This window comes from Canis lupus, chromosome 15 (genome assembly GCF_003254725.2).
Source record: "Canis lupus dingo isolate Sandy chromosome 15, ASM325472v2, whole genome shotgun sequence".
NCBI lineage: Eukaryota > Metazoa > Chordata > Mammalia > Carnivora > Canidae > Canis > Canis lupus.
In genome coordinates, this window is record NC_064257.1 from 31,848,197 (window position 1) to 31,992,375 (window position 144,179).

General features: G+C 36.6%; 1 protein-coding gene and 1 long non-coding RNA gene across 13 annotated transcripts; one reads left to right on the plus strand and one right to left on the minus strand.

The window, feature by feature from the left end:
• Positions 1-30,562: 30,562 nt before the first annotated feature.
• On the minus strand, positions 30,563-84,237 carry DCN (decorin). 12 transcript variants are annotated; one of them, XM_049094582.1, is made up of 11 exons: positions 73,675-73,862; positions 71,486-71,535; positions 70,793-70,830; positions 70,164-70,284; positions 69,166-69,412; positions 54,305-54,417; positions 46,808-47,021; positions 45,892-46,005; positions 40,683-40,776; positions 36,986-37,124; positions 30,563-30,948 (listed from the first exon to the last, which is right to left on the minus strand). In XM_049094582.1, exons 5-11 carry the CDS (start codon positions 69,377-69,379, stop codon positions 30,754-30,756), a joined length of 1,083 nt encoding a protein of 360 aa, XP_048950539.1. In that variant the 5' UTR covers positions 69,380-69,412; positions 70,164-70,284; positions 70,793-70,830; positions 71,486-71,535; positions 73,675-73,862; the 3' UTR covers positions 30,563-30,753. The 12 variants fall into 12 exon arrangements, with proteins under 12 accessions (XP_048950539.1, XP_048950546.1, XP_048950543.1 ...); XM_049094589.1 differs by lacking the exons at positions 70,164-70,284; positions 70,793-70,830; positions 73,675-73,862 and adding exons at positions 83,866-83,971; positions 84,125-84,218; XM_049094586.1 differs by lacking the exons at positions 70,164-70,284; positions 70,793-70,830; positions 73,675-73,862 and adding exons at positions 74,304-74,379; positions 83,866-84,116.
• Positions 84,238-88,667: 4,430 nt separating this feature from the next.
• LOC118350719 (uncharacterized) lies at positions 88,668-116,214 on the plus strand. The gene is made up of 3 exons (XR_004805029.2): positions 88,668-88,726; positions 89,547-89,715; positions 116,136-116,214. It is a non-coding gene; the product is annotated as an uncharacterized LOC118350719 (long non-coding RNA).
• Positions 116,215-144,179: the final 27,965 nt, after the last annotated feature.

Below are 144,179 nucleotides of genomic sequence, written 5' to 3' on the forward strand. Positions count from 1 at the left end.
CAAATTTCCCAAGTTCTAAGCAGGTCTTTTTTTCCCCGTTTTCTTTCCATGTGAATGGAAAAGGAAATACCTTACCCAAACTGTGTGACAGTGCTTTCCCTTGGGATTGGATGGATGGTATCGCCCATTGCCCCACACTCTCTATATAGTGATATATGACTGTGCATCATACACAAGTGAAATCTTCCAAAAACGTAGAATATGATGAAATATAATGATGATTCCCTGTTAGTAGAGGAGGAGGAGGTGCTTTTTCCATTATTTTATACATTGGGGTTTAAAACTTCATTTTTTTTTCTTATTGCAAATTTCATAAAAGTAGTTTGTTTTAGCACATTCGGAGAATACTTACGTGGAAAAGGATGAAAATAAATATCCTAACCCAGAGATGATCATCTTTTAATGATTTTTTTTCTTATGGTGTTAGTATATACAGACAAAGACTCATAGACACCTTGGTTTTCACAGAAGTGTTATACCATTATTCTTGTAGTTCTGTATCCCTTTCCATGAAGCCGTAGGTTATGGTTATCTTTCTATATCAATAAATATTATTGTCTAATGCCATTAACTATGTGAAATCCCATCATACACATGCACCATAATGTAGTTACTTTTTAATAATACAACAACCACTTGCTTTCTCCTATTATTTGCATACTATCACATACAATGGAGTTCTATTCTTCACATTGGCCGTACCTATTCTGTCTACTTCACTTATCTCAATAGGTACATCTTATTTTATTTTATTTTATTTTATTTTATTTTATTTTTATTTTATAGATTTTATTTATTTATTCATGAGAGACACAGAGAGAGAGAGGCAGAGACACAGGCAGAGGGAGAAACAGTTGCCATACAGGGAGCCCAATGTGGGACTTGATGCCGGAATCCCAGGATCACGCCCTGAGCTGAAGGCAGATGCTCAACCGCTGAGCCACCCAGGGGTTCCCAATAGGTACATTTTAAATGAAAATTCCTTTTATGGTAAGTGGCTTTTTTTTTAAATCAGAACCATAAATGAATGGACTTGCATTTTTTCTCCTTTCATATCAATCCTACTATCTTTATCAATTTTAGCGTTTCTTACAAGCCACGGAACTATATCCTTCATCTTCACAATCTTTACACTCATATGGATGTATATTTTTAAACTGATTCTACAATTCTTCCATTTGTCTTGGCATCTTACATGGACATATTTTTAAATAATCAGTAATAAGGTTTATTATACTTTTGCATTAATTCACTTGCATTATAAAATTGATATACATGAATGGTATAGCATGCTGAAACATTTCACAGCATATTGGGATATGAGTTTAAATGCAAAATAATCCCTCACTCAACCAACTCTCCAACCTCACTCCTTTGTTATTTAGATTTTATCATTTCAAATATTTCAAATGTGTCCCATATACATGACTGAATTTCATTTCCCTTCCTCTCTATGTTTCTCTTATCCTGTATGTTCTGCATTTTTCACCTAAAATACTTATTTTGTCTTATTAATGTTTCCTGTAGTTACAGAGCATGGCATTGTAGGGGTATATCAAAACTTACGTTTTTCCCAATAGTGAGTGATTCAGTGCTTTCAGTATTTTTTTTTTTTTTGCTTTCAGTATTTTTTTTGTTTGTTGTTTTGATTATTTCATTACTATGGCACACAATAGTATATTTAGCAAATTTTGTGCACTCATATGATAGTGCACAAGATATTTTTGCAAAACAAGACCACAAAGTATAATTTCTTCTTTTTCTTGATTTGATTTGTGTAGACACCAGGGAAATTTAAGGATTATAAAATAATGATTTGTTGGACAATAAGTTACAGCTTATTGTTATAGCAGGTATAATAAAAAAAAATAGCAGGAACATAGTATTGTTTTTGAGAACAAGTGGAATTAATTTCCGAAAATGTATTTATAGTCGAAATCTACTACCATAGAAAATTCTAGAAAGTACAAAAATACACAAACAGAATGTCTATTAGCCATCAGAATGACATCATCACATGTCATGTAGCTCTGGAAAAACTCTGCTTTTCACTTCAGAGAGAATCAAAGTGAAAAATGTAAATCACATCTTAATATTATAAGAATATTTTTTAAAAAGAATAATTTTTACATTATAGACTCTGAAAAAGCAACACTTTGAACACTGCTGCTCTAGACCTGTTAATTGCTGGCTTGTAGTCATTTAGGTCTCAGCCTCCTCAGAAAGGTTTTGAATCACCAAAATGGAAGCAGTCTCTGAGCCTCATCCACTTATTCTCTATCACTTTAGAATAATATAGTTTCTTGTCACTTACCAATTTCTGGGATTATTTTTAGATTTTTAATTTATTTTTTAGCAGCATATAACTTTGATCTTCCAGACTGTCACTTCCAGAAGAGCAAGACTTTATCTGTCCCTTAGACACAAGTCTTCCAAATATATTTACTTAATGAATGAAATATCTTCCCAGAATATTTCTTGTTGTTCTCAACCTATTTTTTGGATGGATTTTCATACATAGTTTTTGTTATATTAAAACCAATACTATTGGATTTGAATGAGATCAGGTGAGGTGAGATTGACAGCTTTTAAAGTACTGTGTTTTGACATGGAAGGATAGATTTTTAGCATTCATCTAAGTGGTTTATTTTATGAGCAAATATCTAACTTTTAACTGAATCTGTATGGTATTAACTTTTGAAAACCCTATGCCATGAAAAAAATCATGGTAGAAAATTTAGAATAGTTTCTTTTAAGTCTTTTCTCCAGGTACAGTTTTCTCCAGATTACCTTGTTCCATCAATGCAATCAGGCCTAGAAGTTAAGATTTTATGTTGAGCAGTGCTGATGTGGATTCCAATTTTGCTGTATAGGATAATCAAGAAAGAGTTAAACTTCTCTGTATTTTGCATGAAAGCAGGTAAAGCACAATAAATATGCCCATGACGTCATAGGTCCTTTTCAAAGTTCAAAATCCAAGTCTAGAATTGTCTATGACAGACGCAAGCCACTGTGTGTGTGAAGCATGTCTGACAGATGTTATGATTTTATGTATGTCTAGTATTACATGTATCATGATCACACATATTTAATTGGATTTCAGTGGAGTGAAATAGGAAGCATAAGGATCATTTCAAATATGAAACCAAAAAGGGTATCAACCTTGTATTATAAAAAAAAATGAAAAAATGATGACATTAGGCGTCCTGCCTTCTTCTACTCCCAGGAAGCTGTGTGAGTATATTTGTTTTTGTGGAGTATATTCTACTTATGAAGAATACTATACAGGTATTTGTTGTGATCTTGGGCAATCCCCTTAGCCTCATCTTTATTTTTTTTTTAACTTTTATTTATTTATGATAGTCACACACACAGAGAGAGAGAGAGAGAGAGAGGCAGAGACATAGGCAGAGGGAGAAGCAGGCTCCATGCACCGGGAGCCTGACGTGGGATTCAATCCCAGGTCTCCAGGATCGCGCCCTGGACCAAAGGCAGGCGCCAAACCGCTGCGCCACCCAGGGATCCCTCATCTTTAAAATAAGAGTGGTCATGGTACCTCGCTCAGAAATCTTGTTCATGAGCTTACATGAGTTATTATATGTAGGGAACTATTCTGAGAGTTTTCCATACCCTAAGCACTCAATAAATGTTAGTTATTATTACTGTTACAGGGATCCACTGCTTTCAGGATGCATGAAAACAAGTGACATGGAAAGTGGTACATTGAATGAGAGCGGTCAATTCTCTGAATTTCCCAGAAATCTTTATTTCTATCTCTTCTGTTGTCTGCTCTGGAACTAACTCTGTGTACATCAACTCTTCAAACCTCATTTTGCCACATTTGTAAAACAGGATTAATTCTCTTCATCATTGGGATGTTAAGAAGATCAAAGGAGTCAATACTTTCAAGTACTTAGAACCTTGTAAACAATGAGGCAATTTATCTTTGTAAACTAAATATGAAACCAGGCTTAATATTCACAAATGCTTAATATTCATACTAATATTTATTTAAACAACACTTAAAAATAAATAATAACTACAAGTTCTCATAAGTGTCATAAAATAAAATAATGGGATGCAGTGAAAGAGAATGCAGCATGGGAAAGCAGAGAAAGCATCCTCATGAATGAAATCATATTTAAACTGGGTAGGAAAAGGTAAAGAAGTAGAAGAAAAAGTGTACAGAGGTTTTAGAATATTTGAATGAGGGCTGACAGTTAAAGCTTGGTGGTTAAGTGACATGCAGATCAGGATGGGACATGCAATGATGGCCAGTTCACGTAGGTCATCATAGTCCCTACCAGGCACTATAGATTTTCATTCACGTGGTTTGGGATGCTAGCAATTGTTTGTAATGAATAGAATCATTAGAAGAAGCAGCGAGGCCAGATGGGACACAGCAGCTTTGGTCTAGGAAGGAAGCAAAGATGGTGGCTTGAACTAGAGAGGCAGCAATGGAAATGGCTAGAATTTGGTATATACCATGGCAATGCAATCAGGGAATGAGTTAACTGCATAAAAATATTCCCTTCTAATTTCTATAGCTGTGATCTAATTAAGAACTTTAAAGATTGTAAAAAAATCTTATGGAGCTACTTCCCAACATGTGATTCAAATTAAAATCAAATCTATAAAGAATCTCTAACACAGTTTTAAAAATTCTGATTTGGTCCTTGAAGGGAAACCAAATCATTCATTCATCAGTCCACACATAAAAGTCCATTAAGACTTAGGTACATTATGACACTAGAGACCCACTTGTCTTTAAGAAGCGCAAAGTTTAGGTGGAAGAGATGCAAATAAACATGCAATTGTGATACCATGTGGCAATTCTATAGGAGGAAAACAAGAACTACCATTTTATAGAGCATTAGCACCAACTGTAATTTATTGAAGAAGTTTTTACATCACAAAATGAAAATCAAGACAAGGCTTCATAGTGAAGGATGAGCTGGGTTTAGCCAAGGGAAGAACACAAGTCCAGGCACAGGGAAAGCTTTTATTTTTTATTTATTTATTTTTTCAGGGAAAGCTTTTAAATGGTGCAAAGGAATAGAAGAAATTATACTTTTGGAAATCAACTGGCTCTCAATGGCTGAATTCATGAATAGAATATCTGTAAATACATATAAAATAAAAAATAAATCCCTTTTTTCTTCTAATTAACTTTATAATGGTTCAGAACACATCATTTTCCAAAGAGCTAAATTAAGTGAAGATTTAACTATGTGTAAATAACATATAAGATTAAAAATATTTTGGGCTTAACCTATTTGTAAATAAATATCTACTAGGAGTCCAGTAGGCATATCCTCATAAAACTACAAAGCTTTGAAGACTCAACTAATCCTAAAGTATATTTTTTTAGTACTAACGTCATGTGGCATGTTTTGAAAATGACATAACGTTGACTCATTATAAAATAGGTTCCACTAAAAACAAATAGACTTTTAACAGCAAATGGAATGAGTACTCATTATTTTCATATTGAAAGCCTTAGTCCCCAAATTTAACATGTACCTTTCATTACAAATATCCTTCTCCATTGTATTTGCAAGGAAATGATTGACCTAAAAGATTAAGTACTCTAAGTTTAAGTTTAATATACTTTTGATAATACACATTTTCCAGGGTTATATGGTTTACCCTAAGCTTCAGAAGGAAATTTCAGAAAATAGTTCTGAGGTTTTAAAATACAAGTTGAAATTGACTTATTCATAAACCACAACAATTTTTTATGATAATTATTTCAATATTGAAAATTCCAGTGTGCTTCTAAGCTTTCCCTATATATATATATATATATATATATATATTTTTTTTTTTTTTTTTTTTTGGATAGTCACTCAAAGCTGTTATACTCCAATCCATACCCAGTTTCTTCCTTTGCACAACAATGAAATTACCATGATGTCAATAAAAGTCTTTCTAAAGTTTCCAAAAAGAAAATATGTCAAGGTACATTATGGTAATCTTGGCAGTGATTAGTTGGTTTAAATATTTTTTTAAAGACGTGTTTTTGGTTCCTTTAGTTAGTCGGCCATAACTCAAATTTTGAAATAAAGCAATGATAATTAAAGTTGGTTGTTGTTTGAAGCCATTAGAGGAACTTTAAAAAATATAAATTCCTAAGAAATTTCCCTTGGAGATTCTGAATAAGTGTGTGTAACTGAGAAATCTACATTTTTTAACAGGCACCAAAAGTGATTTGCAGAATCAGATGGAAGTGAGTAAATTCTGTTCAATTCTTTCTTCTGTTTTTGTTTCTCCATGTAGTAGAAGATTCCATTACCGAAGTTTTTATTTATTCATTCCTCTACTTTTAATTTTTTGGAGAGTAGCAGATCTCATCATTCTAAGTTTGGAGGCCTTAGGCTAATGTCAGACAAGAAGAAACCCTACTTTGTACTATTAAAATTGTCTTCTCCTAAGGATCTCAGATCCGAATGCCTTATCTCTTTATTATTATTATTACTTAATTATTGCAGAATAGTTGACATACAATTGTCAACTATACTGTGAAACTGTACACTGCTTTCAGGTGTACAACACAGTGATTTGACAATTCTATACATTACTCAGTGCTCATTACGAAAAGGGTAATCACAATGTGCCCCCATACAATGTTTTGCAATATCATCAGTTATGTTCCCTATGCTGTTACTTTTCAGCTCCATGGCTTATTTAGTTTATAACTGGAAGATTGTACCTCTTAATCCTCTTAATCTACTTCAGCCACCTCCTACCAACCTCACTCTGGCAACCACCAGTTTGTTCTTTGCATTTAAGAGTCTGTGGGTTGTTTTGTTGTTGTTGTTGTTGTTTATTCATTTGTTTTATTTTTTATATTTCACATATAAGTGAGATTAGATGGTATTTGTCTTTCTCTTGGCATAATATCCTGTAGGTCCATCTGTGTTGTTGCAAATGGCAAGATCTCATTCTTTCTTATGGCTGAGTAATATTCCAGTGTGTGCATACCACATTTTTATCCACTCTTCTATTGATGAACACTTGCATTGTCAAATGCGTGATTTCTTATGATCTTCATCACTAAAGAGTCCCTTTATAACTTATGTGCTTTTGCAATTATATGGAGATGATGTCTCTGCTTTTTTTAAACAGAAACATGTATGACTCCAATGGAAAAAAATCAGGGTTAAACAGAACGACCCCACAGGGGAAGTAGAGATGAGTTCAGTGTAAGCTGCTCCCTCATGCCTTTTATTCTGTCCACAAATAATGCAAATTGGAGGAAATGATATTTCAAACTCAGTGTCTTCAGGAATATTCTTGTTGGTCTGGCATGGACTCAGGGAAATATGGAAGCTACCTTGACGTCTACCTCTGAAGTCTCAGAGCATCCATTCATCTTATGCTTGCTGAAAATTAATGCACTTTATTTAGTTGTACAAAGAAAATTGGGATATTATTTTTTCCATTTTTTGTTTAACCTTCCTTAACTAACACTGAGTGGCAGGAAGTTTGAATTGACAAACTGACATTTTATTAATTTCTATTTATTTAAATAATCTCTTTCACTTCAGTTTGTCCCTTTGGCCTGCCAGAATTTAACTCCCTCATTATTATCTTCCACAGGATGGAATCTGGGTGTGAGGGAGGTTTAATACATCTCCCAGGGGTCAGGGGACTGAGGTCACAAAGGAGGGGCTGCTGGGACCTATATGATGGACTTTTTGCTCTTCTTAGCACCTTCATTGTTTGACTTTTGCACCCGGACATCATGGCTCCTGAGTCTGTGGCCTCTTATCTCTGAGGTCAGTCAAGTACTCATCAATCCTCCATGATGATTCATCTCACACCACCTCTGACTGACTTTAAGAAACTCCCTGGGGTTTGGCTGTGACTCTCAAAAAAATCCCTGCTTGGATGGTTGACTCTGCAGTAACAGAACCAAGGTCAAAGTGACTGGAATATAGTGAGGGGGGAGGGGGGAGAAGGGACAGAGATGAAATCCATTAGTTTCCCCATGGTGATATAAAAAATTGGCACAAATTTAGTGGCTTAAAATAGCACAAGCTTATTACCTTTCTGTTCTGGAGCTCAGAAATCCAACATGAGTTTCACTGGGTTAAAGTCAGGGTGTTTGCAAAGCTCTATCCCTTTAGGAGACTCTCAGGGACAATTCATTTCCTGGCCTTTTCCATCTTCTAGAGACACCCACATCCTTTGTCTCTTAAAAACACCATCTTCAAAGCCATCGATGGCCATCTGGGTCTTTTTCAACACATCACTCTGACACTGACTCTTCTGCTTGCTTCTTCTACTCTTAGGACCCTGTAATTACATTAGGTTCATCAAAATAATCCAGGAAAACCTCCCTGCTTTAAGTCAGCTGAGTAGTGTCCTTAATTCCATCAACTACTTCAACTCCTCATTGCTACGTAATGGAACATATTCACAACTTCTGGGAATTAGAATGCAGATGTCTTTGAGAAGCCTCTAGTCTGCCTATAACAGTTTTCCCAAACATTATGTGGAACTACAGATTCACTTAAATAAAATCCTCAAAGATATTTAATTGGAAGAAACTCTCCTCGTTAGATCTATGACTTCTAAAATGTTTGAGAATCTTTCAAAAATCAATTAGAGCCATGTCACATAGTATCTCCTAATTTATACTCTAACATTAAAGAAGCAGACTTCTTTATTTTTAAGCTTTTATTATCCAGTCAGGAAGGTGAGTTGGGATGTGATCTTTAGTAGAGTAATTCAGCTGTGATGTTGCCAAACTGTGAATTTAATTTTCCTTTGGAAGCCAGGGAAAATAAAATTATAATGAATTTATTCTGGGTCTGGTTAATGTCCTTTCTGGGAATAGACTTTGGAGTAAGTTAAAAAGTACACTGAGAAATTTGCTTGTGGGTATGCGGGTTGTCTTCCCAGAAGTGATGCTATACACTAGACTGGGCAACCAGAAGAGGGAGGGAGAGAGGGAATGCTTGCAAGTCTGCATTTGTTTCTGTGATCGTCATGATCATGACTCAGAGTGGAATCCCTAAATAAATCATCTCATTTGCCACTTTGGAGAAAAAGAAGATGATGAGTATCTAAATAGAAAAACAGTTGTGCAGTTGTACTTGATCATGGATCCCAACCATTGAACACTTCTCCAAATTTCTCCCCCCCCCCCAATTACTAATACCATTTTGTCCATGAGCTTTATCAGGATTTTTATTAATGCTGTCTTTCCTCTTCACCCCTTTTGCTGCCTAACTTCCCAATTATATTTCCTTTTACTGCTTCTCCAATCACTTTGTGATAAATGCAGGCAATTGTCATCATTCTATGAATTATATATAATGCATATATCTATGCATTTGGTATATATGCTGTCCACACAGATGGAGACTAAAAAGAAAAGGAAATACACAAAGAATTGGGGTGTACCATGACTTTTAGATTCATGACTTTGATTTTATTAACTTTTATATATGATTCATGCTTAAATCCATTATGATCTATAGAATATTTTATAGTATATATTTGGGTGACATTAAAAAACAAAAACAAAAAAGAGGTAAAGTAAGCATTCCTTGAATATAGTTAACATGTGGTTTAATTTGATCCCTATGCCTCCCTTCCTCAATTTCAAAGATTACTTTCTTCATAAAAATCTCAAAAGTAAGGTAGTCATGGCCAAGAGGTTAAGGCGATGGACTTGAAAAATATCTCAAAAATGGAAAGGCAAAAGTAATATTGGGAAATGAGTAGGAATTTGAACACAAATGAGATTCTATAGTCTCCCCTTCCACCAATACACAAATCGTCCCAATTGAAGTCATAAAAGAAATCATCATATCATGCAGATTGGTCTAAACCACCAGGTCTAATGGGGTCTCTCTACACATGCTGTAAACTGTATCCCATGTCTTATTTATTTTATAACTGCGAGTTTATGCCTCTTAATCCTTTTCCCCTATTTTATCCATTCCCCCAACTATCCCCCCTCTGACAACCACCAGATTGTTTTCTATATCTGAGTCAGTTTCATGTTTTGTTTTGTTTGTTCATTTGTTTTGTGTTTTAGATTCCACATATAATGAAATCATATGGCATTTGTCTTTGGCTTGGTTCACTTAGCATCATACCTACAAGTGTCATTCCTGTTGTCCCAAATGGCAAAGTTTCATTCTCCTTTTATGGCTGAGTAATATTGCATTGCATTTCTATGCCACCTGTTCCATGAATGGATAACCATTCATCTATTGATGGATCCTTGGGCTGCATCCATATCTTAACCATTGTAAATAACCATTGCCAAAAATATAGGGTGCATTTATCTTTTCAAACTAGTGTGTCTGTTTTCAGATAAATATCCAGAAGTGAAATTGCTGGATGTATATTGTAGGGCTATTTTTAATCGTTTGAGGAATCTTCGTACTGTTTTCCATAGTGGCTACACCATATCGTGTTCCCACCATCAGGGCACAAGTGTTCCCTTTTCTCCATATCTTCACCAGCACTAGCAATTTCTTGTTTTTGTTTTTGTTTGTTTGTTTGTTTGTTTGTTTGTTTGTTTTTGGTACTAGCCATTCTGACAGGTAAGAAGTGATATCTCACTGTGGTTTTAATTTGTATTTCTCTGAAGCCTAGTGATGTTGAACATTTTTTCATGAGTCTGTTGGACATTTCTATGCCTTTTTTGGAGAAATGTCTATTGAGGTCTCCTGCCTATTTTTTAATTGGATTGTTTGGGGTTTGTTTTTTTTTAATATTAAGCTGAGGTTTTCTTTATGGTAATGATAGCCAGAAAAAAAAAAAACAGTCTACCATTCTTGACAAATATAAGGATGCTCATCAATTATCATGTTAGTGATTTACAATATAGAAAGTCCTTTTGTGTGTATTATTTGAACGGATCCTTATTAAAACCCAGTAAAATACAATTTAATAAACCCATAATAAAGATTAAAAAAGCAGGCCTCAGAAACAAGATGCCTGCCTCCAAATTTCATGACTTCTCACCTCTACCATCCCTGAAATAGGTAATATTGACTCTCATATTTTCTCTATTCCCTTGGGTACAATTCTCTCACCAGCCCCGTCCGCCACACCCAATTCAACTCAATCTTTCCCACACCTGGCACATATGAGCCTTGGGCCTCATTCTTAGCATGCTGGCTGCCAGGCTCCTGTTGCTCTTTCATTCCATCAGAACACCTACCACAGGCTGCCTTTTGTTTATTTTTCTACTTATTTTGTGTGTCTGTGCTCAAGTCTCTCCCCAGAATGAGATCATATTTGTTTTTTACATGGTCGTTTTCACTCTAGTGTCTCCAGCATCTATGGCAATGTTCTGCTCAGTCAGAGTGCAAATAATGGTTGAATGAATGAACAATACGTGAAAATCATGGTTTAATCTATTTGTAGTAAAAATATTATTCTATATCCCAAAGGATTCTGAACTCTATTAGGAATCTGTTGAATATCTTTGAAGAATTAAACCATAGTTTAGACAGGCTAAGGATTTTGTGAGGTCTCCCAAATGGCTGGGAGATAGCAGAACTTGCCCTCACTTCCCAGGTCCTGTCATGAAAGTGTTCAGGTCTGGCTCTTTTGCATTCCAGCAGTCCCTCAAAACTTCTACTTTTCAAATATTATGTATTTTTAAAATATTAATACTCTGAATGCCACAGATTTAAGTGTCTCATTGCCAATTGAACACATACTGTCAACACTAATGCTGCATGTAAATCATAGAATATAGGACTTGAGAACAGGAGATGGTGTTGGTTCTTTCACTAAAACTGGGTTTTTTTAGTAAGTTGTACATGTGTGTATGTGTTTTCCCCAGGAATCATTTAACTGCTTTGGGCTTTATAATATTTATTATTCTAATGAAGTTAGTAAAGTATAACTAGGTAGGAAACAAGAACAGCAAAAACAAGAGTAAACAGAGAAAATTGGTTATCACTTTGAATCTATGAAATGATACTAATTTGAAAAACATTTGTTCATCGGCAAAATGTACTGAAATGTTTATAACTATTGATCTAGTAATCCCTGTCTCTGGATATCAAAACATTAAGTGATTTATAATTAGCACAATGTTTTTCAACACTATATAATGATAGAAAGTTGGAAGAAATTACAGGTGAGAGGAGTACAAGCATGGATAAATGACCAAAGGGCAAAATCACATAATGAAATATTATGGAACATTATTGAAATACTCTCATTCTATGTAAAGAAGTAGAAATATTTCTATTTAAGTAAATCAGTAAGAGAGCACCACAGAAGTTCATCATTTTTATTTACAATGATGGAACGGTTTGCACTTTCATCAGCATGCATACTAACAATAAAGCAAATCAAATTGAAATCATCGAAACAATCATCTCCTGGACCTAAGATTCCTTTTAGCTTTAGTATCACAGTGTTGCACAACTTAATATCAAAATAATTGTTTTACCAAGAGGCAATGTAAAATTCCTAATGATGAGTAAAAACTCCTAAATGCAGACACGGGAGTCATTATTTTGTAGTTTCTTTTTGTAATTACAATCTAATTCTCCATTTTATGTTTTTATTCTTTCCCCAGCAATAAATAAAGCAGACAATTTGCCTTTTAAGCTTATGTGAACATTTTGGATAAAGTCTTGAAAACTTTTAATTTAATTTTTACATTTTGACAATCATGGTGATTTTATAAAATGAACTTGTACTTTCGGATTTACATTTGAGAAAAGATAAACTAAAAAAATTAGAGTTGCATATTCTACAAATTTCATCATGCTTTCAAACCATGTGACAAGTACTGCGATATATTTCATCAAGCATATCTCTCCTCATTTTTATGCTTATATTTATTTTGAAAAAAATACTCTGCGTATTCAGAAATTATGACCTCACCTCAAAAACAATTGTTGATTTTAAATAGATGTATATTCTGAAACCAAAGAAGGCTTTTCAGACATTATGCCAAATGTAAACAGAGGCAAACCTTAAATAAATTCTGGCTCGGTTTGCAAAAAGGTGGCTGTTTTAAACTTCATTGACTCTGATTTTCCATTTCACCAGTAACAACACTTTACAGGTCCTGATGACTGTCCCCTAAGTTATCTAATGCACCAACATTGACAGAACCCAGTACTACAGATGTGGTTTTCTTACATTTTGCTTGCCGAAAATAACGTGGTGCTTCCACAACTGCAGTTTTCTGGGCTCAGAACCCAACCCAGAGAATTTCCTTTGGTTTTGTTAATTTGGTCCAGCTGTTGAAATAAAATTGGTTTGCCTGCCTGTCTTCCTTCCTTCCTTCCTTCCTTCCTTCCTTCCTTCCTTCCTTCCTTCCTTCCTTCTTTTCTTCCTTGCTTCCTCTCTTCCTTCCTCCTCTCTCTCTCTCTTTCTCCAATCATTCTTTGGACACTTAGGCAAAATAAAAGTAACCTTGTTGAAAGGAGTGGATTTTTCAGGATCAGAAATGTTCCTAGCACACACCAATTTTATAATGGATAGATCTGCGGGTATTGTGTCATCTTGAATTTATTTTTTCCCTTCTAGTATCCAGGTTACTCCCTCAGATTCCTTTGGCAGAAGCCCTCTTACAACACATCTCTATTCACTGGACTTTCCTCTGGAACGCTCCAAATTAAGGAAAAAGAGATAAAGAAAAGCAGCTAGTTTGCCCAGTTTTGAGCAGTAATTTCAAAATTTCTGAGCAGTAAGTTGCAGGGTAAGCAGAGAGACCAGCTAAATAGCCTCCTTTGTTCAGGAGCGCATGCATTTATTTAAGCATTCATTCATTATTCTATGTTCTTGGCATATAGAAACGAATAAGACAGACAAGGTCCCTGCGCTCAAGGAGTTTATCTATTGGGGGATAAAAAGACAGTACCGTAAACAAGATAATCTGAGAAATTAGTTTGAGTACTATGAAAAGTAAAACATGATAAAAGGATAGAAAATGATGAGAATATACATTGTTTTATTAAAGATGGTCATGGAAATGGTGTTTGAGTAGAGATCAAAGTATCACAAACAGAGGGATGAGCAAGTATAAATGGCCTGAAGTAGGACAAGCTTGGCATGTTGGCGGTGAGATTCAACACAGAGGATGGGACAGGGAAAAGTTCATACGCAGCCACCTAGGTTGCGTTGCTATAGAAGTGGAGCTGTATAGAGGTCGGGGAGAGGATAGGGAGGGGAAACAGGAAAATCATGGTATGTCACACCCTATGCCAGACATGATGGTGTTGAATTGGCTGGTAGCAACGGAGTTGATGAAAACAGGACGGACTGGGGAAAGGCTTGCGATGTTATCCTTGCAGTACTTACTGACAGATTAGGAAAAAAGCTTCCCAGATTTCGGATGAGCAAGTCTATCGACAAGAAACAATCTTTGATCATTTCAATAAGATGCAGGCACTGGAAGTTGTATTATGTTCTCTGGGATAACAAGAATATTGATATTGGATGAACAGAATATTGATAAGGATGAACAGCAGAGTTGACAAACAGGTACACTAACTACCATTTAATGGGTAGAACTCATATCCTTTGTTTAAAATTCAATGGGCTTATTACTAGTACATTATTTGGTTCCCTAGTGATTTTTAAAGGCTTGCTCTACTCACATCTGCATCTATAGCTTCTTGATTCAATTAACAAATATTTATTGACCGCCTACTATAACTGAGGTCTTAGGAAATATGTAAACGAGTGCAGAGACACACAGTCACAAAACTTTCTATCAAAATTCTGACAATTTTCATCTCAAATTTAGTGCTGTAGAGAAATCAAGGCAGTTTCAGCTATTTTCTCTCCACAGATAGACTCTTTGTTTGCGGTGGCTTGTCTCATCTTATGCCTGTGTGACCTCTTTTTGTGGTTGGTACAGTGCTTTTTTTTTTTTTTTTAAGAATTTATTTATTTATTTATTTATTTATTTATTTGCAGTTCTATCTGCCATCATATAGTATAACACCCAGTGTTCATCCCATCAAGTGCCCTCCTCAGTGCTTTTGAAATCCAAATACTTTGCCTGGTTTCATTATGATTGATTTCTTTTCATTAACTTTTTGATTTTTCATGGGCCTCCTTTTATTTTATTTTTTATTTTTTTTTCATGGGCCCCCTTTTAAGGTACAGATCCAAATCTTCGACTCAGAGCATGTTTCTCCTATTTTTTGCCTTTGACTCTTCTGCGTGTTTTGAATTAGTTTCTATTTAAAGACTGACAATAAGGGATCCCTGAGTGGTGCAGCGGCTTAGAGCCTGCCTTTGGCCCAGGGTGCGATTCTGGAGACCTGGGATCGACTCCCACGTCGGGCTCCTGGTGCATGGAGCCTGCTCCTCCCTCTGCCTATGTCTCTGTCTCTCTCTCTCTGTGGTACTATCATAAATAAAAAATCCTTCTTCTTATAGTATTAATTTACCTCTTATTTCTGAAACTGTTATTTTTCTCATAATTTATTTTCATTTCTTCAAACTCAGCGTACCACCCAGATTTCTATTTCCCTCTGTCTCAGCCTCTTGGTTCAACCCTACTACTCTTTCAATATTTATTTGGACTAGAAGGTAGAGGTTTTCAAACTGTCAGTTTTCTATATAGAATGGTTTTCAAAGCAGGGCTTTGCTCCCACCCCCCAATTTCAGTCCTTCTTTTTTATTTTATATGATAGGATCTTTTCATAATGCTCTAGCTATTTTTACAATGTTTTCTCATCCTTGAACGATTTCTATCCAGGCTGGCATTTTGCCAATTGACAAACTTTTCAGATTTTTTTTTTGTCATGTTTTTATTTTTCTTTCCTTTTGGTTTTTAAAGAACAATCCTTTCATATATGAAGCAGGAAAAGTAAGTGATGCATACCATCCTGTCTTTTGACTGTTTTGTTGAATGTGAATTTGCTGAGCTAAAGAGGAAATTCCTGGTTCCATCACCTGGTCATCTTTCTTTTTAGATACAATGAAAATAGGAAAATTTTAAAAAATAACTTAGAAATTCAAGAGTGCACTGTTTCTGTGGCTCGGCCAGGAAGCCTAAAAACAAAATGCCTATATAAGTTGTCACAAAAATGAATTGCCTCTCCATTTGCAAATTTACTGTGTTGGACACGAAATACTATTTTCTACCCAATTTTTACGTGTAGCTCCTTTGAACTTCAATCCAAAGAGTAGTGCCAAAAAAATGTAGTAGTTGGGGCATAAGTTTAGAAATTTAAAATCTTTTGCTCTCCCAGAAATTGAATCTAGATAAATAGTGCTGGCTTCCTCACTCTGGCCAACAAAGAACCTGTATTTTTGTGGTAAAACAATTACACCTTGTCACCAACAATATATGAGAGTTCCAGTTGTTCTACAATCGTTGTCATGGGTGTATTAGGAGTCTTTTTAATTTTAGCCATTGCTATAGGTACATAGTAGTATCCGGAGTTTTGTTTATTTAGTTTTCTGTTTTTAAAATAAAATTGTATATAGTGTGATGATTAAATATACAAGTACAGAGTGAAATGATTACTATAGTCAAGTTAATTAGTATATCTTCCCACACAGGTACCATTTTCTTTTCTTTGTGATAAAGACACCTGAAATCAACTCTTTATAAGTTTCCAGGATTCAATACAATACTATTAACAATAGTCATCAAGTGGTTTCCATTAGCATCTCCTGGATGACTGTAGGTATTGATCTTATCATGGATTTTTGTTATTTATATATTTTCTCTTGTGAAGTACCTGCTAATTTTTTTTTTCAGTTCTTTAAGATTATTTGGTCTTTTTGTGTTTCTAAAGTTTATCTCTTGCTAGCTAGCGCCTGGCTATAGTGCAAAAGCACTTTGTTAAATATATATATTGTAAACATTTTCTCTCAGTCCGCTTTTTTCTTTGTTTTAATATAAATTCAATTAGCCAACATATACCACATACTTAGTGTAGCTTCTTTTTTTCCTTAAAATGTCTTCTGAAGGGTAAATATTTTAATTCTGATGAAACCCAATTTATCAACTTTTTCTATTATGGTTCACATATTTGTATCTAAGAAATCTTTGCTTACCTCAAGTTCATGAAGAATTTCTCCTGTTTTCTTCTAGAAATTTTATAGTTTTGGCTTTTATGTTATATATACGATTGTTTTTGAGTTAATTTTTATGTAAAGCATAAGGCAATGGCCAGTGTGCTTTGTTTACCATACCAATACCCAGTCGTTTCAGCACCATTTGTTAAAGTGAATTTTCTTTCCCACTTGAATTGCTTTTATACCATTGCTGAAAATCATTTGACTGTATGTGCGCAGGCTCATTTCTGAACTCTGTCTTCCGTTCAGCTGATTTTTACCTCTGTCTTTCTGACTTTTTACCGTACTGCAGCTTTGTGGAAAATTTCAAAAGTGGAAGTCCTCATTTTTTTTTCTTAAAAAAAAAGTGTTTTATTTATTAGGTTGTTTCCATTTCCATGTAAGCTTTAGAATCAGTTTATTGATATCTAGATACAGCCTTTTGAAAATTACAGTTGAGATTGTGATGAATCTATAGGTCAATTATCTTAACAATATTGAATCTTCAAGTGATGAATGTAGTTTGCATCTCCATTGACAAGGTCTTTAATTTCTATTGGGAATATTTTATATATTTTTATGCATGTGCTAAAATGTAGGTAATATGCTATATGTCTCCTCTTAAGTTTATTCACAAGTTTTCAAAATATATTGTATGATTCTTAGGTAAACAAAAATTTTTTTAATTATTCATATTATTTGAAAAAAAGTATTACTTTTTTAAAAAAAATAATTATTTTGAATTATGGGGGTTTTTGCTGCTAGTAAAAAGAACAAACCTAATTCCTGTATATTAACCTTCTGTTCTGTGATCTTGCTAAATTCACCCAGTAATTCTAATTAGTACCTTTTTATTGGTGTCTTAGGATTTTCTAGGGACACAATCATGCCTTGAAATGAAGATAATTTTACATCTTTTTAAACGTCATGCTTTTCACTTATTTTTATTATCTACTGCACCAACTAGGATTTTTCTGTATGATATTTCAGAGAAGTGGAAAGATTAGTCATTCTTGCTTTTTCTTGATATTTTTTTTTGGGGGGGGGGGAGTATCTTTCGTTGTTTACATACAGAATCTCAGTTAATTGACCTAAGTAACTTATGTGGTAGGCACCTTTTTTATCATTCCCCTTTTAAGCTTAAAGGGATAAACTGACATGCTTAATGTTACACTGCTCATAAACACACACACACACACAAAGACCATCTCAGTCAATTTCACAACAGAGTTTCACTCTTTTTTTTTTTTTTTAAGATTTTGTTAATTTATTTGAAACAGAAAGCACAAGCAGGGGGAGCAGCAGAGGGAGAGGGAGAAGCAGACCCCTCTTCCCCCAGCTGAGCAGGGAGCCCAACGTGGAGCTAGATCCCAGGACTCTGGGATCATGACCTGAGCCAAAGGCCAAAGCTTAACCAATTGAGCCACCCAAGCTCCCTTTTTATAAAGCTTTTATTTAAATTCCAGTTAATTAACATACAGTGTAACATTAGTTTCAGCCGTACAACATAGGGATTCAACACTTCCATACAACACCTGGTACCCATCAGAGCAAGTGCACTCCTCAATCCCCATCACCTGTTTCACTCAGTGTCTGTCCCCGCCCTCTTCCTTCCCTCTGGTAACTATCAGTTTATTCTCTATAATTAAGAGTCTGTTTTTTGGTTTGCCTCCCTCTCTATTTTTCCCTTCTCTTGTTTGTTTTCTTTCTTAAATTCTGTATGTGAGTAAAATAATATGGTTTTTGTCCTTCTCTGTCTTATTTCACTTAGCATAATTGCTCGCTAGCTCCACCCACACCATTCCAAATAGCAAGATTTCATTTTTTTGTCATGGCTTGGTAATATTCCATTATATATATGAAATATATTTGAAATACAGCTCTTCTGTATCCATTCATTAGTGGATGAATACTTAGGCTGTTTGAGGCTATTGCTCTTTATGGTTGCTCTTTGTTGCCTCAGAAGTGGAATCAGATTCTGAGGCTGCAGTTCAGGCTTCCACATAGGCTTCTTGTACCTCCAGCCACATCTTCTCTCAACTGTGAAACCTGAATCTCACTAGCCTCACAGCCCCTCGGGCATCTCCACCTCTGAAGTGCCTAGTTCTGACCCATTGGTGTAACAAGGATGTGAACCTCCATGTCTGGCGGAAATAATCTCAGTCAGTTTACACTGCTATGACAAAAGAGCATAGACTGGGCGGCTTATAAAGAACAGAAACTTATTTCTCAGAGTTCTGGAGGCAGAAAGTACAAGATCAGGGTACCAGTACAGTCAGGTTCTACTGCGCGCCCTCCTCTGGATAGCTGATGGCTGACTTCCTGTTGTATCTTCACCTGGCAAAGGGCAGAATGAAACAAAATCTTCTGAGACTCTTATCAGGGCACTAATCCCATTCACAAGGGCTCCACCCTCATGAACTCCCCTAATGCTAAGTACCTTCCAAGAAGCCCCACCTCCTAAAACCATCACACACAGGAATTTTGGGTTGTCACAAACATTCAGTCCATGACAAACAGGGATGGAATGGATAAATGGGGGAATGAGGAAGTAAGGAAGTAAAGAAGTAGAGGTAATACCAGTGGGAAAAGTGGCCTTTTACTTCTCCAACTCTGTTAGCGCTTCAGCTCCTGGTCCCCTAGCTCATAGATCAGGTCTTTATTTCATCTGCCTATTAAAGCCCTTTTAAATTACTTATTCCTTGTCTCTTTTTCTTTTTTCCCCCTCCTTGTCTCTTTTTCTTAGCAGAATATAAACAAATTGAGCTGTTGGTTGTGAAACAATGATTTATACCAGTGAATACACTTGTCAGCCAAAAGCTGCTGGATCAATACAAAGTAGCACTGCTATTCTTCTTATTATTGCCACAAAGGAAAACCCAGACAATTGCTCTCAACTGTTGGAGGTTAACCAAACTCATTGAGGTAATCGGTTTGCTACACAGATAAATGTTGTGACCAGAGAATCATTATGTTGTACACCTTCAATGTATAGAAGGTTAAATGCTGCCAATTAGCATTTTCTGATTAGAACTAGAAAAAAATGAACATTTTCTCCCATGAAAACAAAACCCAAGCACCAAAAGCCAAAAAGACATCGATTCAGTGTGCTTTTTGCAAGAGTCAGAAAAAAACAAGGTCCAGAAGTTGTAGCAACCCAAGAAAAGACCTTTCCCATTACTACCTGATGTCCAACTTTTGCCAACTAGGGCTGGAGGCATCCTGCCTGGGAAAGAAGTTCCAAAGTGGACACTGGTTATCTGGAGAAAATGTAAGCTTTGCATAGTGACAGCAAATTTTAGACCTGGGCTAAACCATACCACCTGTTCACAAGTCATTGGAGTTCTCTGCCTGGCATTGCCTTTCAGAAATCTTCTGGCTCTACTGTCACTCATTTTAGGTAAAAAGATCTCAAATATATCTACCAATGAGAGTTGCCAAAGCTAGGAAGAAATACCCTAGGGGGGAAAAATCCATCTATCAATCCAGGTGGTATGAGAAGGATCTTAGTCAAAATACAGCACCCAGAAACATCTGGTCTCATAGGCTTTGTTTATCACTGCCTAGACCTCAGTGACAGCTTTGTGATTTGTAGGTGGCTCTAAATGTCTTACAGTGTTCCAGATGTTTTTTTTTTTTCTTTTTTAAAATCAACAACAGCCACAGGAAATTTGTTTAACATTATACTTTTTAATCATAAAGGAGTGCACAACACTTGGCTTTCATTTCCGCCCAGAATCTTCTCAGATCTTATCTCTGTATTCATTTTTAAGGTTTGTTGAAAGCATTTCTCACTTTCACATCCCACAGTTATTTATTACAGGGAAAAAAAAAAGAGGTGTCCGATTTTTGTTTATATTTTCTCCAGATTGGTCATAGTTCCTGTCATATCGTTAAGTCCCCAATAAATGTGTGAATTAAAGGAATAAAGGAATGAATGATTGAATTAATTTAAATGTTTCTTTTTCTCTTATGGGCATGACAACATTGCAAGAGGTTACACCCATCCACCCCACCCCCACCCCCCCACACACACATACAGATCACTGGGTTTGTGAAAAGAGGGAATGAGATAAATGAGTTCAAGAGAAATATTTTGTATTTAACCACAAATCAATTCCAGATCAGATGACCATGTGGATTCTCGATCAACTAGCGATCAGTAGAAGTTGTTACAAGGTTGTCTATGCTAGCATGCTATAAAATAATCACCTTAGCTGTGGAATTTATACATGTTTCCATGGTTTTCTAGTAAAATGTGCCTGAGGCCCACTGAGACCTTCTGTAGATTCAGGAATATGCTTGCTTTATGGTACAGCACTGTTTATTCATAACTGTCAAACCACCAGCAAGTTATCAGCCCACATTCAAGACAGGCACCAAGCTACACTTTTGCTAATATGAGCTCTTGAGGGAAACAGAAACAAAACTGTTTTTACACAATTTTCAACCCGTAAGAGAAAATACAGGAATCTTTTCAAAAACAATAAAATCCTTTCTCCTCAAGAGGTTTTTCTTTCTTGGTGTTGTTTAAGCAAGGACTGTTTTGGAAATGCTGACATGATCTTAGCAAAGGCATCCAGAGGGAAACATATAATATGTTTATTTATCTTAGAAACCACGGGAACATTGCAAAAAGGCCAGAACTGGTCCTGTAAAATGTGTTGCTAACATGTACAGTGTGATTGCTTAGTTTGGATGAAGTCAAGTCGTTTCTGTCCTGATAGAGAAGGACAGTCTATAGAATCTGGCATCGGTCAAATTTAAGTCTAGAGCCCAACCCTCTCCCCTGAGCTCCCGACTCCTAAATCCCAGGGCTTCTTGATACTTCCATGTGGAGGCTGAACAAGAATCTCAAAATGAACAGATCCAAGAACAACTTTTGACTCCCACCCCCTGCACCCCCACCGCCTACAGTCTTTCCCCTCTTAGGCAATGGTGACTTCATCCTCCCGGGAGCTCAGGCCAAAATGCTTGGAGTCATTTCTGTCTCCATCTCTCTCCCCATTTGGTTTCTCGGCCCTCCTTGTCTTCTGTATCTGTAGACGCTCCCACCGTGGGGCCCTTCTCAGCAACCTCTCTGCTACTCTCCAGGTCACATGCTGCCACTAACCAGCGTCACATAGAGTGTGATTATGGTGCCAGCGTCCTAAATATCCTCCTTGCATCCTTCCGTGTCCTTCAACGGCTCATGCAGTCAGAGAAACTGCATCAAGCCAGCTTTCCCTGAGAACCCTTCAATAGCTTCCTGTCTTGCTCAGAGAAGACATTGTCTTTGCCATTGCCTTAAAGGCCTATAGGGTGTGTGTTCCTGGGCCCTGACTTTGCTTCTCCTGCTCCCTCTACTCTGTTCACGTTTGACCTCTCTGCTGACACTAGAACCTGACGTGTATTCTTCTAATTTACGGTTCTCTCTCTCTCTTCTTCTTCTTCTTCTTCTTCTTTTTTTTTTTTTTTTTTTTTTTGGCTTGCTTCCTTCTTTTATATCCCTGCTCACAGGTCATAGTATCTGAAGGGCTTTCTCTAACCATCTTATATAAAAGAGTGAGTCCCGGCCCCCCCACATTTCTTCTTCCCTGTTTCATTGGTCACACCCCGGGGTGTCTCCTCCCACTGTGATGTCTGCTGCATGCTGGTAAGACATCCTTCCTCCCTCCACCTCAGCCAGTAGGACAGTGTCAGGCAACCAGAGGGGCTTTAATAAACATGTGTTGAATAAACAGAGTATCTCTGTGCCAGATGACATATCAGGCCTGGGCAGGAGGGTAGGATTATTTTGACATTTTACAGATACTTTCAAGTTGATTTAGGTTCCTATGCTTTTTGGACGACCTGCAAAGCAGTCACTCAGCCTTCACAGTCCATATTGAAATAATGGCCTGGGGAGAAAGTGTCCAGAGCACCAGTGGCTGACACATGGCTGTGAGTCCTAGAGTCAGGAGGAGTCCCACCTAGTCCCCCAGTTATCTCACACTGAAGGGAGCATACGGGCTGTCTCTGACTTCAAAATTATTTAAATTCATGTGAAGGATGTTTGACACTCCAGGATGGTCATGTGTGTATTTGAATTTATTAAGTTCAGTGTTTTCCCTCTCCTGGTTTTTCTTTGTTTTCCACTGTTCTGCTCTGTAGTGTGAAATTGGCAGTCTGTCACAGACCCAGGCCTCGAAGTAACTGTGACAGATGGTGCCCTGGAAAATATATAAGCAGATCCACTGAAAAAAAAATCTGTTAGCAGTAAATGTGGGAATTAAAAAATGAGCAACGAAATGAAGAATAAATGGCTGTGATATCAACTCAGCCACCTGTAATACCTCTGCTGCAGGAGACCAGAGTCTGAAAGGCCATGGAGTCTGGTCAAGAGCTGTGTCTGTGTCAGGGGCAGTCTTCCAGAAGGCCTCTCTGGAACTCTGGATGAATGGGAAACTGTTGTATATAATGTTTCTAGTTTACTTGAGGGATTAAGCATTTCTGTGTTTGTATGGACAATAAAGCAGTGAGATCCTGCATCTGTAGCTGTGATAAACTACAGAATGAAAGAGTATTCCAGGGAATAGGATTATGGAGTACGAGGAAGGGAAAAAAGAAAAGAGAGATAATGACGAGGATTCAGTAAAATGAGTGAACCAGAAGGCAAGCAGAGACCCGGTTTACACCTGATTTATGTGATGAGAATGACATGGTAGTTTCCATTGCCAGATCAAGGTCATCGAAGAAGAATGCATTAGAAAGAACATACATACCAAGTTCTGGAAAACTTGGGTCATTTGAATATGGTAAGATGACTTAAAACTAGCACGAAAGCATGAAGGCTTCTTATCCAACCACACAGGGTCAGAAGCAAATTTCCACTTTCCAACCTCTTGTGTAATCCACCTCACAAACACAACTGATAACAAAAACGAGAACAAAAAATAAGTATTTTTATAAAGATAAAAAGAGAATGAGTGTTCATGGTTGAATCATGTCCCTTTCTCCTCCTCCCAGATATATTCAAAGTCTAATCCCTAGGACCTGGGAGTGCGAGTGACCTTATTTGGAAATAGGGTCTTTGAAGATGTAACCAAGTTATGATGAGGTCATACTGAATTGGGGTGGCACCTAATCCAATATAACTGGTGTCCTTATAGGAAGGGAAGAGACACAGATACACAGAAGGCCTTGTGGAGATGGTGGCAGAGATTTGAGTTTTGCTGTCACAAACTAAGGGATATCTGCAGCCACACCGAAACTGTGAAAAGCAAGGAAGCGCTCTCCCCTAGAGGCTTTGGAGGGAGTATGGCCAACATCTTGAATTCAAACTTCCAGACTCCAGAACTATGAAAGCATAAATTTGTGTCATTTCAAGCCACTCAGTTTAAGGTAGTTCATTACAGCAGCCCTAGGAAGCCAACAAGCAGGGTTTCTTACAAGAGCCAGTTGGTGGGAGGCAAGTCAGACATGGTCTGATATGAGGCGTAAGCTCTCTTTTGTTCCTCAACATATGGACTATGAAGCAACAGCCTTCCTGGGAGTTTGTTTGAAATGCACAACTTCAGACCCCATCCTAGACCTGAGAACTAAGTGCTCTTGAGATGATTACAGCCCAAACTATGTGACCTGGCAGCCAACATATGCGAAACTTTTCATGTGCTGGGCTCTGGTCTAAGAGTTACACACTAAATGAACCCACTTTGTTCACACACCAACTATAAGGTAGAGACTAATATTATCCCCATTTTGCAGATAAGGAGATGAGTCACAGGCTAAGCAAGTTTGCTAAGTTATGCCCATAGCAACTGTTGAAGTCAAGGAAATGAGCCATATTTATCTTTCAAAGGAAAAATATATAAGAAAGAAGTTGCATTTCTATATAAGTGAGGGGTGCTGATGGGTCAGGCCTCTCTCCCCTGTGAGTCTTGACAATATTAGAAGCAGCCATACCGCTGGCCAAGATGTGTTGGAAGATCTGCTCTGTAGATCAAAGTCCAAAGGGTCTTCTCTGTTCCTCTATCTAGACCCATCCCTCACCAGTAAGTTAAGCAGCAGAGTAGCTGCCAGCTTCTCTCCTCTGCCAGGAAGGCTACCACATGCAGGAGGGAGGACCAGAGAAAGGAGTGCTAATGCAAGGTCCAGGTCTGAAGAAAATAATCTCATGGAGCCCTGGACTTTGAACACCTGAATGCCTTCCAAGAAAAACTACCTTTCCACTGTAGTCATGTAGTAGGATCTCTTGGGAGGTGTAAGAGAGGAATAAAATGAAGCCATTTCCACCTCCTATTGACCATTCTGGAAGGTTGATATTTTGTGGGTCAGTAAGACTGTGGAAAAAGGGTAAAGAGTTGCTTCCTCTGATATCATGTCAAGCCCTATGTATATCAAAGGTAAGTGTAAACCAGTGCTTCTGTTTCAGAAGAAGGTAGAGAAGTTGAGTAAGCCCTCCTTTTATGCCAGGCTATCAGAAATGTGCAGAGGCACAGCCTAGTGTCCTTGAACTTACTGTCTTGCCTTAACCCCATTCTTCCAAACGTTCCTGTTGAACTCTTACACATTCATCAAAACCTACCTCAAAAATAACTTCCTCAGTGAAGTCTTACATGTTCCTCTGTGCTCGTTCTACTACCCTTGGCGAGTTGATCACCCCTCCTGTGAGCCACTCCTGTAACTTGCCTGTGGAAGCATACTTGGAAGATACTGTGGGGACAGAGTACCAGACTACCACAGTTAGCAAATATCCCGATAAAGTGGGTCAAATGAATTTTTTAGTGCCCTAGTGCTTATAAAAGTTATATGTACGCTATACTGTAGCCTATTAAGTGTGCAATAGCATTGTGTCTAAATAAAATGTACATACCTTAATTAAAAATACTTCATTGCTAAAAAAATAAATACTTCATTGCTAAAAAATGATAACCATCATCTGAGCTTCCAGTGAGTTATGATCACTGATAACAGATCACATAACAAATATAATAATAATGAAAAAAGCTTGAAATATTGCAAGAATTACCAAAATGTGACAGAAACACAAAATGAGCAAATGATGTTGGAAAAATGGTGTCTATATACTCTGGCTCAATGCTATGCTGGGTTGCTACAAACCTTCCATTTTCAAAAAAACACAACATCTGCCAAGTGCAAGAAAGCAAAGCACGGTAAAGTGAGGTGTGCCTATATTTCTAACGATAAAATTTATTCCTCTGTATTTCTATTATTGGTTATATGATTGTGTCTTTGTTAAACTGTGATCACCTTAAAGTTAAGGATGCCATTTTATTCCTTCTTATACCTCTATTTAGACACAAACCTAGTAAATATTTTTGCATGAATAAATAGAAATACACTCATATTTACACTCATTGGGAGTATTTAGAACATCACATCCAATAGGACTTCACTTGGCAACTTATGGCTATTACCTTTAAACCCACTAAAATTAAATAAAATTTAAAAATTAGTTCTTCAGTTCCATCACATTTCTAATGATCATACCTGGGTATGCTAATATGAACCATATTGGACAGAGCTCATACAGGACATGTGTAAAGTTGAACAGTGTGGTAGTCTCATTTTTTTTTTTTTAGAAACAAATAAATGTATTCTTTTTGAAATATAACAAATCACAATGGTGGGAAGATCCATTATTTTATAGCCCTCCCCCATGTAGCAAAGAAGATGAAAGATGCTACGGATGTTCAGTGATTCTTCACTGTTGGACACAAATACATTCTTTTCTGAAGTCACAGAAGGCAACAAACTGAAGGAACAGAAACTTTGCCTTTCTTATTTACAAGTTGTGTATCCATGGGAAAGCAACTGGACTTCTCTGGGGCTTCATTTGCCCATCTGTAAAGAAGATATTAAGGAACTATACTGTACCATAGCCACAGGGCTGTTGTAAGAATTCAATGAGACACTGCATATACAGTTAAGACACAATATTGAGTAAATGATAGTTACTATGTTGTGGCACACTGACTTATTACCACAATACAGAGGAAATTCTAAGGACCACAAATAGATTCCCTTCTCAGTATTTAAGACCACCACCTTGGGGCAGCCCCGGCTGGCTCAGCAGTTTGGTGCTGTCTTCGGCCCAGGGCCCGATCCTGGAGACCTGGGATCGAGTCCCACGTTGGGCTCTCTGCATGGAGCCTGCTTCTCCCTCTGCCTGTGTCTCTGCCTCTCTCTCCCTCCCCCTCTCTCTCTCTCTCATGAATAAATAAATAAAATCTTAAAAAAAAAATAAATGAAGACACCACCTTTAGCTTTGATGTGCTTGGAGTTGTATGGTTGTAAACTATGGCAAAAGCAAAGGCTGAACCTAACTCAATCAGCACACATCAGGGTTATAATTCTGACTCTATTTTATCATCTGTTAAAAGGAAAAGTACATCCTCAGGCATTTTTGTGATAAGCAGATGTGGAACAAAAAGAGCCTAGCACAGAAACTTTGTATGCGCTGAGTAAGATCCAGAAATAGATATCTGTTATCTTTCTACCAGGACTTGTCTCATATTTACAATATATTCAGTGCTAGTTTATTGAATAAATAAATGAATGAATGAATGAATGAATGAATGGAGTATGCTAAATAAAAAAATAGACTCTCCTACTTATTTATTGCCGGATACCAGACTGTGAATAAATATTACTAATATCACTTCATGGAAGTCCAGCATGTGATTAAGTAGCTCACAGCACTGTGTATTTCAGGCAGTAACTGTTATAAAGGAGAATATGACTTTGACTACAAGAGCTTAGAGCTCTATGCTCTGAGTCTTATGATTATCCAAATATTATTTTTATTTTCTGCCAAATTTATGTAAAATATGTAATTGACTGTCCATTAATATTGACAGTGTAAGTTTTATGTTTACACTTTGATTTTTAATACTAATCATTTCTTTAAATAAGTAAACTCTGCTTCAGTGAAAGCCATTATAAAACTAGCCCCATGTTTCCTAATGGAAAACCAGATTCAGTTAATCATTTTTAAAAATTTATTTAAATTCAATTTGCCAACATATAGTATAACATCCAGTGCTCATCCCCTCAAGTGCCCTCCTCAGTGCCTGTCACCCAGTCACCCCATCCCCCCTCCCACCTCCCCTTCCACAACCCTTTCTCTGTTTCCCAGAGTTAGGAGTCTCTCATGGTTTGTCTCCCTCTCTAATTTTTCCCACTCAGTTCCCTTCCTTTCCTTATAATCCCTTTCACTATTTGTTATATTCCCTGTATGAGTGAAACCATATGATGATTGCCCTTCTCCAGCTGACTTATTTTTACACAGCATAATACCCTCCAGCTCCATCCACGTCATCATTTGATGAAGTTTCATCAAACATTGTTTCCTTTGTTAGCACCTCTGATCAGTGCAGAAAAGTCTAAAATTATTGGGTTTCAGAAAAGGTGCCTGAGATGTCATGGGATGTGAATGTAATGTTTATCTGTGGCTTGTGAAATTTGTTTGATGATCCTACAGATATAATGATAGTGCCTGGGCTTATTAGTTATTCTCCACATGCCCTGACTGGATCCATCTTTCTCCCTTCTGTGTCCTGTGCCAACAAGACCCTTCCTCTCTCTAGCTTTCTTGATGATTGTCTTCCCTTTAGGCTTCATTGGTGGGAGGATCTGATGTAAAAGGAGAGAAGGGGACATAGCTTAGTTCAGTACCTACCCTCTGTCAGATGTGGCATCCTTCCAGAAACATAGCTCCCCAGGCACAGAAACCCTCCAAAGTTGTCCTCTCACTTGACTCCAGAAACTCAATTCTTCCCCTGCCCAAGAAACCATTTGGGTGACTCTGGCTTGCCATCATTGCTTTCTTTTAGTGCCCAGTCATCCTTTTTTGGTGCAGTAGACTCTGCACACACTCTATCATAGTCCCTTCATTAAATTATCTTCACTTGAACTCTCAGAGGTAAATTCTGTTTTCTGCCAGACCCTGACTTATGCAAAAATTGAAAGGGAAAGTTCTGTTGCCATGTATTTACCAGGTATTTATTTGACTCTAGAAAAGTTTCTTAATTTCTCCTAACTTCAGTCTACTTTTCTACCAAAAAATGGGAATGTCTATAGTATTTACTCTATAGGGCTATGAAGTTGCTACGTAATAGATAAATTTTCATGACTTCTAGAAATTTTGTGTTGATATGCTTTTGTGTTCTGAGTGGTCAATAAGAGGGAGAGTCATATGTCACCTATAAGGGAGACCAGCTTGAAAAAGTAATGAAGGAAGGCAAAGTTGAAAGAACTACAGAGAAACTTGGCTGGAACTCTGATCACACTGTACCTAAAGGCTCATCTAACAGCAGGACTCTTTGGGTTTTCCTTTATGGTTTAAGCCAGTTTGGAATTCGCAGCCCCTGGGTGGCTCAGTCTGATGAGACTCCAACTCTTGATTTTTGGCTCAGGTCATGACCTCAGGGTCCTCAGACTGAGCTCCATGTCAGGCTCCACACTCAGCAAGGAGTCTGCTTGTCCCTCTCCCTCCTTCACTAACCCTCCCCACCCCCATCCACCCACTAATTGCATGTGTGTGCTCTCTGTCAAATAAATAAATAAATTTTTTTTTTAAGTTTGGATTTGGTTATCAGTACTTGCATCATAAAACATCCAACACTGTAGAAAAAAAAACTATCCTCACATGTTTTCTTATTAGATGTCGATAACATAAACATATTTTTTAATAAATCTCTACTTTTTGTAAATCAGCCCATTCCCCAGGCCTGTTGAATTGTATGCTTTGACAGGTCTTTATAAATTCTGCAGAAAAAAATTCTAAACTTGAAGATTTAACTAAATGCAACAAATATTTCTAATACATCTAGTAATTATAGAAATGTTCAGGTGAGCAGCCTGATTATACACATGATGTTTTAAAACCAATTTAGTATCTTAGCAACTGAAAATACCATCTTTCTAGACCAATCAGAGAAAATTAGGCTTTATCAACTTAGCACTGATTATAGATACTGTAAGTTATAATACACAAGTGTCAAAAAACAGGAGTAAAAGAAATATCTGAGAACTTGAAAAGATGTGCTATTTTTGTCAAGAACACAGTGTCTGCTTTCATCAGAAAATAGAGTTTAGGGAAGATTTACAATTACACTTTTTTACAATGGTAATTTTGAATGTATTTGTAAATTTATTTTTTTCAGAATGATGACATTAGCAAAAATTTTACATAGCCTAAACTGAATTTACATATTCAAATGAAGCTTTACCAGTAATAACAGGGATTAACACAGAGCTAGATGGAATTTGAAGTTTGACTTTACGTTAAAGGACCTAACACCCTACGAACTACAGAAGATGGATACTTGTTTTATTTGATTCCTTCTGAAAATTAAACAAAAGCTTTACTGAATTGTTGACATATATATGTGTATATATATATATATATATATATATATATACACACACACACACACATATATGTCAAGAATATATATATATATTTACTCCAAATTTTACGTTTAGGGAAATTAAAATATCTGCAATAGCTCAGTTAACATCAACAGAAACCTTCAAAAAAGAATTCTGAAAATGGCAGGCAAAATATTTTTTTATTGTAGGCAATTATTTAAACTGCATATTCGGCTTTATGTATTATAAATCATGTGGGAAAAAGATCCACATTGCAGTTAAGTTTCCAGTATCTAGCTTTCATTTTTTTTTTTTGAGCAATGATATTAATGGGATTTTGCCAGGTTATAAAAACGAGGGCTTTCTTGGGAATTATTTATAATTTCCAAGCTGAATGGCAGAGCGCACGTAGACACACCGGAAGGTGGATGGCTGGATCTCCCAGTACTGCACTGGGTTGCTGAAAAGGCTCACACCTGAATAAGAAGCCTTTTTGGTGTTGTATCCAGGTGGGCAGAAGTCATTAGATCCGACTGCAGATATATTGTTGTTATGAAGGTAGACAACCTGCAAAATGAAATAATGGAGAATGATTATTTTCCTCTAAATATACTGAATACTATTTTCTCTTTAGTCTTTATCCTTGACCCTTCCTTTCTCTTACACACTCTAGCCAACCATCAACAAATGCTGCTAGCTCAATCTTCAAAATGTACACATAACCTAGTTCTTCTCCCCATGTCGACTCCTACAACATTATCTCCTTCTGGATGATTGAAATCATCCTTCCTGTTTCCTCTTTTGTCCTAAAATCAATCTTCCTTCCTGCTTGTCTGCCTCTCTTCCTCCCTCCCTCCCTCCCTCCCTCCCTCCCTCCCTCCCTCCCTTCCTTCCTTCCTTCCTTCCTTCCTCCCTCCCTCCCTCCCTCCCTTCCTTCTTTTTTCCTTCCTCCCCTCCTCCCTCTCTTCCTTCCTCCCTCCCTCTCTCTCTTTCTGTCTCTTTCTTCTTTCCTTAGCTCATAAAGCAATCATTTTAAAAAGTAAGCCAAATTATATATTCTTTGCCTCAACACTCCAGTGGCTTCCTACCTCATGCAGGATAAATCCCAAAGTTCTCACATTGGCCCACAAATCCAACATGATCTGACATCCTTCTACTCTGACCTCATCTCCCCTCACTATTCAATCTAACCACTCTGGCCTACTTTCCTCTATTACAAAAATCACAGTCCTTCCTTAGGTTGGCATGCATTGTTTCTCCCACTTGGACCCATCTTCTCCAAGATGTCTCCAAGGCTACTCCCTCATGTAATTCATGAAACCTCTTCTTACCAGAGAAATCTTCCCTGACTATTCAGGGGAAGTCCCTGACTATTCAATTACACTTTTTAAAATCTTCATAGTAATTATCACTATATCGTATATTATATACTTGTCTGTTTTCCTCTATAATAAAAGCTCCATAAGGAAAGAAATATGTTGTTTTAGTTATGATGTATCTTCAGTGTCTACTAGAACAGAGTAGGTGTTCAATAAATATATGTTGAATGAATACATGAATAAATTCATACTATTTCATAAATCATGTCTACATGAAACGTTATGTTTTCAGGGAAAGGATAAAATGATGTACCTTTTAAGGAATTATACAAAATGAGGAAGATATATATATATATCTATATATATATCTATATATACTATAATATATATATAGTAATATATAGTGAAGAAAAAGAGTACAGGCAGTATTAGAATCAAAATAATCACAAACCCTAAGGAACACTGAGCACCTCAGCATTTGGAATGAATAAAAGAAAAGTTTCAATGCAAACTAACTGTTACAAATTCTACCTTATGAGTATAATTCTATTGTTTATTAGAATTTTTCTGAATTGAATTTTATGATTATATTTAAGATAATGGTAACTTGTTTATAGAATTTTTTTTCAAGGACTTTAGAAATGGGTTTTTACATCCATTATGTACATGTGAATTCTGAAGAGCAAGAAGTGACTTATCATACAACCAAAGCTGAAATATAATAAAAAGGCAACAATTTCTCAAGTACGTTATAAAACTTATGAGGCACTACCTTATCATAATTCACTTAAAATATTGTTCCACCTACCAGAATAGTCACTTATATGCAAGTGAAAAAGGCCTTGTTTATGAAAGGGTTTAGAAGGAGAACAATAGAATATAAAAACAGAAACAAGGGCAGCCCGGGTGGCTCAGCGGTTTAGCGTTGCCTTCAGCCCAGGGCCAGATCCTGGAGACCTGGGATCGAGTCCCACATCGGGCTCCCTGCATGGAGCCTGTGTCTCTTAAGAATAAATAAATAAAATCTTTAAAAAAAAAAAAAAAACAGAAACAAGGGATATTAAAGCCAAACAATACCCCTGAGTATTTTTTTTATGATTCTCAAACTGAAATTTTTTTTTTCATTTGCCATTTTCTATTTCCTAGCAGTGATTAGCAAGAAAAGGAAGACATGTTTGGTTAGAGTTGATGGCTAATACTGAAGAGAAAAAAATATCAAGAATAAAGTATTAGTCTGTGTAAAAAAGAAAGCTAGATTCCCAATTCATTTTATGAGGTCAGTATTTTCTTTTTCTTTTCTTTTTTTTTTTTTTTGAGGTCAGTATTTTCTAATATTAAAGCCAGACAAAAATCATCACACATACACACACAATTTGTAATCAAATATTTCATACAAATATAGACAAAGAACTTTAACAAAATATTAGGAAACTGTATTTCATAACAAATGAAAAGATTATATACCATGACCAAGACCAAACATGATTTATCTCAAAAATGTAAAACTGGTTTAACTGAAAATTAATTCATTTAATATACTATATTAAAAGAATAAAAGGCAAAACCACATGATAATCTCAACAGATACACAAAGAAAGCATTTGAATACACATTCGTGATAAAAATTTTCAATAAACTTAAGAACAGAACTTTCTCAACTTGATAAAGAGCATCTACAAAAAACTTTTAGTTAATGTCATGCTTAATGTTAAAATATTGAATGTCCACCTCTGACTTAAAATAGCAAACAAGGCAAAGATATCTGATTTTATCAATTCTATTCAATACCGCACTGGAGATTCTAGCCAGTGCAACGAAGCAAGAATAAATGGAAAATAATTCCGATAAGAATAATTAAAACTGTCTTTATTTGCAAATGGCATGATACCAAATATGGAATATCCAAAGAAGTGCACAAAAATTTCTGCTACTAAAAACAATTTTAGCATAGTACTGGAACAGAAGATTGATGTACAAAATCAATTATATTTTCATAAAAAACAATTCAAAAATGAAATTAAGCTTAACAATTCATTGACAGCAACACAAAAATAATAAAGAAAATAAGGATACACTTAATAAAAGAATGTAAGATGTGTATACTAAAAATGAAAAAAAAAACATTGCTGTGAAAAATTAAATAACATGAAATGGAGATATATTCCATGCTTATGAATTGGAACATTCAATATTATTAAGATGACAATTCTCTCCTAATTGAGCTATGGATTCATCGCAGCCCTTCTTAGAGTCTAGCAGGCTATTTTTGCAAAAACAAACAAGCTGATTCTAAAATTTATATGAAAATATGAAGGAACAAGAATAGCGAAGAAACAAGAATAGCCAATAGCCAAGACCATTTTAAAAAATAAGAACAAAGTTGGGGCTCGGTTGGTTGAGCGTCTCTCTTCGGCTCAGGTCATGATCTCAGGGTCCTGGGATCAAGCCTTGCATCGGGCTCTCTGCTCAGCAAGGGGTCTGTTTCTCCCTCTCCTTCTGCCTTTCCGTTCATGCCCCCATTCATGCCCACTCACTCGCTCTATCTCAAATAAATAAATAAATAAATAAATAAATAAATAAATAAATCCTCAAAAATGGTTTAAAAAATAAGAACAGGGCAGGCCCGCTGGCGCAGCGGTTTAGCGCCGCCTGCAGCCCAGGGTGTGATCCTGGAGACCCGGGATCGAGTCCCGCATCGGGCTCCTTGCATGGAGCCTGCTTCTCCCTCTGCCTGTGTCTCTGCCCCCCTCTCTCTCTCTCTCTGTGTTTCTCATGAATAAATAAATAATTCTTTAAGAAAAAAAGTTTAAAAAAAATAAGAACAAAGTTAAAAGACCTTCACTCCCAATTTCAAAACACAATCAAAAGCTAAACAGTAATCAAAACGAGTAGTGCTAGCAAACAAATGTAGTATACCCATACGATGGAAAGCTATTCACCAATAAAAATTAATTAACTACTCATGCATGCTATGACTCCTGCTATGATACCTAAAATCATTACAATAACTGATTCTATTTATATGAAATTTCAAGCAAAAGCAAATCCATGGAAGTGGAAAGAAGATGAATGATTTCCTGTGGCAGAAGATGAGGTTGAAAATTGACTAGAAATAAGATAAGAGGAATATTTGGGGGGTAATAGAAACGTTAGAACTGGATTGTGATTAAGACCACCTGGGTGACTCAGTTAAGTATCTGCCTTCGGCTCAGGTCATGATCTCAGGATCTATGGCAGGCTCCCAGCTCAGCAGAGAGTCTGCTTCTCCCTCCCCCTTTGCCTCTCCCCCTGCTCATGTTCGCTCTGAAATGAATAAATAAAATCTTCAAAAACAAAAAAAAATAAAGAATTGGATTGTGGTGATGGCAGAAGAACTATATAGTTTTAATAAAAATAACTGAGTTATATACTTGCACAAAAGACAGTAAAATAGGTGAAATCCCTAAGAAGGGAGATGAAATGGGTGCATGGACAGCCAACTAAGATGAAAAACGTAGAGTGAGGCCCTGTGTGAATGCCCATGAGATTTGCTGATATTCAACAAAGATTACAAAATAGCATGCTTTATAATTTTTTCTCTGTGACGCACACAAGAAACACAATACATATGTTTAGTATATGTAAACATGTGCATTTAAACAAAATTTTAATGGAAATACCATTACAATATTATTTTATTTTCCATTTAGCCTAGCCTAGCCTATCTAGCCCATCCCATAAATGTTCTTAATTAACTCATTTAACTTATTTTATGAACTCAATAATATATCTAGACTAACATTCGAAAAACAACAATCAAAAGGTAAAACTCATTACTCTGGGATATAAAAATGAAGACAAAACAACCCCCAACCCCCCCCCCCAAAAAATGCCCACTACAAACAGAGACCTTATGTAAATCATGATATATTAATTTCATTTGGAGTTTTTGTCACAACTTAGTAAAAATTTAGAGATCAGGAACATATTGACATAATTGACAGCAGATTAAGGGGTAAGTTTATTTTGAACCCCAAGCAAAGAAGTTGAAATATTACATTACCAAAAATGGCAACTTTATAAAAAGGATTTACCTATGATAGAGCATCAATGTCAAGGTATAATCTCTCTCTCCTTTTTTTTTTTTTTTAAAGATCTATTTATTTGACAGAGAGAGCACGAACATGGCAGGAGGGGCATAGGAAGAGGAAGAGAGAATCTCAAGCAAACTCTGTGCTGAGCACACAGCCCAGTGCAGGGTTGAGTCTCACGACCCTGACATCATAACCTTGGCCCCTTGAGTCTGATGCTCAACTGACTGAGCCACCCAGGGACCTCAAGGTATAACTTTTGAATCATCACGATTAAACTAAGCACCTATACGAATTTCTGAAAGAAACAATTTAAATATGGCCTTTAATGAAACTGAAAATTTAGGTAAAAAAGGCAAATACATAAAATCTATGAATAATCACATTATTAATTTTTTGGATATAAAATTTGAATAACACATTTGTTCTATTTCCTCAAAGTAACAATGGAAGTGTTATGTTGATACACATGAAAATATTGTTACTATTTAAACTAACAAGCAGGACTTACATTTATGGATTTACAGACTAGAAAGCTCTGTTACCACATGGACCAATGGGTCGTACCTTCTTATGCTTAAGAATGTGGTATAACTCGATAATTTATGTAAAGTTAACTCAGTCACACTGCTAGCTAAACATTCCCTTTTGAACTATGTGAAACCTGTTGAAGCTAAAAATTAAAACTGCTATTTTATTTCTTGTCTATGCTTCACGGATTATATCATCTTTTTCAACCCTTATTATGTTTCTGTTCCACTGATCTATGTCTTGAAAATACTTTACCTGCTTCATTAAAAATATGAGATTCTGGGATGCCTGGGTGGCTCAGGCCTGCCTTCGGCCCAGGTCGTGACCCTGGAGTCCCGGGATGGAGTCCCACATTGGACTCCCTGCAGGGAGCCGGCTTCTCCCTCTGCCTGTGTCTCTACCTCTATCTCTCTGTATCTCTCATGAATAAATAAATAAAATCTTTTAAAAAAATGAGATTCTGGAAGACAGCACTACACTGTTTACGGTAAAAGTCCTATTTTAAAAAAATAATAATTTAAACCTATATTTTTCATGAAACATATGAATGAATACTTGCATGGAAACATTAAAAATACCTTTCTGCCAAAAGATTTCTAAGCAGAGCTTCCTGCCTCCTGACATCCCGGTAGAAAGGGCCGGCTCCCTAGATACTCCTGGCACTATTTAGTGCTAATGTGTTACCTGGATGTACTTATGCTCCGCCAGCCCACCGGGTACTCTGATGAGCTTATTGTTGTCCAAGTGAAGCTCCCTCAGATGAGGAGTGTTGGCTAGAGTGCCATTGTCAACAGCGGAGATGCTGTTAAAACTCAGTCCCAACCTGTAAAAGAAAGCAGATATGAGTGCATGCACTGCACACGGACGCCTTTCTTACGGGCATTGTGTGATTTCTCAAGTCAAAGAAAAAGTTTGTTTTTGCACTTACTGTTCCCTTTGCCTAGAATGCTTTTTCCAACCTTTTTCTGAGCTGGGACAAAGCCCATTTGTTCTTAAATTCCCAGCTTAGAGCCACTGTCTTTGAAACCCCTCTGACAGTACCAGACTGGACAGGCATCTCTTAGCAAATTTTCCTGTTGTCACCCTCTTAAAAAACTCAAGGGGTGTACTTATGTATCTCTCCTAGAGAAAAATGACAGTTTGGGGCATATCCAGTACTAGCACAGAGCTGGCTATGATCAATGAATAGCTGTTGAGTTGATTTCTATATGTAATGAATATAACCAATTCACTCCAGAGAAAACGAGAAGGAATGCCATCGTCATTTTGGTCACTTCGGAAACCAAACAACTGTATATTTATTATGTGAATTTATTCATTGGAAATAAAAAGTAGAAGGTTTTAATGAATCAATAAACCTACCTGCCAGGAAGGTTAACAGAATTGGCATTTTGCTTTTGTTTATCAGTGACCATTTGTTACTATCAGAATTTGCCTGTGGCCAACTTTCCTGGCTTTTGGCCCTGATCTCTGACCTAGGTGTCTCTTTCTTGGCCCCTTTGACCTTTCTTATACAATGCCACTCAAAGTTTTGGGTTGCATTTTTAAAATTAAATCCATACAAGGTGAAAGTTCTGCAGCTGTGAGGTTCCTTAATAGTAAATGGGATTCAAAAGGCAGAAGTCAACTTGGAGACAAGGTTGATTTATTTGGCATTCTGGAGATGAATGACTCTCCATTAAAACCAGGGTGCTGCCAATCCAAAAGGATGGAAAGGGGATACCAGGGATGAAGCAACAAGGTAAGGAAAGCCAGAAAGTTCCAAGGGAGAGAAAGAGGAAGAGTCTACTGGGCTCTTTGAAATGTAATAGAATAGGCTAGGGAAATTTTCCTAGGAAAGTTTTGCTTGCCTTTAGCTAGTTCTGATCTCTGAACCCTTTTGGGATTTAGATTCTGGTTTATGTAACCAAATTCCTTCAATTTTAATCATGATTTGGTATTTGAAATAATTGAAATCATGGTATATTGATTTTAGGCTATTAATAAAATGGTTAGTTTATCTTAGCTATGGATTATTAAACTGGCATCTTGACTGAGAAACTTTTGTTTTTCCCCTAGTCTTAGACATTTACCTCAGACACAGAATTATATCTCCTATTCCTTATAACACTTCAAGTCCCATATCCAATTTGGGGCTAATACAGTTTTAGGATATGACATTCCTAATAACGGATTCAAAGAAAGTTCGCTTTTCTGATGATTTATTTATATATGCAATCAACAAATGTTTTTGAGGACCTACTATGTTCAAGATATTATGAAGACAGAGCTTATGAAGGCTTATGAAGGCTTATGAAGACAGGGCACACATGGCTCAAAAACCATGATTCTTCCCGTCAAAGACTAAAATCCACCTAGTAAGAGAGATGATCATATAGGTATACGAGTATAACAGACAACAAGTTTGCCTGAAAACCATCCTATATTTTTGGAGAGAGGCATATACTATTTTCTTCCCACTTGTTCCTCTTAACTAATTGGAATATTTGCCATACACCAATGTTCTAAAAACAGTGGCTGCTTTTCTCTTCTTTTCACAGTTTTGATTTTCAACACCAAAATACCTCTCATGTTCCAACATCAGTGAAGAATAAACAACACGATGATGTGATGGTTCGTAGACAGATTTCTGTGGACTTGATTCCAAAAGGAAATTTGTTTGATAAATTAAAGAGTTGGAAAAGTTTGCTTGGTCAATGAGCCAATCTGCTCCAAATTTTAATTAAGGGAATTTTCTAAAAATATCCTTTCTACTTTCAGTACAAAATATTTTTTTTTCTAAAAAGGCACAAATATTATTAAGGATTTACTGTATTTGAAATTACATCATTTTTCATCCCTACTACTACTACTACTAGCTGTCCTACACAATATGCAATGGAACTTATTTTCCTACATTTTTCTGCAACTAGAAGACAAGATTACAAACGTCGGTGATGCATAATACTATTCTGAAATATATTTGCTATATTAGAGACTGTAATTAAAATGTCTTTAGTATGGGGCACCTGGGTGGCTCAGTTGGTTAAGTGTCTGCCTTTGGCTCAGGCCATGATCCCAGGGTTGTGGGATGGAGCCCTGTATCATGCTACTTGTCCAGTGGGGAGCCTGCTTCTCCCTTCCTCTCTTCCTCTGCCTCTTTGCCCTGCTCATGCTTGGTCTCTCCCTCAAATAAATAAAATGTTTAGAAAAAAAAATTTTTAATTAAAAATATAGCTTTAGATAAATTATTTCTTATCTCTTGAGACACCAGGGTAAGATACTACAGCTAGAGTCCTATGCACATGCTCGCCTTCAGCCTTCACCATCCACCAGCGTACTGGGAAATCGCCACAGAAATGGGAAAAGCCATATTATACATCATCTGGTCTTAACTAATTCTCAAGGATATACTTTATATTTGTTTTGCTACCATAAAATTTATAAAGACTAAAGAGGAGTAAGTCAGTTTGGCATAACACTGTGCTCCTTTATAAGAGTATTCAGTAATACAGTTCAAGACCAGAGTATTCCTTGAAGATAAACAGATAGTTTGCAAGCATTACCCTCTTTTTATTACTTAACCAGATTGTTAATGTAGAAAGATTAAAGTTAGGCTAGAAAGCAGCAGAGGAATAAATGATTATCTATCAGGAAAAAAGAAAAAGGTAAGAACGGCTAGGAAAAAAAAATAACTTCATTTGTTAGAATACACTAAATGTCCAGAAACATTTTAAGACTCTTGAAAAAATGGAGGTGAGAGAATTGCATTGTATTTATTCCAGTACTATAGTGTGGGATGCCCAATATTTCCACGTCCTGGTAGCTTTCATTTTAAGGCATTTTCAAATTCGGAATATTCTGTTGTAATTTACTTAACCTTCTGTTTATTTTTATTTTTTTATTTTTTTAAGATTTTATTTATCAAAAAAAAAAAGATTTTATTTATCTATTCATGAGAGACAGAGAGAGGCAGAGACACAGGCAGAAGGAGAAGCAGGCTCCATGCAGGGAGCCCGACATGGGACTCGATCCTGAGACTCCAGGATCACGCCCTGGGCCAAAGGCGACGCTAAACCGCTGAGCCACCCAGGGATCCCCAACCTTCTGTTTAATGCAACTAAGTTAGAACATATTGACTGAACATACTGACTTACTCGGATACCTTGTGCATAAAATAGGTCTTAATCTCAAAACAATATAGTAGATAATCTTCATGGTAGTGTGCTGGTTCCTTGTTTTTTAAAGAAATAATTGGGCATGCTGAGGTTTGAGGTTGTTAGGACCAACAACAAAAATGTGGTAGGGTAAAAAACCACCCATTGTATGTCTAATCCTGAGCATGTAGGCACTAATATATCTGGCCATTTTATGGAATAAGATCATGAGAGAATATTATTACTTAGCCAAATTATTCAGTCCTTTCAGGCTAGATGCATCAACCTTGGTGATTTTGTTGCCTTCAAGATGTAATTCAGTAAGGGAAGGAGGAAGACCTGGAAATACAGAAATACGGAATGTTAGACTAGCAGAGAAACATAATTACAGGATGTAGAAAGACAACCAGTGAATAGGCCATCAGTCAATTTGCGAAAAGACATGGAGTTTTAAAGGATTTGTTTTTCATCTTTTTCATCACTTTTGCTTTTTATCTTTTCCTTCATCCCTTTGGTAATAATATATGCTTTTGGAAGTAGTACAGTACTTTTTACTTTTCTTATAGATCAATTTTAACAAAAACGCAGAGTGCGTTTATCGCGTCCTAAATTTTTGTCCCAGTGATTGTTTGGATACAATCGGAGAACTGAAGTCAAACCCTGAATCTCATTAGTTTCTTACACACCTCTGTTACTAAGCTAACACTGTCACTGATGAAAGATGCCGACTCTAAAGTGAGATAAGCATTTGAACTCTAAGAAATTAGAGATTAGGACATGATGAGATGAGCACTGGGTGTTATACTATATGTTGGCAAATTGAATGTAAATAAATATTTTAAAAGAAAGAAAGAGATTAGGTATAAGTGAAACCTATCTACAAATTTAACTAGGTATTTCAGCAATGAGTATCATAAATCATGAACACCAATAGACCGTTCTGGCCTTAGTCTTCTTTGGCTTTTCCACATTAAAAAACAAACAAACAGGCAAACCAAAAAATCAAATGCCTCTGCAACACGGATGTATAGAAAGAGTGAAAGCTTACTTGGATCTTTTCAATCAAGGCTTTTTCTTTACACAAGAGGAATGCTGAAGCCTATATAATCGAGGCATCTGCCATATGTAGAACACCTGGGGAAATAAATTTAGATCCAAAGTATCCATGCAACCTCTGCATGGTACTCCTTGAAAGGCTATGGTTTCTAGAAATTTAGTAATATTAATAAAAACGTTTAAGCATTTTATTTTCATTTCCTCCTGCCATCTGAGGATATATTACGCTATTATACAGCTTTTTAAAGAGCATATTGTTCCACTTACAAGAATAGCAACAACTACAAAGAAAAGAGCAAATTGGTTACACGTAGAACCAACATCTGCTTAGCAGAATGTGCTGGTTATTTGTCCATCAGGAACAAAACTAGAGAACTGCAGGTTATGTTTGGTATGAGAATTTTCACTGAGCACCATTGAATGCTGTCTATTGGATGTAGAAGTTTCGTCCATGTTTGACTTGAACTTCTCATGAGTTTCTCTGTGGCACTATGTTCTGTGTAGGAGATGCTAAGGAAGGGAACTTCTTATACTCACCAGGTAGTCTGTAATGTGGCAAACACTGATACTGGCACTTTTTCTAACTTGGCTTCTTTAATTTTTTTTTTTTTTTGGTTTACACATTATTTTTTGTTAACCTCCTTTCATAGACGAAGAAACAGAGACTCAAAATTACAAATTTTAGAGATCATCTAGCTGCTAGGTAGGGAATGTGATATGTTCCCTCTGAGATGGTCAGAGGGAGTTAAAACTGCATGCTCTTCACTAAGGAAAAGAAATTGAGACAGTATAGGAACAGCAAGAGGGACTCAATCCCTATAAACCACTGGTCTGAGGCAAAAGTTAAAAGTTTCCATCCACTCAGAGACAAGTACCTCCTTCTGAGAGAGCGAATAAATGAGATAATTGTTGTTAGGAGTAATGGTTGTCTGGACAAGATTAGAAGTAACAATCAAAAGCCTGCTTGCACAAGTATTTCTATTTTCCAGGAGCCCTGAAAGAATGTCAACCATGGAGAAAGGCATCCTGTGATTGTCTTGTGTCTACTGAAAAGTAATGACCACAAGATAATGACTGTGGGATTGAAGAATGCTTCCCCACTCCCTGTCCCTTGCCCCCCGGAAAAGTGCCTTTCCATTCCTTGCACAATATCCCTTCAGACAGCAACATTCCTCTTTCCTGTCGGCTCCCCCGTATGCAAGCTCTCTCTAATAAACTGTCTCTTGAGTTCAGTGTTCATTTGCATAACCTGGAGACTCTGGGCTTGGGGGTCTGGCAACAAAATCAAAATTGTGTCATTTCTTATGACTCAATATCAGGAAACCACAGTCACTCTTGGAATAAGGGATTTCAACCACTCGAGTCTCCTTAGAATAAACCAATGTAGATTTTTAAAATGCGCCTGTAAGTAATAAGCAAGTGAACATATAACAAAGCAAACTGAACACACATCTTTTCACTCCTATCACCATGAAAAGATGTTTTTAAAAGGCAGTGTCTCTAGAATGACAATTATTGTCACATCCATAATGCTTACCTAGGTTCTACGTGTCTCCCCCATTGCAGTATCAGTTTTCCAAAAGGAAAATTATAACCAGGAGAAAGTTTGACTGTGGAAGAAAACTTCGCAATAGGATAGAGAGAGGCACATTTATCAAGGATACCACTAACCTTTGCCGCTGTAACTTTTAGCTAAGATCTTATACTCTAGTTATTTTTTTTAAATGTTTATTTCCCTTTCCCTTTTTAAGGTAAATATATTGAGACCTTACTTTATGCCAGATACTATGCATGCACATTACAAGTCTTACCTGTGTCTTTTAATCCTCACAGATACCCTAGAAGATAGATGTCACCAAACCTGCATTTTATAGACCGTGGAACTGAGGGGTTAGAGATCTGGGGTCATCAGCCTGAAGCCCCAGGACAACTAAGCAGCCGAGTCAGATCAGTCATAACTCCACTTGGCTGCACTGCCTTGTGTTTCCCTCCCTAATGGTAGATGGTGTGTGGACATTAAGACTCCCAGAGGATGGCGATATTCAGGCGTAAGGGTCAGGTTGAGGAAAGGCAGGCCCATATATGTGATTGGCATAAATGAGCATGAGAGGGAGGACTTAGGTTGGCAGCTGGTGACAATGCTCATGCTCATGAGCTCTGCATCAGCACAGTGCAGCCCCAGCTTGGCCATCTCCTAGTTCCAGGACCTTGGACACCATTTACTTCCTGTCTTTAAGCTTCATTTTCCTCATGTATTAAACAGCTACGATAAAATTACTATAGAGGAATGGTTCAGACTCATAGAGAAGAATCCTTAAAAAATACTTGGCACAATACCTGGTATTTAATACATGCTTAACGAAATTTAGTTACTATAATTTTTATAGTTAGTGTTTAATACATAAAAGTAAGCTAGAGATAGTGAGGAAAGGGTACCTAGGATAGGGAGAAGACATAAGGAATACAGATCACTAGGTGACGAAATGTGTTCCCGAGGCCTATTTTGGAGGATGCATTAAGAAGGAGCAAAGTCAAAGATGGTGTTTAATGCAAGTCATCTGACAGTATGAAGTAGTGGAAAGGACCTGAACTTTAAATTCCAGCTTCTTTATTTCACCTCTTATAACTCTATAGCTTTGGGCAAGGTATATGTGTATATGTAATATGTAAAAATATAATTAAAATTTTAAAATAGTAGTAAAATATAAAATATATTAAAAATATAAAGATATATACATCTGCACTGGGGATAATATAAATATTATATATAACATATATATCATGTATATGTAGATATATACACATCTGCACTAAGGATTAAAAAATACACTTATTACAGTGCAACAAGTTGGATGCCCAATAGGAAGGTGCTTGATAAAATGTAGATCAATATCTATCGATAGATCAATCGATTGACTCATCTTATCTATACCAGTAGTTGCTAGTATGGGCATAAAAATATCTTCTGTAGCAAAAAGACTGTGGAGAAGGCAAGGGGTGGTAAGAAACCATTCTGTGGAGTATGTACTCCTAGGAGCTGAAGTGTCTCTGGAAGCTCAGTGAGGGTAATAGGTTTCTGTGGGCAAGAACCTACATTTGTACCTAGTCCAAGAACAAGATATCTAAGCTCAGGAAGGGCCAGATGGAGAGGAAAATTTGAGAATATAGAGGGGCTTTTGTGAGACTAAAACCCTGGAGCAAGGAAAATGTGAAAATTAGAGGAATTGCTTTTTGGTGATTTGATTTCTTTTCTGATTCACAAAGCCTGGCTTAGGTGCCTCTCCCAGGTAGTACTTAGCACAGGGCTGTGTGATAACTGCTGTGTACCTGTTTGGCCTTGCTCTAGGCAATAAGCTCCTTGAAGGCAGGTAGTAAGTATACCCACTTCACTGTCCTTTCCCGGGTGTTTGGTACTCTCTGCCTTAGCAAAATGAGTGTCAAAATATTTTTAAGAAATAATAAAAGGTAATATTAATCCACTACTTTTCTGCATGCCAGTTATTTCTCTAGTTCGTTTTTAAATTTTAAGACAAACTAATGAGTTGTATATTAGTATTATTTTCCCTTCACAAATAAAGAAATTGAGGCATAAATATTGAATAACTTGCCCAAGACCTTAGAGCCAATTAGGGACAGACTAAACTCAAGCATACAAACCAAAATCCACCCTACCACATACAACTGCCACTATTATATAAGAGCATGGCCCTGTGGATGCTGTTATTCAGATAGTAATGCCTGAAATGTCCTAAGATGGAAAGGAATTCACTAAAATTTTGGAGACTCAAAGTAAAACCTGGCTCAGTTTCAGAGGTTTCTTTTTTTTCTTTTTTTTTTTTTTTTTTAATGTCATGAAAGTATTCTGGGCTTTTTTTTTTTTTTTTTCCTTAATTACTGTATTTTTTCCTTTGGGCTATCACAATTTCTTTTTTTTTATTACAATTATTTAATATGAAATCATTGTGTGCTAAGTTATATCTTAGAAGAGACTTTATAGGTAAAAGGGTCTAGCTAGGGCAGCCTGGGTGGCTCAGCGGTCTGGTGCTGCCTTCGGCCCAGGGCATGATCCTGGAGACCCGGGTCTCACGTCAGGCAACCTGCATGGAGTAGCCTGCTTCTCCCTCTGCCTGTGTCTCTATCTCTCATGAATAAATAAATAAATCTTTAAGAAACACACAAAAACTTTCATTTAAAAAAAAAAGTGTCTAGCTACCTCTACAGTAGGCCTTGATGGCCCAGGGGTCATCCAGGAGCAACAGAAATACTTCCAAGGGTAGAGAATTTACCAGAAATAACACTGGCTACTTCAGTCACCATTTAAATTTCCAAAACAATTTTTTTAAATGCTAAAGGTTTTAGATTTAGGTGTTCAAACTGCCTTGGGGAATTTTCTATCACCTTGAGGGATGGTAGTTATATTGGTATCAGCAATGCGGATATAGGAGAGCTTCTTCATTCCCTGGAAGGCTCCATTTTCAATCCCTGAACTCTTCAGGGGATTGGTGCCCAGCTCTACAAAAACAAGAAGTGCAAAGTTTTAGTGGACAATACGAGGGTATTGCACGCCAGAGTACTGTCTGTTTCAACAAGGATTTTAAGAGATGTTTCTTGTCTGAGAAGCAAAAGAGAAATTAAGACACACTCTTCAGAGGGATAGCAAACTGAGGTAAAATTTTCTCTTTTTAAAACAAACAACAAACAAACACAACAACAAAACACAAAGATTTACAAAAAAAAGCAATAGTGGCAAGAACAGTGACCAAACTTATTTCAAGTGCATACACAGGTTTGCACAGAAATCAACAAAAACCAAGTGCTAATAAGTCACACTTATTATGGGGCTATTACTTTCTTCAGATGAATTAAAACATTAAATAATTTGAAATTAGCATCTTGTACAACACTTATAAAATCACCATTTTTTTTTTACCACGCATAGAGCAAAACAGTAGAACGTGCTCTTTAAAGCAAATGATTTATAGATGTTCACAATAGAAACAATTCCCATGATGGAAAGGTATCACCACATATCTCTAATTAATCACTACTTAATTCCATCCCACATCTTGGGCATGCAGTAGGGTGACTTTGGCCCTAGAGTTTTCTCCACATTCTCAGATCCTCAAGGACGAAGAATAAAAACATTATAAGGCACAGATTCAAAATCTCAAATCTGCTGATCTTGCTACTGTTACTCCTATAGGCTAAAGACATCTAAGTTCTAGCTAATTTCCTTTCCTGCAGCTATGGCTTACTTGGAATCTTTTAAGGTGGACCTTCCATCCTGGCCTTAGAGTTATAAGAATATCTGTACCTACGACGATCATCTGGTTCAGTCCATTGAACACAGCTTTTCGAACTTTGGTGATCTCATTCTCATGGGCACGCAGCTCCTGAAGAGTTTTGGGCATTTTTTCTGGCAATTCCTTCAGATGATTCTTGGACAGATAAAGTCGTTCCAATTTCAACAAAGGTGTAAATGCTCCAGGGCTGATTTTGCTAATTTTGTTGTTTACAAGAATCAAGGTCTGTGGATAGTGAACAAAAACAACATCTTAATTCCAAAACACTCTGTGTGTGTATGGGTGTGTGTAGTTTATTCATTCCATTAATGAGATTAACAGAGAAATCTACAAAATTGCAACAAATCAAAAAAATTAAGCAAATAGGATTCTTTCACTTAAGACATGTATGAGGATCTGAACATCAGGAATAAAGGTGATGAAATATAGATTATAATATAGATATGTACATAGACACTTCATTTTGAAACAGTAAAATTCCTAAAGATAGAAATTCTGAAAATGACCTAAGTTACCTGAAAAGAATTCAGTGCCACAGGCATCCATCCCTCAGCCTAAAATCCATTTTCATTGACTGCTGTCATGGATTCCATTACAAAACGGTGGCACCAAGTTACACTATCATCAGCAATGCAAGAGAGTAAAGATTCTCTTGTTTTCTTGCAGTCTTATAAGTTTAGATGTAGTTTTTCAAAAAGTTTGTCAAATTAGCACATCATGTTGTAGTTCATTGTAATTTCTTTGCATATCTTTGTCACTTGAAAGGTTAAATTAATCTCCTTTTGTTCTGCTACTATTTACTATGTTTTGAGGGAAGAAAGACCTGATCACCATACTTCTCTTTATTAAATTTTAATATATTTGAATAATTGGTTCACAGAACATAAAGATGTAGTTAATATGAAATGCAGAACTTTAACATATTTTTCTTCTGCTTTTGTTCTTTTTACATATAAAGATTTTATGTGGCTAAATATGTTGATATTTTGGGGAATTCTTAAATTTTTGTTTCTGCATTCTCCTAATATAGAATATTACTTCTCATTCATTATTGGTAAGTATAGCTATTGCTAAACTTATTTTTGGACAAAAAATAAAACAGTGGGAACTTCCAGTATCAGAAGTGCAGGAATACTTTCTGAAGGTAACAGCTAGGTTAGTTAACCCATGTACATCCTCATGTAGTTCACATTATTTGACTAATTAAAACTTAATATAAGTAACAATCTTTTTGCTAATCCTAAAAGATGATGGATTGATTAAAACAAAAATCTGGGACACCTGGGTGGCTCAGTGGTTGAACATCTGCCTTTGGCCCAGGGCATGATCCCGGGGTCCCGGGATCGAGTCCCACACTGGGCTCCCTGAATGGAGCCTGCTTCTCCCTCTGCCTGTGTCTCTTCCTTTCTTTCTGTGTCTCTCATGAATAAATAAATAAAATCTTTAAAAAAAATCCTGGGACATTCCAATGAATATTACAAAAATTTCAAAAACTCATGAGGGTGAAAGTCATAGGAAATTAATATTAACAAGCAAAGTGTACAGGAAATTAGTAAAAGCTAGAGCTAGAAGAAAGGTTTGAGAGGATTTGCATCATTGAAAGATACCCAAAATGGCAGATGTTTAATTGTGAAGAAAGAGAAAATCCTCTATTGCCATCTATGGAAGAAAATTCTGAAAGCTTGATATCATTGAATGCATTATAGATGGTCTGAAAATCTACTGATTTTATGTTAAATATTGAAACCTATTATGAAGAATCAGCCTGGTAATGTATTATCTGTCACTTCAGCTAATAAAATATTGCTTTTTTAAAATTAGATAATAACTAGACAATGCCTCTACCTGTGAGCGTGCCATAGTAGTATCTGCTGTTAAGTTCTTGGGGTAGTGTGACATTGCCCCAGTTATTTCTTCAGTACAGTGGGAATAATAATAATAGCATTTACAGGGGGATACATGATAATGTATATAGACTTCTTTGCAAAGTGCCTTTCAAATGGCATTGTTGGTTGGAAGTTTTAGTCCAGTGGAAAACATTCCTGCTTTCAAATTAAAATACACTTGAAAAAGAAATAAATTATTTGGTCATAATGAAGTAAAATCTTAAAAGCCATATGAGTTAGAACTTCACATAAAATAGATCCATAGGTGAGGCAGCTCTTTCTACCCACAGGTCTTGTCCTCGTGCTTTAATAAAACCAACCTTAGGAAAAAGAGAGATCCACAGGTGAGAAAAACTTATTTTTGAAAATACAGTATTGCTTAAAGATGGTTGATGTTAGCTCCATACACAGTGATATATATTTAAGAAAGCACATTTACAAATAACAGGCAATGACAAGATGTTGAGATGGGAAAAAAATAAAACAAAACCTAATTCCATTGGGTAATACCAAAGGCCAGCTAAATCAGAGAAAGAGTCAAGGGTGAACCCCAAGTATTCTTCAGGGGTTCAGCTGATGAAAAAGGGAAAGCTCTTCCTGTGAGCAACCCAAGTGGATCTCTGAAAATGGTTCACTATTTACTTGACCCAAAAAATCCAACAAAACCATGCAAACCAAGATGTTCAAATCTTTGTGTTCACTTTAAGAACACGTATGAAAATACCCATTTTCTGCATCAAGGGTATGCATATGGGAAAAAGCCACCAAGTATCTGAAGGATGCCACTTTGCAGAAGCCATGTGTGCCATTCCATCGCTACAATGTTAGAGCTGGCAAGTGTGTCCAGGCTAAACAGTGGGGCTGGACACAGATGCCCCAAAAAGAGTGCTGAATTTTTACTGCACATGCTTAAAAATGCAGAGAATAATGCTGAACTCAAGGGTTTAGATGTAGATTCTCTGATCATGGAGCACATCCAGGTGAGCAAAGCCCCTAAGATGTGGTGTTGAATGTACAGGGCTCATGGCCGATGAACCCCTACTGTGCTCTCCCTGCCACACTGACGTGATCTGTACTGAAAAAGCAGATTGCTCTTAAAACAGAAGAAGAGGTTGCACAGAAGCAAAAGATATCCCAGAAGAAATTGAAGAAATTAATATTTATGGCCTGGGAGTAAATTCTCCATAAAATAAATGCAAATAAAAGTAAAAACAGGAAAAAGAAATAAAGGAGAAAGACAAGCAGAATCGGCTTATCATGACTTTGCTAAGAGGTGAGAGAGAAGTCAGAGGAGGAGAGAACTTGTTGCTTGTGGGCAGGAAATACCCTGAGCACCACCTAAACTAAAATTGAAGCACAGCTTCAAAAATCAGAGCAAACTTCTTTGTTAGTAACTAAAGAAAAAGGGATCTAGCCTGGGAGGTAGGGAGGTGACAAAACTGGCATAAAAAAGGATAGAGGTAGGAATAAAAGGCTTCTCATCACCTTCACCTAAGAAGATGATGGAAAGGAACAAACTTCCAGTTATAAGACAAATAAGGACTGGGGAGGTGAGGTACAACATGCTGGCTGTAGCCCACATTGCGACATGCTGTATTTCAAAGATGTTAACAGAGTAAGCCCTAAAAGTTCTCCTCATAAAGAAAAATATATATTTATGATATGTGTATATATATATATATATATGTATGTATGATGGATGTTTACACTTATCGTGATGATCATTTTGCAATATATGAAATTATTATGCTGTATGTCTTAACCTTACACACAGCTGTATGGCAATTATATTTCAGTAAAATTGGAAGAAAAAAATGGGAAACTTGACTTAATATCATAAGGTTTTCTCCAAAGCCACTTATGTAGGCTTCACACTGCACCAGGTATTGTTCTAAGGGATTGTATAGTTACCACTGCATTTATAGGCAGTTAATGAATAGACTCAATTCACAATTCTCCTGAGTTTAGATCTCAAGATTTGGCTCTTATTTGCTTCATGACTTTGAACAAGTAACTCTGAACACGTAACCTCTCTCTTCCTGAGTGTCCTTTTCTATATAAAGGGCTTATCAAGACTGCCTACCTCAAAAGAATGGTTATAAGAATTAAATAAGTGAGTATATATAGGTATTAAGCCTAGTGTATAGTAATTGTTAAACAAATATTTGCTATTATACTTAAACCTTTGTAATACTTAATTTTTAATTAAAAAAATCCCTTACTCAATTTTTTAATTCAAAGGAAATACATTGAATGTTGCCGTTATACTACTTAATTTTCCTTATTTCACAGAATAATTATGCTTTTCTCTACATACAAGTATAAAACTACTCTTGCACAGCATATACTACTCATTATGAGACAGAGTCTAAATTGATAAAATTATTGAGAAAAGAGGAAACTTTCTGTTAAATCCTTTCTATTTTAACCTTTGCTAAAGTTTCATTAATCTTCCTCCTTTTTATTCAAGTGTGGCTTTCCTTGCTGAAATTATAATGTTTATTTGCATAATAACAAGGACAGAAACAATCATGAATGAAAGAGTAAGAGAAATATAGTTGTTTGACATCCTCTGAACAGTTGGAAGCTCTAATAAACTCTTCCTCTCTTCAGTGTATACTTTGAAGTAGAAAGAAAGATATTACCAAGATGGTAGTTGCCTAAAACATGCTGAGAAGGAAACATGGAAAAGAAAGAACATATTATTACAAATACCAGATTTAATAACCGTGCCGCAGAAACCAGATATCTCTTATTTCAGGCTCTGAGGAGTTTAAAGAAATTATCCCGATTATACTTGAACATACAGAAAATTAGGATTAGAGTAAAAGAATTTTCCTTCCTTAAAAAAGTAGCTTTAGGGTAAACATAGAAAAATAAAAAGAAGTTGTAAATTTTAGTTCATTGAAAATAGTATTAATTTTTGTCTTAAGCAGTCTTTTAACATATATGATGATGGTTTAAATGGTATCACCAGCAGCTCATTCCCAGTGAAAACATGCCATGAAGGCAGAGAAAAGGTGTTTTGGGGGTCAGGCTGGGTATCCTATCAGTGGAGATGGATACCATTGGTTCAAGATTTGAGATCTCTAGCTCAGGCCTTATCCTCACTCTTTCTAGCTCATATCTTTCACTCTAGCCAACTCTTATATCTGCTTATTTTCTTATGCTTTTCCCTTCCTTTTGTATAGAAGACCTTCTTTTCTTCTCTTTCTTTCAAAATTCTGCTAATCCTCTAAGACCCTTTGTCCCATATTCTCTCAAATACTAACTGGTAACCTGATGTGGGATATGTCTGATTTGTCTCTTCTTGATGCATGTAGCATTCACTACTAACAAACACAGGGCTTCTATTGTTGTATTTCAATAAATTGACCATGCCATATTATTTGCTGTTTTTATTTCTATTAACTGCTCCATAGAGAATCTTAAAATCTTAAGGGAAAAAATCTTTGCATCCTTATAAAAATATAGTATGTTTTCTCCTAATGGGTGTTTAATGCTTTTCTCATCCTAGCTGTATGAAAGTTGATAACTAAATCTTGTCCTGATTATATATAACTCTATAGCATATGATGATCAGTTTGTTTTACTTTACATTATTTCCCTTGAATCTATATTTCTTATTCTAATACATAGCAATCAGAGGATTTATTTTTATATTTATATTTTACTATGTATTTACTATTTACTATTCTTACTATATATATATATATATATATATATATATATATATATATATACATATATCCCTCCAATTTTTTTCTATAATGGCTACAAACACTAAATGGATGTGAAATTAGTTTTCTGCTTATGCTCCCAACCTTAAAAATGTATTTCTATGATATTCATCATAAGAAGCTGTAAGCTTATCTCTACATATAGGTCACTCATAACTAAGCAATTCTCTCCATTGTTTTCTGAAAATTCTAATGCTTTACATTGTATTTTTAATGTTGAGCAAAACTCTGCTTCCCTGAAATTTCCACTTGATTGTCAACAAGACAGTTCTGTCATCTTGTATTTGAGGTAAGTAAATCCAATTTCTCTTCTCCAACATGGCCCTTCAAAAATGTCACTCATGACCTTTTTTCACTCTGTTTGGGCATCCACATCTCTCTAAACTGTTTCTATAAGACATGATTTCCAAATTCTTTATCCCCATGATCATCATTCTGAGGAAACTCGGTGGTTAATGCTCTTCTTTAAATGTCTTGCCCAAGACCAGACGTAATACTTCAAGAGTGGTTCTACCAGAGTGGAAAACAGAGACCATGAGACTTGCAGTATTTATTCTGGACATTGAAGTCTGGCTTATTTATACTAAATGTGCAATGGTATTCTGAGGGGAAACTACATTTTACTTATCCCACAGGTAGAGAGCTGGACTAGGGAATATATAGGGATTCTGATGCCCTATCTGAAAAGACAATGCATTTACTTTTATAGAAGGCTGCCTTAGCAATGCTAAACCCTATTTGATTGTGTTGGTCATCCTCCATTTATAACACATCTCTCCCAACTACACTTATACTCATTCTTTATTCTTTGTAACCTTCCTCTATGTCCTGGGAAGCTGAACTCTGGGGACTGCTTTACCCAGATGACCTTGACCCCTGGCCTCCAGTTAAGCTCATCCATAGGAGACGGTGACAGGAAATAAGGAGGTAGGACTACAGCTCTCCACTATTCTGAGGTGGGTTTGGGTGTTTCACAATGCTTTGTTGGTTCCTATATCCCTTTGTAAATCGTCCCTTCAGGAAAGTCTTCTCTATGAACACTTTTGACAGTGCCATCAATTTCCTACTGGAATCTTGTCTGGTAGACTAAATGTGTGAACACTATAATAGAGTATAGGTGAGTAAAAATCACCATAAAAGCACAGATACAGATAAGAATGCAGCATGCAGGGCTCCTGGGTGGCTCAGTGGTTGAGCTCTCTGCCTTTGGCTCAGAGCCTGATCCTGGGATCCTCGGATCAAGTCTCGCATTGGGGTCCCCACGGGGAGCCTGCTTCTCCCTCTGCCTATGTCTCTGCTTATCTCTGTGTGTCTTTCATGAATAAATAAATAAAATATTTTTAGAAAAGAATGCAGCATGTATAGTCCTAAATACAAAGAAAGATACAGATATAAAGATATTTGAAGGCAGAATTACATTTACTAAATAAAATATGGATGGTTATCCTTTTTTTTCTTGGTGCCAATCTTTGAGCCTTTACAACATTGGTACCTCTTAGAAAATTAATGAAAGCAGACAAAAGAAAGAAAATAATACTAAGATCAGTAATGCATTCTGTATATTTTTCCAATATTGAAGTAAAATCTAACTAGGCAGATAAAGACTTCTATTCATGAAACATTAGAGAAGATTAAGATATAAAGCATTTTTTAGGAGGCAAATACTAAAGATATATGGGGTATATGTAAGAAAGTCGGCAGATTTTTAGGGGTTAATGAATATGATGCTTTGCTTCCTATTACCCCCTAAATAGAGGATTTAATAAATGCTTCTGTGCTTATATATTCCCATAAAGTACTACTGGCGTTACCTAACTTTTGTTTTGAAAAATCCTGAGAGTTCCATCTTGTTACAACTTAAAAACAAACAAAGAATTCTTACATGCAGGTTCTTGAGGTTCTTGAAGTCTCCATCTTTGATTTCGGTGATTTTGTTGTTTTGCAAGTCGAGCAGCGTAGTGTCAGGGGGAAGATCTTTTGGTACTTTGTCCAGACCTTGCACAACAGTAAAAGCAATGTGTAGTCAGTGAAAGGGGCACGTGACTACAGAATCACAAAGGACGTGTTTACAAAGAAATTGATATTGCAATGAAAGTTTTACCAGTGTCATATTTTTCTTCTTCTAGGAATTATATCAATTATAGTTTAAAATATCTGCTTTGTTCTTTCCAAAGAAGTCAAATGATACATATATATAAATATAAATATATATATTTAAACATATATGTATATTTAAATTATACACAGACCACATTATTTTCCCCACATAATTACCTCTCTGTGTAAAAATAAAATTTATACTTTGTAAGGGAGTGGCTCAAATTTCTCAGGGCACATCAAGGTTTTACTTCATTGTTCTCATTTTAGAAAATAATTCTTTTCATAAATGTTAAGTGCAAGTGATTTCTAAATCTCTACCTTTCTACATAAATATACCATTTAGCAGAGAAGAGCTTTAGCCAAATCATCAAAGATCCTTTGACCTAACCTAACATTGCCACAGATCTATATTTAAAACGCTTCTCTCTCTTCCATTGGCTTTGTTTCATATTGATGTAGGATGTTCCGCAAAAATCTGATATTCTATTGACTCAAATTCATGTGATCTTTTCTATATTTGAGATTGAATAACATAAATCAGAAAAGTTTTTCATCCTCCCCATCATATCTGAAACTTGAATTCTTTCATTCATTCCTTCAACAAAGCCTTATGAAATACCTCCTAGACACCATCAATTTCTTAGGCCCTGGGAATAGAGGAGGACCAAGACAGAAATCGCCCATATCCCCATAGAAAATATAATTCAATCTACAGTTTTCAATTAGAAAGAAAATTGCAACAGGGAATATAATTACTATGTTGAGAAGATGTCTCTCCAATTTTGAATCTTATGTAAGCGTATACCGTTAAATTGCCATGGTAGTCACAGTGCTATCTTCACGCCTTCCGTGGAAATTACAGAAAATGTATCTGAAATCACCTACCTTCTAATTTCTCTGCAAATACATTTTTACTCACATTATCATGGCTCTGTTGATAGTGGAAAAAATATCGAGTACCCAATTCAGAGATCAACTATTATTATAAATTTAAATATCAAAATGCACGTGATTCTAAACATGCATAAATAAGTTCCAAGAATTTACTACAGAAACAGTTCACAGAGAAATTATAAGAGTGAAGTGTTTTCAGTGATAAACAGCTATCTTGTAGGAGGATATTTAACTGCACTATGTAGTCATCATCACTGCCATTTTCAGAAATGTCAGTTTGATAATTTCATGCAATTAGGAGTGGTAGACTTCTGCCAAATGTTTGATAATTAGTGTTCTTCAACCGAGAAAAAAAGACACATTTCCTTTCATTTGGAAAAAAGTTAACAGCCTACATTTCATTATTACTCTGTGGGCTTCTTTTTCAAAGTTTTAATTTTCACTTATGCTTACTTTTAAACATTATTTTTTTTTCTTCTACACATTATTGAATTCAAATCTAGTGACTCTCTTAACATTTGTTCAAAGCCAAAGTGCAGATAAATTTCAGATGTGGAGAGGAAAAGATGATATATCTACTTGGCTAGCAATTTTGATTATGTTGTCCTGCTAGAATTTTAGCAACTTCTTAGAGTGAATTATATATATTATTTTTCTGAAGATTTAGGCTAAAAAAATGCTTTGGCTTGTGATCTTTGCTTTGTGATTTTAGCGCTTAGACAGTCATTTTAATGATTAAAATCACAACCTAGCATCTTCTCTGAATTACTAGTAAATTTATATCCATTTCAGGGATTTTACATATTAGTATTTTTACTAGAACTTTATTCTGACATGAGATGCAATATCATACTGTACTTTTAAGGTCTAGACAGGGCATTGGGGCGTCAACTAGCTTGCTATTGGCAGAGTATAACAGGGACATTATCCCAGTTACGAGTTCTTAGAATGTCACAAAGAGACAGAATGTTAAGTAGCAGCTAGTCCTTGATTTCCAAAAGCCATCAGATAGACTCTATGATGAGGTTCTTACCAGTCTCTATCAAAATTAGAAAAACATGAGTTCAGTGGAGTTAGTTTTAATATAAATCACACACATGAATACTCACATACATGAACACACATTTCTGAAACTAGTTTCTGCCTCCATCTTAAATTACTGTCTTAAAAAATAATAATTAAAATAGCAGATGGCAAGCTGTTGTTACTTTGTTGACTTTGTTTTTGAACTTATATCAAATTAACTTGTGCAATATTCCAAAAACATCCCCAGAAATTAGGGAACTTCTAATTGAGTTCCAATACTCTTTTATAGGTAAAGAAACAGAAATCAAATGAAATTATATGGCTTATCTAAAGTGTCTTATGTTTAAACCAAATCAAGAAAGATCCAACGTGCCATATATATATATATATATATATTTTTTTATGGCATATATGTAAATATATATATATATATATATACACTGTATTTTTTAAAGATGTTGATCTACGCTGTTCCTTGAACATACTGTGTTTATTCTTAACTATTTGTTTTTGTTCTTACGGTTTATGTTGCATGGAATATTCCATCCACTCATGTTTTTCTAGCTTCGTTCTAACCACCCCTTTAACCCCTCCTCTATAATATTCATCCGAACCACACCAGGTAACAGTGACCTCCTCCCCCACAAACTCCTGTTTGTATATAAGCTCATGAGGTATTTTCCTGCACTGAGTTTCCTTTCTTTTCTACAAGTTCTGGAAAAGCTGGGACAAATGACTATATTTCGTGAGGGCTGTGATCTTACTGCGGACACATAAAGGTAGTTTTGTTATTGATTAGTTTTAAAATCATAGTCTGTCCTGATGTCCCATGGTGAAAAGTTCATGGTCATGGCTGCGAGATCTTTTCTGCTATATTTTGTTACAATCATCTCTTCACATCCTGCTTTCATAACAGTTCTTACTTTTCCTCAGAAGTACTAGAATACAACTGGCTAAAATAATCATAATTTTCTCTCTGATTCTTGGTTGGCCAGAAATATTTTAGAGATGAACATTACCATCAAATATGTCATTCCCAGTATCTGCATTTGAAAATTGCTCTCATTTTCTTCTGTGCCTTTGACATATTTGTGAAGAACTTTTGGCTACATGCGTCTGAAGGATACTACCCTTTCTGTCTCTCATGGTAACTGATCCAATGGTATAGTTTCCTTGTATGACATATATTTTTTATGGGAAGAGATCAATTCTAAACCCTTGGATTGAGAAACAGACTCTCATTTATGAATTAGTATTGTCAAAAATAATCAATCAAATAATGAATACTGAATCTGATTAAGCCTGTAGATGTAACTCCCAATTTATAAGAAATGTAGAAGTCAAAGGTACATGCTTAAGTCTGCTAAGGAAATGGATTCAACAACACTACTTAAAAAATGGGCAGCATTAAAAAAAAATGGGCAGCATAGATAAACAGATATTTCTCCAAAGAAGAAATCCAGATGGCCAACAGACATATGAAAAGATTCTCGACATCACTCATCATTAGGGAAATGCAAATCAAAACCATGAGATATTACCTCACACCTGTCAGAATGGCTCAAATCAACAACACAAGAAACAACAGGCACTGGTGAGAATGTGGAGAAAAAGGAACCTTTCTGCCCTGTTGGTGGGAATGCAAACTGGTGCAGCCAGTGTGGAAAACAGTATGGAGGCTCCTCAAAGTTAAAAATAGAACTATCTTATGATACGAAAATCATACTACTAGGAATTTACCCAAAGAATAGAAGGACACTGGGGCACCTGGGTGGCTCAGTGGATTAAGCATCTGCCTTTGGCTCAGGTTATGATCTCAGGATCCTAGGTTTAAGTCCCACAGGCACAGGCTCGCTGCTCAGTGGGAAGTCTGCTTCTCCCAGTTCCTCTGCTCTCCCTGCTTGTGCTCTCTCTCTTTCTCTCTTTCTCCCTCTCTCTGTCAAATAATAAATAAAATACTAAAAAAAAAAAAGAATACAAGAACACTAATGCAAAGGGATACATTCACCCCCATGTTTATAGCAGCATTATTTACAATATCCAAGATATGGAAGCAACTCCATGTCCAACGATTAATGAATGGATAAAGATGTGATATCTATATCTATATACTTATAGATATAATGGAATATTATTCAGCCATAAAAAGGAATGAAATTTTATCATTTGCTGGAATGGATGGAAATAGAGAGTATAATGCTAAGTGAAATAAGTCAGTCGGAGAAAGACAAATATATAATTTCACTCATATGTGGAATTTAAAAAACAAACAAGTAAAGGGGAAAAAATAAGAGAGAGACAAATAAAGAAACAAACTCTTAATTATAGACAACAAACTGATGGTTACCAAAGGGGGAGAGGATGGGGGAATGGGTGAAACAGGAGATGGGGATGAAGGAATGCACTTGTGGTGAGCACAGAGTGATATATGAAAGCATTGAATCACTATGTTGTATGTTATATTGAAACCAATGTAACATTGTATGTTAACTAAAATTAAAGTAAATACTTAAAAAGAAGAAATAGATTCAACATAATCCCCATTTCTTCAACAGATAAACCACAAAGAAAAGTAATGTTAGTTTTCCAAATGTATAGTTTAAAAGAGACTTAAAAGCTATTTAAATGATTGCAATATATGTACTTCATTTGGATCTTAATTTACAGAAACTGCAAAATAAAAAGTCTCTTAATATTTATGAGATGACTGAAAATGTATACATTGAAAGAGTATTTGACAAAAGAAATGATTTTAAATTATCTGGTTGTCATGATTGTATGAATTGAGAGCTTTAATCTTTGAGTGAAACACACTGATGGATAAAATGATATGATATCTGGAATTTGCTTTATAATAATAGGGAAGGGAGGAAGTGGGTGGGGATATATAGAAAAATATTAGCATATTTCAACACTTGTTGAAGCCCAGTGGTGGGTGCACCAGAGTCTCTTATTTTGCAGATTTTGTGTATATTAGAAATGTTCATATGACTTTTTATTTTTTATTTTATTTATTTTATTTTTTATCATATGACTTTTTAAATAAAAAGATTGGTGTTTGAATTTTTATCCTGGTTCCTCTTCTTGATCCTTAACATCCCTGGGCAAGTTGCTGAAGCTGTCTAGGCCTTGTTGTTTTTTTTGTGTGTTTTTTGTTTTTTTTTTTTTTTTTTTTTGCATCTTTTGCAGACTTTTTGTGAGAATTCAGTAAGATGTTTTACAGAATAATCTCCTGCCATCATGCAAAGCAGGTCCTCAGTTATCAAGACCTGTAAGTGTCACCAATAAGGAGATGGAAAGGGCACAGCTCCAATTAACCTGCTGATGATTAGTCTTGTAAATCTGTGGCAAAGTGATGGTTTTTCAGGGTTATGCTTTTCCTGTATAACACAATTATAACCCATACTATCCCAAAAGCTAAAGCCAGCTCTCCCCATGTATCACACACAAACTTTTCTCTGAAAGCTCTTATTCCCAGGGTGGCTCTTCTTACCAGACCCCTTGTGGTCATGTTGCATTCCTCATTGCTCATGGGGGCAACATGTTCAGAGTCTCTACAGAGCTTGTCTACCAAGCTCAGCTTTTGGCTGGTAACCCCTCGGTTTAGCAAGCACAGGTTCCCCCAACAAATACCTAAGCCTCCCAAAAGCTGTCCTGGTCCATCTAACTCTATTTTAATAGTGGCAAATGCTAGGCTTTTTTGGCAAATTTGTAAATTATCAGTCTTTGTTCATATTGGTCCATTTGTTTTGGTTAGCATTATCATCCAGAGAGTGAGTGGCTTTGAGTTAGGATCAACTCAGCTACAGCTCAGCTACACGAGCTACAAATAACTAGGACTTTTACCTTAGCATTCCCCCCACTTCTCTCTCTTTATCTGAGAAAGCTGAGCATGATGTAGACTGGGGTAGAATTACTAGAGCTAAAGAGTCTTTCGAGGTGATTAAAAACTTTATTTCAGTTGAAAATTGTTTGAACTGAAAGTAATCCTCAGAGAGTATAAAAGTAGTTAATCATCCTTAAGTATATTTTTTTACCTTAAGCTTTTAAATAAAAACCCCTGAAGTTGTCTTTATATATGATCTTATTAACCATATATGATTTTAGCTAAATTATTCTTATTGAAACTGATGAATTTTATAGTCATTCTCAAACTATATGGAAAGCAAAGTGTTAAGCATTTTGGTTTTTTTAAAGATTTTATGTGTTTATTCATGAGAGACACACAGAGAGAGGCAGAGGGAGAAGCAGGCTCTCTGTGGGGGCCCCATGAGGGACTCAGTCCCAGGACCCCGGGATCACGCCCCGAGCCAAAGGCAGACACTCAACCACTGAGCCATCCAGGCGTCTTGATATTAAGCATTTTAAATGAAATTTCAATTAGCCAGGTGAAACTGGCTTCAAGTAAGATATTCTACAATAGAAAAGAAAGCCCTGAAGATTCAATGCCTTTCTTACAATCTTAAGTAGAAAGTTGAAGTAACTATGAAATAGACTTGTAAACTAATTTGAATATAATTGATGTGACCTTTTAAGTAGTCTGCAACTGTTAAATAATGACCTTCACAGGGACGTGTAGTATCTGTGTATAATGCATAATGTATACCTATATTTCTCATTAGAAATGTATAGAAGTCTAAGTGAGCATGGAGGTAATTAGCTTTTCCAAAGATAGCGTTTATCATATCTCCCATCTTATATGTTCTTATTCAATACAAACTTGTCCCAACCTCATCAAAAGATGAATTCAAATTCCCCTCCTGTCGACTCTGGGATGGACTTATAATGCCTCTATGGCTTAATGGAATGGGCCAGAAGAGAAACACAGCATGACTTTTGAGCTAGGTCAGGAAAGGTTGGACAGCTGCTACCCAGTTCTTCTGGGACACTTGCTCTGGGGCAGCCAGGGGCTATGGGCTACGTAAAAGGCCTGTCTAAGCTGAGACCACCCTGCTGCAGAGGCCACGTGAAGCGCTCCAGATGACAGAACAGCTGAGCCCACAGGCAACAGCAGCTCCAATTCCAGTTATGAGTGAGCTGTCTTGGGTGTGGAATCGAGGCCAGACTCCCCACGGCCATGGCCCCAGCCAACACCTGCCTGAAATGCATGAGAGACCCCGAGCGAGAACAGTCTGAGATCTGCTCAAATTTCCTGTACTTGAATAATGAGCAAAATAAAATTATCTTTTTAAGTCACCAAGTTTTGAGATAATATTTATTCAGATGCAGTAACAGGAACAGAGTGGTTTTTCTAAATTTAATTATTTTTTAATGAGCCTCCTTTAATATAATTCTAAACTTTCCATGAAAATGCAATTATTTCCAAGGCTAGTCTGAATTATTTATTTGTTCCCCCAAATTCTGTAAAAGGAGTTTTTCTTCTTTAAAATATGATTATTTAAATAATAATAAATAAGATTCTACTTAATAATAAATAAGATTCTACTTAAGATGTTACCAGAAAATCATCTCTGGAATAAAGGCTAATGAGAACTGCACCTTTTTTTTCCCTAGTTGTCCCAGTGATAAATAACATGGTTCTGCTAGCAAATGCCAGCAATCTGGTAAACATCATGTTGGACAAAGGCCAGGTTGTCCTAAGACATCATGCTTTCTCCCCCCTCCCCGCTGCTCTGTGGCAGGGGTCCAAACTCAAAGATTTATTCTTGTTGATTTCCAACAAATTTTTTTAGAATTTCGTCTTCATTTTAATAATTAGGACAATGGCGATACACTTCATTTCTGGCACATGGAACTACATATTGGAATCCCAGCTCCATCAAAAACCTTTCTGTTCAAGGCGTGCATGGGACCCTATTTCCCTTTCAAAAATGGCAATTTGATTGTGGTGGGAGTTGAATCAGCTTTCAGAAATAGTAGATTCCCCCCTTAATTTGATTCCCTTTTCAAATAAACTCAAGGGGGACACCTGGGAGGCTCAGTGGTTGAGCATCTGCCTTCAACTTAGATCCTGGGATCAAGTCCCACATCAGGCTCCCCGCAGGGAGCCTGCTTCTCCCTCTGCCTGTGTCTCTGCCTCTCTCTCTGTGTGTCTCTCATGAATAAATAAATAAAACCTTTAAAAAAACAAGAGCAAATAAACTCAAGGAAGGTTTAGCCTTCCCGGTTCTATGGTCATTCTCAAAGCAAAACGAAAACAAACAAAAAAACAAAAGCAAATAAAGCTGCGTACCACAGCTCCATGGCCCCTCATCCCCAGTTAGCCATGTTCCCTCCATTCTCCAGCTTGATAGAATCAAGAATATTGTAGAATTATGCACTCACCCAAGCACTAGGTCATGCCTGTGTCCACTTATTCATTCATCAGGCATTTATTGATGTTGGAGTAGGCACCCAGTATAAGGCATGTTATTGAGTAGAGGGCAAAGATAAGTTATCACTATGCTTCCTTTCTGGTAGGAGAAGTAAATGTTTAAGTAAGTAGATGAAATATACTAAATGACTATTATATATATATACCATATATATAATGACTATTCTATATACATTTGATTATTATAGAATAATTAAGGCCAATACAGATTACAGTGAAAGCACAGTAGACAAGCTGCAGAAATTGCCTCGGAGCCATCTGCAGATGAAGTCAAGGGTCAATTGAATCCTGAGTGCTGTAGTGTAGTTGCTACAGGGGTTTTTCCTTTTATTAAGACTGGATTGAAAACCAGGTTAATTCTTCATCCTTATTTTCAAGGGAATGGATAATCTTCTCGCTCTTCTTTGAAGGAGGAAAGCTCAGTTTAGAGGGTCTCCTGCATTTCTTTTGCCCAGGGAAGTGATATTCTGGTAACCTATTCCCATCCTGTCCTCTGGAGCCAGGATGATATTGCAGAGGAGAATGCCTCACAGCTGCCTTCAGATCAAATGCCTTGATCCCACACAGCTGCCTCTCTCTCCCCCTCCTGGGACGAGAAGGAAACCAGGGATATGTCAGTTCTCAGTCAGGTCAAGAAGACAGATGCTTCCTTTGGCTTTGAATCCTCTCTTCCTCCTCCCCGTCTTTAACCCCTGGTGTCAGGAACATTCGCCATCTGAGTCACATGAGAATTCCTCTTGCTTCATCTAAAGATTTGCCTTACTCCACCCTACCCAATACTAATTTAGGCAACCCACTGGGCATGCTCAGTGCACAACCTCCTCCCTGCACTCTGTCTTAGGCACATCCTTTTGATGCATCTGAAGCTCCTCATGAGGTTCACCCCACATTCCTGCTGCTGCAGTGCCAGACATTAACTGTAAAAGCAACTGAGCTTCCAGCATTCTCTCTGCCCCTCTACAAAATAGCCCAAATTTATTCTTCTGACTTGATTTCTTCAGAGGAAGTCTAATGTTTCCTTTACCTTGTGTATAAAAATTGCTTCTGGGGGTGTCTGGTTGGCTCAGTGGTTGAGTGTCTGCCTTTGACTCAGGTCGTGATCCCCGGATCCTGGGATCGAGTTCCTGCATGGAGCCTGATTCTCCCTCTGCCTATGTCTCTGCCTCTGTGTGTGTGTATGTGCCTCTTACGAATAAATAAATAAAATCTTTTTAAAAATTTTTAAAATAAAAAATAATAATAAAATCTGCTTCTGGAAAACCAGTTTCCCCCAGATAAGAAATAACCTATGGCATGCATATCCCAAGTGGTGGCTACTGACAAAATTTTCACCAGTTGAAGCAAAATGATTAAAAAGAAGAAAATGAACTCTATGCAGTGTAAAGGGTTGTGATTTTGTTTTGTTTTGTTTTTTGCTAAGACATTTTTAAAACTAAAATATCCTTTTGCCATATGAGGTACATATTAGGAACCAGTAGTTATTTGTACTGTTTTTACATGGCAAAATAAAATGTTACATCTTCCAACATCATCTCTGGAAAGCCAAATATGAGAGCCATGAATCATTTATGATTATTAAATAGCTAAATGTTTCACTGTTCTCCACTTAATCAAACCCACTTTGTTCAAAGGAATGGTACTTGGAGAAGACTGAATTCCTTGATAATTGTGGCATTTTCTAATTCCTGTCTATTTATAGTTGGAGGTGATGTGGTCCTCTTTAGGAGGAAGGGGAGAGAAGATGCTATTTTGTATCCAGCTTGACAGGCCATGTACTTCTCAGAAATTCTTAATTTCAAAGAAAAATAAAAGAACATTATGAGGAATAGCCTCACGTTACCAGCCAACTTTGTGTGAAACAGCATACTAAATAGAACAGTATGGTAGACACTTTTACCAATATTTTCTGTTCTTACCTAATGAAATGTAATGTATTCCCATTGATCCAATGAAAGTTTCAAAGTTTCAGTGTTTATAGGTAGTAAATGGTAAAGCAGGACTTGAGTTCAGAAGCGTTGAACTTTAAAGCCCAAGTTCTTTCAACTATTAGATCCTTTTAAAAGCTATTTAAATTCCTTTTAAATTTGCTTATAAGAAATGAATCAAGGGGTTCAGTGGGCTACGTGTCTGAGTCTTGATATTGGGTCAGGTCATAATCTCAGGGTTGTGAGATCAAGCCCCGTGTCAGGCTCCACATGCAACCTGGAGTCTGCTTGAGGATTCTCTCTTTCCCTCTCTCTCAAATAAATTAATTTTTTAAAGAAATGGATCAGTAAATGTTACTTTAATTTGGAAGAATAGTCAAAGAACTACTTATGCTTATTTCACCTGCCAGGATTGATCTGCCCTTTAGCAACAATAAGGAAGTCAGTCTTAAATAATGCTACTTGGTAATACTTGAGCCAAAGATGAATGATTGTCTGTTAACACTTGAGCCAAAGAGTATACATATAAGTAAGGCAACTGTCTTCCTTCAAGATACTAAGTACATTGAACTACAGTCACTCACAGGATCAATATTAGGACATTTCAAAAATATTTGACAAGAATGAGTTACAAGGTTACAAGGTAGGCTTATTATTTTAAGGTAACTCATAGATATCTGAATTTGCTCATCTTACATTTAAGTGTTTATTTTTTATAAATGCTACATTTAAGAGTAAATCGCCTTATGATTTAAGACTACAGATTTTAAAAAAAGAAGAAAAAGAAAAAGTAGGGGGTCTCTTTAAGTTCTGGTCCAAATTACAGACTAAATTACAACAAATTCAGCCAAATGACTTGGCCAATACCTATGGAGTACTCATTACTTTCTTGGACAGGTGAAAATATGCTTACTTTCTCAATTCCCCATGCTACAGAAACACATACAATATACTATTCTGATAAATTAGAACGAGGAACTAAAACAATTTATCTTCTTGAACATCTCAAATTTTCCTATGGACTAATTGTCAATTCCAATTTCTGTTTTTACATCTTAGATATGCAAGACTATTTAAAAAATTCAGTGTTGGGGACGCCTGGGTGGCTCAGTGGTTGAGCATCTGCCTTCGGCTCAAACCGTGATACTGGAGACCCAGGATCAAGTCCCACATCAGGCTCCCTGCATGGAACCTACTCCTCCCTATGTCTGTGTCTCTGCCTCTCTCTCTGTGTCCTGCATAAATAAATAAATAAATAAATAAATAAATAAATAAATAAATAAAATCTTTAAAAAATAATTTAAAAATTGAAATATCGATGTTGTTTAACTTTGTCAAAAATACTTCTTAGCAGCAAAAAAAGTCAAATATTTTAGTAAGAAATGTCTACTTCTATTAAACACTGTTTAGATATAAGATGACAAAGGGGGCAGCCCGGGTGGCTCAGCGGTTTAGTGCCGCCTTCAGCCCAGGTCGTGATCCTGGAGTCCTAGGATCGAGTCCCACGTCGGGCTCCTTGCATGGAGCCTGCTTCTCCCTCTTTCTGTGTCTCTGCCTCTCTCTCTCTCTCTATCTCTGTGTCTCTAATGAATAAATAAATAAAATCTTTAAAAAAAAAAAAACTGACAAAGGACTACTGTGCTTCCACACTGTAGCTGCTCTCTACTCATTAAAAGCTCCAGCAAGGATAATCCTTAAAAAAATATGAGCCTTTGATCCAGAGAAGCATTAACATCTCTCCTCCCAAAGTGCATTACATTTTCTCATTATAATAATTCAAGCCTCATGATCACATCACTAGATAACTTAAAACAAAAATTAAACTGCATTGCCATTCCTATGAAGAAGGTTGTCCATTTCTCCTTCCTTGCTGTTTTTGACATACCTTTACCTTCTACTGCAGATAATCAACACATAGAAAATATATATTGAGAGTCCCCTATGAGCCAGGCCCCTCACACAGGTAATAGAATTTCTAAGGCTGGCTGTGATTTTTCTGCAGATGAAGATGGCAGGGTCTGAACAGTTCCAAGAGTATAAGAAGAGAAGTTAGATTGTAGTTGCAAAGTGTGATAGTGTTCTCTTTAAAGCCAAGCAGATTGCTCTTCCTTTTCAGAAATGTATTTTCTGTTTTAAAAATATCTGACCAAAATGTTTTGCAATATAAAATATGAATTTAGTAAAAATAAAAAGTAACTTAGATGAGACTATTGCTCATGGGAGCTCAGTTCTCTTCATTCGATAGGGTTCCCCAAAGCAAGCCATTACTACAATCTTAGCGACTTCCTAGGTGTATAAGGTCAGGCAGCTGTTTAAAGGAATGGTGTGCACTCTGGGCTCTTAGACAGAAGGTAACCTGAAGGAAACTTCCTCATCCTCAACACAAAATAAATGAAACAAAATAATAACAAGGACATCAACAAAACCATATCATGAGACACCCAAGTCAATGAACTAGATGTTTCCAGAGACTGGATTTTTCTGTTTAGTTTTGAGCAATAGGCTTAGGCCTTTTTTATGAAAGACAACTAGAAAACTGTCTGAAAAGCTTTCATCAGAGTCAGGTCTTATACATTATTTATCATGGGAACAAAGTAAAACTGCATCTATGGAGAATAAAACCATAGAAGCAAATGGGCAAACCTTTCCTCCTTAAAAATACCAAGTTCGTTGTTGGTGATCTATGTAGTGAGGATAGTCACGAATCCTATTAACCTTGTTTCCAGAGGCAAAGTGAGATTTAACTGGCTTCACATTTCTTAAGAACTCAGCCATTTTAATATTTTTTTAAAAAAATATTTAACACTAGGCAGCCCATCATGCGGTGATTTCTTGGTAGATGTTTTCAATTCCATGATCTTCCTGCCTATAATACTAACACAGATAATCTCTAGATATTATAACAGTTTCTGCAGAATTTGAGAGCAATCTAATCCCTGTTGTAGTGAATATACCATTAAAACAGAAATAATCCCCACCAATATAATATCAGACCCACAAGAACAAGGACCATATCTGTCTTCCTTGTTCCTGTCTTGCCAGGGCCTACAACACATCCGACCCACTGTGAAATCTCAACATATTTGCTGAATGAATGAATGAAGCCAGGGGAATTATACTGTAGCCTTTTAAAGCCTCTCTTACACACTTTTTTCCCCCCCTGGGTTTTAAATGGCTATACAATATGTCAGCATTTTAAAAGCAATCTTGAAGTGTTTCATTTTCAGTTGTTCCTATTTAACATGTTTTATGTTTTCCTGAGTTCCAGCATGTAGTGTATCCCAACTGTAGAGGTCAGTGGCAAATTTTCCTGCAAAATACTACTAAATAGCATGATCCGAATAGATACAGAGTTCCTAAAAGAAGTACTCTATCACACTGTGGAGTTTTTTCCATAAGGAAATACACCATAGCAGAATCATTCTGTGAGGATTTTTTTCTTTTTCCTTCCTTATAAGAAAGTAAGCCAAAAGGAGAGGAAGAGGGAGGGGGGCAGACAGAGAGAGAGAGAGAGAGAGAGAGATGCAAATCAACTGTCATGTCAACTACATTCATTCCCCTTTGGCCCATCTGCTGGGGCCTCAAACTTTCTGGAGATTTATCTTTTGAGCACATTGCTCTTGGAATTCCCAGGCCAAATTCTTCTTGAAACATGATAAATCAAACTGTATACAGTGTTACACTAAAGATATATGTCCTGTAATTATATTGAATATTTACACCGTATCTTAGTTGTAAAGGTTGCTTTTGAAACTTTCTAGATAATATAAACAGCCAGCTTACAAAATGCCAAAGGCAAGGCAAAACTAAGACCCAGAGATTAAGGGAGTATTTTGGTACTTGAAAGATAATTTTTTATTTATTTATTTTTGTTCTAGAAATTTACTCGTTTTGCCTCTGATAGCTCTGCATACTTTACAATTCAGTAACGCTCAAAACTCTTGTTATCTGGGCTAAGCCAAGAGGAGAGAGAGAGACATCACCCGGGTTTTAATATCTAGGTAACATCTCCTGGAAGCAAATCACTGAATTAAAAGAAGCCATCACTTTGGAATCACCGAACAGAAGACATTGTTTTGTTCAAGATTTTATTTTACAGAAGGGAGCCCATGATGTTCGGAAAGATTTTTCAAAAAGTGAACTGGCCCGAGATTGCAAAGTGATGGGAGGCCCACTGAGAAGAAAGAAAGAAAAAGAAAGAAAGAAAGAAAGAAAGAAAGAAAGAAAGAAAGAAAGAAAGAAAGAAAGAAAGAAAGAAAGAAAGAAAGAAAGAAAGAAAGAAAGGAATAAAGAAAAAGTTCCAACTTCAAAGCTGCTTCTTCCTACGCCCTTCCTTTCCCGCCCCATAGGTGGCGCTGTCTCTCACATTTGGAAACTGCAGAGACTGCAAGTTAAATGCTGAAGGTGGAGGAAGCCCTCGTGTGAAGCAAGCTGGGGAGGTGGAGAGAGCCTGCGCCTACTCACCCAGGTCGGAACACTGGACCACTCGGAGATGGCACTGACAGCGGAAGGGACACACAGGTCCCAGAAGCTCGAGGTCAGGCATGTCAGGTGCACGGTCCTCCGGGCCTATCCCGGAAGCCTCATCTTCTAGCATAAAGTCAAATAAGCCTCTCTGTTGGAACGGCCCAGCCCAGGAAACTTGTGCAAGCAGGAGGAAGATGATAGTTGCCTTCATGGTTTAGCTCATGTATTTTCACAGCCAAGGAACCTTGGGAAACAAGCGAAAGGTTTAGAAGAGCAGCATGGCCTGCTTACTGGGTTAGGTCTTATATGGAACACCCCTCAGGAGGGTGCAGATCAAGTATAAAATAACCATCATTTTCCCTTATTTGTTAGGAAGCCCAACACTGCAATGTATCTGAAAGGTGCTAACAGACGACCTGGCACGGGGATTCCCTTACGAAAAGAAATTTGAATGTAATTTAAATCCGCTTGCTTGAATTTGGGGTCAGATTTGAGACGGTGTGGGACATAGGTCATTGGCAAAATCGTTATGATGCTAGACCGTGGTTGGAATTTCCAGGGCTCATTCAACACAAGCCATGGCACAGTCGAATGAAATTTTGTCTATACACACGAGAGAGTTTCAAATCCTGTGTCAGAAATCACCCTGGAAGCCACTGTGTTTATCTTGGTCCGGACTTTTCTCATCACTCCCTGAACAAGAGCCTCCAAGTGGTCTCCGCCTTGAATATTTCCTCTACTCCAGGTCATCTTCCACTCTGCTGCTCAAGTCATGTTCTGAAAATTAGATTTCACTGTATTCCTATCCTACGGAAAACTCCTTGTTGACTTCTCAAGGCTTACCAATAAGGTCCACATCCCCTTTGTTGCGTATGAGACCATTCATAATTTGGTACCAAGTGATGTTTCATGCCCTCTTTCTTTCCATTTCCTCTCTTCTCCAGTCCCCACCTCAACCCTGACACTCAAAGCTAAGTGCCATTTAAAATACCTACCTTGTAAGATGGCTGTAAAGACTGAGTGAGATAATGGACTTCCCTTGTGGATTCCCTGGCTCATCCAGGCAGGATGCTGCTTCCTCCCTCTTCTGTGTCCCAAAGCACGTTGCTCTTACCTCTTTTAAAGAACTTATCACATTATACTGTAATTTGTTTTGCATGCTTGGTCTGTCCCCCCAACTAGAAGATGTACTCCTTCGGGGCGTGTCTTATTATTCTTTGTTCTGTACCCAGGCCTTGCACAACATTTTGCACATAAATGACTCAATTGACTATCAATTTATTAACAATACCAGTTATTCGGTCTGTTCCAAGCAACCAGTCAGCCTGATTTTTTTTAAACTCAAACTTATCTTTTTTCAACATCAAAATTCCTGCCTAAGAAAGGTAACAAATAGAAAACCCCAATTTAAAGCATGATTTATTTTTTAAAATAAATCTATTGGCCAGTTTCTCAAACTGATCATTTTCTAATAAACACATATGGAAAAACCCTACTGATTTGATAGGACTTACACATTATCTTGTTTTATCAAGAGGGCAATTTTGTTAACAAACAGAAGTATAGTTTTGACAAATCCTTACAATGTCTATCCATCCATTCAATAAGCACATTAGATACATACATTGGTTGTTGAGCTGGTGTTCGTTTGGCTGAAGGGAACTAAATAGATCAGAATAACAAAAAGGAGTTGATCATGTAGAGAACAAGCAGTCTGTTTTTGACTTGATATGTTTTAAAACCCTCCTGAAACTGCTCTCAAGATTCCCAAAACACAGAGCAGATACTATCTTTCGTTTCCCCACATCTACTTTGAATCCTACACTGACAAGAATCATATTAAAGCTGCACATTTAAAGACTATACTTTCAGGGGTCATTTCTATAGTCAATCGGAGAAGGACAAACATTATATGGTCTCATTCATTTGGGGAATGTAAAAAATAGTGACAGGGCATAAAGGGGAAAGGAGAAAAAATGAGTGGGAAATATCAGAAAGGGAGACAGAACATGAGAGACTCCTAACTCTGGGAAACGAACTAGGGGTGGTGGAAGAGGAGGAGGGCGGGGGGGTGGGGGTGACTGGGTGATGGGCACTGAGGTGGGCACTTGACGGGATGAGCACTGGGTGTTGTTCTATATGTTGGCAAATTGAACACCAATAAAAAATAAATTTATTTTAAAAAAGTTGCACATTTATAACTAGACATCAAGAATAATTTTTAGTCATCTGCCAATTGTAACACATGCAACGATACAACAAAAACAAAAAGCAAACAAAGACACACACACAAAAAAACAAACAACTTTGTCCTAACCTTAATGCATCTATCTATGTATCTTCTGGGAATTCTTGGCTAGATGCACTCTAGAGGGAAAAAAAAAAGTTTTTGGATTTTGTACCCTTTTGTTCTTAGTTTATATTTGTTGCTGAGGTGTGTGTAAGGCAGCGTATATACAGCATGTGGCTTCTCATTTAAAAAACCCTGCAAAGATTATTATTTACACTGCCCCTTTAAATTCAGTATCAGGTTTTCCCTGGGAGCGTGTTCCCATTCAGTTACTGCATTGCCTTTTAACGGACACCCTATTGTTTTGGCCCTGTTCCCTTGGACTGGATCTAAGGGAGTGGTTTTCTGTCTGTTTCACATTAAAATGCAATGTTTACGGTTTACCACAGTTTGCTAGCCTTGCATATTTAATATCTTACAATTTTAGACGAAAAATGAAGCAAAGTAATTGCAGATTTAATAAATAGCAATGAGAATTAATGCAGATGTTGCTTTTTGATCTTTTCTCCAGGACAGAAAATGCCTGCTTGTTTCACTAACCCAAAAAAAGGAAATTTTTTTCTAGCTCAGAGGAATATTATCATTTGTATGTGTTTACTCTTGTTAAAATGGTGCAAATTCTCTGCACAATTTTTTCTTGGTTAAAGCTGAACACAAGCAAGAAGTTTCAAGCTTCCATTACTTATTTTATATCACTTTGATTTGTGTGTGCGTGTGTGTGTGTGTGTGTGTGTGTGTGCCTTTTAACCCTGAATGTCCTGGAGAATAACATGTCCAGAAACTTCATACAAATTCAGCCATGAAATGATTTCTTTTAAATTAGTGTCATCATACTTGTAGACCCAGCATCTTAAAACAATTAATGGGGGCTATTGATATTAAAAATTTCTTAATCATTTCCTTTCTTCCTTAGTATATAAGAAAAATAAACAAAAAAGTAGCAGTTGCCCTTGCAGAAACCAAGAGGATTATTACTGAGGTAATATACTTTCTGAATTTCATTGAAATTATTTTAAGCCTTCTTAAAAAAATAGTATGACTCTTTCCTAGATGCTAATTGCTAAGTATAATGTCACTACTCCACTAAAGTTAGTTGCCACCGTTTATAAGAGTTTCATAAAAAATAGTAATTTCTGGCTCCCTAAACTACTTCAGCCCATTAAATTAACTCTATCATTCAGATTATTTGTAGGATGTCATTTATGCCTTTGGTATGATTTTCAATATCAAAATTTAACCCTCAGGAGATAAATGAAACTGTAACTGCAGAGCAAAATAAAATCCCCCAGCACTAGGTGAATGAAAAACTTCAATAATAATTGAGGTTTTAAGATAATTAATTTAAAATAGACATTGCAGATGACATTTATCCATATATAAGGACTGCTATAAGGCATTTGGTTCTTTTTTCCAGTCAAAATAGCAAGAGGAAAAGAAAAACCCACAGGAATTTATGTCACTGGGAGCCCACATAACCAGTGGTCATTGTGTTACCTTGTTTTAAAATTAGCAAGAAAAAGAACCTACACCCTCCACCCTCCTTTTCTAGTGATGTACCTTACAATAAAATTTCATTTGCATTGAAAATACTGTCTGGGCTTTTTCCTTCTCTGTCAGGAATTATGTAGCTAACTGTGAGATTATCTTTAATAAGTAGCATAAGTATTTTCAATGTTTATTTTCACCTCTCGTGATAATTTCTATTCTTTTCTAGGTTGTAGAAATATACATTTATTTGACTTCTGCAGTTAATCACCAGAGTTCACATCTCTGAGGTTTTAAAAGTTCTGAAAATATGCAAGAATTCAAGAGGGAACTAAATCCTTATATATATAACCCAACTACAAATACTCTGCTGATCCAGAAAACTTCTCTACAAATACTTTCTAAAGAGGTAAAACATTTCATTAATACAAATACAAAATATATCAATATAGATACTCATGGTGTTAGGTTAGAGTATTTTTTTAATAAACATCTTTGCAAGAACAGAAAGAACTAAAACAATGCATTCAACCATTTTACCAAAAATTAAACTTCTGTCTTCAAGCAATACTTGTTTAAAATGCTGCATAAAGATTATCAAAAGTTTAGCACGATTTTCTTTTTTTTTTTTTTTCTTTTCTGCTTCTCACCAAATAATTCCTTTTGCTCTCAACTTGATCGAAGTTTTATTAGTCTGTAGCAGAGTTCAGGACAATTATTGAAAACCATACCTTTTAATCCGGGGATTTGCCACAGGAGCCCTCAAAGCTGAGATGTAATTACACTAAATATTCAGCCCAAGCAAAAGAGTTTGCAGGTGTGGAAAGGAGGAGGGGGTAGGTGCTGCTCTGTGACTGTCACTAGGTTGAGAACCTCCTGCTTCTACTCCATAGCACAGTTAAAAAATAAGGTTTCCCTCAATGAACACAATCCGGCTGACACCCACATTAGATCATATGGTAATGATATGTCTCTTGTATGGCAGCCAGAAAGTTTATCGGCCTTTTTTCTCCCCATTTGCTTTATTCCTTTTGCATCTGCTTAAGACTCTAAACTGCTTATGTGGTATAGAGGGGCAACTTGATCTGAAATTTGTTTTATTGTGTTGATTCATTTCCCTAAAACACAGTAACTAAAGGGTTTGCTTCCCCACCCCCAGCCTGACTCCACTATCCACCCTTTCGAGTCTTGTTTATAAGGAACGTTTATACTTCCGAAATGACCGTTTTTCTTGCTTTCATGATGTGTATGTAAATCTGGCAAATGGAACTAAATTAATTTTGTAGATATTTTAAATGTGGTCTGCAGGAAAACACATGGGTAGATTTCTGTGAAAATACTCTTTCAGATGCTTACTTGCCTTGGGCTGTTTGTGCAAATCCAAGGACTCTGCTGTGGAGTTTTTCTATGTATTTTGAACAGATTTCTAAAGTGTCCTGGAAGAAAGTGATGGATTTATATGAAAAGAAAGTCACTTATTGCTATTATTATCATTTCATATTATTCATCATCTTTCTTGTTGTTTACCAGCCACTGAGTTTCTCTTTATTTTTCTAAATCAAACACACAGATACTAGAAATTGGTCACATTTTCATTTAGCCTGGGTGTGAAAATTTTGATTTTTCCCGGACAACACTTGTATATAGTCCAGAACTTTGAAAAGGCAACAGAGTCTGTGGCTCTTTTCAAATTTCAGTAAATATAGAAGAGAAAGTGTAAATACAAGAAAAGGTATTTATTTAGCCACTGGAAGGTTTTTTTGAGATTTTGTAATTCCCTTGCTGGATGCTGTTTAATTCTCTCCCTGTGTGTCTCTATGTTTTGACTTGTATCTTTATGCCCTGGCCCCCAGGCTGTTACCAGGTGGAAACTTGAAATCAACATCTGTGAAACATGAGAGCTAGCCCTCCCATCCTCCACCTTCCCTCTCCTTCCTCCCCCCATCCAAATGCACAATTCTACAGTAAATACTTTTGCCTTGATGAAACCTGAAGGAATTAAATTCTTGAGTGGGTATCTAAAGGAGGGGAGGGGTGCTGTCACATGACATTTTTCCCTATTTCCCAAGACCTGCCTCCCTAATTTTATCACATCCTACCCCCACGCCTCCTCTCTTTGACATTGAATAACCACATGCCCACTTTTTCGGATGGTTTAGAAAAAAGCCAGGTATTATTTTCCCTGGACGTTGGTGCAGGATCCATGATTCCTTTATGTGGAATTAATTATGTTTCCCCCTTGAACTCCTCTTGCATCCATTTCTTTCCTATGACATGCGATCGCTCCTCCTTCATGGTATAGATGTCTATGTACATGTCTCACCCCAAGGGATGAAGCACACCATTTTCATTTGTAGAGTCCCTGCTCCCAGCAGTCATGGTATTTAGTAAATTCTCAAGGACACACTTAATGAATGACCGCATAAAGGCAATCAGGTCATTGGCTATGGATTCCACGACAATTACCGTCTTGGCCAGCCCTGGTTTGCTCCTTATCAAAGTCCAACCCTACCATAGTGTATATGATGAATAATGGCAGTAATTGTTACCAAAGAGAGAGAAAGGGATGGGGGGGGGGGCGATAAAAGTATTAAGGATAAAATGGAAGAAGTAGGAAAGGAAGAGGAAAAGAAGACATGTTATCTAAGTCATCTTACTTTTATAAAGCAGAGCCATTTTCGTTGCCATTCACGTCTGGGTCTTTTCCTCTGATAGTAAGTGTGTGAACTGTGACAGCATATTTAACCTCTCTGAGTCTCAGTTCCCATATCGGTATGATAGGTAAAAATTACTGCCTGCCTCAAAATATTGGAGAGATGATGAAATGAAGCAGTATATATAAAGCACATGACTCAGAGCATGGCCCAATAAATTAAGCTCTCCATAAATGTTAGCTTTTTTTGTTTTCTGGTGTATGTCACAGCAATCCTTTGAGATGAGCGAGGGAAATCGTTTTTACTATTTCCATTATACAGATGAGGAAACAGAGTCCAATGATCTGCCTAAGTTCACAGGGCTGGTAAGGAGCACAACAGAAACTAATACTCAGAACCTCTTGTGCCTAATGCAGTCTTCCGCTATTGTACTAGATTTTAAGAAAGATCAAACTCTTAAGATAAAGAAAATGAATTAGGAAAATTCTTGGGTAACATGTCTTTGCAGATTAGTTTAAAACCCGTGATCAAGTTATAATTCTTTTTACATGTCATATTTGTGCAAGAACAGATATTTCCTTTTTTTTTTTTTTAATTTTAGTGAGAACTTCACTTCCAAAACCCCAAGGATTTTACCAAACCGAATCTTATTTAAAATCTATCCCTTTAATCAGATGCTGAGTTGCTTACATTGTCCCACTCACTTTTAGGAAGAAGACACTAAGACACAACCGAAGTTATACGCAGATAAATCACAAAGATGCCATGGGGTTATCATTACAATCCTGGTCCCTTGCAATCTATGGGGAGATGGAACACTTTTGAAGCTAGAAGCAATTCTTGTACAGAGACTGCTGAAATTTATCCTGCCTTGGAATGTTTGGGGGTAGGTTTCGCTGAAACTTTGGCTGCCTTATAGATATTTGAAATATTCAGATTCAGAGCACATACCACATCTGCTGTTAAAACCACTTAAACCATGATTTCTACTGACAACCCACCAGTTAACAGGGTAACTATATTCTACATGTTGTCAAAGTTCATTTCAAGGCTAGTCACTCTTTCTCCCCAACATCAAATACAAGTGATCTAAATTGTACCTGTATATTAAAGATGTGAAGAATGCCAGAGTTTGAAAGGTTTCCTTTGGACAGCCTTTTATTTTCTAAGAGGTCTAGAAGCAAGTGATTATCTTCACAAACCTGATGTGACTGGTTTATTCTTAGACTGACTCTTCCAAGTCAGGTCAGGGGCTAGAGTGGGTTGCCTGGCTCTTTATTTTGCCACCCTAGACAGATTTTTCTCTTTCAGACAAAAATGAAGGTTCATGTGGAATTCAGAGCAGCCTGGAATGCAGGGTGGCTTGAAACACACCCCGGTAGTAGGAAACTATTACCTCGCCCATGGTTCTTTCCCACAAGCCTCCACTCCCCTGACCCATCACCATTGAGCCTTGTGTAAATGACCTAACCTCTCTGTCTCTTGGGTTTTTAATCTATAAAATGTGGATAAGCCCAGTACTACCTACTTTATAGATTTGTGGAGAGGTTTAAAATAGGTTAACATAGACAGCACTTAAATTGTGCCTGACACACCTCAAATAATGCACAAATGTTGTTTGTTGCTTCTGCTGCTATACTCCTGTGGTGGTGGTGTTCCAAGACTTTCCTTGGATGTTCCAGTCCGATTACTGGACTGTATCCTTGTCCTAGCCCAAGATGCAAGAAATTACCTAAGCCGTGATATAGTTGGAAAAACCACGACTTTGCAGTTAGATAAGTTTGAGTTTAAATCTTTACTTTGTACTCACTAAATAAATGCCTGCCTTTCCTCAAGCATAACATGTTACTGGGTTCCAAGACCTGCTCAAATGCATTCATAGACTTTATCTAGAGATTCCAGGTGAAGAATCTCCACTCTGAGAATCGGGACCAGGGCAGGGTAAATTATGAGTGAAGATAGGGAAAAGGTACCTCTGTTTCACCACAGAGAGGTACTCAATTCTTTAATTCTCTGCCTCTTTTTCTGAATGCTCAGGAGCATCTCTTTTATCAGTGGCAGTCAAGGGATTTTTATTCTTTTCATAAATTGATCAGTTTGTACTGGGACAAGGCAACATTTATGAAATATCTAGTAGTATGAGCAAAGAACATACCTCTCTGTTAAAGACAAGGAAATTTCCAGTAACTTATCAGTCAATCAACCAGCAAATACTGATCAAGGAGCCACTATGTGAGAAAATATTAATACCAGGCACTATGGAAGATACCAAGAAATACAATGTACAGTGTGACAGACATGACCTTAAAGAACTCACACCAGTAAGGAGATAGGGCATAAACCATATAGACATATATATTATATCAAATACATATGTGTGTGTGTGTGTGTGTGTGTGTGTATACATATATAATAACATTCTAGAGTTTTCATTCCAGGAAACTTATAGTGCATTATATAATTACAATTTCTAGCCAAAGTAAAGTATGATATAATTAAAAATAATTGTCTTAGAAAGGCAGAGGAGGGATGAAAGAGAGATCATTTTACACATGGATAGTTAGGTAAGTGTTTATGGAGAACAAGGTACAATTTGAGCTGCTAAATCCTGAGGGATAAAAAGAATGTGAAAGAAGAGAGGCAGCTTTTTAGTCCGGCGGAACAGAGCTATCAAAATCTTGGCAATGGGAAGGCATAAGACAATAAATAAATCAATGTGGCTTAGGTGGATGTTTTCTTTCAAAAAACCATGAGCCCTTTTCTTAGTCTTGAATATCCAACTACTGCCATGGTGTCTGACATGTTGAAGTCACACAGTAAATGAATGTTCCCTGTTAATGTTGAAAACTAGCAGGAGAAAAGGTAAGAAATTAGGGTAGGACTTGACTGAAAAGTCTCCCATAGGGCACACGTGAATGTATTTAATTGTTCACCAAATACATTTGGTGATTAATATCTGCCAATTAATGTGCTGGTAGTTGGATGTTATCAAAGGTATTTGAATGAGGTAATAGCATGATAAAATTTTATTTTGGCAAATAAAATCTAGCAAGTTTATGCAGGGTGGTGAAACTAGAATCAAGGACACTAATAAAGAAGATAATATTGCTTTAGTCTTGATGTATTAATATCTTAGTAACAAGAACGTGAACATGGTAAAAATAGGCCCACCACTCAGGAAGGGGATGTTATATATTAAAGATAAATGTTTAGAGCACCCATTCTGTGCCACGCACTCTGCTGTGTTCCTTAAATGCATTATCTCCATTAAGACTCATGATAACCCTGTCATTTATTTAGGCACTATCATAATCAATTCGTATAATCAATTCTTTTTTAAAACTTTATTTCCAAGTGATCTGTTCACCTGAGATGGAGCTGGAACTCACAACCGGATCAAGAATCACATGTTCTGAGAGCCAGTCAGGTGCCCCCCTCATAATCAGTTTTAAAAGCAGAGAACTGAGGCTTGAAGGAGCCAGGCACTTCGCTTGTTGTTCCTGCAACCCTGACCAGCTTCTTTGTTATGGAAGCAAAGGCAGGGAGAGTCAACTTCTTTGCTTGCATCTCTGTCTCAAGGGAGAACATTTTTTTTAAACGGAAAAGAGCAGCAAACAAAAAGGAGTAAGCTAGCAAATGCTCTTATGTATGTAAAAATCATAAGAAATTAACCATTTTATGTAAATTCAGCTTTTAGGGTGCTACAATGATTTGTAGCCTCGATGGTGACTCTAGTGCAAGTAACCAGGGAGAAATCATGCCATCTGAATTATGAGATTTTAAAAAAGAAAGAAAGAAGGATTCATGTAGAATCTTTCCTTCTGAATTTTCACATGGGGCAAAACCTTATGTTGAACGACGTCTTCTCACACTGAGTGATAGCAGAATTGTTGTCATCTTACGGATGAGACCAGCTCAGGACACGTGCATATTGGAAGTGAGAGGAAACTCCAAAAGAGAGAGAGAGCCAGACATTTCCTGGAAGACCACCTCCTGGCCCTGCACCTGCCTCTTTACTGACTAGCTGCCTAGTGCTGCGGGAAGCATGTCCTGCTACCATAAACCATTGAAGTCAACTCCTTTGGCAATGCTGTACCTCCTTTTCAAACAAAGGAGAACATCCAATGTGAAGACGAAGGTTAAGCTCAAGCACAGGAGGAGAGAGAATAGAATCATGTGCAATGCTTAACTTAGAAGAAGCAGAGGAGACCCTGTATTCATGGTCTCAAAGATCATTCCTTCAACAAAGATCATTTCCTTAGTTTTTCAGGGAGGTAGCATAGTATAATTTTTGAGCACACAGACCCTGGGACCATAACGCTCAGGTTGGACTCTTGACTCTGCCACTGGTTATCTGTGTGACCTTAGGCAGCTTCCCTGTTGACCATGGCACAGGAGGAAACAATGAGTCTGTAGGGGTGTAGGATAGAGCCATAGAAGATAAGCTACATAAGTTTATGTCAAGGAATGAAAATGTCAGAATGGCCTGAGGATTTTAAGAGATTGTTTTCTTCCTCATGTTGTTTTTTCCTTCATACTCTAGCCCAAAAGTTATGTTTAGTTTGGAGCACTCAAATGCAGGTCATGTCTGGGCAGTGTGTATTTACTGCATGGCACCTATTTGGTCTGTAAATATTCTCCTTTTCATTTACCCTGTATCCTAGGAAAAATGAATGTCCCACCACAGAATACAGGCCTGTTGAATTTCAGCAGGCAAACGAAGGAAAAGTTTTGTTCTAATGTCTGCACGGTAGAATGCTGACTTGGTTTAGGAACTTTTCCTGAGATAGTTATAGCCCTTTGACAACTACTTGATCTGATCCAAGTTGTCCCTTCAATAGCAATATTTTGTTCCTTGTGATTTGCCTTGTTGAGGTAAATTCTTTAATAATTCATGAGATGAATTTTTTGATGTAGATATAGTTTAACATGACGACAGAGTGAAACACGCTTTCTCATTTGAATCATGTGAGAGTTTTTATATTTGGAAATAGTCCTTTATTTTGAATAAATCCACTTCAAATACTTGAGGAAATACTACTGTGCAGAAATAATTTACGTGCCCATTTTTGTAGAATGATGTCTAAGCATATCATTTATAAAACCATTAAATCACCACTATGTGAGCCTGCTTTATAATTATGAATCTATGGGGATAAAAAAGAAAATTGAGGCAGGATCACATTTGGTCTTTCAGGTTTAAATCTCTTTGGAGCTTTCTTCATCAAAAGGTTGGCTTCTCATGAAACATCTTCATTCCTGGAGGCCAGTTTCAGTAACTTCCCTAGCATTACTCATGGTCTGAAACAATACAAAATCCAACTAGAAACAGAGTATTTAATTCTTCCCATAGGCCAAGAGCCATAGAAGTGTGTGCTATCAAAGCAGCTTTTTAAATAGGTGATTTGTTAACCTTCTGAATGATAAGAACGTTATGTGCCTGAGGAGAGTAATACCACATAGCAAAAGCTGCTGAGAGATTTCAGGAAATATTGAGACCTGTTTTTTTTTCTGCTTTCATGTAGTTGCAAATCTTGATGGTTGCCAGCTGGTAATTAAAACATGGTGACACCAATGTTATATTAAGAAATATATAATGGTGCCATTGCAAATTTGGTGGTTTCAAAGGCCACGTGTGTGTGTGTGTACTTGTGTGTGTGGTAAAAGTATACATAATGTAAATGTTATCACTTTTTATTTTTATTTTTTTAAATTTTTTAAGATTTTATTTATTCATGAGAGACACACAGAAAGAGAGAGAGGGGCAGAGACACAGGCAGAGGGAGAAGCAGGCTCCATGCAGAGAGCCCAACGTGGGACTCAATCCTGGGTCTCCAGGATCACACCTCAGGGCTGAAGGCAGGTGCTAAACCGCTGCGCCACCAGGGCTGCCCTACTTTTTATTTTTAAATGTTCAATTTAGGAGTATTAAGTTATAATGTCCATTTCCAGAACATTTTCATCATCCCAAACAGAAACTCTGTACCTACTAAACAATAACTCCCCATTTCTTTCTCCCCTTTGTCCTCAGTAAACCCTATTCTATCATCTCCATAAATCTGTCTATTCTAGATATGTCATATAGGCAGAATCATACAACAAATTTTTGATTTAGAAAAAAAGATTTTGGGGTTTTTTTGGTTGTTGTTAGTTATAAATACATATATTTAAATGGAGGATAATGAAATAGGAGGGAATTATCACAGGCAATGAAGAAGCCAGAACCACATTGCACTGAGGGAAGTGTTTCTTCTTGGAGAACAACCCTGGCCTCCATCAATACATCCTGGTCAATGGGCCTGGGAGTTTGGTATGTTTACATTACATATGAAATTTAAAGACACCTAACATTTTTAATTAAAATCATTACCAAACAAAAATAACAGTTAAAAAATACAGAATATTTTTGTAGAAAGTCATTCACCAAGAAAGCTTTAATATCACCAAGTATTTATTTACAAACATTGAAATTATAATCTGAAGACCAGCTAATGCATTTGGAATGATGGCACTGACTTCTTATCAGTAGGCATTTATTTTCAGTTCTCTGCTCAGTACTGATAACTGAGCTTCAGTCAAGTATCTGTGTTTTGTCACAGCAGTTCTGTGAAACGAGAACATAAGGCTATGTTTTATGATTATAAAATACAGTGAAAGTAACTTGGCATAGTCCAATAAACTTTGGTCTTACTAGAAATATTTTCTACACTATTTTTCTGAAAGTACTAAAAACAGTATCTTCCTGAAAGAGTAGCCTCTATTTCTGTAAAGTGCTTTTAAAATTTCTTTTAAAATATGGAGTATGCTGAAATTAAAAACAAACCACTTAAATGTTTAATTCCAAACCATAGAAATAATTCAAGCCTTGAGTGTAGAGATTTGGGGGGAGAAAAATTCAGTACTGGACAAAAGCTACCTTGGGAGAAGTGAAGTTTCTTTCATTCATAATTTAAGAGTCATAATTCAGTTCACTCCAAACTGAATTTTTGTTAAGACATCCTGGATTGTGGGTACTGGAATGAAAGTGCTCCATCAGAGCAGGGCTATGTGTCCCTTTTGTTCACTGCTCCATCTCTTATGCATAAAACAGGCAGAGTATGTGGTGGGACAAGGTAAATGGTAATTGAATATTAGCCTTTAGGATCTAAGGTTCCACAAACCCTAAGGCACACACATTCATTCTTCCATTTTACCTGCCATTAAACAGCCAGAAGAACGAGTCTTCCCCGACAGAGTCCCCTTAGGCTGGCAGAGGATCAAGTCAATGTTCCACCTAAGCTGGGTATTTTGAAGAGCTCAGCCCTGCCCGCTTCCCTGCCATACTGCAGGGTTGAGACATCACCATCCCTATTTGTTCTCCAAGATCCCACAAATGACCGTTAGGCTCCCACACATAGAACTGCAAAAACTCATCTGTCTCAATGTTCTTATGTCCCTCTCCATATCCATTTCCATATCCCGAGGCTTTTTTTCACACCACATCTTTCCAATGACAACTGTCATTTCCCCTATATGTCAGTGACCCTCAAAATTCAGTCAGTTCACCCACATCATAATTTTTTATCATCTCTGTTTTACTCAATGATTATGTATTTTAGTAGTGATAATTCATTATTTACTTGTTATTGTTCTATAATAAGAAAGTCTGCAAAACCACATCATCCTGTTGTAGTTAAATTTTCTGTTGCATGCTCAAATAACTACATAATTATTCTAATAAGACTATTCATCAATGTATCACCTAAATTTGCATCACCTATTATCAAGGGTAGAGGTTTTACTTCTTGGAAAATATTCAATTATCCCTAATCCAATACTTTAAAACCAAATTCCAATACTTTACATTTAATTTAATGCTAGCAACGATTAATCCATGATAGATGTCACTCATATTTGGGGGCTTCCCACCTAAGGCCAGTTTATTTTGTTGGGATCAGGTTAGAAACATATCCCTAGTTCTTCCCATTTGGGAGATCATTCAGACGTCTTTCGAAATATCATACAGACCCTCAATAACAACAGTGTGAAGGCTACACTAATTTTATTTCCTGTGTGTTAAAACTACTCTAACAGGTCCCAGGTAGATCAAGCTGCTCTGCTCTTACTGGAGAAAGTTACCTGAAGCAAGTGTCTAGTCCAAGTCTCACGAGTCTTCTAATGTCCTATAAACCCCACATTAGATCTTTCCTAACAGACTCCCTTATTTAATGCCTTACTCTATTTCCAGTCTGGCCTCTCAGGCTTTTCCTTGACACTTGGAACTCTTACGTGGGCATATAGTCAGAGATGTCTCGGGTCAGCTTCACCAGAAAGCAGATCTTGAGACAAAGCTTCCTCGCAGGAGGTTGATTGGAGAAAACTCTCAAAAACAACCCTTGTGAGGGAGAGAGAGAAGCAGGATGAGAAAGGAGAAGCAGAGCTGTGCTGCAGTCATAGCCACAGCCTCAGCTGAGCAGGTGGGAGCTTCTGGAGCTCAGAAGATTTGAGACTTAACTTGAATTCAGCAAGGCAGCCAAACTTCCCATACCCCAACATCAGCCAGATATAGTGCATGAGTCGCCCCCAGGAAGAGGCTTAGCCTCCTGCAAGGGGAACTTCCTGCACCAATGGGACCATGCTGTGAACTGTCAGTTCTCAAAATTTCTGGCAGCTGGAGGAATGAATGCCTCAATGCTGAAGAGATCTGGGCAACGGTCCACAGCAGCCACCACAAGGGCTTCCAGTCTTATCATGTAGGGAAAAACAAGCTACGTTTTCATATAAATATAGTTCACAGAATTTTCCATTATTTTGAAAAGATCTTTGTAATTGTTTATCTCACTAAACTATGGGTTGGTTGAATGAAGAGGCCACGTCTCTTCAACTTCATCATTCCAGACATCTGGCATAATGGCTATCCAGTTGCTCAATAATTGCTTGTTAAGTCATTGAAACTAAAACATTGGACATTTGACACAAGTACATAAACAAATTACATATATATATACATATAAAAGTCATGAAATTGGCTAACAGACTTATATATGACTGTTTATATATCACTGAGAGGATAGGAATGCCAGGTGGACCATATGAATGGGATTTTGTTATAAAGCGTGATGAATTGCAACCTAGGCCAGGGGTTTTCAGACATGCTAGCACTTGAGGGTTTAGGAAAGATGTGGCTGTTCCTTCCCCCAACCCTCCTCTGCAACCAGAGAAACACTGACATTTTCTGTTCACATCATCCCATCTTTAAGAAAAAGGTCCATAGAAATCCAACAGTTTCAACATCTATTCAGGCTGCTACCACAAAACATCACAGACTGGGTGGCTTATAAACAACAGACATTTCTTTCTCACAATTCTGGAGGCTGGGAAGTCCAAGATCAAGGCATTGGCAGATTCAGTGTTTGGTGAGAACCCACTTCCTGGTTCACAGACCATTGTCTTTTTTCCTATAAACCTCACAGGGCAAAAGGTGCGAGGGGCCTTCGCTTGCTCCTCTTATATGAGAGCATGAATCCCAACCATCAATGCTCGACTCTCATGACCTAATTACCTCTCAAAGTCCCTACTTCCAAATGCCCTCATTGAGGATTAGATCTCAATATACAGATTTTTGCAGGTGGGGTGGGGAGTATAAACATTGAGTTTATAACACACTGTACTCTAATTTCTCAATTTACAAATTGCTTTAAAGTAGGATAATCACAAGAATATAAAAATTAGATGTATCATGTCGTTCTTAAAAATTTTGACTATTTATAAGATTAAAAAAATTTTGTCTAGCTTTCTAAGACAAAGTTGGCTTTAGATCTTTCTTCTTTTGTGATATGTGCACTTATTGCTATAAATTCCTCCTTCCCATTGCTGTGTATGGTATTCCGCAAATTTTGGTAATTTGTTTTCTTGTTTCCATTTACTTCAAACGAAAATTTCTCATCTTTGACTGAAGCATTTGTCTTCTTTAACCTAAATTTATTTAAAAGTATGTTGTCTAATTTCAAATACGTGGGGATTTCCTAGCTATCTCTGATGTGTATCTTAATTCCACTGACTTTAAGAACATACTTTGTATATTTTCTTATCTATTAAATTTACTAAGGTGTATTTTATGTCCCAGAATGTGATCAGTTCTGGTGAATGTTCTGTGTAATGGATATGTCCTCTGTTATCATTGGTTGGAGTATTCCATAAATATCAGTTAGATCAAGTTGATTGATAATGACATCTTCGTTAAATATATTCCAATTTTCTGCTTGATCTATTAGATACTGAAAAAGCTAGGCATCAACTAAAATAGTGAATTTGTTCATATCTTCCTCCGGTCTTATCAGTTTTTGCCTAATATTTTTTGACACACTGCTGTTAGGTGCATATGCATTTAAGAGAAATTAAAATTGATTCCTTTATGTTTATGTAATGCCTGTGTATTCATGATGAATTATCCTCATTCTGAAGTATGTTTTGTTTGAAATTAATACAAAGTCTTTAGTTTTATTTTGATTATTGTTAGTATAATGTATATCACTCTCTTTTAACCAATCCGAGATTTTGTTTTTAAAGTTAGTTTCTTTTTTTTTAATATTTTTTGTTTATTTATTCATGAAAATACACAGAGAGGAGAGAGAGAGAGGCAGAGACACAGGCAGAGGGAGAAGCAGGCTCCATGCAGGGAGTCTGACATGGGACTCGATCCCAGGTCTCCAGGATCAGGCCCTGGGCTGAAGGCCGTGCACCGCTGACCCACCCTGGCTGCCCTAAAGTTGGTTTCTATGAGGCGGTAAAAAGTTGGGCCTTGCTTTTTTATCCATCCGACAGTCTCTGAATTTTAACTGGCGTTTTGACCTTGAAAACCATTCTTCATAGAGTTGGGTTAATATCTAACATTTTTGTGACTTTATTTGTGGAACTTTTTTCTTTTTTCCCCTTTCTGCTTTATCTGGCTTTTAAGTGAGCATCTTACATGATTCCCTTTTATCTCCTGCCTGTCTTAGCATGTGAATTAGTTTGTAAAAGTTTAATGGTTGCCTTAGATTTTCCAATATACATTTCTAAATAATCTAATTTACATTCAATCAATACCATACTGGTTCCCTTGTAGTGCAATATACCATATAACCATTTTCAGCCCCTCCTTCCTCTCCTTGTGACATTGCTGCCATTCATTTCACTTAACAATATGTAATAATCACACAGAACATTGTTGCTATTACGACTCTGTACAAAGTTATCTATAAAAAGTTATCTTCATACAAAGAATGAGAAAAGTAAAATATTTTTATTTTATCTTTATCTTTTTTCTCCTAGCACTCTCCCTTTCTTTGGGTAGATGGAAGCTTTGAAGTTTGTGGCCTGTATCACTTACCTTCTCCTTAAAGAAATCCTTTAACTTTTTTTTTTTTCATACAGGTATCTTGGTGATGAATGTTTCTAGTTTTTGTGTAAGGGAGTTTTTATTTCTTTTTCACTTTGAAGGATAATTTTTCTGAAAACAGAATTCCTTAGCTGGTCCTTTCTCTCTCTCTCTCTCTCTCAATACTTTAAATTCATCCCACCTTGTTCTTCCTTACATGATTTCTTACAGAAAAAAGTCCACTGTATCCTTGCTCCTCTATAGGTAAGGTACACTTATCTGTTCCTCTCTGGATTCTTTCAAGATTTTTTTTGTGCCTTTTTTTTTTTTTTTTTTTTTGGAGGGAGAGGGGTTCTAAATATAATATGCCTAGATGGGGCAGCCTGGGTGGCTCAGCGGTTTAGCACTGCCTTCAGCCTGGAGCCTAATCCTGGAGACCCGGGATCTGCATGGGGCCTGTTTCTCCCTTCGCCTGTGTCTCTGCCTCTCTCTCTCTCTCTCTCTCTCTCTCTCTATGTCTCTTATGAATAAATAAATAAAATATTTTAAGAAAATAAAAAAATAAAAAAAAATATGCCTCTTGTTGTGTTCTGGTATGTATTCCACTTACTGTTCTCTGACCTTCCTGGATCTGTGGTCGGTGTCTTTCTTAAATTTTGGAAGACTTCCAACCATTATTATTGCAAATGTTTCTTTCTTTTTCTGGTATTACAATTATGTGTATGTTACGTCTTTTGACATTATTCTACAGTTTGGGGATGTTCTGGGTTTTTCTTTTTTTTTTTGTTTTTTTTTTCCTAGTTTGTTTGCTTTTGTTTTTCCATTCTCTCTTCCTCTTTGAATTCCAATTTGTGAGGTTACTACTGATCTCTCTTCAAGCTCACTGATTCTTTCCTTAAGCATATCTAGTATCTGGTTTACTGATGAGTTCTCACAGGCATTCTTTGTGTCTGTTATGAATTTGGGATTTCCAGCATTTCTTTTGTATTCTTCCTCTGGGTTTCCATCTCTGTGCTATGTTACCAAAGTGTTCTTGCATGTTGTCTATTTCTTCCATTAGAGCTGGTAACATATTATCAAAGACTTTAAAAATCTCCTGTGGTTATGCCCCTATCTATGTTATAACTGAGTATGGTTCGAAGGCTTACTTTGTTTCTCTATACTCAAAGCTAAGCTTGTTTTATCAGGTGAGGGGAACTCAGGTAGTAAATGGGACTGTGGCATGAGGATTTACATTAATATGTTTAGGAATTGAACTGTATTTATATTACTGTGGCTTTAGGTGACTAAAGCTCCAAATTTTTCTAGTGTACTTGGTTTGTCTCCCCAGTTGACTTTAGATTTTCCTAAGTACCCTTCCTCAGACAGAGTGTGTGCCGCAAAGCTCTTTTCCCTATAATCTACTGTTATTATAATGGGGCTTATTGTGATGAAAAGGAATGGGAGAGGATGAGCATTCTATAATCTTACAATTAAATCTTAGTCTTTTAGTGTGCCTGTGTATCTGGGCTGTGACCTTCACAACCATCTGTCTCCTGGTATAGCCTTCACCTCCAACCTCTAGCTTGCTTTGGTAAAACAGGAAGGTTGGAGGATCTGGAGTGGTAGGAACCCCCTCTCCCCCATCTGGGATAAGGTTCTGGTGAAGCCTTTTCCCTGGAATAGTAGATCTTTGTTATAGGGAACATTCTGGATATATTATATAATGATTACTCATCTTTTTCCCATTCTAGAGCCATGAGAAGTTCTTCCTAAGATCTTCAGCTTCAGAATCTGGTGGAGTTTCTAGAGGTAAAAACCCCTGAAAGTATAAGGTCGCAACTAAGACTGAAGACCAAGGAGTTTCTCATTTTCATAGTAGTCCACATGTGGCCTTCAGTGATTGCTCAAAAGTACCAGCTAAATATTTTTACCGGTTCATGGCCAAAGTGGCTTCTGCCCCACTTAAGCAAATTCTAGCTGTGACTCTGAATTCACCTGTTTACCTAGACTTCAGTAGACTGTTTTGCACTGAAACTTCCATTTTCTAATGGGTTCAGGAAAGGTCACTGATGCTGAGTTTGTCCAGATTTTTCTTATTGTAATGGGAGTTACTTCCAGCTTTTTACACCTTGTTGCTGAATCCAGAAATATCTCATTTCTTTTAAGTCAGTGAGCTCTGTCCTTCTCTCTAGCTTCCAAAATTCTATTGCCATCATCTTATTTTCTGTTCTTTTTAATATGTTTTTAAGACTTTTTATCACATCTTACTGGGATTTGGTGAAGAAATAGAAATTAATACAATTATTCAATTTCCCACCAGCTATTTAAGCTTTCCCATTATATTCCCTTAGAATTTCATGAGACATAATTTCCTCAACTAGGTCAATATCTATATTAGTTTCTAGAATCATTTTTTGTGCATTTTTCTTTTTATTGACAAGGCCAAAACAGTACTTGTAAATAATAGATACTTCAAAAACATTTTCTCAATAAACGGATAAGTGAATGAATGATAGAATAAGTGAATGGTCACCTATATTATTGGAGTTGTAGGTATGCCAAGAAGAGTCTTCTCTTCAAACCACATCACCAGTGGCCAACTTGGGCTTGATGTTCTTTTGGTTTTCAGATATAAGTCCGGAAGTCTCACATTTCTGGATTGTGTATTTATGTTGAATTACTCTGGAAGAAATGACAGAGAAGCCACTACCAGCTAACATACTAGTAAAATTTTACATGAACCTAACCAAAATTGGTTGAAGACTGTTAAAACTGGCAGGACTCACATATTTGCCTTGGTAAGATTTTCTTCCTTGTGATGTCTTGAGGAAAAGAAGAATCTTTAATATTTAAGTTCTTTCCTTTATCACAATTATATCTACATACTTTTAAAAATTAGTTACTTTTACTTAAGAATTTCCATATATCATTCATTAGTCTAATCCTGGCACATAGATATAACTTTCTATTCCTCTTTCTACTGAACATTCCTTCTGGGATGTCCCACAGGCACAGGCAATTATATATTATATAATGTAAATATATATTTATGGCTAGATTTTCTTTTTTTTTTTTTTTATTTATGATAGTCACAGAGAGAGAGAGAGAGAGAGAGAGGCAGAGACACAGGCAGAGGGAGAAGCAGGCTCCATGCACTGGGAGCCCGACGTGGGATTCGATCCCGGGTCTCCAGGATCGCGCCCTGGGCCAAAGGCAGGCGCCAAACCGCTGCGCCACCCAGGGATCCCCTATGGCTAGATTTTCACTTACTTTTTTATTATATGTCTTATAATGCCTCTGTAGGCATTAAAATTTGGGATTCCTCATCTAAATAATCTTGTAGGCATTAAAATTTGGGATTCCTCATCTAAATAATCTTGTGCTGTCCAAGAGAACTTACTGCAGTGATAGAAATGATTGATATCTGTACAGTCCCAAATAATTGCCTCTAGATATAGTAGCTGTTGATCATTTGAAATGTGGCTAAGATGATGATGATAGAATGTAATTTTTATATATTTAATTTTAATTAATTGAAATAAAATTTAAAAAGCCACATGGGACTAGTGGCTATCTTACTGGACAATGCAGAAACAAATCTCACTACCTGAAATACAAGATTAAAGGCAGGTTCTTGCAGTAGGTCTCCAGTCTCAGCTTTTAATGTGTCCTCTATCTGAACTCCAGCCATATTGAACAGCCTTGAGGGCCCCAAATGCATCATATTGTTTCATACTCCCTGGCTCATTGCTTATGTTTTGAATTAGTAAGATTTTCTTAAGTTTTAATATTCATTTTAGCTCTAACTTTTCTTTCAAGTCTAACTTGATCCTTGCCATTGTTCTGATTCTTAGAAGTAGTTATTAATTCATTTTTGCCATTCAAAATGTACTTAGGACAGACTTTTCTCAAATCAACTATAACATTCAATTGTGCTTGTGTACTTATATGTCTTTCTCCTCTTATAACACAGGGCCTTTAGTATATATTCTGAGAATAAAAATAGTGCACTATAACCTTTTGTGCCTAGTACAGTGAGTACTCTATAGATGCTAAATAAAGTCTTGTTGAATGAATGAATAAATGGATAGAAATTTGGAACTATGATACTAATCAATTTAAAGGCTGGGTAAGTGATCTTATAAATGTGTATTCTGAAAAAGTAATCCTCCACCAAAGAAGAGCCATATTATCAAACTCTAAAAGTTTTATAGAGATCAGTTTCTCTTTTATTTTATAGGCCACCATTTTTAATATTAAGATATATAGAAATAGAATTTAAAATCAGTTGTGTCTTTAAAGAAATGTGATCATAGTTTCATTTAAATTCCATCAATGTATCTCTGAAATTGTATGTATAAGATTATTTGGAGATAGTGCAAAAGTCAAAATCTGAAAAAAAAATTTCATATGTGAAAACATATGTAAAAAAATATATATATATATTTGTTCATGTACATATACAATTCTTATTTTGAAACTTTATAAGCTTTCAATGAGAAAATGGAAGAATTAATGGGTTAAGATTTTTATAATGCTGTTTTGAACATAACACAGATGTTCTCGAAACTGTTAACATTTCCAAATTTCTTATTTCTTGATTGTCTTTTTATCACTGCTTTATTTAATAAGTAATTATTGACCAAATCTAGTTGTTCCCTAAAAGAAATTCATTTCTCCATAATGTTTGTATGGAGTATGGGGCAATGAATCATAGAGACACGTAATTTATGTATTTGGATGGATGCATTACTGCATGTTTTCACTTGAAATTAAATTATACCCTGAAGATAACAGTAAATATTACTCAAGCATTTTTTTTAACATACAAACGCAAATATCCTTGATCTATACTGTGGTTGAAGAAGATTAGAATTCAAAAGTTATTTTTATTCTTAAGAAAAAGACCATTAGCTTGCAGAAAGTATTTCATTTGTTTTATGATAATTTGTCTATGAACGAAAGAAATCACAGTCGCCATAAAACAGCTCTGCCAGCCACTTAATTAACTTTACTGTTTTGGAAATTAATTTCTTTAAGGCCTCATTATTCTCACATTCAAGCAAATAAAGAAGAATCTCTTGACATCTACATATTCAATGTGATATGGTTAATATTATCAATGAGTGTAATGGTCCTTACCCACTCAGATTATTTCATCTGATCTCATATCTGTTTCCCCTCCTCTCTTTTCATTACCACAAATATAGGTCCATTGGTTTTACATGATTAAAAAGAGAAAGTTTCTATGTTCAAGCATAAATTGTTTAGGTAAACTCTTCACCAGGAGAGGCAGTTCCTAGAATTGTGTTGCTGATGTAAAAAACAGTAAACCCTAAAATATTGGCCATAGAATCTGGGACTTGGACGGAGAAAGGCAAGCAAACAGGATTTAAAAAAGATTCAAAAATGGAAAGGAAAAGAGGAGATTGGCAAAATGGCAGTCCGTGTTACCCACTCTTCGCAAAAATGTACTGCTACAACTAAAAAGATAGTAAATGAACCCAATTGTCAATTTATGCAAGTAGTTTCTTGGCAAAATGTTGAAACTTGAGCTAATTGCTTTTAGCAGCATATAAGTTACTAAAAGTAAAATGGTCTTTTGTGTTAGACTTGTATATGAATCATGGCTTCACTGCCTTATGGCTTATAAACTATGAGCAAGATTCCTTTTCTGAGATTTGGTTTGTAAAATCATGTTTAAGATAAGGATCATGTCACCTCTACCTCAGAGAGTTACTGTGGGCTTTCACTTGTCATGAAGATATGCAACGTGCTGCCACAGCACCCAGTACACCTAATTCATCAATACAGCCCCAAACACCATACCATATTCAATGAATGACTATCTTTCAAAACAGTTGCATATGATCTTTACAATGAAATGTAAAAGATGAACTCACTAAACACCATCACAATCTCTGTCTAGTAGGACGAGACCTTAAAGAGGGCAGGAACTTAGTCTGTCTTGTGCATTCCTCTATCCCAGTCTCAAAACAATGCACATAGTAGACAGTCAATACATATCTGGACATTAGGTAAATGATCAAGGAAAATCCTAACTTCTAGATGGGAGAGACTTGAAGGCCTGGCTAGACCCTCTTTTTGTTTGAAATGTGCTGGTAGTAAATGCACACTTACCTATGCCTCCAATTAGTGGCAAAGACTGTATCTATCTGAAAGAGCACATATCTTTTCTACAAGGGTTGCTACTACTCACCTCTAATAGTCTGGTGCCATTTTAGAACACTACAGATGGAAAAATCTGAAACTGTCTATGAAATTTACCAGGTTTAAGCGTTTGCCTACATTTCTTTGGGAATACTCTCAAGACTGAATGAAACTCCGTGATAGGAACCTACACTCCACTATCTACCCATTTTCAGTATTTGAACTTTCCTTTGATTACGCCGTATATTACCATCATTATTATATGTTCTTATCTTCGACATTGTTGGTATGCTACAAGTGATGTTGGGTCTGAATCTGGAAAAATGAGGAAAGAAGTCCTTCTCACTATTGTTTTGATCATCTGGTGAAGTAAGGACTCCCTAGAGGGAAAGGATGTTTATAAATGATAAAGGGGTCCACAGGAGTAACTAATTATTTGTGTTAGTCCACAACTCTTATGGTACATCAAGTTTAATCAAGGATCCTAACACTTATTTCTAGTAATTACTGTGCTGATTTTATTGTTTCTCATTTGCACAATCACCTGACATTTATCCATCCTTTCAATGGGCTATAGTGGCTGACTAGCCTATAACAATTGTTCTTTGAAGAACAGATAATTCTTTTTTTTTTTAAGATTTTATTTATTTATTCATGAGAGACACAGAGAGAGAGAGGCAGAGACATAGGCAGAGGAGAGGAAGGCTCCTCACGGGAAGCCTGATGTGGGACTCGATCCCAGGTCCCCAGATCATGATCTGAGCCAAAGGCAGATGCTCAACCACTGAGCCACACAGGTGTCCCAGAGGAGAGTAATTCTAAGAAGATCTTTTAGAAGTCAAAGCAATGAGATTACTGAGGGCCTCCTTTGTACAAGGCTCCTGGATGCCTCTGGGCAGTGTAGGTACTGTTTCAGAGGACATACCCATGGATATGAGTGACGGCTTAAATCCACTTTAATCTATATTATTTGTTTAAAGGTGGCCTTTCTTCTAATGCATCTGCCTAAAATGAACACCTTCTGATTGCCCATCAACTTGTCCTTCACAAAGCCTTGTGCCAGGACTAAAAGCTATATTTTTCTAATGTCTATAAAGGCAACTTACTGGGCAGCCGAGATGGCTCAGCGGTTTAGCGCAGCCTTCAGCCCTAGGGCGTGATCTTGAAGACCCAGGATCAAGTCCCACGTTCCGGCTCCCTGCATGTAGCCCGCTTCTCTCTCTGCCTGTGTCTCTGCCTCTCTCTTTCTCTCTGTGTCTCTCATGAATAAATAAATAAAATCTTTTTTTAAAATAAAATCTTAAAAAAAAAAAAAAGGCAACTTACTGCCCCATCCGGGGGGTGGGGAAGACTGGGGTTTCCAGATATGTCTAGATAAAATTGAGGATACAGCCTCATTATTAAAATGAAAGAATATTTTATTCTGGGATAAGTAATCCTTGGGGCAGTCTTCATTTATTTGAATTAGTTAATCTGTAAAAAGCATTCAGAATGATGTGGGGGAGAATGATGTTCTCTGATATTGGGCAATAAAAAGTATAGAGGCTTTGTTGCCAGTAGACTTATTGATTAGTTTATGATAAAACAAACCTTACCTAAATGAACAAATTTCATTTACATAAAGGAAAATCTGTAAATTGAGGATGGGATGTTAAAACATGAAATACACGTTAAAAGACCTAAAAATACCCTGGTCTGGAGTTAGGTTTTCCTAGAGTCAGGAGAACATGTATATTCAAATTGCAGTTCTTCAGAAATAACTGTGAATTTGTGAAAACAACATCTATTTATTAATACCACCTTTATTGACACTGTATGTGTTTTTCCTGGATGATTACTCAAAAATTTTGCACCCCAGTCTGTGATGAATACATAAGAAAATATTTATCACTAATCACATGCACTCACTTCAGGGAATTTCCATTTCATAGAAGTTGTTCCAGATGTGTTTCTCCGAGAAACATTGGTAGAGGAAGAAAACTCCCGTCCTTAAGTCATTGTTCCAAACTCCATGTGTGTCTGAGAGAAGAGGTAGCAAGTAGTGGTAGGGAGCAGAAGCCCTTTGCAATCCTTTCTAAATTTTAGCCTCCAGACACCAAGGAGAGGCAAAGGTGGTGAGAGATGGGTAAGTGAGCAAATAAAATATGTCCTGAGGATCCAGAATTTGGGGTCAAAGCACAGCCAGATGTATTCCACAAACTGGTTCTTAAGAAGCAATGAAAAAATATAGCACAGATGAACTTCTTAGACTACAGTACTGTGAATTGCTCCAAAGAGACCAAGAAGTGAATAATATTATGTACAATTTCCTAATGCTATCCCACCTGAAGGCCATGGCACTTCATGTCTCTTGCTTGGCATTGATCCCTTTCCAGGTGGAACCCAAAGAAAAGGCCTAATTTCTACTCAATGGAACCAACAGAAGGCAGCTCTGTTTCAGGAGGGTAACATGTTCTAAAGGCCATAACTAACCTAAACTATTAACATCCATTTTTACTAGTTTCTAAAATAGAACAAGTTAGTCTTACTGTTGAATTTTTTCACCAAATGTTTTGGTTTAGGGCTAGATTAAAAGGTAGCGTTAAATGGACATGATACATTGTTTTGGAGTTTTTTTGCTTTGGAGTAATCTGTATTTTTGTAACCAGTTTTTACTGACTGAGCCACAGAATGACAGTGTGGCTTAAAACTGCCTATGAAGCACAATGTCCTCATGAAAAAATGTTATAGAAAACTTTCTTTGCCATTTTATTCAGTTTCTGCAGACATGGCACTGAGGTAAGAGGGTTCACGCTTGCGTACTCCTTTCATTCAATCCTCCTCTGTTGTGTGTCTCAAAGTATATTAGTGACAAATAACCCATCTACATCAAATGATCTTTCTTGCCAGTCCTGCACAATATCTGGAATCCATGCCAGCTCACCTTCTAACCAGGCCCTTGAACTCAGCCTTTGACTGAGTCGTGGTGCGTTTGAGAACAGGAAGACAGTGTGGTATGGGGTTGACATGCTTGCCCTTGCAGTTTGTGTTTGTTTCCTATTGCTGCTGTAACAAATTGCCACAAATTGAGTGGTTTGAAACAACACAGATTTATTATGTCACCATTTTGGAGGCCAGAAATCTAAAAGAGTCCCACATGGTAAAATCAAGATGTCGGCAGGGCTATATTCTTTTCTGGATATGCTAGAGTGGAATTTGTTTTTCTTGCCTTTTCAGTTTTTATAGGCTACCTGCATATGTTGGTAGGTAGCCTATACCTCCCTACCAGGCTGATAGCCTTGGCTGATAGCCCCTTTCCATCCTCAAAGCTGATAATATGTTATACTCTTTCTCATAAGTATGTCACTCTGACTCTTTTGTCTCTCTCTTCCATATTCAAGATCATTGTGATTACTTTGGATCACCTGGGCAATTCAGGATACTCTCCCTATTTTAAGGTCAACCAATGGGCAAGCTTAATTCCATCTGCTATCTTAATTTTCCTTTGTCATGTAACATGACATATTCACAGGCTCCAAGCATTAGGGCATGGACACCTTTGGGTTAGGGGGCATTCTTCTATCTACTAAAGAGTCTGATTCAGATCTGAATCTTGCTTCTCTGACACTTGTACATGTCACATTATTTGTTGAAGACTTGGTTTCTTGAATAGAAAAATTAGAATGTTTGTGCCTTATAGGAGAAGTAACTATTATTTATTAAAGATCATGTGTCTGACACTGTGCTCAATGAGATGGAACTAAATGATTTGAAGTTAATAAAGAACTCTGAGTGCTTCTCTATTCATTCTATTTCCTTCCATTTTTAACCCAGAAATGTGTGTCGCAGTAATCATTGGTAAGTGGGTTTGCCCTCAGCAGACCTCAAATTTTCCTTGAATGGGCTGTCCTAATGTCTAAAGTGGGGGTGGAAGTGGATGTAAAGAACAGAGAGCTTTTCAAACCCATTTGACCATTGACCTAGGCCATATCTTCTAGTACAGTTTTTATTGGCAACAAAGTTATCATATTTATCCTATCACTTTATCTCCTATATACAAGACGAGTTTTATTTGTGACACCCTAAAAATTCAATATCCCTTCTGTAGGGATTCTAGATTCTAAATTCACTCATACAACCAGCTGGGACTCAAACACAGATCTGACAGCAAAGGCCTTTTTCTTAACTATTAATCATCTTTGCCTGCATCCTACAATTATTTTAAGATTTAAATATTTCTATGGCCAATATCCCACACATTATGTATATCCAGTAATTGTGAAATCCCTCTCACTGCCCAATGAGTAGAAGGGGAATCAAGTAAACTAGAAATTTTAAAATATTGTATAATGACAAATAATTTTTAATTTGACAGTTGTTTTGTGTACTCACTTATAGGTACTTCATTTTACGTGCAATTAGTTTTTACGTCTCAGAGAAAATATAAGGTAAATGAGCATGGCCAAAGTTGGCTTTGTTCATGGCATTCATGTTGGTAAATGAACAGTATAGAACAATGAAATCCAACTGTGTGCCTATAAGTCTCAGAGCTAACATCTCTTTTTTTTCTTTTTCCCAAAATAGAATAACATAACCAAAGAAGATTAACTGCCATAATTTTTACTTTTGTCACTCCAGCATGAATTTATCCTTATATCTTCTGATAGTAACACACTCAGGCATAACTCTAAAGGACAGTGTCTGAATATTAGATATAATATTAATATTAATATTACCCTTATAATGATAAGTAAGCAAAGCTAAGATAAAATTTTACTTCATTAAAAAAAAATCATGGATAAGATACTATCCAGTATTATCAGGCTTTCCTAAAAAAGCTAACTGCTAACCCTTACTGACCAGCTAATGACAGGTTTTCTCTGTTACAGTTAGTGATAAGTTTTAAAAATCAGTAGATGTTTCTCAGGACATCAAATACAGGATGAGACCAACGTGCTCCTATGGGATTAGTCTGCACAGCTATTAGTGTTTTTGAGGAAAAACAGTGACAGATGTTGTATCACTCACTTTTGTTGTTGGGCAGATTTATATAGGCATGCACTACCACGTAGCTAATGTTAAAACCAGAATTTCCACATGTAAAAATATACACTGTTGGTTTAAAAAGTTCGAATACCTGCTGTATCATCTTATGCTGTAATAGTCCAGTAGAATGTGGAAATTTTACCCTTTTGGAAAAATAATTTGGAAAGCCAGTGCTGGTTGGATTTTCTCAACTACAAATTTTTCTAAGCCTTTTTATGTGTAGACTTTTTTTTTTTTTTGAAATTTGCTCTGAGTTGTGATGTGATTTGCAATGTAGGATCACATAATAATTAAGAGACTAAATAAACTATAGAGTCAGAAAATCAGAGTGTGAATCATTCACCCATTCGAAATGCATGACCTTGGGGAAGTCATTCAACTTCTCTAGTATTTATCTGTAAATATTTGTCTGTAAGTAACACATATCAGCCTCAGACAGTTATTTTTAGCTCTTATAAGTCATTTTCACTTTTCGACATAATATTTAGCATAGAGTAATACTTACTAGCTATTATTACGACTTTTTGTTAGGGTTGGAGCAGAAACAGCACATTCAAAGTAGTAAATTGAAAAGGCTTAGGAATGCTGAGTGGCTCAGTGGTTGAGCACCTGCCTTCTGCTCAGGGGGTGATCCCGGGGTCCTAGGACTCAGTCCCTCATCCAGCTCCCTGCAGAGAGCCTGCTTCTCCCTCTGCCTGTGTCTCCACCTCTCTCTTTCTCTCTCATGAATAAATAAATAAATAAAATATATATTTTTTTAAAGACTTAAACTAAAGGGCTATACAAAGGTATGGTCAGGCTATAAGGAAATGAGACAGAACAGTTGATTATCCAGGAACCATCAATAGTTGTAAACAAGAGTCATCCATTGAGAGAAAGGGAAGGGCCTGGTATTATCAGATGTAAGGAAATCTGTAGCCTGGAGGGCAGGTGTCACTGAATAAATGCTGCAAGAAAGCAGAGGAACACAGCCACGGACACAATCACAAGTGTCCCCCTGCCCTGCAAATGACTCTCATTTGTCAACTCATTGGAAGCCAGAGACCAAGGAAGCACCGCAGGGAAGTCCATAGAGGTCAGTCCTCTGGGACAAGGGTCAAGATAGAGATGGCAAATGGAGTATAACCGGTGTTGCATGCCAGGTCACAATTTCCGCCGGAGGTCCTGTGTCTGCTCCTGCATGAATTTTGACAGTCTGGGCCCGCTTGCCAGGTGCCTGCTCCAGCCTTCCCAGGATACAGCTGTGGCATCCCTCCAGCCCAGGGCTCTGGACACCAGTCACTCTCTTTCAGCCACGTGGCATTCTTTCAAATCAGTGGTACCGAGGTTGCAAGTCCACAAAACTTCTCTATGTTGGAAGACTTCTCAGCCAGGCCTGGTGATGGAAAACCAAGGCCAGAGTGTTTTGATGTGAAGACACGAAGTAGGCCTAGGGGCACCTGGGTGGGTCGGTCAGTTGGGCATCTGCCCTTGGCTCAGGTCATGGTCCAGGGGTCCTGGGATCCAGTCCCCACGGAGCTCATCGAGCCCTCAGGTTGGGCTCCCTGCTGGATGGGGAGCCTGCTCCTCCCTCTTCTTCTGTAGCTCCCCCTGACTCTGCTCTCTCTCTCTGTCAAATAAATAAATGAAATCTTAAAAAAAAAAAAAAAAAAAGAAAAGAAAAGAAAGAAAGTAGGCCTAACTGTGTGATTCTAGAGTCATTTCCAGTACCAGCAACTCTGAGTGGAGGAGCCAGACCTACCACATTTTCTTCTCTCAAAGACAAGTATTTTGGACACGTGTAATATTTAATGTTTTTCTGGGTTCTCAGCAAAACTTTGCATAGAAGAGGGTGACTTTATTAAATATGAGATACGTGGCAATAGTGTCCCTCTGCAGTAGATTTAATTCAGGACCTCCCTCTTTGTGAGATGGTTGGTATTTTTAAAAGATTTTGCCCACAAAAGTATGTCAGGGGAGATAAGATACTGGCATGGTGTGTGATTAAACAGAACACACGGTTTCATAATGTCTGTTCTCTTTGCTTTAGAAATGGCTAGATAGAACTTAGAGCAAAAAATGAAGGTCAATTCCTAACTCTGCTGTTCATTAGCTCAGAGAGATCACTTAATCTCCCTGGATTGCTGTGCCTTTCATCAGTGTACATTAGGATACAAAAATGTGGTCTGCTCTGGACATGAAATCACATGACAGAGGAGAATCTTTATGTAAATTATACTTTATTTGGGAAACTCCTATTCATTCTTTTTTTCTTTCTTTTTTTCTCACACTCTGTCCTCCACTCCCCCTCTCTTTTTTTCTTTCTCTGGCAACATGAACTCTGCTGTCCTTTAACTCAGGGAAGCCCAAGAGTTCTGGTCATGACTTGTGTATTGACCAGCTTTGAGGTTTTACAGAAGTCACACAACATTAACCAGATAATACACACTTTTAAGATGCGTTCTTTTAAAGGCACACTGAATAAAATATAACAATTTTATCTTTCTTCAATCTTACTTTTACTGTCGGTTATTTAACTATGAACATAGTTGCACACTAATTCTTTTTTTATTGAGATCTAGTTGGTTTTATAGTTCCTTGCTAACTTAGTAAAGAATAATATTGTTTCAAATAATTTGACTGATACAGTTAATTCAGTTATGCTGCTAGTATAACTAAAAAAAAAAAAACAAACTGTTCACTCTCATCATAGAAGAAGAATGATATAATATGCCAGATGGAAATCCACTTACTCCTTAGGGGTCAGGAATGCAAATAAAATAGCTATGTAATAATATGGTCCAGCTGCACTTTGGGGTTTAGCAGAGGCCCCAGTTGTGATGTGACATCTGAGAGATTTTTCACAACATATTTTTCCAGCTGAAATTTGTCATGTCCAGATACAGAGTCTGCCAAATTACAAAAATCTAGACAGATGCTAGATTAAAACAAAACAAAACACAACAAAGGCATTTATACAAGTTAGGAACTGTTCAATAACTACTGCTTCCCCTCCAAAATGGAATCTAACAACTCAAAGAAATATTGTTCATTGAGTCTATAAAATAAGTAGAGCTACCGTGCTCTAGAGTTTGTCTTTATTTCTTTATCTGAAACATATCAAATGCTCCTGTCAGAGGGTATTTGCATACGTGAGTGTACTTGTATGTGCAGTGTGCATACCCATTCATGCTGTGTGTGTGTGTGTGTGTGTGTGTGCCTCTTCAAAATATGGACCATTATTGGGAAAGCCAAGAGCATTTAAGAAATATACATTCACATTTTTACCACTGTTCAAAAAGCCTCAGGCTTAGTGGCCTGTGTCATTGACTCCCTCACACTACTGAGTCAATCAGTTGATCTAGTGAAGATCGTTATAAATTTAAGAGTGACGTCAACTGAGTTTGAGTTCAGATTCCCCCATTTCCATGCTTGGTGGCCATGGTGACAGCCAAACTCTCCAGACTGGGGGGGTTCTCGAATGAACAAAGATAGGCTTAGACTAAAGAATCTCTGAGAGCCTCTGAAATCTGAAATGTATTGGATCTTATTATTTTAATTTTAGAATTCAATTATTTGTAGCTTATGTTGCCAAAAAAATAGCTTCTAAGTAAATATTTTTAAAATATATCAGTAAAATTTCCTTTTCAGAGCAGTTTTAGGTTTATAAAAAAATTTTTATGGGGAAATACAGGGGCTCCCTTCTCAGTTCCTGTTATTGACATCTTGCATGAGGGTGGTACATTTGTTTCAACTGCTGAACCAATATGGATACATTAACTAAAGTTGATTACTTGCATTAGGGTGTGCCCTTTATGTTGCAGTTTTGACAAATGTGTTATGTCATGCATCTACCATTTCAGTATCAGAATAGTTTCAACAGCCCTCAAAGTGCCCTGTGCTTCATCTATTCATCCCTATTTCCCTCCTCCTGAACCTTTGGGAAACCACTGATTTTTTTTTTTTATCTCTATAGTTTTGCCTTTCCCAGAATATCATAGAGAATATAGCCCTTTCAGATTGGCTATTTTCTTTTAGCAACATGTGTTTATGATTCTTTTGTGTCTTCTTGTGGCTTGATAGCTTATTTATTTTATCATTGTATAATATTCCATTGTATAAATATACTACTGTTTGTTTATCCGTTATCCTATGGAAAGACATTTGGTTGATCCCATTTTTTAGCAATTATGAATAAAGCTGCTATAAACATTCGTGGGCAAGGTTTTTGTGTGGACATAAATTTTGAACGCATTTGGATAAATACCTAGGAGCATGATTGCTGGATTGTATTGTTAAGACTGTGTTTAACGTTGTAAGAGCCTGCCAAACTGTCTTAGAAAGCGGCTGTATCATTTTGCATTCCCACCAGTAAAGAATGAGTTTCTATAAACAAATGTTTTTATTTTAAGAAATACAATCTAAATAAAGTCACTCGAAATAGCTCCTGAGTATGAATAGTTTAATAAATAAACATCAATGAGCTTATACTTCATATCATAGGAATTCTTATTTATACAAGATAAAAAGCTATTTGATATATGTCCAATAGTTTTGTTTTACAGACTTTATCACCCGTTAAAATATATATCTAAGATAATCCATAGATATTAAACATTGCTTTTGCATAAAATACTTCAAGAACACTTTTTGCTGCATGAGATAAGGTTTATTACAGTTCATGTATGTTTTTATTACTGTAAGCTATGTATACAGTTGATGAGTCCCAGAAATATCTACAACACTTCTGAGATAACCATTAAGTTCTGATGATATTATGAAATCTCAGAACTTGGACTACACTTGATTCAGATGGTTTCTGGTGATCAGACATGTCTTAGTGGAATCTAAGTAGATCACATGTAGGATTCCATTGCATATGAAATTAACTTTCAGCTCTAAAATCTAAACTTTGGAGCATGATATCCTTTTATAATATAGCCCCTGATTTCCTCTCTACTTTCCTTTATTTACCCTCCTGCTCATATCCGAGATACAAAGAAATACTTGGCATAACAATGTTTGCTGTTGTGTCCAAATTCTGGAACCTAGTAGCATATAGTGAATTTAGATGTAGATCCTAGAGTCAAAGAGCATGGTTTTGAGTTTCCAGATATGCAACCTCATTGCTGTTTGAAAATGAGTAAGTCATTTAGTTTTTATTGACATCAATTTCCTCACTATATATATATATAATATTATATATAATAATATATAATAATATATATTCATATATATAATATGAAGTAAATTACTTTTATATATACTATAAATAGTATAGTAATATATATAGTAATAGTATAGTATATAATATATATAAAAGTAATTTACTTCAATTCTGTGAAGTATATATATATTATATATATATTGTATATTATATATATACAAAAGTAATTTACTTCACAGAGTTGTTATAGGGGTTAAATGAGACAAAACCTGCAAATAGTTTAGTAGCAGAAAGATAGCAAACAAGAAATGTTAATGAGTATTCTCATTAATGGTGCTGGGCGTATTTTCTGTTTTTTGGTTTTGTTGTTGTTACCGTTTTTTAAAATGACTGTTCTCGTTCTTTGTTTCGCTTGTTTTTAAAAGGCACTTCAGGGATCATCTCCAAGAACTATTTCTTGGCACCCCTTCGTGAATGCTACTAATAAGCTGAGTGGGTTCTCCTTTGCTTGATGAATCCTCCCCCTTTATGCTAAACTCATCGCTCAATATAATGTTACTTTACTGTTTCTGTCACACACATGAAAATTTCTCGATGCTATAGACTTTGTGTTATCCCTTTGTTTTTTCCAGCATTGGGCACATAGCAGTTGCATCACTTAGGAATTTTTCAGTTGAAATAACAGAAAATTTAACCGAAGTAACCGAAGACAGAGATTTGTCCTGGCCTGATCAATGTTCTCGATGACATCATGAAAGACTGTTCTTTCAATGCCTCCTTGTCACTTTTCCTGTGGCTGTTTCTACTTAGGGCTGCTCTCCCTTGGGGTTGCAAGATGGCTGCAGGACCTGCTCCTGGCTACCAGGCTTCTCATGTATAGTGAACAGAAGGGAGAGCATTGGTCTCAGGAATGTCTTGGGAGAGTAAGAAAGCTTCTTTCTCAGAAGCCCTCAGAAACATCTCCTCTCATCACATTGACCTGAATTGGATCATATATTCATCCTTGAAGGCAAGAGCATGGATGTGCCTATTGGCTGAGGTCAGTTGGGTCAGGCCTATAGCTGAATTTGCTGTTATCTTTCTCCCCTTACATGGGCTGCCCAGAGAAGGAGGAAATTAGAATAGAACTAACATACTATGACCAAGAAAAAGGAGGAATGAATGTACTAAATATAAGAATTACATCCTCCATTTTCAAAGGCACAAAACTGGATCCAAAAATATACTGTGACTTTTGATGCTACCATATCTATGGAAAGGGGTGGCCTGCCTAAGCACGATTTCCCCCATGTTTACCTCTTTGAAATGAAATTCAAGTTATGTGAATGGGAGCTAGCCTTCAATACATATAAGCTGCACAGAATGTTTGAATTTTAATATCTGCTTCATGAGAGCAGGGTCCTGGTTTATTTTGTGTATTGCTAAATCCCCAAGTCATAGAACAGTGTCTGGCACATTATAAACATACAATAAATATTTTTAAATAATTAGTTCATTCATTCATTCATTTAATGAATTGTAATAGCCAGTGTTTGAGGTTTATCAATGGAAAGACCACAATTGTAGACATTGGGGTAAAAAAATCACATTATTTCTAGATTATTATTTCTAGATTATTAAGGTACCCAAAAGTTCTTTGCCAGAAACTAAATTTACATGGCATTAGAAAAAAGGGACCAAATGAAGACCATGTGTTTCAAAGAACTTGTTCAAATCATGTGAGCAGCTGCATCATGACATGACTAATGAAGAAATTAGAAGCAGTGAGGGAAGGACTTTAGCCATGTAATCTAGGGGAGAGCAGGTTTAACTATTTCCAGGCTATGCTCAGTATAGCAATCGGAGTGAGGTGTTAAAATCTAATTCACATCACAGGACATCTCTGCACAAAATAATGCAATGGCTCTTCATTTGCATTAAAAAAAAATCAGCCCAGATTCTTAAAAGGCCTATGTGGCTTTCAGAAACCAACCCCTTCCTACCCACATCTCCACCCTGCCCCCAACTACCTATAGCTTTTGTGACATCTTGTGATACTCTCTCCCTCACTTACTTCCCCTCCCACCATTGTTACTTCTTTGCTGTGGCTCAAATAAACCAGGCCTCGTCTTAGGGCCTCTGAACTAGTATTTCCTTTTGCCTGAAAAACCCTTCCCTTGGATTGTACAAGACTGTTCAGAGTTACCACTCCATCAGGACTAATGTGGTCATCCTGTTTAACACTGTATCCCATTCATCCCTGCCACCCTGACACTATATCCGTGATATCATGCTCTACCTTTATTATTCCCATAGCATTTATTACCTTCTCACTTGTCACTTAATGTATTTTATCATTATTATTCATTTTTGTCTGCCCATTAGAATGTAAACTCCAGGAGGGTAGTGATTATGACTTTATTTACTGACTTATTGCAAGGCATAGCCCAAATATATACTCAACAAATAATGATTGAATGAGCTTAAACTATATTAATCATTTATTCAAGTCAATAGTTAAGGCTTACTCCATACAGACAAATAACCCCAAAAGGCTAATTGAATGTCTGTCTTTATTTTCCAGCACACTATTCTTTATCTTGGTCGATTCTATGTTAAAAAAAAAAAATCTTACCAAACAAAATGTATTTTGAGCATATTTAATACTCTGACATTTTTCCTGCATTTTAATGAAACTCAACTGTTAAATGAAACTAAACAGTGATATAATAGGCATAATAGTGACTGGTTCATAGCCAATTTTGGGTTTATATACAATTGCCCAAAGTTCAAATATATTAAAAAATTTTCAGCATAAAGTCAAATATATGTTTCATTGTTTTATTGTGTTAACCATCATGATTGAAACTTGAGTTTTTCCAGCAGAACATTGTTCCATATGAGAATTTTATCTTTTATCACAGAATGGCACATATCTTTATCTCAAGAACAGAAATTTCTAAAATATTATGGTCCTACATTTAAACTTTTTTTTAAGTGCTAACCAATAAATAATCTCTATTTTAGTGGAATCTTCCTTTTACAGACACTAATGCATGTATGAAAGAGATAAATTCTCCTTGGGACTTTTTTTTTCCTGATTGGAGTCTTTCTTCCTAAATGTTATTGATACCAGTTACCAATAATATCCTCTTGGAAAAGAATCACCTGTTCTCATGGATGGTGACTATCTCAGTCTCTTTTGGCTGCTATAACAAAAACACCATAAACAGGGTGGCTTATAAGCAACATTTATGTCTCATAGTTTTAGAGGCTGAGCAGTTCAAGATGATGGCACCTCCTCATTTGTTGTCTGGTGAAAGTGGCTGCCCACTGACAGCCTTCTTCTTTCTCACAGTAACCTCAGATAGAGGAAAGGAGGAGGGATCCCTCTGGGGCCTCTTTTATAAGAAGACTCACCCCATTCATGAGGGCTCCACCCTCATGACTCAATCACTTCCCAAGGAACTTACCTTCTAATGCCATCACCTTGGGAATTAGAACTTCAACATATGAATTTTTAGGCATTGAGGGGAAACAAACATTCAGTTGATAGCAGTGATTATTTGGCCCTTTTTTTTAAAGATTTTATTTATTGATTCATGAAAGACAGAGAAAGAGAGACAGAGACACAGGCACAGGGAGGAGAAACAGGCACCATGCCAGGAGCCCTATGTGGGACTCAATCCTAGGACTCCAGGATCACACCCTGAGCCAAAGGCATCTAGATGTTCAACCACTGAGCCACCCAGACATCTCAATTATTTGGTACTTCTTAAAAATTAAGTTGATAATAAAATTTAATGCAGTGGTTATTTGGCACTGTTTTGTTCTGCAGAGCTTAATTCCTTGAAGATATTAATTTTGTTTTGTTTTTTCTTTTTCAGAATTCTTGCTTCATTTGTATCTGTTTACCATATGTTGAGAGAGAATAATGGCTGAAAGCTCAAATGTTGTAACTTTAAACTGCTTATATAACTTGGTTATCTGTAGACCAGGCTATATATTTTCCTTCCATCAGGCTCCCTAACAGCCTCTGTGTTCCCTATGACATCCTACATCTCTGAGAAATCTCTCACCTGAACTCATCCAATTCATTTACTCTTCAAACTTAGTAAATATTCATTGTCTTGTGATAGCCCTTTATTTAATTCTTACCCTCTTTTTTTTACCCTCTTTAATCAACCAAAATATTTCTTATTCCTCATATAATTTATCCATGCCTTTGCTCAATCATTTCAATATGTATCGGTAGACCCTAGTATAAACCAGGCACTATCTTAGAGAAAGAAAATACAGTGGTGAACACTATAGACCAATTCCTTGCTCTTATGGAATTTACGAGATGGGGTCTCTTTCTCCAATGAACCATGTCTCCCTATATTCCCATTTTTGTGTAATTCTTCTCCTAAAAATCTTGGTTTTTTTTTTTTCTGTGATTTGCTTTAATCATAAAATGCATGGAAGGCAAGTGTTGGTCTGAGGGTTTAAAAGGATGGGAGATTCTGCATTGAACTCTGGAGAAAGCTACCTGCAACATAAGGCCCTGACTACTCTGAGTCCATCATGCTGTGAGAAAGATAATTGAGCTACATAAAGAGCCCATGTGAGTGAGGCCATCTTGGAAGTTGCTATTCAATTGGTGTCACCAAATGGGCCAGGCTGGATGGTACCACCCTAAGCAGACACAAACCCCACTGGCTCTGGCTCAAGCTACAACATTGTGATCAAATAAAGAAAGTAATTGAAGTCTTAAGGCACTAATATTAGGATAGGTTGTTATATAACAATAGATAACCAAAACAGAAAATCCTTTCAGTTAAAGTTGATTTATAGAAAGTTAAAACCCACTAAACATCACCACCCCCAATTGTCCTCTTATGTATTTATAAGAGGAAAATACATAAGAGTAACCATACAATCAATAATCATATAATATAAAAATATTCAGTTCCATGATATTTTATACACATGCACACATGCACACATGCATGCACACATTTATTCTTTCATTTATTCAAGATTTTTTAATGATAATTGAACATCTAGTTAACACCAGGGACTAGACCAATGAAATAAGTAAGACTCATATTTCACAGAAACTGTGAAAGATAGTAAATATTTGTAGTGTTAAGCCATTGTGTTTTGAGTAATTTGTTACACAGCAATAAATAACTAATTCAAGAGATCTGCTTCGGACTATCATGATAAATCTTTTTTTTTTTTTTTTTTTTTTTTGGTACACCAGCACTCTTTAGAGTTGACATCATTATAACAGTTGAATAGCTATGGTGAGAACTAGTCCATTGTTAGTGCTATTTTTTTTAAGTTGGTTGTAATTTTGTCTTTGTGGTGAAAGCAGATTACAGCCAAGTGTCTAGTTAGAAAGAGAAAAGTCACAGAAGATACAGGGAGCATTCCACAGACTACACTGACCTAACATATACTATCATAGCCTTGCATGTAAAACAAGACTCGTAGTTAAAATACATTTGGTTATACAAGCCTTATGTTTTAAGTGAATTATGGGGACACTCAGAGGTCCCCTCAAGGTTGGGCTAAAACTTAGACCTAGATTTTCTGCCTTCCATTCAGTGATGTTTCCACCTTATCACATTTAATGCTTATACTAGGGGCATTTATATTGGGGCAGGTATAGATGAAATAAGACTGTATGTTGGTTCTGGGTTGTAGGTTCATGGAGTGCATTATGCTATTTGTAAATTTTGTCCCTGAAAATTTCTATATAAAAGCTTTAAAGATAAGGAGAAAGAGCTCATTTGTCCTTTAGTTTGTTATAATTTTAATATGTTGTATATATAATTTTTAATAACCAAGTATTCTGTGATTTTCAAGGGAAGTAAGTACAGACTATAAACTTTGCCAGTTTAAAACATCCACTCATAATCATTCTAGCAAGCAGAAACTAGAATCCATTTTAGGAAAATAAGCGTGCTATAAAATCACCATTTTTCCTTTGGTAGAAAATTGTTGGTTTTCATTTTATGCTAACTGGATTTCAGTCATGTTGATAAAGTATTATTTTTATCAAGTCCAAAGTATGAGCATTTGTGATGTCATAGGTACCGTATTGGTTCACTTTATACTCAACCTAGTAAAATATATATCCAACAGAATTCAACTAGCTGGGGCCCTATTTAACATCTTGTTCAGTTTTCTGGCCAAGGGTAGAAAGAACACAAACTGATTGAGAAATGTAGTGACTGAAAACTAAATTTTAGGCTATGTCATGTGATTTCTACAGCTTTGGTACAACCTCTTAGAAAAACTTGCCAGAATTTATTGCAAATCAGAGTTCTAAAATACGTAAAGATACATAAGATACATCTCTACACTAACTGCACTCTGTCCACAAGGTATGTTCACACATTTTAGAAAGTTGCTAGAGCAAGGATAAAAACAAAACAAAACAAAAAAAGAGTCTTCCGTTGTATATTTTAACTAACTAGAAAATTCAGTAAGCAGAACTGATCATTCTCTATGAATTAGGGTTATTCAATGAGCTTCAGGATAGTAATGCCATAGAATAAAATGTATGACTCAAAAAAATGCAACGCTGATAACATTCCTGAGTGTTGATAATAGTCACAGAATTTTCCTCCTATCTTATCTGATGATTTATGGCAGAGAATAAAGTAACGGAAAATTTTGGCCAACAACTCTGAAGACAGTGGATTTAAACTGTCTTTTTCCCAGAATCAGGACTATTCTTGTGACTTAAAACACCACAATTCATATTATTTTAATTACTCATTTTTAAGACCATGGTGTGTCACAAAACCTGTGGCTATGACTTTGGAGATTTATTTTTTCCAGTTTACAATATGACACAAAATATCATAGTAAGCCACAGAACCTTACTGACTTGGACTTTCCAGACTTCAGAACCACAGACTGCCAGCCCTTTGTATGTCATCTGAAATGATCCAAAGGTTGCTCACCCAGTACACATCCCCAAGTTCCCAGTTTGAACAAACACAGACATTTGATGAGGAGCCAAACCCAGAACAGCATGCCTGGGCTTTTTTGAACATGGAATTGCCTCAAATTAAAACTAATTTATTCAAGAACTCCAGACCAGATAATAGTTCTTTCACTATTTGAGCTCTGCAACAAATTGTATATTTGAGAATATTGTATTCATCCATCCATCCACTTGTTTGTTCATTCACTCATTTATCAAGTACTCACTCATTGGCAGAAACCAAGGCTCCTAGTCCCCATGAGACCTATATTCTGGTGGGCGTGACAGACAATAAATATGGAAACTAATAAATAGACAAGATGATTTCAATAGCACTGGATGAAAATTTAGTCCCAGTTTCCTTCTTAGTAGTTGTGTAAAGTTGATAATGTTTCTTAACCTTTTTGATGTATTAATTTTTTTCTAAAGATATTATTTATTTATTCATGAGAGACACAGAGAGAGAGGCAGACACAGGCAGAGGGAGGAGCAGGCTCCTCGCAGGGACTCCAAGATCAAGACCTGTGCTGAAGGCAAATGCTCAACCGCTGAGCCACCAGGCAGCCCTATTAATTTCTAAAATGTTAAGGAAACAACAGTTTTCCAGAACTTTTTGTGAATATTAAATTAGATTATGCAGCAAAGTGCTTAGAGCATAGTATCTGCCTCATTTGCATTGAATGTATGCTAGGATGTCTACAGTACTATCTGTAATGTGGAAAAAACTGAAATAATCCAAATTTTCTCAGACAGAAATGGTTGGATAAATAAATATATTATATTTGTATGGTGTAGTGCTGCCTAGCTATTAAAAGGCACATACAAGGTCAAAAAGATAACAGACCTTAAAACATAATTTGAAAAAAAAATGAGGAAGAAAATATATGGTCTGATGCTATTAATAATACAACGTTCGTGAACATATATGCATGTGCGAAGCAATATTTTTAAAGAACAGAGAAAATATATCTCAAATTCATGCTGAGGAATGTTCCTTGAGGGAAGGAAAGGATGATTTAAATAGACATCTGATAGGAGAATTCAAAGAATCATGCACTTTTATCTAATATGTATTATTTTATTTTAAAAATAAAGCACATGATAAATTGAATTGAAATAGTAAGAGGGGAAAGAGCGAGGGGAGATAATATCCTTTAAATGGATAATTGAGATACTTTATGACAAAATGGTCATTTGAAAGGAAAGTTCTTGGCAGCCATCCTTTCTACATGGTAGTTACTTTGACAGTTCATTTTCACCTCACTTAGCAAGGGTCTGTGGAATGAATGTGCTCTTGGTCTTCAGAAAGCTCAGGTGCTTGAGGTAAACATATTTACTTAGGATAATCAAGTAGATTTTCTCTCTCTCTCTCTCTCATCCTTCTTTTTTTTTTTTTTTTCTTCACTTAATGTTATGTTTAGACATTGTCGTCAGCCAGGGACTTCATCACATCTGGGATACAGCACAAAATTCTTGACTGCTATCCTTGAGCTTAAATCAAAAAAGTCACAGTGTTCCAGGGCATTGTCACAGAGTAGTTGACACATGGTTTCTCCCTGCCCTCCATATTACAAAGACCTGATTGACTTTTACAGATTCCAAGTGACCATCCTCCATGGGCTTTTTATATCACTAACTATACACATTTGTCTAATGCTGCCAGCCTAAATTCTTTCCGGCTCTGCTGGTTTTTAACTTTCACTAAGTGCTTATAATCCATGCACATAGTCACTAAGTGAGGTTGTTAAATTTCCATTTTCCATCTCCCATGAATAGCTACTCCAGCAGATGTGGCCTGGGATGGTTGTCCCCCAAACCAAAGCTATTTGGCAAAGATATGTCTTGCCTTACACAAGCAGAAGAAAGGGCTTTGGTGGCTTACATCTTCATTCACTGTCCTTACTGCATGAAAACCAGAACATGCTTAAAATAGGAGTAGCTGCCATGGTAGCTGTTCAAAAGTTTAATGGAATGGGGAAAAAATCATTGTTATTTTTATTGCAATATCTTTTCCTTAATGGGTTCTCATCAGGAAATAATGGGACATATTTTTCCGTTTTCTTTGGGGATATGTTGCTTGTGAGATTTTTGGCACGTCTCCTAAGACTTCAGGACAAATAATAATATACCCAAAGGACACTCATTTAATGAAGTAAATTTATAAAAATGCAGCTAAGAGGGGTGAAGAACTCTAATTTCTTTGTTATCTTCCCATGTCCAGATGTTGACTTCAGACACCTGACTCTGTGCAATTCTTTACCAGAGACTGACGGTAATGTCTAAAAGTATTAGGTTGATTTGCTTGCACGGTTTCTCACCTGGTCTCGAGGAGTCATACTGTCCATGCTGCAACCAAGTTCTTCAGCTTGTAACAATGTTGACAAAGCTGGTAGAGACCCAGGATAAAGCAGGCAGATACTTCTAGAATGCTAGCAATACATTAGCCATGGAGATAGGTGAATTAGTTATTAGAAAACATGCAGGACTCTCTCGACTCCTAGAACTTTTTCATAAAATCCAATGGAATGCTCATTTCTATCTGTCTGACCCCATATTTTTAAACTTCTAATATGGCTTCTCTGATCAGACCAAACCACGTTTGCCTGTTATTCCCTTTAATGTTCTTGATACTTCTTACCTTTAGGCTATTAACTCTTACAGAATTCCTTCTTTATATTTTTTTCAGTAATCCTGATTGAAGAGAACATTCCAAACTCCCTCATAGGAAATGTCCCTGACTGTCTCACTTCTCTAATCAGTTCTATGTTTTACAGTTCCTTAGTACTTAATATATAACAAGTTTAACCCTGTCATCTGATATTTTTTCATCTTATCTTTAATAGTTGCTCTGTTGTATAAAGAAAGGATGTTTGATTTCTCCTCTGAAACTCTCACCATCACCATCATCATCAACCTGAGGCCAATGTCACATCTTTTTCATTTGTGTCTTGCCTTTGAAATCTCAATTAAACACTGACAGTGTGAAGGAAAGTCAAAGGAGAGAAGATAACCTTAGTTATAATTGTCAAGAATTCAAAATCTTAAGGACTAATTGAGGCAACAAGATATAATATTTATTTTTAAATAATGAAAGGAATTTAAATAATTTCTAACAAAGAGAAAATATACACAATATAGCCAAGCAAATCCCTTCAAAAATAAATTTTTGAAGGACTCAGGGTAAGGAGAAATTACCTCTAGTTGGGGATGGAGGCACGCCCTATGAAGAAAGTCCAATTTGATGTGGGGGGAATTATAATTTATTTATTTAACATATTCACCAAGCACTTGATAAACCTCGGGCGGGATAGAATTTTACTAGGTTTAGAGAAAGGGATGAAAAGTCTGTGAGCAGATGAGTAGTTACAAGAATGCTTGAATAATAGTGGAGTCAATCTAGTATTCATTTATTCATCAGTATATTTAATAAACGTTATCCTATGTCTGTGCTACTTGATATTGTGTTCAGCTCTGAGAATTCGGGAGTGACACAGAACAATACCATTCTTTTCCAAGAATTCAAAACATATTAAGACCATCAGAAAAAAAAAAAAGATAATTGATGTAACAGAGGTATATAAGCCAGAATTCAGTTCTAAGAACAAGAGATACCAAAAAGTAAGACACAGCTCCTCTTAGTGAGAGAGAGACAAGTACTAGAATTGATGTAATAAATTTTGAAGCAAAGAATGGACATGAGGTGCTTTGTGCTTGGCAGATTTGCAAATGTATTGGAAAAACTATAGGTGCAAGAGAGTGTGACTGAAGACTGGATAAAAATAAAATGTGCCGTCCAGCTCAGCTAAGCTTTGTATGATCGGGAATCTGATAGGTCATACCCCATGGGAGTCTTTGAAGAATTTTAAATTGTTGAGAGACATATTCAGAATGGCCTAGTTCAGGAGTAGGTTTATTCCTTAAAGCAATAAGAATATAGGATGGGACAGTTAGGAGTCTAGGAGTCTAGGATTCAAAAGGCTGGCTTCAAATGAGGGTAAACTGTAATGGAAGGTACCACCAGCATCGGAATAAGTAAAGGAGTAAAAAAAAAAGAAAACAAAACAAAAAAAACTTGCTGAATAAATGATTCAATAATTCTTTCCTGGTTTCTTGCCTGAGAGGAGAAAAGCATGAAACTTTTGTCAAAGATTGCACTTTTGTGTCTTGGTCCAAATTCCACTGGGGAGGAGGAGTGACACAGGAAAGGCTCTGGGCCACACCACATGGGACTCTGCTGTCTGCAGATCTGTGTCCATCTGGTCAAAAGGGAAATTGATTGGCCTGAGGCAAATATAAATGGGCCAGAGAACCATTTAGTCAGAGTTAAGTAACAATTCTCTTTTGGGAAATTTACCTGTTATGATAACTAAAAAGTAAAGTTCTGTATTCAATGGCACATAGCTTCATAGCAGGAAGTTCTGTTCAACATTCCAGAAAGTTCTGCATTACTTTTCCAGTACCTCAATTTTTGAAAATGTTCAGAGTCAGGAAGTCTGCTTTCTGACAGTTCCTCTTCCTAGGACTTGCTCTGAAAGCACTGGCATCTCAAACTCTGTGGCCCCCTCCCTTTCTTCACTTGAAATCTTACCTCCTTGTACCCTTTGGTGTTAATTTTTTATAATTCTCTTACAATAATGTCATAACCATTTCTTTTGAGAAATTTACTAACCCAAATGCCTTATACATCTATTTTGAATTATCATCATCTTATCACCCTTGAGTTTACTCAATTTAACCAGTCTTTTTATTATTAGACTCCTAACATTTGATGTTGACTGTCTTCCTGTTGTTGTTTATTTTTACTTTGTTTTGTTATTTAATACTGACTGCTCTTCACTGCTGACAAACTCTTCTAATAATTTCTAATATTCTTTGTCTTAGACCTCAAATTATTCCCTTTTTTTTTCCCCTTTAGGCCTCAGGGAAATTTTATCCTGTTAAGTAGATGGTCCTTAATTTTTGTATGAACAAACAGAGTTACCTATCAAAACATTCCATCTGAATTCGTTCAACTAGAATGAGTTAGCCAGTTATACTAAATGTATAATGCAATTAATCATATGATCCAAGCTGTATGTGCACACACACACACACACACACACCTCTGACATGACATATTAGCAGTCATTGGTCTTGTTTATTTGTTACACTATTAAATGTCTGAGGATAGAGATCACATCCAATCTAACTTTATTAAAATAACATAGCATGAATATAGATCTACATTTCTTGTAGGTGTGAATTAAATACAGAGCAATAATGATACCATAACTTGTCACAAGATTCATGCCCCAGTATCAGTCATTGAACTAGCTAAGGTTTTGTCAAATTTCTTGCCTAAACATGAATAGATGAGATTATGTTTTAGAAGGAAAATATATACCCGAATAAATAAATATAAATATTAAAAAAAATCATCCTTACTCAACTTACACCATTTTTTTTCTAATAAGAATAATGTAATTATAAGGGAATATTTGAAGAAAACACAATGAATGAGATAAAAAATACAATTTAGCATTTAAAAACAAATAGCACTAGAGGTATATAAAGTTTCAATTTTAACATTCATCTGAAGAAACACTATTTTATTTTGCTATCCTTCTGGTCAAAGAGGTATTTAGGGTTGAGCTATGTGTACTTCAGGATAGAGAATATTAAAATTTTGTGTCAAAAATAGAAATTTTTTACTAGCAGTGGGTCAGTGGAACTCTTGACATGTTAGCAAGGACCCCCAACTACAGACTTTTCATTTTTTTGTCTTTTTTTGTTTTCTGGAATATGAGGCTATCATTGGCTCTGGGATAACTAAACATTATTGGGGTTTGGTTTATCCAAAACCACATATGGTAAACTATGCTAAGTAGAGGTTTAAACTTGAAAATGATGTTGAAATGCTACTTTGGTTGTAGATATGCAGGAGAAGACAGACAAATTTGCCTCTCCACTGCCAATGTCTTCCACATCAAAAGGATTGAGTCAGAGATGTCACTGGTATGTTTCCTTTTTTATTTTGCACCTCAGAAGCCCTTTCTCTGTCCATTTCTCCCTTCTTTTCCCCCGAGACATAAGAAGGGTCAAAAGGCTCCAAATATTCAGCCATTTTAGATTGAGTAACTGTATGGTTTTGGTTTTTTTTGTTTGTTTTGTTTTGTTTTTTGTAGGTCAAGGGAGAGGTACGGTCTCTGGAAAGACAGTCTGCATAGATCTGACTTACTAAACGGGTCATGGTAGAGTCATAGGTTAGCCTACTGACACAGCAATATATTTTGTTTGTGTTCTATAGTGTCTTCATTTGAAGAAGAAAGGCAGAAGCTTGATACTCCCTCAGAAAAGTCTGTGTAGTGTTATTCTGCCTCAAATTTTCCTTTCTTTCTCTTTTTTCTTTTTTTACAAAAATTAAGCTCCTTAAAAATAAGATTGTGGGGATGAAAGGAGAGAGCGATAAATGGCCAAAGGGGACACAATTTTGCCTCATTCCAAGTATAGGTTTTAACTCTATTACGAATTATGAACTTGGCTTCTTGGTTGAATTCTCCCAGGGATAGCCCAGCATACCGCCTCATTTTCCAAGCTTGTCATAACTGTGTGAAAGAGTCCATAACCAATGAATGCATATTTTCAAATGAGAAATAATATATATCTACATATGTACACTTTAAATCATAACAGTAATACCATTTTCTATATATTAAAAATCTTTAAAAATGCCTAGTATAATGGAGTATCAACCTAGGTACAGTGTGAAATTCATGGATGAAAATTTGTCCATAGATACTCAATTTCAAAATATCTGGGAAATACACGATCTGCTATGAATGAATGAATGAATGAATGAATACAGATATACATGCATACAGAAATTAGGCAATTTTAAAGTGTCTCAACATCTTCCAGCTTATGTTTTTATGGATTGCCTTGCTTTCACATAATTTTATGTTATAGTAAGGCAAAGATGTTTGAAATTACCACAATTTACTTTAGGACAAATTAGATAATGCATAATGAGCAAGGAAAGAGATATATTTTAAAATCTTATATATCATTTTTTGTCATCATTACCTTTGAAGGAAAAGAAACCATGCTAATCTTTATAAGAAGAAAATCTCTGGTAGCCTGTCATTTCCACATACTACTTTTTCTAACATCGGAGTCTTTAATTGGATAGATGAAAATATATCAGCAGTTGGTAGCTTGAAGAAATCTAAAATTTTAGAGTCTCTTGTTAGCTTAGGCATAGAGCTAGGCAAAATACTTTTCACTTTTGGCAAAAACAATGGGAAAAAGCATTAGTCTCTCCAGGATGATTTTTGTTACTTCCTACTCTAGGGAAGTCCAGAAACACAAAGTGAGATCAGAATTTTTCACTAATTTCTGGCCCTTCTGTTTCTCCACATTCTGGCAATAAAATGTGGAAAACATATTTGTTCAAGGGCAACATGAACTTTTTCTGAACCTCTCAAGACAGCCACTTAGTCATAGAAAAACACAACTTTTTGGTTCTTCCTTAACTTCAATTATTGAAGCAACGAATGATTCGTGCAATGGCTTCTCCCATTCTCCACCCAGTCAGCATTCATTTTCCTTTCTTTACATATCACATTATAAGTCATGTTAGGCCAAGTTCTGGATTTATAGAACACTCAACTGAAGACATGACATCAGTTTTGTTGCCAGAATGAAATGGCCAGCATTTCTAAAAATGTCCCTTTTCTGCCTCCAAAGCTACTTAAGCCAAAAGCCCTATTGAAATAGAATGATGATTGAATAGGGTCTCTTTTAAAAGGTCAAAGCTTATTATCATGCTTCACTTTGTTATCCTCCAGAGTTATTTGGTCACTTGAGAACAGTCACATGAAGGAGTTAGTTCATAGATTGTTTATTTCATGAATGGAAAAAGAAACATAAATGAAGACAAGAGGTAATATTTGTTTGAGTAAGTGTTACATTATGTTTGCTGAAGTCCCAAGAGTTTTTCAAAGATTAAATGCTTCTTCTAATACAATTACTCTCAAAGACTAATTTGGCTAATAAAAATAGGAATCTGCATAATTTCTGATTGTAACTAAATAGTAGGATCTCTCTAGCAAGGATCCCTCTCGGGACATATGCTGATGAGATGAAATGAAGAAGAGAGCAAAGAAAGAATTACCCTCCCATCCATCTTTCCCTAAACCTCCTGTTTTATTGCTTGAAGGGGAGTGTTGAGCAGCTTTCAGAAATTATCTCCTGCTGTATCGCTACTCAACTGAGGATATTATTATGGATTACAATAGAGCCTTATGTATAAGAACTTTTATTTCTGGGGTGCTCAGTTGGTTAAGCGTCAGGCTTCGGCTCAGGTCATGATCTGGAGTCCTGGGATCAAGGCCTGCATTAAACTCCCTGCTCTGTGGCGAGTCTGCTTCTCTCTTTCTCTCTACCTTTCCCCACACCCACCTGCACCAGCTTGTGCTCTCTCTCAAATAAATAAATAAATAAATAAATAAATAAATAAATAAATAAATAACATCTTTAAAAGAAAAAGAACTTTTATTTACTTCTTACTCCATTATTTTGTAGAAACCTTCAATTATGTTGTTTTAAGTAAACAAGGGACTGATAGCATTGCTGTCAATATACGTATTTATTTGAATATTTTCCAGAAATATCATCTTGAGGTTTATATTTTTCCTCAATTTTCTAAAAAATGAATTTTGGGCTCAACCTTATAGAACACAAAGGTGAGATGCATGATGTGGGCATGCACTGATCCAGACCACATGTTCTACTAGCTTAAAAGACTATGCAATGCTGACTGTTTCTGCAGTGTGGTGGCCTCGGAAGCATTGGGTTCACATTCTGATTTCCTTATATACTTTCCAGTGCTTAAAAGTACAAAGATCAATTGCTTTCGAAATTCTTTGTAAAGTTGTTTAGGTTGCTTTCCAGTCTTTAAGAAATCCCTAAATCCATCTGTTCTTCACACAGGAGCACATAACTTGAATTACAATCTATCAGAGAAAATTCCTCCACTTGGTGGAAGAGAACATTACAAGGTAGACATTTTCAGTATGCAGATTCGTACCACATGGATGCCCTAGTGTGGGAGTCAGTAAACATTTTTTGAAGTTTTATTTTTTTAAATTTTGTGGTCCATAGAGTCTCTGTTTCAACTCATCGATCACTTGCTCCCTGCTCTGTGGGGAGTAGATTCAATTTACACCTTTTTGGGAATTCTTAAAGCTTTGAATGTTTAAATATATTTTTAAAAAATCATCCTTAGCAAAAAAAAAAAAAAAAAAAAAATCATCCTTAGCTCAAGGGTTTGCCCTTGTGTTGTAGTTTGCCAACCTCTGACCTGGGGCACTGATTAGAAATCTGAATGTTGAAATCACCCATTCTTTTTTTTTTTTTTTTTTTTTAAGATTTTACTTATTTATTCATAAGAAACACAGAGAAAGAAAGAGAGAGAGTCAGAGACACAGGCAGAGGGAGAAGCAGGCTCCATGCAAGGAGCCTGACCTGGGACTCCATCCCGGGTCTCCAGGATCACGCCCTGGACTCAAGGCGACGCTAAACCGCTGAGCCACCCACGCGGGCTGCCCAGTCATTCTTGACTAGAACAAAATTCTGCAATTTCTCATGCACTTTACACAAAACACGAACCCCTCAGTGTCTCCTTTTTTATAGGCACAACAATGTCTGTTTAACAATGTAAGGATTGCATAAACTTGAACTTTTATCCTGTATTCATTTAAGTAGCTTTATTTGAGGTTATAATTCTTTCAGGTAGAGAAGTAAACCTCTGTCACCTTGCTTCATTCTCTGTATAAACAAGCAATAGCCAACTACTATTTTTGGTGAATACCTTTTTGTAAAACTTGAAGCCTCTTTGGGTCATTTCCTTTCCTCCCTCAAACTATTCTGACTCCTCCAGCTTTAACTTAGAGATTTTTTCTCCCAACTCTTTAATCATGTTCTGAAATTCTTTTAAACTTTCTCAAATGTTTCATAATCCTCTGAAATTGTGATGCCAAGAGTAGACTGAATTTTATGACCACGTGTGCAGCCATGTATTGAGTCTGCAAAACCACACAGAGCATTCCCAGAATTGCTGATTGGTATTTTCTGAAAATATAAGTATCATATCTAATGCTTTTTCTTTCAGAAAGAGTAAGGTACCTTACAGATTGTTAAGTATTCACTTTTATTTATTTATACTGTAGTCATATTCGCTGTTTTTACTTGAATTCAAAGTCCTACCAATGTTTTAAAGAATATCTTGTTTGATTTAATATTTTTCAACTTATTACCTCATCATTGCTCTTTTAAGAATTGCCTTTTTACATTTATTTTTTTTCTTTATTTTTTAAAAAATATATATATATTCATAAATCATCATTGTCAGGAAACCTCTGGTTGTTCATCCATGACAATACCTATCTTCCTCTACTCTTCCCCATTCATAACACCTGACAATCACTAATCTTCTATCTGTATACATTTTTAAAGATTTTATTTATGTATTTATTTATTTATTTGAGAGAAAGAGAGAGAGCATATGAAGGGGGGAGAGGGACAGAGAAAAAGGGAGAGGGACAAGCAGACTCTGCTGAGTGGGGAGCCCAACCCAGGACTCCCATCCCATGATCCTGAGATCATGACCTGAGCCAAAATCAAGAGTCAGACTCTTAACTGACTGAGCCATCCAAGTGTCCCATCTGTCTGTATTCTTTTGTCAATTTGATAGTTATAAAAATAGAATCATACAATATACAGCTTTTTCATATTGGCTTTTTTCACTGAGCATAATTACTTGGAGATTTATCTAAGTGGTGTATAGCACTAGTACAGCATGTTCTTTTTTGATTGAGTAGTGTTCCTTGGTATGGGTGTACCACAGTGTATCCATTCACTGGTTGAAGAACATCTGAATTGCTTCCAGTTTGGGACTATTATAAATAAAACTATCATGAACATTCCTATAGTGTGTGTTTGTGTGTGTGTATGTGTGTGTGCACACGAGCATGCGCATGTGAACATTGCTTCTCATTTCTCTAGAATATATGCCCAAGAATTCAATTGCTGGGTCATAAAATGACTGCATGTTTAGTTTTATAAGAAACTGTTTTCCAGAGTAACCATACCATTTTGCATTTTCACAATGTATAAGTGACCCATTTTCTTCCCATCCTCACTAGTAATTTTTGTTATTATTTTTAAATTTTAGCCATTCTGATAATTGTGTAGTAATATATCATTATAGCTTTAATTTGAATTTCTTTAATAGCTAATGATGTTGGATATCTTTTTTTATATAATTTTTTAAAGATTTTATTTATTTATTCATGAAAGAAGCAGAATGAGAGAAAGAGAGACAGACACAGGCAGAGGGAGAAGCAGGCTCCTCGACAGAAGCCCAAAGCAGGACTCCATCCTGGGGTCCTGGGATCATGACCTGAGCCGAAGGCAGAGGCTCAACCACTGAGCCACCTGGAATACCCATGTTGAATATCTTTTCATATGTTTATTTGCTATTTGTATGTCCTCATCATTAAAATTTCTATTCATATATTTTGCCCACTTTCCTTCCTATTGTTGAGTTTTGAAAGTTCATTGTAAGTTCTAGATTCTAGGCCTTTGTCAGATACATGGCTTGCAAACAAATGTTTTCTCCAAGCCTGTGGCTTGTCTTTTCATCATTTAATCAAGGTCTTTCATAGGGTAAAAGTTTTTAATTTGATGAGTTCCAAGTTATCAATATCTTATGTATTACATTTAAGACTATAATCCATTTTGAGTTCATTTTTTGTATAATGTGTAAGGCTTAGATCAAAGTTCTTGTATGGCATAGATATACTACAGTTACTACAGTACCATTTGTCAAAGAGGCAATTGTTTTTCCATCGAGTCACCTTTAAACCTTTGTAAAAATTAGTTGACCATCTCTGTATGGGTCTGTTTCTGAGTTTTCTCTGCATTTCCAATTATCTGTGTTTGCATCCATTTTTTTTAAAGATTTTATTTATTTATTCATGAGATACACAGAGAGAGAGAGGCAGAGACATAGGCAGAGAGAGAAGCAGGCTCCCCTTAGGGAGCCTGATGTGAGACTTGATTCCAGGACCTGAGGATCACAATCTGAGCCAAAGGTCAGATGCTCAACCACTGAGTCACCCAGGTGCCCCTGTGTTTGTATCTCTATAACAATTTTATTTTGTCGGGATCCCTGGGTGGCACAGCGGTTTAGCGCCTGTTTTTGGCCCAGGACGCGATCCTGGAGACCCGGGATCGAATCCCACGTCGGGCTTCCGGTGCATGGAGCCTGCTTCTCCCTCTGCCTGTCTCTCTGCCTCTCTCTCTCTCTGTGTGACTATCATAAATAAATAAATAAATAAATAAATAAATAAATAAGTAAATAAATGAAGTAACAATTTTATTTTGTTCACTATAACTAAACAGCAAGCCTTAATATTAAGTAAAGTAATTCTTTCTATTATATTATTTGTCAAGATTATTTCAGCTATTTTTTGGTTCTGTGTGTTTTTATATAAACTTCAGAATAAGCTCGACCAAAAGCCTCGCTGGGAATCACACCAAATGCATAGATGGATTTGAAAATAAATGGAATTTTCAGTTTTGCAGTCCATCAGTATATTTCTCTGTTCTCTGTTCTTTCTGTGAGGGGGGTTGCTGAATTCCTCACCTGCAATTGTTATTTTGTCATTTTTTGAAGAATTGTTCAGGTATTACTTTAATCACTTCGCAATTCTTAGACCATTTGATGGGATGTGATTTCTTTAAGATATATTGACATATAACATTGTGTAAATGTAGGGAGTGCAACGTGTTGATTCGCTGCGTTTATATATCATAACATTATTACCACCATAGGGTTAACTAGCACCTTCATCACAATATATAATTATCATTTCATTCTGTGGCAAGAACATTTAAGATCTAGTCTCTTGGCAATTTTGAAGTATATAATATAGTGTCTTTGACTATAATCATTATGCTGAGCATTAGATCTCCAGAAAAATGGGATCTTAAAAGTTCTTTTTTTCATCATCACAAGTATTTTCCTCAGAAAATAGAGTGATGAATTTAACAGGAATTTGATCTATTTCACGAGTGATAAAAACTAGTGACAAGGGCACCTGGGTGGCTCAGTGGTTGAGGGTCTGCCTTTGGCTCAGGGCATGATCTCAGGGTCCTGGGATCGAGTTCCCTATGGGGCTCCCCACAAGGAGCCTGCTTCTCCCTCTGCCTGTGTCTCTGCCTGTCTCTGTGTCTCTCATGAATAAGATCTTTTTAAAAATGTGATAAAACACAAATATGGAATTGGGAAAAGTAGCACATTTTGAAAGGGGGCAAAATATTTGGCAGTCTCCACGAGTCCAGGTGGATGCTAAAGAATGAAGTTCTATGTGGTTCTGGTCCCCTGTAACACACACATAGTATGTGATGATTGTACCTCATTCATTCGGTGACAGACAACACTGGCTTGACTTTTCATGCTGGTAAATATTGACCAGCGGCAGTCATAGTCAGGCAGAGAGTGAAGCAATTGTTAACAAAGTTGTGACTAGAACCCAGTTTATCTAACATTTACACTTCTTTTAATAGACTCACTGGACATATGTACATATAAGTCCATCTTTACCATCTCGTTACAGAGATTTTTATTAAATTAAAAATGAGAAGTCTCTTTCCTAAGCTTAGGCCTTTGTGTTCCACAGCCACCAAAGACCTATAACTAAGGGCGAACTTAGGAACATTCTTTCTGGTAGTGTTACTATCTAATGAATCACAGCTGATTTTCTTGGCTAAATAGTCTCAGAAGAAAGTTTTATAATGTGTCCAGGGTTCAATAATTGCTGAATCAGTACATCTTTATATAACAGGAAAATAAGAAAACTCTGCAGTAAGCATGTTGAACAAGGTTTTAATTAAAAGCAGTTCTACAGCTGGCAGCAGACTCTGTCCCCACTTTGTTTTTACAAAATTATCCAAAATATTTTATAGTAATCTCTACTTCCAATTATTATGAAGGCAGTTGTAGTCTCCTGACTGATACTAAGAAGAATCATTTTCAGCACATATAATTCATAGGGTAACAAATATCCTTAAATATTATAGTCCGCCAGCAATGGGTGTGTGTGGAATAAGAAGCCCACCCCTACCTCCCTAGTGTATGACCTCAACTTTGGAGAAGATAATAGAAATGACTTATGTAAGAGATTAGTTCCTGATGTTTATGCACTTGAATTCCACAGACTGTGCTGTTTGTTCAAAAACAGAAATGAGCTTGCTCTTGCAGTCAATGCCTTATTTACATGTACACATGTGTCATGTTTTAAAAATCTGTCCTCAAGTATAAACTCTATTAGTAGCTTTCAACGTCCATCTCTCTATTGTCTTATGACCTTTTCTTTCTTATCCTCCCTTACTCCTATTTATGGCAAGTGGCAATCTGACATTATAAAGAAAAGGCTAATCAAAAGAGCCTGCGGCTTTTTCAATTCTCAAAAAGAGAGCACTACGTTTGAGGTTTTATAAGCCATGTTAAATGTCTTCAGTTCTCTGGTGACTTTGATAAATTACTTTAAAGGAGTTTTGTTGCAAAGAAACAAATCCCCAGGATATATAGTTCTCTCATTGCCTCATCTCCTTATTTCTCACACGATTGCCCTGGGACTCTTTGGGAACATCTGGGAGAGCTCTGATTACAAAATCCAAACTGTTTTGAGCACAGAGCAGTTTGTAATTCTGATTTCCTTTCATGCTGAATCTTGCTGTCTTCTCCTCCCTTCTTCACTCCTTTCAGATAGACGCCATGTTCCAAGATCTCTTTTAAATGGGCTGAGTGAACTTGAGTTCCGCGGAGTCAGTTTTTCTCCTCACTTAAGGGAAATGTGATATAACAGTTTTCATTACATCTCAATTGATATCATAAAGGGCGAGGCAATTTAATATAAAGAGAGATGAGGGATATACTACAGGGATCTTGGGTTGCAAAGCCAATTTCTTAATTTCAGTGCTGTAGCAGCGAGTCTAGTTCCTGTAGGAATTGATTCACACATTTGTTAGGACCTTGTGCTCAAAATGTCAACTTGGAATTCATTGACGTTAGAGACGGCAGTATGCTTTATTTCTGTGTGGATCTCCAGTGCCAAATGCAGACACTGGCATACAGCACTTAAGCATGGCTTCTTGAATCAAACTTATTGACAACTGACAGGTAAATAGGTAAGTAGGTAGATTGATTAATAATCATTTCTAGACTGTGCATCCTAGTCCCATTTTAAGATATTTGGTTTGTTTGTTTGTTTGTTTTGGTAGTGGTGATGATTGCACACTTCTGTGAATGTACTAAAAACACACTGAACTGTGTACCTTAAAATGGTGAATTTTATGGCATGTGAATTATATCTCAATGTAACTTTTTAAGATGCTCTTTATTTTTTAAATATGATCTTTATCTTTTAAGCCGATTTGAGGTAGATGTTCTGTTTCTTGAAAACAAAAGCCTCCTCTCTGATAGTTGGTGGGGCTGCTTGATCCTGCTTTCTGCTTTACACTGACAGAAAGGCAGTCTTCTTTCTCTTGGAGCAGGGTGGTGATGAAGCCTGGCTGTGACTGCATGAGCTGCTGGGACAGAGGATGGCCTGGAGAGCTGTGTATAAGACCAGAGATGCCTCCCACAACTTCTGAGAAGGGCAGAGTCCCAAACTCTTACCAAAATTCCCTGAGTCTTGCTGCCTCAGAGTGGCTCTTTCTGTGGCTCTGGTGGAGCAGAAACTACAGAGAAATCTCTTCAGATTGGCTCACAAACAATATGGGCTTCTCCCATATTGTCAGGTGCCCACAATGGTCCAAACAATGACCTCCCCCGGTTAGTAAGATTTAAAGAACCAAAAGCTAAATAGATGGGTATAACTTTTGAGAATCTGTTTTTCTCTGCCATATATGATATTAAGATAAAATTACAAGTTGTTGGCTTACATGTAGAAGAATGAAACTGGACCATTCTCTTACACCATACACAAAGATAAACTCAAAATGGTTGAATAATCTAAATGTGAGAGAAGAATCCATCAAAATTCTAGAGGAGAACACAGGCAACAACCTTTTTGAACTTGGCCACAGCAACTTCTTGCAAGATACATCTGTGAAGGCAACAGAAACAATAGCAGAAATGAACTATTGGGACTTCATCAAAATAAATAGCTTCTGCCAGTGAAGGAAACAGTCAACAAAACTAAAAGACAACCTCCAGAATGGGAGAAGATATTTGCAAATGGCATATCAGATAAAGGGCCAGTATCCAAGATCTCTAAAGAACAAACTCAACACCCAAGAAACAAACAATCCAGTCATGAAATGGGTAGAAGACATTTCTCCAAAGAAGACCTACACATGGCCAACAGACACATGAAAAAATGTTCCACATCCCTCGGCATCAGGGAAATACAAATCAAAACCACAATGAGATACCACCTCACACCAGTGAAAATGGCTAAAATTAATAAGACAGGAAACAACAAATGTTGGTGAGGATATGGAGAAAGGGGAACCCTCTTGCACTGCTGGTGGGAATGTAAGCTGATTCAGCCACTCTGGAACAGTGTGGAGGTTCCTCAAAGAGTTAAAAATAGAGCTACTTTACAACCCAGCAATTGCACTGCTGGTATTTACCCCAAAGATACTGATGCAGTGAAAAGCTGGGACCCTACACCCCGGTGTTCAAAGCAGCAACGTTCACAATAGCCAAACTGTGGAAGGAGCCAAGATGTCCTTCAATAGATGAATGTATAAAAAAGATGTGAGATATATGTATATAAAATATGTAATATATTACATTATAATTATACATAATACATTATAATATACATAATATATTACATATTATATGTTACATATAATACACACTATGTACATACATACACACAATGGAATGTTACTCGGTCATCAGAAAGGACAAATACCCATTTGCTTCAATGTGGATGGAACTGGAGGATATTAGGCTGAATGAAATAAGTCAATCGGAGAAGGACAATCATCATATGGCTTCACTTATATGCAAGATGTAAGCAATAGTGAAAGGAACTATAAGAGAAAGGAAGAAAACTGAGTGAGGAAAAATTAGAGAGGGAGACAAACCATGAGAGACTCCTGGGCGGGGGGGATGGGGCGTGACTGGGTGACGGGCACTGAGGAGGGCACTTGATGGGATGAGCACTGGGTGTTATACTACGTGTTGATAAATTGAATTTAAATTACAGCCTTGTAATTTAAAGAATCATAGCTATTACTTATTTTGCTTTTCCATATATGCCTAGGATTTTATAACCATTTTTTAGTGATCTCAAAACAAGCTTATTCTATCATGTAAGAAAGGAATTCAAAAATGGGAAATTTAAATAACTTGCCCAAAACCCCATGCTGAGATTTGAATTCAGATGTTGATTCCAAAATGTGGGTCCTCAGCCATTATTGTTGGAACTGGCATTGAGGTGAGAAATAAAATTTTATGCCACGCCCTGATAATAGCTTTCTGTCACCTTGGGCAAATGATTTGAAATTCTTTGACATCTGTCCCATTTTGAAAATAAAAGTGGAATCAGTTAACATGTGAAGTCCTTTTCAGTTTTAAATGTCTTGATTTAGTAATCATAGGTAGCATTAGTTAATTTCAGTCACTGTTGTCTCCTTTCTACCAAATGCATAGTCATGATGAAAGCGATGAAGCAGTCGCCGTACACGAACACTCTAACTCATGAATATATAGGAAATAGGTGACTTATGAACTAAGTCACTTTTGACCATATAGGAAATAGAAGAAAATAAAATAGATTTAAGGCAGGAAGGGACCTAAGAATGCACCCAATTAAAGGCCCTGATTTTATAAGTCAGGAAAGTTTTGGCCTAAAGAATCTGTGACCTGTCCAAGTTATATAATTATTTTGTTGTCAGAGATTGGACTGCATCCAACGTCTTAGTGTGTTTTCCTTTCTACTATGGTGTGACAGATTCCTTTCATGAAGAACCTAAGGTATTGAAGAAAGACTATAAGCATAAAGAGTGGTACACATAATCATGAAAAAAAAAAAAAAACCCTGAGAAGTCTGTGTCCAAAACAAATAATTTATACGTGCATTCACTCAAGAAGCATCACTGGACAACCTCTGTCTCAGGACTGCTTACATCAGACATGGTTCCTGACAACAAAGAGCTTCTTGTTTAGTAAAGGAAGCAGACAAGTAAATAGGCTGTCACAAAGAATCATAATAAATCCTATGGTGAAAGGAAGCACAAGATACTCCAGGATGAAACATCTTATCCAGATCGGATAGGTTAAAACACTGATCTCTAATTTTTTTTCTCATCTACCTCCTAAAAAGACATATGTAGATTTAAACCATGTACTCTCTTGCCTATTTTAAGTTGATAGCCCAAATTTTTCAAAAGCAATGTATAGGGTTCTAAAAACTTTAATTTCTAGCATATTATAAATATTGATCTTTAAAAAATAAAATTATGTCTCTCTTTTAAGTACACCTAGTAAAATTTAAATTGCAAAGCAGAATGTCATCCGTTATTATTCACTAAAGTATACATGAACAAACTCTTCTTGGGTGGTCAGAAAGTTTTCATCATTCCTTTTAATCCTTGAACTCATTTGTATACTTTAATTCTTCTACTGGAGTTTTCAAAGGCAATAGACTAACATGTGAAAATATTTTCTTGATTTTCTTAATATTTCTGCAACAAAAATATTTACATGGATTACATGAATATAAAATATAATTTTAATGCATAATTTTATTAATTATTTTTTTAAGATTTTATTTATTTATTCATGAGAGACACAGACAGTCAGAGACAGAAGAGGGTCCATACAAGGAGCCTGGTATGGTACTTGATCTGGGGACTCAGGGATCACCTCCTGAGCTGAAGGCAGATGCTCAACCACTGAGCCACCCAGGCGTTCAGATAATTTTATATATAACACATAATTCAGGGCAGCCCTGGTGGCCCAGCGGTTTGGCACCGCCTTCAGCCCAGGGCATGATCCTGGAGACCCAGGATCAAGTCCCACATCCGGCTCCCTGCAAGGAGCTTGCTTCTCCCTCTGCCTGTGTCTCTGTCTCTCTCTCTGAGTCTGTCATGAATAAATAAATAAAATCTAAAACAAACAAACAAACACATAATTTGTTGTAGATTATGTAATATAATGGAATTTAATTAAATAAAATATTTTATATTAATAATATAAATGAATTATATTAATTTAACTTATATATATTTTCTATTTTGTGGCATTCTTTGCCTCTAGCTGTTAAAATATTTTGTCTAGAGTTATCATTGTAGTGTTTATTATTACTGATAAAACAACAAAAAATATAATTTAATGACTTGGATAAATAATTTATTATCCAAAATAATAAATTTTGGATATTTTTTATTTATTATCCAAAAATATAATTTATGACATGGATAAGAATTATTTTCAATTATTTCATGTATTTGTCCATGAATGTTAATTATTGCTTGACTAAAGCAGCTTACATGAGTTATATTTCTGATTTTTTTAAAATCATTTTTATAGAGGCTAACACTTATAAATGCTTTTTACATAAATATGTATGTGTGAATGGAAGAAACTTTTTAGAGCAAAAGCACCAATTTAAAAAATTTCTTGGGGATCCCTGGGTGGCTAAGTGGTTTGACGCCTGCCTTCCGCCCAGGGTGTAATCCTGGAGTCCTGGGATCGAGTTCCGCATCGGGCTCCCAGTATAGAGCCTGCTTCTCCCTCTGCCTGTGTCTCTGCCTCTCTCTCTCTCTCTCTCTCTCTCACTCTGTGTGTGTTTATCATAAATAAATAAATCTTAAACAATTTCTTGCCTTTTTATATGCCAAAAATCACATAATAATCTACCATCAAATATTTTTAGTAAACCAAAAGCTCAAACAGGTATTCCTTTAATTATGTTGAAAGCAAAGAATTGAAAGCTAGGTGATATTAAATGTATTTGTTATCAAGAGTTACTCACTTTCTTAATTTCTGAAAGGTATTGATATAAAGCTTAATCAAATCTGGTCATTTTTAATTTTGCTTGATACCCTTCCATGTAGAGGCACATTTATGAAGCCAAAATTAGGTAAAACTGGGGATAAATTTCACAAAATTGGAAATTTTACATTGTAGTATATTTTTCCTTCTGTAATTTTAATGTTGATTGGGTCAAGATATCTTTACAGGATATGAGAAATACACAGAAAAACAAATCCTTAATAATGATATTAGTAGTTTCTCCTTATGATTAACAACAATGTTTGTAATGATGCCTTTGACATAATTTATATGCTTTATAGCAACTGAGGGAAGGGGAACTTAATTTTAATGAAATTAAACTGACTTTTAAGGCTCAGGACATATTTATACATGGATAATCTTTTGTCCTAATTCTCTACGTGGATATTAATATCAAGGAAAAAAAAGAGACACATTAAGTCCCAAGTAGTTGTGCAACTTGCAGAAAGTGTATTAATAATCATTGCCAATTGTGTGTTTTATATCATTGTGTTTTAATTTGTAGTTCCCTGAAAACTTATGATGTGGATATGCTTTCATGGTTTATTTGCCATTCATATGTCTCCTTTGGCCAATGACCTGTTCAGTTTTTTTGCCTTAAAAAAAAAATCAAGTTGTTTGTCTTGAGTTGTAAGAGTTCTTCATATATTTTGGACAGAAATTTGTTTTTGTTTTTGTTTTAATCAGAAGGATATTTTGCTAACATTCTCTCCAAGTTAGTGGTGTGGCTTTTCATTTTCTTAAGAATATCTTTTGAGGAACAAAAAAATATTTAATTTTAAGAAGTCAAATTTTCCAAATTTTTTAGAAGTTTTCTCCTAGATGTTTAGCCAAGTGTTATGAGAATATATGCCCTAGCAATTATTTGTACTTAAATGTTCATTGCATTTTACTCATAACAGCTCCAAGTTGGAAATAACCCATATATCTATCAACTAGTAAATGGATAAACAAAAATGTTTTATATATACAATGGAATACTACTTAGCAATAAAAATAAATGAACTACTGATACACATAATAACATCAATGAATCTCAAATGCATTATGCTAAATGAAAAGACCCAAAAGAAAAGACTATCTGCTATTATGCTTTCAAAAGACAATACTATTCAACAGAAAACAGATCACAGTTCCTAAAAGCTGGAGAGCGGGAAAGGCAATATCCTACCAAAGGGCACAAGAGAACTTTTTGGGGAGATGCATATATTCAGAATCATGATTGTGGAAGTTGTTATATGATTGTATGTATCTGCCAAAACTCATTGAATTATATACTTAAAATTGTCTAATTTTATTTTTTTTAATTACTAATCAGTTTTTTTGTTTTTTGTTTTGTTTTGTTTTGTTTCTACAGATCAGCTTTAAGAATGGAAAAGAATAGTATGGATTTACAGTATCAATTTATTTTTTTATAAAAGTTAATGAAAAAGACATATAAATCTTACAATACATGTTCCTTTTAATCAAAGAAGTAATAAGTAAGAATAACTGGTGGAAGTAAATGTATAAGGAGAAGGAGTCAAGATTATTAAAAAAAAAAAAAAGTCCTCATTTCTACCACACCACTCTTAAATGAAAAACATTTCTTTTTTTTTTTAAGATTTTATTTATTAATGAAACACACACACACACACACACACACACACACACACGGGGGGGAGGGGGGAGCAGAGACCTAGGCAGAGGGAGAAGCAGTCTCCATGCAGGGAGCCCAATGCAGGACTCCAGAATCATGTCCTGGGCCGAAGGCAAGTGCTAAACCGCTGAGCCACCCAGGGATTCCCCTGAATGAAAAACATTTCTAAGGCCACACTTTGTCCAGAAAGGGAATGTATTTAACACAAAGGCAGAGAGATATAAGCATTATATCAAGTATCAATGTGATTAAAGAAGCTTCATGAACACTCACTCTGCTAATAGGTCCTTCCATATTCTAGAGAAATTTTATGCCCTGGAGCTAGATGACCGTAGGTGAGTGACCAAAATTGTCAAGAGCTCTTTTACTATATCCTCTTGTTGGACCTTGGGTTCACAGGATAGCATTGCATCTGTAAAAGAATGGAGCACACCTGGAGTGGAAGACTATTTTCCTCTGGAAGTGAAATGTCATGGCCTGAATGGTGATTTCTAACAGCTTTTATCTAAATTAGGGAGTGAAAAAGAGAAAGAGTACAAAATGCTTCAGAAGATGTTTTAGCAGAAGCTAAAACTTCAAAAAGCAGGTGAAAAGAAGGGAATGCTGTCAATAAAACGCTTCTTATTGTCTCCAAAATTGAAAGAGCAGGAGAACGCACAATATTGGGCAGAAAGATTATAGAAATATTATTTTATACTCATAATATTACTATATATGTATATAGTATATATACATATATATAGTATATATATACCTCCTCATATATATATTCCTACATTTTTATACTCATAAAAGTACTGTGGATATCCATCCCTCCTAGCTCCCTACCATCATTATCATTAAAAAAGTAAGTATATCCTTGCCAAAATCATTAAAGGAATGAAGAAAGTTCAAGTAAGAACACTGCTTGACCTATTTTCACATGGTTTGAATCTGATCATTTATCTCCCTAATGCTGCATTGATTACAACTTCATAAATAGAATAGCCTTCTCTATCTACATGCCATGACCACTATGGGGTCATTCTGAAGCGCCTCCTCGCCTGCCTTATTATTTCTATCTCTTGATTCACGTATACAAAGCAGTATTTCTTACAGTCAATGTGTTCTGCTTCTAGTGTTCTTTAATGAGATCCTTTTCCTTGGAATCCTGTCTTGAGAAGCTTAAACACCTTTGCTTTCCCTCATATTCTTGTTTCACAGATATGAAGGTATATATGCATACTTTACATCAGGAGAGGACTACAGATGAGAAAACTGAGTCTGGAGAGCTGAAAACTTGCCAAAAATGTGCACAACTCATTAGTGGTGAAGTTGAGATTAAGAGCCAAGCCTGAGTTCTGGTCACAGCTGAGTTTTCCTTCCCTTGCCTCATACTTCTTTGGAGCAAGACATTGGAAGAATCAGAAACATTTCTAATGTCTGAAATTAAGAAAAATGCCTAATGAGTAGGGGCTCAGGTGAAAGCATAAGTAATTCATTTTGGCTAAAGGGCAGAGGGCCTCAGCTGAGGATGAGGGTGGGCCCTGAGCTCTGACGCGGTTGATCACTTCTGCATATGTTGTGTGGCCCACGGGGAGAAGATCACCTGACAGCTAGGATGCTATAAAATCTAACGGAGGGGGAAGAAATGCCATAAATATCAGTAAGAGAGGAACAGTGAAGTAACAGCATCTGGTTAGAATGGAGTTGGTTATCTCCCTTTTTAACTAGGAAGATTCTCTAATAATAAAATTAGAAAAACAAGCTGAAATTCATGATCTCAGGAGACCATGAGTGTAAAGGAAAAAAAATACATATCCAATCATATTTTAAGTATCAGGATTCACTCTTTAATGTTGCGTCAGAGATGTACTCTGTGTATGCCAACATTATAATGAGTTGGAACAATCAGTGATTTGAAAAGAAACATTTATAACATTTCCTAAACCAGGTCTAAAGTCTTTTTATTAATAACTCAAAATAGATAGAAATTGTATTCATGTCTTCTGGTTCCTGATATTCATTTAAATAGGTTACCTCCAAAGATGAAAGAAATTTAATTAATACTGAGTTTAGGGACCTAAATACATTATGTTAATAGGTTGAAAACTTTTAAGTTCAGAGGCTGTTGCTAAGCAGATATCTTCTTCAAGCTCGGGCTTTGGCCAAAACTACATGAAGGGTTTTGTTTGAGGGGAAATTAAAAGAGGATTTTACTCAAGAATTTAATTTCCTAAATCTGACTTTCTGTATTTTTTTTTCTTTTTTCTCCCCATAGCAGGTCAGCACAAAATTTCAGAATTAGGTTCATCTGGCATTACTTCTCTACAGAAAGACTGGAAACAAAAGGATGTGTGGTGTAGCTAAAAGTGTATTCGTTTACTGGTCTTTAAATGCATGTCTATGGGATGGTCCCTTGATAAGTTATTCAGTATTTTTAGAGAGATTAAGAAGTTGGGGGAAATCATGAGGTTGGAAAAGTATCTCTAATGTTTCTTAAATGAATGGATTATTTTCAATTCTTCTGAGAAATCAGTCGACGTAGTACAAATTCCATGTGCTCTAAGGCCAGACTGCCATTTGTCATCCAAGTCATCCATTCTAATGCTCTAAACGACCATCTGGATTTCACGGGATGTAGTATGTGATGCAACTCCTGCCATGTGCATCCCATGGTCACTCCTGAGCATACTTTGCTGTGAAGTGGGCCCCTTGGTCAAAAGCATTCTTAGTGAGATTCCCTGCTTGAAGATCTTGCACTGCATAAGCCCCTGAATAGTCACACCTGGAATATTGTGAAGACAAACACTAGCCCTTCTAAAATGAAGGGGTTAGATGACTTGCCATCAATGCAAGTTAGTCCTGTTGGGGAACCAACCAAGATCTCAGTATTGGTCTCTGTGGCTGGCAGGTTGGACATGGTGAATTGTCCGTAGTCTTACTAAATGGAAGCCCATGGCGCCAATGCCTATTTCCCTGTCTGCCAATGGCTACCCTGTTTATGTGCCCATTGTATCATTTCTGGGGTAACAATACAAAAACTAGGTGAACCATTTTGTCTACTTGGTTGTACAGTCCTCCTCCACAGTGGATGTTTTCTGGTGGGTGTTAATATGCAACAGTAGAAGCTTTCACACTTCGTGTCCATTTCTTCATGTTCATTCACATGCTTCTACTCCAAACATCCTTGTTTCTGATCTTCTAGTCCTTTTCTTTCCAGTAAAGTTATAATGCGTCCCTTGTTCATTTTGGCTGTGTACCTTCATATTATGTTGATCCTTCCATAAACTAATCTTAAGCTTTTTTCTCCTATTTTACCTGGATGTACAAGGCCCTTACATGGCCATAATTGAAATGAAAACTGAAGGAAGGTTACTGGAGCAATTCTGGTGGGTGCTTTGGGGAATCTGGGCCATGCAGCTTACTCAGGTCCTCTGATCCTGCTCAAACTCAATTCCATCTTCTTCTTAGGATGGACTGTCCTGGACCCTTTTGATAGTATGCTTGGCAGGTCTGAGAGATTCTAGCTTACAATAAGCAGTTTCAGAGACATGGCCACTTAGTGCCCCATGGTAAATTGTTCTACATTTTCCAGGGCCCTTGCTAACCTACCAAGAGCTGTTTCTCAAAAGAAGTAAAATTGCCCTCTGCTGATGGCATGGCCAGAGGCCAGAACCACAGGAGCCTGTGTTATAATTCTCTCTCTCTGGGGCTTGTCATAATGCCACATTGCATCTCTTTTAACCATTTACTATTCAAACAGAATGGGCTGGGCCATATGGCCCAAGTGGCAGGACTGTTTGCACTGTCACCTAAATTTTCTGTAGATCCATTTATTGCTTTTGGCTTTACTCAGACCTGGCAGCCTTTTGTGGCACTTTGCATATTAGCCAGAGAAGTAGACCTGGATGTAAAATCTGTTGCCTCAGAACCCAAAAGCCCATCCAAGCACTGTGCTTCCTTCTCAGTAGACAGGGACTAAAATATGGAAATTTATTTTTTACTTTGTAGGTGTTATATCAACATGCCCCTCTCCAGGGGTCCCTGTAAATTGTACTGAGTTGTCACGTCCTTGAATCCTCGTAAGTTTTTTCTCACTCTCTCTGGAGTGCGTATATTTTACCTAAGCTTTCAGAATCTTAATAAACTCTTACTAGTTCTAATTGAACTACAAAAATGTCATCAATATAATGGACCATTGTAATAGTCTATAGAATATTCCGCTCACAAAATTTGTATCTTTTTGGGCTACATTATGACAGAGATTGAGAAAGTTAACATGTTTCCAGAGCAAAACTATATATGAATACTGTCATTCATCTCAATGAAAGTGTACAATCTCTGTGGTTCTCTTTTTTTAAAAGATTTATGTATTTATTTTTAGAGAGAGAGTGAGAGAATGCACATACGTTGAGAAGGGATAGAGGGAGAGGGAGAGAGATTCTAAGAAGACTTTGCACTGAGGGCAGAACCTGACTCAGGGCTCAATTTCAGGTCCCTGAGACCATGACCCGAGCTGAAAACAGGAATCCTGGGCTTAACTTACAGTGCCAAACAGGTGCCGCCTACACTCTCTGTGGTTCTTTATTCATTGGATAGAAAAGACGCATTTGTCAAATAAATGGCTACATACCACATCCCTGAGACTTTATTAGTTGGTTCTTCAAAGGATACCAAGTCCAGAAGAGCAGTTTTGATCAGGAAAACTACTGCGTTGGGCTTTAAGTAGACGATGGTTTCTCTGAGTTCTGTCCAATTTGCACAAGAATCTAGAGTAACTCATCAAAGGAATACATGATCGGAACCACCACGACTGCATCTTTTAGACCTTCATGGATGGCATAATCTTCTAATCTCACCCTGTGATTTGGTGTTTTTTAAAATTTAATATCTTGATGTGAAGTGGAAAGAGGTCAGGGAGGTATCATGGATCTTCACATGGCTTCTCTTACTGTCATAGCTCTCATTCCACAGGTCTGAGACTCAGTGTGGGGTTACCCCAATTGCCAAGTATGATAATCCCAACTATACATTCCACGGCCAGGAAAATGAACCCAGTAGTCCTACTGAAAACTTGATTTTATTAGGACTCTACCATTATTATCTGGTGGGTCACAGTAATGTTTTGAGTTTCCAGGTATCATATCCATTCACACCCAATACCTAATAGTCTATGACATATCTGGATATTATCTTTACTCCAATGTACACATACTTGAATAAATGTTCATAGTTTCCCTGTTAAAGGAATAAGAAATGGAGAGCATACGTCAAAGAAAAAGATAACTAACCTGCTATAAATGGAATCATAACTCAGGTTACTTATGCTATTTACCTTAGCAATTCATGCATGCATGCAGAAAACACTAAGGTGTTATTTTGGGACAGGCCTTGTGCTAGATACTTGAACTTCTATAAAAAGAGTTCAGACACAAAGCAAGGAGGTTCTGAAATTTGTCAAATTTCTCATTTGACAGATCATATACATTTAAGAAATGATTTTTAAAAATGGGTTCTTGGTAATTTAAAAGGATATAACTATACTTTATTTATGATAGCAGTTACATTCTTTTAAGGAGTTCTAAGCTCCTATGTAATTATCATTCTTTTTCTTTAAAAATATGCTGGTTCTCAATCATTTAAAAATGTTGAGACAAAGACATTTAAATAAATGTATTAAAATAATGTTGATATTGACTTGTGCCTCTCACATATGTCACTGCACAACTAAAGGAAGCACCATTCACGGAGGCTGTGATGTGGTTGGCAGGATCTATTGTGTGCAGCACACTGCCCACACAATTGTAGGTAAAAGCCCTACAATCCTGTTACCTGAAACCATACTGTAGTTGAAACCTACCATGTAGGAACTAGTAGGAATGTTTCTTGTCTCATTCTCATATTTGACAGCCTTGAATTAAAAATTTGATAAATTCAAATAAGGTTATATAACCAATTTTATTATGCTTATGCATGATAAAGTTTTAATTTGGTAAATGTAAATATTTAAAATGCACAATGAGTTTTTAAAACATTGCTATTTCATTCTTTAAGAAATAGAGCATTAAAAAGCAATTAAACAAGCAATAACAAACAAACAAAAACAAAAGGGGCCCAGGTTTCAGTGCATGTCAGGGAGGTAGGATAATTCTTACTATTATCATTCCCATCTATCATTAAAGAAAGTGAATCGCACAAGACCATAGGCAGGATCATAAACACAGCTTCTGGAATATTAGTGGGAGGTCAAACTCCATCTCTGTGAGAAGATGAGGAAAGAAAACAAAATAATTTTCTATCCTGGCAAGGCAGATGCTAGCACTTTGTACCCTTGGAAAGATACTTGTGTTTCATTAACATTCATTGTGTTCAATCCTAGGGATATATCCTAGAGATATAGGAAGAGATGTGATATCTCCTTTCTCATGCTATTTATTTTATTTTTTTTCCTCATGCTATTTAGACTTGTAAAGGAAGACTAAAATGTGGTGTTAATTGTAATTATCTCTATGTACTCTACACATAATATACCATGTGTTATGTACTCTGTGTAGTACAGCGGTGACTGTATGCAGCTACATAGGTCACGTGCACATGGAACACGTGACACAGGCCCTGCAGAAGGGATTCTTCTCTGGAGACAAAGGGAGGAACCTAGAGTAGGAAGCATTTATTGACTCCTTAGTATCCATTCCATCCCATCCCATTTCTTTTGTAAGATCCACTGGATTAGGGTGGAATTAACCTCATCCTTAGATCCACATAGAGCCTAACCAAAATAAACCAATTTGTATAGTCTTATCCCCTTCACCTCAGGGAGACTCGCAATAACACAGGCCTCATCCAAATAGGCTAAAGCTGTTTTTAGATCCAAGTGATCTGTTCGGACTGGTCCAATCAGATTGGAGAATAGAACTATTTTAACTGTTTGGGAAAGGTTTTTCTCTAGGCTTTAAGCTTTTGATATGATATTCAAAGATGAGAGTTGGAACTTCTATATGCCATTTTCCTACCATGAAGGAAGCCAGCCTGAAGACAGTTCTCAGATAGCTACATGTCTATGTCCTTCAAATCTTTGTTTTAAGCCCATAAAAATACCTCATGGCTGCGAGGCAAGGAGAATGAAATAGAAGTGTAGATTGAACCACCGCATGAGGCCTTAGAGCAGCATTTCAAAATTCCAGATAAAAGAAATTAAAAAAAAAAAAGAGAGAGAGAGAGAGACAACTATTTGATCAATGTAGGCAAAAGCCAGGCAGACACAGTAGTAGAAAAATGAAATGCTGCAAGAACAAAATATTGCTGAAAATCGATCTCCATGTTTCGTAGCGAAAATATAACTTGGAGACAGTTTGAGACAAAGACGAAGCAAAAGCTTTATTGCTTTGCCATGCAAAGAGGACTGCAGCAAGCTGTGGCCTTCAAAATCTGCAAGGCTTTCTGCAGAAGGGGCTGAGGTGTTTTATAGGGAAATACAGGATCTAGCTGGTTTCGACAGGAATTGTATATGTGCTGCCAGCCTCCTTAGTCATTTTCAGGGTGGTACCAGGTTCCTGAAAGGAAAGGGTAAGAAGGGAGGAGGGGAGGTTCGTGGAAGAGAGGAAACATTTACTTTAAAGTCCACCTTTGGAGAAAAAATGAGTGGGAAATATCAGAAAGGGAGAGAGAACATGAGAGACTCCTAACTCTGGGAAACGAACTAGGGGTGGTGGAAGGGGAGGAGGGCGGGGGGTGGGGGTGACTGGGTGACGGGCACTGAGGGGGGCACTTGATGGGATGAGCACTGAGTGTTATGCTATATGTTGGCAAATTGAACACCAATAAAAAATAAATTTATAAAAAAATAAAAAATAAAGTCCACCTTTGCTGAAGCATCAGTGTAGCCATTTTGAGTTTTGTTCAACTTTGTGCTTTTAGGCAGTTTCGAAAACAGGAAGTGTAAAACTGTCAGCTGGCTGTTCTCAAGCCTGAGTGTTCCCCTTTGGCCCCTCTTGGAGCTTTGGCATATCAATTGTCAGCTGCAAGTAGGAATTATGAAGAGGGAAAAAAGGGAATCCTAAGAATTTGGGGCAGTGTGGAAAAGGCAGGAGGAAACAGAAGGAAGAATAAAAATAAGAAAGTAAATGATACATGAGGGGCACCTGGGTGGCTCAGTCGGTTAAGCGTCTGCCTTCAGCTCAGGTCATGGTCCCAGGGTCCTGGGATCGAGCCCCACAGGGCTTCCTGCTCAGTGGGGAGCCTGCTTCTCCTTCTCCCTCTACCCCTCCCCCCTGCTATCTGCTCTCTCTTTTGCTCTCTTTCTCAAATCAATAAATAAAATCTTAAAAAGGGAGAAAAACACAAAAGATTACTGAGTTAATTATATTTCTGTAATACAGAGATGGAAAGTGACAAGAAATAAAGAAAAATTATAATGAATATGGAAAGAACTCTTGCTCTACTCCTCTTTGATAACTTCCTTTTATACCCCTCCCTTAGATATTCCAAATCTGTGCCACTTCTACAGAGTCCCATCCAATCCAGCACTCTCCAAACAGATAATTTTTCTTAGTATGGAAAAGTGAGATCATCGGGACCAAATGATTCAACACTTTACCATTCTAATTACAATAGTGCCTCCCTCCATGGATTGTTTTTTCCTTCTCTTGAGTCTCCAAAGAGGAGGTTTCCCACATCTTTTTTGAGGCAAGAGCCTCCACCTGTATTCTTCATCTTCTCTCTAGACCTGGTTTATCTGTTTTCCCTTCAGACTTTTATTTTCTACCGACTCCTTCCTTTCTGCTTAAACATATGCTTAATCTCTCTGTCTTTGAGAAATTTCTCCAATATATTGTATTGCTTTTTAGATAGCTTTTTTGGGGAAAAAATACTAAATCTACACTTTCTTTGTCCACTCATGCAATATTGCTGAGGTGGCACTGGCAGGTCATAAATGATCCGAATACCAAACCCAAAGGACTCGGCCTCATTACATTTTTATTTTTTAACTATTCCTTCTTTGCAGGAGCTCTAGGCCCTTGGTTTCCCTGACATTTTCTCTTGGTTATCCCCTTACATGTCACTCATTTGCTGGAAGTTGTCCACTCGCTATTCAACTTGCAGGTCTCTTAGTCTGTATCTCTCCTCTAGGAAACCTGAATTCTCATACTCCACATGCTGGTATCTTTCTAGAATATCTCTATTCTAGACTTTCCTTCAAGGACCTGACCCATCAAACCTATTACCTACTAGATACTTGCATTAAAAGATCTCACCAGAAGTTATGTTTTCTCCACTCATTGCTGAGCTTCTGTCTCTTATTTCCTATCTTATGAGGGGCACACATTCTCCCAAGCAAGAAACTTGGGAATTAAATCAACATTCATCTGTCATTACCTTCCTTTATTTAGTCACGAGGGTTTTGTCATCTCTTGCATACACTACTGCAATAGTTTCCTGTCCAATGGTTCTTACTTCCAATTTCACTCTTCCTCATCTCTTCCTCCACATGTTGCCAAAAGGGTTATCTCTAATAAAAGTAAAATATAAGCCTGGTCATGTCATTTTCTTGTTCAGAATTCTCTTACAGCATCCCATCACTTGCAGGATTAAAGCTAAGTTATTGCTCAACATCTTTGGCAGACAGACAAGAACCTGCACGCTTTGGTGCTTATGTGCTTGTCCAGCCACATCCAGCTTATTAAGCAAACTGCTTAAAATTCTCCCAGCACTTAATGCTGCTTTAAGAGCTTGAATTCTTGTTCATGCTATTCCTTCTGACTAAAGTGGCCTTTTCTTGTTCGTTTCAACGTTAGAAAAGTCCTGTGCATCTTTCAAAACTCAGACACACATCACCCACTCAAAAAAAGTGATCTTATCCCCTGACAGATTCCATCCCCATCCCCACTGTATTATCATTGTATTTTAAATCTAGAACAGTCTGATTAATAATTTGTCATTACAAATGTTGGTTTGAATAAATTAAATTCCAGTGCATGAAAGATTTTTGTGGCCCAGAGAATATTTTATACAAGCATCCCAAGGAGCTTTTATGGAAGCTTCAGATGGTGAGGGAACATGGATTTATTTTGGAGGTTGGACTACCACAGAACGATTAGGACTTTTTCCATATAGCAGATGAAGAATAAAGGACTCTGTTCGTAATTTTTAGTAGTACAAGAGTGAATGAAGCCACAGCTGAGTCCTGATTAAAAGATATCAGGATATATGAGTGGTTTCATTAAAATTAACAGATGGATTAAGAGTATTAGCTAGAGAATAAGGAAGTCTGTTGCAAGGGCAAGGTGATACATATAGCATAGATACCGGGTATTGTTTTAATCAATTGGCAGTGAACAATTCTGCTGAAAACAGGAACTAACCAAAGACATCTATAGATGTGGATAAAGAAGCATACCTAAAATGAGGTAAGCATGGGGCACTGTTATTTTATACAACAAAAATATTGGATTTGGGAGTGAATTCCAACTGAATCTTGGTAGAATTTTGACAGCACCGAGAGTCACCAAATAACATACATAAAGGCAGATGGGAATTAAGGGCTTCTCTTAGAGTTGAAATAGTGAGGATTTGGATAGTTCAGTGAATGCAAATTGCAAAATACGGAATTAAAAAATGACACCTATAATAGCATTCATTTTCTACATCCAGTCTCTTCCTATTTTAGGTCACTTTCTTACCTGATGAATCTTGGTGGGGGTGGAGGTTGCCCCCCTCCCCCACCAAAGCAAAAATTCATTTTTCCCAGATGCAGTTTCCTCACCAGTTTTGACTCATAGGCATTAATGGGAAGAAGCAGGACTGATAGGAAACACATTTTGGCAAGAATAGGGCAGCAATTTAAGCTGCATCAAGTTCCAGAGAAGGCATTAGTTGGGATTTTCCCAGCCAATCCAAGTTCTAGCACCCATGGTTTCCATGGTACAACAGCTCTGTAGTGATAGTGATTTCAGGGAGGTATTTATGAGACCAATTCCCTGACATCACTTTAGACATTATTCCTTAATGGTGTGGTCTCTAGACACAAGATATTCATCTCTAAATATTCTTTAATAGATTCCTTAAATACTTAAATTATCCTAGGTTGATTTAGGATATCGAAAACTTAACATCTTGACTGGCTATCTATCTTCCTAACAAATCCAAAAGGGTAATCTACTATGAGCATGTACTGTGTGCATGGAACAATATTACTTGGTAAGATAAAGGAGTAAGGGTAGAAGATGAAATATAAGACCCAGGCTTACTCTCAGGGGCAAGCAGCCTAAAGAATTATAACCTGAGTTAAGATGATATAAACACTAAGGTAAAGTACAGCTTATGAGCTGCGCAATACAAAAGTAACAGTCATTTCTCATGGTGGAAACACAGAGGAATTCATAAAGGAAATTTATTTGTAGTTAATTATGGAAGGATGAGTAGGAATTTTGATAGGGCAATGTCTGGAGAGAAGGAAGTGGGGATTGCTATTGGGGGGTGCGATGTTGAAGGGACAATATCGTCAAGAGCAAATAAGAGAAGATGAACAATGTAAATGTTGGCTACTATTTCAACTATAATCAAGTACTGAGGAACATGGTCCACTTTAAAGATGATGATCTAATTATTTTTAGAAACAGAAGAGTTCCTAGGCACATACATCAGAGGGCCCCAGCTTCTCCCATAGGTCTGAATTCCAAGGGCCACATTCCAAGCCCTATAGAAGTGCAAATAATTCAGTAGACCCTTGGCCTTGTAGACTCAAGTTCCTGCGGCAGTCACTGGTGTGCTAAGCCCACCTCAGCCTGGTTCTTTTCTCTTGTTGTCCAGAGTTGCACAAATCATGGGTAAAATGATGATTTTCAGCTTTTTTTAGAGTGGAATTTTTTTCAATATAAATAATATTAAGAAGCCCAATATTTAAAACAGATAAAGTGTATTTTCTTTGGTGGATGGAGACATGGAAGATCACACAGCTTTTTTCTCTGGGCTCCCTATTCACCAGGTCACACACTTTGACACCTCCCCTTGGAACTTCTAAGAATATAAAGAATTAAGGTTTCTGATCCACTGTGTTATACAAAAGCAAAATTCCATAGCAAGAGCAAGAAATGATTTTAGAGGAATCATGATGAAGGAATCACACTAACATATGTTTGATTTTTGAATGGGCTATATCAAGACCTCTTGGACTCACCTAATCTATATTGTGATAGAAAGGGGGAAAGGATGAACCAATAAGTTACACATATAATGATTTTATGGGCACTCATT

Excerpts from the sequence above, each read along its gene's own strand:
- DCN (XM_049094587.1), bottom strand. The coding sequence starts at position 69,379 with ATGAAGGCAACTATCATCTTCCTCCTGCTTGCACAAGTTTCCTGGGCT. Across the intron at positions 54,418-69,165 it reads GGTCCAGTGTTCCGACCTGG|GTCTGGACAAAGTACCAAAA; the intron begins GTGAGTAGGCGC and ends CTGTTGTGCAAG. Across the intron at positions 30,949-36,985 it reads CGGAGCATAAGTACATCCAG|GTTGTCTACCTTCATAACAA; the intron begins GTAACACATTAG and ends TTCATTTTGCAG.